Source organism: Pezoporus wallicus, unplaced genomic scaffold (assembly GCF_028554395.1).
Source record: "Pezoporus wallicus isolate ANWC-B61680 ecotype Strahan unplaced genomic scaffold, APGP_CSIRO_Pwel_v1 contig_3847, whole genome shotgun sequence".
Lineage (NCBI taxonomy): Eukaryota > Metazoa > Chordata > Aves > Psittaciformes > Psittacidae > Pezoporus > Pezoporus wallicus.
In genome coordinates this window covers 1,158,783-1,302,961 of record NW_026639842.1, presented here as the reverse complement: position 1 = coordinate 1,302,961, position 144,179 = coordinate 1,158,783, and the positions used below count along the sequence as shown (strand labels likewise).

At 38.5% G+C, this 144,179-nt stretch overlaps 1 protein-coding gene across 5 annotated transcripts; it reads left to right on the top strand.

Moving 5' to 3' along the window:
* Positions 1 to 32,039: 32,039 nt before the first annotated feature.
* Positions 32,040 to 139,967, top strand: ZMYND11 (zinc finger MYND-type containing 11). Of its 5 annotated transcripts, none has more exons than XM_057416526.1 (16): positions 32,041 to 32,271; positions 78,103 to 78,237; positions 95,740 to 95,899; positions 109,197 to 109,241; positions 112,053 to 112,214; positions 121,267 to 121,344; positions 121,751 to 121,843; positions 123,332 to 123,419; positions 125,529 to 125,584; positions 126,289 to 126,366; positions 126,909 to 127,027; positions 128,837 to 129,044; positions 130,912 to 130,980; positions 132,864 to 133,136; positions 134,165 to 134,350; positions 139,036 to 139,967. In XM_057416526.1, exons 2-16 carry the CDS (start codon positions 78,122 to 78,124, stop codon positions 139,156 to 139,158), a joined length of 1,854 nt encoding a protein of 617 aa, XP_057272509.1. In that variant the 5' UTR covers positions 32,041 to 32,271; positions 78,103 to 78,121; the 3' UTR covers positions 139,159 to 139,967. The 5 variants fall into 5 exon arrangements, with proteins under 5 accessions (XP_057272512.1, XP_057272509.1, XP_057272511.1 ...); XM_057416527.1 differs by lacking the exon at positions 32,041 to 32,271 and adding an exon at positions 33,703 to 33,723; XM_057416529.1 differs by lacking the exon at positions 78,103 to 78,237 and having other exon boundaries at positions 32,040 to 32,271.
* Positions 139,968 to 144,179: the final 4,212 nt, after the last annotated feature.

Sequence of the window (144,179 nt, the reverse complement as noted above, 5' to 3'; positions counted from 1 at the left end):
ACAGGCTGTATTCCTGACAGGCAGCTGAGAAGCAGCAGGAAATTAACAATGCTGGGGACATCAGGTTCTTTTATACTATACTAGCAGGTACCAACGGCCCTGAAGTGTGCTTTAACGACAGGATTAAAACTTTACAAAGCTTCACAATTTCAAAATTGCCTAAGTATTTGGGCAGAAGAGAATATGACTCACACAGGGGCAAACTAGGTGTTTCCACTCTTGCCAAAAGCAAAATGTTCTACGCACTACAAATAAGTCAAGTATCAGGCACTAGATGGGCAGTTTCCAAACAGATGACCAAATTAAATGTATACATGTGAGAAAGTATTAAATGTTGGTGGTGGCTTTGAGCTGCAGGCAGAAATGATAAACATTCAGTTGAGTTCTTTGTGATATAGCCCACCTTTCACCAGACACCCACAATGAAGTTGCACATTAAAATTATGCAGAAGCAAAGACAGAAATGCTGTCAAAAACTGTAGCAAAAGATCAATCTCACTATTCACACTAAAAATCCATCTTAGTAATAATTTGATTGATTTAATCAAATCTTTGATTGTATGAATTAGCCCAGCTGAGAACCTCAATGCAGCAGTGCAGCATTGCATGTCACTCAAAATATACTACCTTGAATACAAGAAAAGTCTGCTCTAGACCTTTTTTTCTGGATCTATCTGTATCACAAAGCACAAAACAGGAGTTCTTGTGTCAGGATATAAATCTTCAAGCTGGTTTTTGTAGGTTTTTTCCTTCATCTATAATGGAAAGGGATAAATTCTGTCTATCCAGGTCACAGTTTTCAGAAACTCTTGAAATGTTTCTGAAAAGGAGTCTATTACTTCAGCTTTGCCTTTTGCAAGTTCTGCACACAATCAGGTGTAGGCTTCCTTGCTAGGACACTAAAGTATCTTTCCATATTCCTATGTCCTATGAGCTCTTTGATTCCTTTAAAAAGATACAGAGTCTTCAATTTTGCATTTTTAAGAAAAAAGTGGTTTGGTGCATCTTCCAGATACCACTGGCTTTGTCTCTGTATATAACATTTCTGTTTCTAGCTATAGATATTCTGGCTTAGAACAAATTTGGCAGCAATACTACGGAGACAGTGTTAAGGTATAAGCATGGTGAAATATAATACACATCCTTCACACATGTCACAGCATCTAAATTTGTAGCTCTGAGACTCTGGTTGTTTGAGTTTATTTCCAGTGCCTGGATTTGTATACATTTTGCTGGAGGGACACAATAATACAGCAGTTCTGAATCTGAAAATAGCTTTACTAGATTTTTGTTGGATTTTATTTTTAAAGTAACTAAGATTCTCTATTGCATAACTCTCATATTCATGTTTGCTAGCTGAGTATTAACTGAATAATTCAGCACCCTAAAATTGCAAGACATGCACTAAAAATAATAATAATAATTAAAAGAAATGAACACAGCTGCTAATGGCACTGTTGATCTGAAAGATGAGTCTAAGTCCCAACATTTATATCCAGAGATCAATTTCCCTGTTTTTCAGGTGATGCAGATGTACTGCTGGCTTTTATCTTACCTCCCATTTAAATAGCCTTTCCAGTTGTGTGCATATTGCTTGTTTATCTTTAACGAGACTAAATGAACATCTAGGATCCACGTGATGTTTTTGTAGGGATGCATTAAAGAAGAATAAAGAATAAATCTTTATCAGATGGGGTGAGCCTGAGCTAAGGAGCAGCTATTTCAAACAAGCACAGAACAATTCACTTGCTGTCAGTGTTTAAAGCTCACCATTCCCACCCTGGAGCAGCAGGACAGCGCTGTGCTCTTCAGCTTGTAAACTCTAGTTGCTGATGTGATGGGAAACAGTGAATTCTCTGCTTATAAATTTAGACTCTCCATCCCAAGAGGTCCTACCAGACCCCAGGCTCTGGGACAAATCCAGGCCCTCTTTTCATGTCCTATGTATTTTAGAACAATAATTCAAGACATATGTGCTTACCCGCTGAAAGCCCAGAAGAAAGCTGTTTCCTTCTTGCACAATGTAAGTAGCCCTTTTGGTCTTCATCGACACAAGTCACAGGGCTCACTGAGAACCACACGAGAATAAGTGAAGGATTGGAGCATATGTGTTATTATTTCCTGTATATTGCTCTCATTGGGTTGTTTATAAGGCTTCTGTCTTCCCAGATTATATGTCAATATAGTTATAGGTATAATAATTGCTAAAAAATATATCATAGATTTTCTAGAATCTAATAGACTAGGCTAGTGTGAAAATCCAAATTAGGGTTCTTCCAGTCGCTCTGAACTGCCTGGCAGTGAGCAATGGACTGAGAAACAGTCTTCAGTGCCATTACTAGTGAATGCATTCATCCATAGAGGGGTAATGAATACTGTAATTTTGCTTTTAGATCCTTCTTTCTTATTTCTTATTTCAAAACTATAGATAAAAAAAAAATATTCAAAGCTTCCCTGTTATGTTCTTCATGGATTGATAAAAGCATGGAAGAGGAATATAGAATACAGCAGAGCAGTTGTCAGAGAACCCTGCAATAAGAAGCAGACACTGAAGTTTACAGAGGTGGCAGAAGGCAAGGTGTTTTGAGACAGCACATATGAGACTTTTAGTAAGGTAAATGATGCACTGCAGGGAGCCAAGCGAGAGAGGAGACACTGCAGGATCATGCCTTACTTACAGTTTGAAAAAGATAAGAGTTACCTTCTGAAGAAGCAGTATGGATGGGAAAAGTCCAAAATTATTAGAACCACCTTTTTCCTGGTAAAATTGCATAATAATCAGGGCAATGAGGTCTGGAATTCATACATCAGTATTCATACATCCCTGTGTGGACCCTATACTGGAGTGTGTTTACCAAGTGACCTCAGCTTTATGTAAAAGCAAATGACAGCAAAACATTCTACAGAACACAAAGGATTTGGCATGCCAGGCTTTAGCATTATTATTCTGAACGTACAAAGAGCAAAACTTGGGGTTTGGCACAATGTCAGTGTAAGGAGGACACACACACGTACTACTGCAAAGCCTGAGCAGCTCAGCTGAGAGCGTACAAGGTTTTCATATACTCATGCGTAAGGAATGCAACTCCCCATAAATCCAGCTGTGGGTCAGATTTGTCTTTTAAGATTAAAGCTCTTATTGATATTTTGGGAGCACATGAATTCAAAGAGGGTGTCTGACTACAATGAATGTCACTGCTGAATGCTGCATGCTGAGAACTCCTGCCGCATGTTTCTCTAACGTTAATCTTGCAGACATACTTCTTGCTATAAATCCCCCCGAGTTTACGAAAATCTGCCACGTAGCTGGTCACATTTTAAAACTTTCCTGAACATTGAGAGATTTTACTGGTTTGAAAAAGATTGTTTGGATAACTGTATGGCCCTGGTGATGGTAACACAAGAGAAGGACAGTTTTCAGCAAGGAAAACTCAATGTTTTGAGAGCTGTGTGACCACTTGAGGACTGTCTTTACCCTCTGGTTCTCCCAAATCTACACCCCCACTTATCCTCTTCAGCATCAATGAGTACTAAAGAAACGTGATGGTTTGCCATGTGAAGACATCAGTGAGACAGTAGCTGTGTTCTGATGGCTAACAATAAAAATGCCTTATCATCAGATTTGCACATGAAATTCAGAGGAAAGGTACATCCTGGGTACTTGTAGAGGGGTCTTTGTGCTGCTTCTGAGGCTTTCACTGCGTGTTCTCCACAGCCAAGATTTGTGTTGCAAGTAACTTCTGAATAAAAAGCCAACCATAATTTTGTTTTATGAAACCAGTAAGTGCCCCCTTCATACAAGCAGCCTGACACTCATGACCCCTAGATACAGAGCATGTTGTACTCTCACAGCTGATTTGGCTTCAAGGCTATAATAACATTTCTTTACATATAATGTGGATATTACTAGGCATTAAACTGAATAATTTGACTGTATCATAGAAATGCTCAAATTTTTTGGGTTAGTTTGTTATTTTGCCTCAAGGCTCTAAAAATTCTAAAAAGGTCAGAAATAGTTTAAGTGGTTTATATTCACAGCTACTGTTTGTTGCTTTCCCAAAATGCCCCTGAAACAACCCTCCTTCTCCATACCAGTTTTCAAAAAGTGTGGAAATAAAGTGAATGTCAGCTACACACTTCATAAAATCACTACCAGGAAATTGGATTGCATATTTTCAGGGAAAATAAGACACAGCTTATATCCTTCATCCTGGTTTTTATCCTTTTTATCAATGGAAAATATTCTCACCTTGGTTGCAAATTTAGATAAAGTTTCAGCAGTCCGAGAGAAGTACGTGCTTTGTTTTATTTTCCTTTTTTTTTTTTTTTTTTTTCTTTGGTCATTTTCTCTTTCTGTTTGGGTTACTTTTAATCTTTCTTGGAGATATAACCTGATATAACCCTGGTTTTCTACATTTTTGCACTTGAGTCAAAGACATGACTGTGATACACTGCCACAATGAAGCTCCTTGGAAAATCTGGTGGCATCACTCCTGCCTCTATTGGAGAGTTACAAGATTATAAATGCTTTCTCTTTACTACCCCAGCTCTCACAAGAGGAAAAAAAGGGAATTATGAAAGAAATGTTGACTCCCTCCAACCAGCGGATAGCCTGACTAGCTATTTCTATGCTTAAGATTTGTTACATTACTTAAGCACCATTATTGCTCTTACACAATTCTTCATTTGAAATGGGCTGTATGAAAAATTCATCTCAGTTTATCAGCACAACTACTTTAGTGACAGCAATTTCTCAAAGGAAACATGGAGACACAGGAAAAAAGGGTGAACAGAAAGGATATGATTTACTGTTGTGGTTGTCTACTGACCAGTGATAGGTTGGAAACATTCAGACCAAGCAAAGCCAACATTGACAAGATAAGGAAAAACTGAATGCAATCAGATTATATTCTAGTGCTCAAAATTAAAATGTTGTACATTCTTTACAGCTCATGTTGGGATTTCAGACCTCAGAGAGCAGTAATTCAAATGCTGATCTCTTTTAAAATTGTGATACACACTTGGACTCAAAAAGATGCAGATTTAGATTCAGATTCAGCTCTCACCAAATGTGTGAGCATTGAGCCCATCATTTACAGGCATTTCTAGCACCCCCTTACCTTAACCAAATGAAATAGATTCATAAACCCTTTGTGAAGCAGAAAACATTTCATGCGATCACTATAGAGAGCTAACAGAGGGTGCCCACAACCACAGAAATCTCCAAGAGGCGGTGGGCACCCACATCTATCAGAAATCAGGCTTTCACCTTGCCACTGTCTTCCAGCAACTTAGAGGAAGTTGCAGAGAAGCTGGAGGTACTCTCTTCTCTAGGATGCACAGTAGCAAGACAAGAGACAAGACAAGAGACAACAGGTACCAGCTGTTCCAGTGAAAATTTCATGTGGATTTAAGAAAAAAAATTATTCATTCTGAGAAGAACAGGGAATAGGCAGCCCAGAGAAGTGCAGTTTCCTGAGCTGGAAATATTCCTTGGCTAGACAGTGCTCTGGAAAATCTAACCTAAGGCCTGGCTTTTGGCTGGAGATTGAACAAGGTGATCTTCAGAGGTCCCTTCCCATGTGGAATTCTCTCATATAATTCATAATTTCTGTTACTTTCTAAAATGTGTTGGTAGTGCTTAAGAAACATTAAGTTAGGAAAAGTGCATGTTCACCTAATACATGAAAACATGTGAGAAATCAGATCATTAAGTTATGTGCATGGGATTCAGACAACAGTTATTTCTTGAAAGTCAAAGGGGATCAGATGGAGTGAGAGTCTAGAAACTACGCCTATCCCAGTTACACTGAGGATGCCTATCCATGTACACCAACAGGCACAGAGCACTGTGTGTCTGTGCTAGCAAATGGTCGTTGTCTCCAAAAGAAGTGTCATCAAGCAAATGCATATTGGGGATGGTCTCTGGCCCATCCTACCAGCAGCTCCTGCAGAGGGTGAGTATAATGAAAGTACTACCTGGAATGGGCAAAGCTGCTGCTAGATAACATTCAAACCATTCATCAGACACATAACAGTGGTCCAGGGACCAGAAATGTTCCTGGGCAAACTTGGATTTAGAGCCTGAAAATACTATGCAAAGAGGAGGAAATAGGCCTTTATTCCACTGCACATGGGCCAGCAACAAATCATTGTACACACAAGACACAGCTCAAAATATTAATTCTTTCCACTACAAAAGTACAAGCTCACTTTAAAACCAAAATAAAAAATTACTTAGCTTGTGGAACAGATACAGTGAAAGTATCTTGTAAATCTGTAGAAAATAAAATTCTGGATTATTAATGGTTTGATTAGTCAAGAGAAGGATGGGAAAGCAAACAAACAGAATGTCCTTGCTGTCTGAAAGGAGATAAATTGTTCATGATTATATTCAGTGTTATGAAGTATCTATGATATTATGGATATTACTCCACTATATGGAGTTTGACTCACCACACTTTTCTCTCTGTCTCATTAACAACAGCACTATATAACTTATTTGCCTGCTCTTCAGCAACCTTGGACTGGGTTTGTGTAGCCAGGTTTTGGTAGCAGGGGAGCTAAGGGGTGGCTCTGTGAGAAGCTGATAGAAGCTTCCCCCACGACCAACACAGCCAGTGCCAGACTGTTCCACAACAGACCCACTGCTGGCCAAGGCTGAGTCCATCAGTGACTGCGGTAGTACCTCTGGGATGACACAGAAGTGAGTGGAAAAGTTACCGTGAAGGAGCAACTGCAACCAGAGGGATGAGAATACGTGAGAGGAACAGCCCTGCAGACACCCAGGTCAGTGCAGAAGGAGGGCAGGAGGTGCTCCAGGCTCCAGAGCAGAGATTCCCCTGCAGCCCATGATGTAGACCACAGTGAGGCAGGATATGCCTCTGCAGCACATGGAGGTCCATGGTGGAGCAGATACCCACCTGCAGCCTGGAGAGGACCCCACACTGGAGCAGGGGTATGCCTGAAGGACTGCACCCATGGAAGGGACCCACCCTGCAGCAGTCTGCTCCTGAAGGACTGCACCCATGGAAGGAACCCACACTGGAGCAGTCTGTTCCGGAAGGACTGTGCCCACGGACGGGACCCACGCTGGAGCAGTTCATGAAGAACTGCAGCCCATGGGAAGGACTCACATTGAAGAAGCTCATGGAGAACTGTCTCCTATGGGGGGAGCACCCCATGCTGGAGCAGGAGAAGAGTGTGAGGAGTCCTCCCTGAGGATTAAAGAGCAGCAGAGACAATGTGTGATGAACTGACCACAGCCCCCATTCCATGTCACCTTGCAATGGTGGATGGAGGAGATGGAGAATTTGGGAATGAAGTTGAGCCCAGGAAGAAGGGAAGGGTGGGGGAAAGGTGTTTCAAGATTTAGGTTTTATTTTATCATTACCCTATTCTGATTTGATTGGTAATAAAGTAAGTTTCCCCGAGCATAGTCTGTTTTGCCCATGACAGTAACTGGTGAGTGATCTCTCCCTGTTCTTATCTTGACCCATGAGCCTTTCATTATATTTTCTCTCCTCTGTCCAGTTGAGGAGGGGAGTGACAGAGTGGCTTTGGTGGGACCCTGGTGTCCAGCCAACCCACCACAAGGCTCCACTCAGGTATTTGGATACTGATCTTTCCCTGGGAGGAAATCTGTGGCATTGATGACAAAACATTCTTCTCTGTGGTCCAGAGAGAGCGCATCCTCACACAGCCACCATATGGCTCTGACACTGCCACAAAGATCCTACTGCTTCTGATGTACAGTTGCTCCAGTGAGCTGCAGAGCATGTCTATGGACATCCTGGTGCAGCAGTTACACAACCCCATGCTTTACTGCAAAACCCCCTTTGAGTACCTTCCCTGTCATTGTGCTACAGATTTCTGCAGGCACACACACTCCTGTCTCCTGTGCCACCCAGCCTCAGCAAAAGTCATATGCAGCCACCAAAGCACTGGCAATGCAACAGGGAGGGCTGGGGACAGGGCAATCCAGGCAAGCTGTGGGCATACCCAGGTAAAGTTGGCCACGCACTCAGACACGAGGCAACCTCCAGATGCAGGAACATAGTGGAAGCACTAGATAGGGTAAGGCCTCTTCTTGTAGTCTCTCACAGGTGTTTCAACAACTTCTTGCCTACACTAGGATTCACCCCATTCACATCACAGCACAGGAGATGCAGGTGTAATTTCCCAAAGGCAGATACTCAAGGTGAGGAGATGGGGAGCAGAGCCCAAAGTGATTGCGGCAGTCCTGACAACACACGCAGTGCTGGAAACACCACAGTCTAGATGAGCAGTAGCATATGAGGACACTTTCCATTGCTTTTAGAAGTTGGTAATAGGGTGTCTCAGGTAGGAGGAGGTTCTCAAACCAGCCACTACACAACAGAGACTACAGATATGTACCAGGAAAGCCCTGAGTAGTGTGGGGACTTTCACACAGCATTTTTCACTTGCCTCTGTCAGTTCCATCTACCTCTTTTACAACGCATCAGCAGGCTCAGGCATCCTGCGTTATGGCCATCCCTACCGTGGTATGAAGACGCTGTAGCTAATAGACTGTTATCTCCAGGGAGTTTCCTAAAGATGTAGGCTTGAGAAATGAGGGATGACATGCCAGGCTGGTTTCCTATTATGAAGGTGTGAAGTCTGAATTTCATAAAGGCTCCATGTATGCTCATTGTAGTATCTCTCAGTGTTATGGGATGATTAGCAAGACTCTGTACCCATGCAGGGTGTGTTGTGAAAACAGAGCACATCTCTGCACAACTGCCTTGCCCGAGCACTAGCACCATGTAAGGAGAGGGTCTGCAGCCACAACACTGAAGTGTGAGTGTAACGCCCTCAGGTAGATTGTAATGAGACTGTCTGTCAGCGTCTGAAGGACATGCAGGTGAGTTTGGCAGGTTTTTGCAGCAATGGAAGCAGTGAACAAATGCAATGTATGTTCTTACAGTGCCACCTTGTGACACGCAACGGTAACATCTGTGCACTCAGAATTGACGAACAGATTTATTATATTTTTAAATGAGACTTATAAGCAATTTCCAGTAATATGCTACTGAAAACCAATACATGCAATCAGCTTGCTAATTAACCACAGGTCATTCATTACTTTAATTTGTCTGAATAATTTCAAAATGAATTTTGGAAAATCCATGCATCGCTAATTTTGAACATCTTTTCAAACAACTCAATGGTAGTTACAAAGTCACAGAGTCTTCACAAGCATCTATATCCCATTTTGAACTAGGGTCAAGTCTGGGAACAACGGATAAAGTTTGAAAAAGCCATGCCAATTAAAGAAGCCATTTAACTTTTTTGTTTGTCTTTTCAGGGGGATGCTGGCAGAGTTTGCAGCCTTGAATGGCCTTCATTTGCTGAAAGGAACTTTCAGAGTGCAGTGTTTCTCAGAAAGGACCAGACCACTATATTCAACTGTTTTCTTGACATTTTATTTGGACCTTTCTAGATGCCAATGCTTTTCTTGCAGCTTTCAGATGCTAGTCTCAAGCTCTGTGTTGTTCTGATGGCATATTGCTGATTTAATAGGTTAAAACATGAAAAATTCCTCCTTCATGAAGCTGGAGGCAGAAGTCTTTGACTGCTTTGAAAATTAACACTAAAACTTTAAACTCGTATTGGCCAGAAGCCAGAAGAGGGTTATAACCTGGGTCTACCACTGTTATTGTGACCTAAGCCATGGGAAAGGCTCTGTATCAGCTTCTCAATTGGATTCAAATATGAATAGCCTGTTTCAAATTTTTCATCAAAACACCAGCAATGCTGGGATTTGAGACACTTTAGATTGAAAATTAGTCAGTAGGATAGTAACAACAAAAGGCAGTTTATGAGATTATTGAAGTCGAAAAGATACAGTTTCACGGCAGCAGATGCTGACTTCCAAACTATTTTGTTATATAGGACTCTATGCCTCCATTCTGAATTATAAGAATTACCTGCATAGGTAAACTGATACACTCAGGAAACCAAACCTTTTCATCAGTAATCAGTGCACCTGGAGCTCTCTGAGTTATCAGAGATCTCCAGCTGGTAGCCGTTCTACAGCTGCTGCTTCCTCTGAGGAACTTGGTTTTGTCCGTTGCTAGAGACCTAGAGGTGATACGAGGTGAGAATGGCAGCAACGTGAAAGTGTACTGCCTCTGCCCCACAAGTTCAGGTGGATGGAGTGCAAACTCTTTATAAAGAGTTGGGGAAGGAAGCAGTGGGGAACTGCAGTTGCTCAAATACCCTTGTGGTAAGTGCTGATGTAAAGTCCCATCTGATGAGGGCTGACTGTCTACCACTTGTTCATAGGCCCATTTGGAAGGCCAGTCTGGATAACATAATACACAGATCTTGCTCCTTTTCTATTTTCCAAATGGAAAATCATTTCATTTTTAATGATTTCCTATTTTAATTATTTGAAACATCTTTATTTTGAGACCTAACCTGAAGGAAATATAAAGGAAGAAACAAAAGAGACTTCTACTTTTCTCTGCAGCTACGTATCTCTGGTAACATAAACTTCAATATATCCATGATAAACTTTTTCATATTACTGATGTTTATTTGTAAGGGTAATTGTAAGTGTGTTTTCTTTCTTTTTATTCTGTTCTTGGGTTTCATATGTCGTTCAAAATTAAAGAGCAAGCCCTCCTTTATGCTTTAAAATTTTCAGCATATTTTATTGACATAATTAACTTGTAAAGTCATCTATATATTTTACTAATAACATCCACCTTTCCCTGATGTGCGACTGAGTCGTGTGACTCTTCATAAAACTAATATGTGCTAAAGCAGGCTTTAAGATTTGTCTCTTCCCAGTCTTCTGGATATTTAGAAAATGTATTTGTCTCTTAATGCCATTTGACTGCAAAATAAGGAATACATTCTCATATACAAAGTTCTAAACTTCCAATAGAGATTACCTTTAAATAAGAGAATTGCATTCAGCTTTGATACATGTTACTCCTCTCATATAACTTCAGAAATCAACAGTGTAGATATTTATAGCTGACCAAGTCACTCCAGTGTGTCTTTACAGGGAGTTAAAACATGTTTTGGGATGTTGTTCTTCTGATCTACTTTAGCTAGCTACCTGGAGAACAGGATGAATTTATACCTAGATCATATTGACAAAACTAACTGCTTTTCCACAGACTAGGATAATTATGTCAAATGTAAACCTACCTATGGTTAGATTAATTCCCTCTCCATTAGGCAATAACAAACGGCAACATCAGGCATCCTCAACGGCAGTAACAACACATTAATAAGCATCAATTTAAAGAACAGTTTTTAGACCTCTTTTTAGTCAATATTGTATTATTGTAACATCATGCCATTTTCTCAGGGGTATTGCAAGGCTTACATTATCTAAGTTGGTTTAAGTCTGATACACAGCACAGCCACCTTCCCAAAGCCTTCCCTGAAGCTTAATTCTGTAACCTACAAAGGCTAATGACAGACACTGCACTGTCTGTAATGTTTGCCTGCATCTCAGCTAACTTAGAACGTTGTTTGCATGGTGCAATACTGGCTTCAGCAGAGTAGGTGAAAAAACTACTAAAGATTTCTTTCTCTTAATGGAGAGCTCTGTCTCCTGTAAGTGGGAAGGGGTAAGGTGAATCTCTTCCTCATTCTCTGGGTAGAAAGAGTTTCAAGCGGATAAATGGTTAAAAAATAGTCCAATCTCCTAGTAAATCTTGATTATAATTCAAATACTATTAGAACTTGCAGGGTTTCCAACCATAATCACTGGTTCAGAGAGAAATATTTAGAAACTGCTACAGAAACATTCTGCCATAGTAACCAGAATGTCAGGGTCCAGCCATGCAGTAGAGTGGATTAGGAATAAAAGGTTTAGACTTTACTAAATGATAAAAAAAAAACAAAAAAACAAACAAAAAAAAACATAACCACAAACCAAAAAAACCTCAAAAACAGGTTTTGTGTTGGGTTGGGGTTTCTTTTCTGGAAATTTATTTTACTTTAAAAAAATAATCTCAACCTTCATCTGCCATTGCAATATTATAATCCTCATCCAAAAATATGATTATAGTTGTCCTCACAATTTGTACACCACAATGGTAATTGTATTGTTCTTACAGTGTCAGCCATCAAGTGCTGAAATTCAGTTTATTACCTAGCTTTATTGATTTTCTCTATGGAATCTTTTGACCAATGCTCTGAAAGTTAAGCAAACTTAATGAATTTAATTTCACTTCTCACTTACAAAATCAAATCAAATCAAAATACTGACCAGATTCTAGAGAGTAAGAAATCAAAGTACTAGTGTCTCCTTTTTATAAGAAAAAAACTTGAGCTCTCATACTGAGTTATGCAGTCAAGTTAAATAATGCAAAGTAACACTGAAGTCCAGACATTTTGCAATCTTAACAAAAGTTGGCAGCTCAAAATAAGCTTGTAAGTACCATTTTTACTTGATCTACTAACTGATGTGAAAACTAAAAATACAATTTAGCTTTCAATAGAATTTATTTGCATCTGAGCTGATTCAATTAGGTAAAGCTGAAATAAATTTTTTCCTAGAAAAAAAAAGTTTTGTTAAAACCCCATCATTTGCGATGTGTTTAGTATCTACAATTCAAGTTCAGATCACTTGATAAAATAATGCTCAGCAGTCTAAAAAAGATTAGCTGAAAATCTGAGACATAACTGGGAAGATTCTGTCCAATTTCCTGAAATCCAGTTTTTGCTTTAATCTACGTGGGTTTTTGCATTGCGTTAATGCTACTGTACCTGTTGAAAGTTTTCAGCTGAGTGTTATTTAAAAAGGAAAAAAATAAAAACTCAGTAACTGAACTGCTGATTATGAGGAAAACATGGTCACCTCTAATTTTTGAGGAGCCTATTTTCCTTCTAGGGCAAGTGCCTTTGTCTCGAAGTCATCTTAGTAGTGCTAATGGGATTTTCAACCATGTGTCCAGAAACCATGCCTGTTCCTGGGACCAATCTGATAGATACTGAGCGTTTGCAATTCTCATTGACCTTAACAACAACAAATTTTGGGTCTCAAACACAGCAATTTATTTCTTTTTTAGGCTGCATATATAGTAGTGTGTTGTGGCAGAAAATCTGGACTGTGAAAAAGGAAGTCAAAATCTTTAACAAAGAGATGTGAGCTAGACCTTTAAGCCTTTTTGCTTGCGTGGTCTCTACATATATGCACACTGGCATTGAGATTGCACTGTCAGGCAGTGTTAGAGAAGAAAAAGAACAAAATTAAAGTACAGTAAAGAAGAAATTATCACAGCCCTCTGAAAAATCATCAGTAACATGTTTTATGCACTTTTAAAAATTTTCATTTCTTCACATTTATGTTTGATTCATCTTTTTTTGAGTCCCATCCAGTAAGGTCTCCCTCCCACTCTCTCCGTCTGGAATATGAATCTAATTCTTTATGTACTTTCTCTTCAATGTGCTTTTCAACTCTGTCCCCAAAGCTCCTGAAATTTCAATGATTAATTGAACAGAATCTGGAATACTTCCAAGACTACCTCGTCCTCATTGGTTTGACAGTGTTCCTGTGCTCTGGTCATTAGTACAGCATGACCCCACAAAACTAACTCGGCCATGAAGCAAGTTAATCAGTAAATGAATAGAGTTCCTGAACAGAGAAGTTTTACCCTGAGTTCACCAAAGCAATTATGTGTTAATTAATTCTCTGCCAGGAACAAAGTAAGACAAATATAGGAAGTATGATCTTCAGAGAAATAATTTTCTGGGGAGAAGGTCAAAACTTAAACTGATGTAAATTGTCACAGCTCAGTTTATCTACACTGAGCCATTATGATTTATACCTCCTGAGGATTTGGTCCTATTATAAGAGGATTCACTATTTTAATTTTATTCTTAATCTTAATAATCAATAGCAAATCCACACCAGGTGAGCCTTTCTTTAAAGAAATAATGAGTTTCCTCTGAAGAATTGCTTCAAAAGACTTAAGTTATAAATAGCATATCTGTTACATCTCCATTTTCTAGATATACATAGATGTGTCTCATATTAGACAACATATAAATATATATCTAGATTCTGATTTTTTTTTAATGTCAAGTTCCTCACAAATTAATACATGTAAATTACTGAAAAGAGACAGCATGAAAATCCCCAGGAATACACAAAGACTTCAAAGAAAGCTTTGGATTGCATATTTTCTTATATTTGAAAAAATTAACTCCTATGAGCGTAACTCAAGTAGACCATAGTTCAGAGTACTGCACAAGCAAAACAGCTTGCAAATCTCAAATGAAAAATACATCAAGAATCTGTTCTTGTTCCCATTTCAATCCCTAAGATATTTATCATTATTTTAAAAGGGAACCCAAGCAGGTTTTAAACCAAGAGACCTCTTCAGTATTTCAAAACCCAATTTTTTAAAAAAGGACACTGACTGGGTTTTTCCAGTTTTCAGATGTTCCTTTTGTAACCTTTTGAAAGGACTTAATATTCAGAGGATTCCCAAGTTGAGCCAATAAAATATCAAGACACCATTATCACTTTGGAAAGAATAGGCCATCTAACCTACCAGCAGAACACCAGCTGTACATATCATTAATCCTATGGCCAAGAGTCTAAATAAGAAATGATCATTATGAGATATTGTTTGAAATGAAAGCATTTCATATGCTGACCAAAGATACTGCTCAGTGTGGTTGTCTAGGCATTGTACTTTCTCAGAAAGATGTCAAATCCTTGTGCTCCATTTCCATCAACACCCAGTTTCATTACTTTTCAGTTGTGCTTTCAGTTCTGTAAACATATGTGGTAAGATGAGATGAGAAAAGCCTTTCATACTGGACTCGGCTAAATTGCACAGGTGTAGCTGAAAGCATATTGTTTCATGCCAAAATTCCATATTGGATGTGCCTAAGGGCCTATGATTAATACAGGCTTCTGAGACGTGTAACACTGAAATGTCTTCACTGGAAAATTGATTATAATTCCTCTAAGCTAACCCAAGTCAGACATATATCATCTATAATTATCCTATAAAACATCTTGTTATATTTCAATATTTTTTGCATTCCAGATAGTCAAACACGAGCAAAATAGTAGTGATAGATGTGTCTTATAAGCTATTATTATTTCCAAGCTCACCAAAGTGCCCATAAAGGGGTACTTCTGAGACTTTTATCTCTTCAGGACAATGGGATTCATATTGTTTGCAGACACAACAGATTGAACAATCGAAGGTGACACAGAAAGGTGTAATAAAAGTCTGTAGGCAATCTTAATTAACTATCACTAATAGTCCTGACAGTATGCCTGTTGCAATTACTTGGATTGCATGTGACCAACTGGTTACTTTACAGCCCCTGGTGATATTTAACATGTAATACTTTTCGAATATTATTCTTCATCCTTTGTGATTAATCTCTTGCTGAAGAACAATGTTTGTTAAGGAAAACAGTGTTCTGAATTTTAAAGAACACAGAGAACATATTTTAAAAACTAAGTACCCAACTGCCTCATTGTACATCTAGATACCACAGTTCTTTGTGTAGAGCAGCTAACTCTGTCTCCAGATAGATGTATTCCTGATCGTTAAAACTGCAAATGTGCATTACAGCCTGAAACAAAGTGCCAACACAGAGGAAATGTATCAATAGACACAAGCAGTTCTATGTAAGCAGAGCTGCTTTCTGTGGCTTTTTGTAGTAAAGTGAATCTGGATCACCTAACAGGGCTTCTGCAGACTCTATCCAACCTACCACATATTTTCACAGAACTTGTAACAACGATTTTTTCCTCTCTCTTTCTCTCTCTCACACAAACACAATGTGATCATGTGTTTCCTTGGTAAACAAGAATGGAAAGAAAAGTTGGGATTCTAAAGTTTGCTAAAGAAAAACAAGAGCAAAAGGGGGGAGGAAGTACCAGAAAAGGGTTTAGGAAAGAAACTATGTAGAACAAAATAATGGAATTATAATAATAGTTTATATATAATGCAATGCAGTACAAACAAAATTTAAAAGTAAAGTTGCATGCTGAATCGGTATTTCTACATACACGTTGCCTTTTCTGCCTCTGACTCTAAAGAAAACAGAGTAAGATCTTATGGGAAGGAAAGTATTTTTCTATACATCCTTGGAGAATTTAGCACAATGTGGGCCTAATCCCCTTATGGCTTTTGAGAGTTAAAATAACACATAACTCCTAGCTGTCACTATTGTGAAGTGAACTGAACACAAGAAAAGCCAAAAGTATCTACAGGGACCACTGTGAATAGGAATCGACAAGTTTCTTGGAGTTCTACCTGCTAATATGTGCCAGCATTTCATGTTCTTGCTTGTTTATAATTTGCTTAACACAAAATTACTTCCATCATTTTTTTCCCATAATGTTCTGAAATGACTTTACCCTTTTCATGCACAGACTAGCCTGCTTTTGTGATAACAAACTGCTAAGGTGAAGAACCGAAAGGCCAGGAAGACTGTCTTCCAACCGCAACACTTGTCTAAGGAAGGGTAGTGGAAGATTACTGAAATTCTGAGTTATTTCTCTAGACTAGAACCCTGTTACATTATTAAAACAACTATTTTAGCTACTTGCCTATGAAGAGTAGGTTAAATATTTTTTACATTCCTTTTGCCCCATGACCATGCCATAAGCAGTCTTTCACCATATTTCTTCAGAAGAAAATATGCAAGTTTCTTGCAAAAAAATGTCAAGTTTTCTCCTTTAACAGATGGTGAGAGTAGTTCTTATCATATTTCCTCATGCTCTTAGATTTCTAGCAAAACATTTTGGCAAATCAAGAGATATAAATAAAGATTCAGATGTTTATTGAACAGCACATAATTTAAATAAATCATATTTATGGATGTCTGGCTGAGCAGAATTTATTGCCAACATATACCCTTTGGGCCTAAGTTTATTATCTGATGTTTATTTCAGACTAGAAAACACAATGCGTGAATAATTTCTCGATTTTTATACTCTCTCCTATATTTTTAATATTTTCCAAATCGCAATTTAAAGTAAAAAAAAAAAAGGCATTAGTTTGAAATTTACCAACATGCCCAATAAATCTGGCATGCAGGTTTCTGAAATAGTTAAAGAATAGTAATTAATAAATAAATTAATTAAACCCTCACTATTTGTCCCACTCCCTCTCCACATAATTGAATACAAAGAAATTATTCCATTTTAACATTGGGCTTTCAAAAATTTGGCATTTCACCCTGTCAGAAGCAGGCTGCAGAAGTATGAACCCTCTGCTAAACAGGCTCTGAATTCTTGAAAGGTGCAAGGCTGGCAACATGCTGCACCGGCAAACCAAACAGGCACAGATGCTGTGAAGGAACACAAGATGACAAATGATCTTTCAGAACCCCAGACCCAGGGCAATTCAAACTCTGCAAGCCATGCTGGCAAACCCAGTAGGTGTTTTCATTTTCTCACCATCACTGCTGTTTTTTCCAGACTGACCTTGATTACTTTACTCCCATCTGTACTGTCAATAACCAAATAGTACAACATTTTCAGTGTCTGGAAGAAACAGAGAAAAAACATTTTCAACACGAAGTCCACATCATGGGACTATCACTGACAGTAGCGTTGTAGGATGAGCAATCTATAGATCTGAGAAAAAATTGCAAATACTCCTGAACTTTCTCATGTTGTTTAAAAGAGCGGAAAAAGAATCCAATCAAACACTGAATATGTGTACGGTATCAGAAATAAATCTTAAAATCACATAGTGAATGGAGTTTTTATACCTTATTTTTATAATAGCAATTGTAACGAAACTTAGTAGGAAAAAAAATAGTAGTCTTGTAAGATGCCCATGAAAGTAAGGTGCACCTAGTTTTTTTAGCATTTAATATTTTCATAGATAACAAACTCATACATCCTGAAGTACAGGTGTTAGTATCCATAGCAAGACCTGATTTCCTTCTCATTTGCATTTTGATATGTATACTAAAGCGGATGGAGTATACATTCAGCAATGTCTCAGCATATTTACAACTTTATATCCTGTTTCCACCTCTGATTATGTACCAAGTCTGAAGTCTTCCTCTCTTACAAAGGTTTCATAATGGCAATTATGGATGTTTCCTTTCTCATTTCCTCCTAAAGTTCCCCTTCATCACCTCCTGCAATATCTCATTTCATTATAGTTTTTATAGGAACACTGTTACTAAAAGCTTCACTCTTTCCAAAACAATTTCTCTTCCCCCTGCTGCGGGAATACTTGTAAAAATTATTTTAGATAAGAATATTTAAAAGAAGATCCACCTCAGAATGAATGTATTGCCATTGGTTGAAGTTGTTTTAAAAGTAGATAAGCAGCAGTTTTCTTCAATATTTGAATCTACAAACAAAAAATTAAATCACATTATTCTCAGCTTTGTGTTCCTATGGTAAATAGTGACTGAAAAAGTAAACGGTGACTATGCCCTGGGTGGCAACAAGTATAACCAACTTCTAAAACACATATTCAAGAAAGATTTTGTAAAGAATTCATCCAGAAGGCCTGCACACACAGATTATTATGAGAAACTGCTTCCCTTGGTTAGCAAACTAGTCCCACACTGAGCATCTGCACTGATTGAGAAGTAACACTCTGACCTTTATAAGGAGTGATACTCCACTTAGCAAGGATGCTGCTGAACCATCTTCATTAGTGTAAGTTGAATTATAAGTAAAATCTCATGTACTGGTTTTGTCTGGAATGGAATTAGATTTTTTTCATAGCAGCTTGGAGGTTTCTGTCCTGGTTTTGTGACCAAAACAATGCTGATAAGAGACCTATGTTTTAGCCATTGCTGACCAGTGCTTACACAGCATCAAGGCCTTTTCTGGATCTCATGCTGCCCTGCCAGCTAGGAGGCTGACCCCAACTAGCCAAACTGATATTCCACACCATATGATGTTATGCTCGGCAGTGAAAACTGGGAGAAGAAGGAAAAAAGGGGATGCTTGCAGTTATGGTGTTTGTCTTCCCAAGTGACCATTACATGTGATGGAGCCCTGCTTTCCTGGAGATGAGTGAACACCTGCCTGCCCATGGGAAGCGGTGAATGAATTCCTTGTTTTGCTCTGCTTGGGCATGCAGTTTTGGGTTTATCTATTTAATTGTCTTTATCTTAACCTCCAAATTTTCTTTTACACATCTGATTCTCTCTTCCTTCACTTGAGTAGAGTGAGTGAGGGAGTGGCTGTGTGGGCCTGAGCTGCTTGATGGGGTTAACCCACAACATCTCAAAATGTCAACAGTCACTCATTATGATAGAAAACCATGCAACAATTCACAGACAGCATAATCAGGTCAGCTTTCTATTTTCAGTGCCTCATCAGGACATAGCAAACAGTTCTTTCAAGCGCAGACCGGGTCACACTTAATCATACTTTGGAGCTGGCCACGAGAATAATACCTTAGACCATACACACCAGGAGCACCAGTGCTCTAAGGCCTATAGTTGTGGCAGTGAGCTACCCTTTTTCTCTAAGATGCTCCTTCTTAGTTTGCTTTTAGCTGCTCTTGCATGAAAGTCTTGTGATTTTCTTCCTGTCAAACTCAAGTAAAGGGGTTAGGAGAATCATATTGATGTGTAATGAAGTTGAAAGCGATGGTTTGAACGTAATCACCAGTTTACTGTGACAGTATGTACTCTGTGTTTGCCTGCCAGGCATCCGTTTTACAGTTTGAACAAATGTACAGGGCTGCATGTTTTGTGCAAAGGCTTAAACTCCCCCAAAACTGATAGCTTGCAAAATATTTGGGGGGGAAGTCTTAGAAAATAAAATACTGACCAAGCTGCACAAAAATGTTCCTATTTGAAACTACAGATTTGACCAAGGCCACACCAGCATATGCTGACCCACTTATGAGCAATGTCCACCCACACATGAAAGTTTATGTCTCCACTATCTTCCTTCCTCCCTTCAAGCCTATGTAAGTCCTTTATGACAGAAGGCTCACATAGACAGTGAAATTATGGGAGCAATATGAAGAGTGGTAAGGAAAAGAGATAAAATGAGAAATAAATAAACAAGATAACAAGGTTGGTGGGAAAAAAAAAATTACTCTACTGGCCTCTCTTTTCCTTGGTGTGACTCTGCAGTTGCTGATCTGTCCAGCTGAGCATGGCCTCAGGACTTTCCTGTCCTCACTTTTCCTGGCTGTCATCAACGTTACTCCGTAACAGAGAGAAAATGAATACTATTATCCCTAAGTATGTGGGCATATGCTTGGTTCCTCCATTAAGATTCACTCTCCTGTCTGGTACAGCATGGGCTGTACAAGTGATGTATATGATTTACGACTTCTTTCCTGTTGTGTAAGGCAGAGGACTCTCTCCATGCAGTTTCACTGAAATTCAGATTAAGCTCTTACTATCACATAGAGAGGTTTATTTCATCTCACATTCATTTTAACATTGACAAAAACTTTCCAAGGTAAAAAGCAGGTTCCAGCTCATTTGCAACTCATAAATTCAGCAAACTTTGATATTTAGTAGAACAAGAGTGATTGATTCAGTTTAACGGAAAGAGTGGAGTTTCCTATTCTGCCTTCCTAAATCACTTCTGTAAAATAATTAAAAGTTGGGTCCTATTTCTCTTTTGTATGCATGCCTCTAAAATCAATCTCCAAAACTATGAGATTATTTTCCTAGATTTCAATGTAAACAGAAAAATGAAACAACTATAAAGGCCTCATTCAAGCTAAATTTTCTTGACTTCTAAGGGGCTTATTTTTTATCCATTTATTTTTCACATTCTAATGTGGTTAATTAAGACAGGTTGTATGTGTATGCTTAAATAAATTATTCAGACATTATTGTGCTTCCTAACCCAAGCATGGCTTGACAAGTTAAAAAAGCTGTTTAAGAAATAGAAATCCCTGAATACTTGAAAATCATGGGCCTTTGTACTGGGTTTGCACGGTAAGATTTTGGTGATGGAGTGGCTACAGGGGTGGTCTCTGTGAGAAGGTGATGGAAGCTTCCCCGATGTCTGATAGAGCCAATGACAGCCAGCTCCAAGACAGATCCACCACTGGCCAAGGTCAAGCCCATCAGTGGCAGTGACTGGGATAACATAGTCAAAACGGGGTAAAACAACTGCAGCCAGAGAGATGGATGAGAATACGTGAGAGGAGCAGCTCTGCAGACACCCAGGTCAGTGCATGAGAGGGGAAGCAAAGCAGAAATGCCTCTGCAGCCCATGGTGCAGCCCATGGTGAAGCTGGCGGTGCCCTTGCAGGACATGGATGTCCATGGTGAAGCAGATACCCACCTGCAGCCTGGGGAGGACCCCATGACGGAGAAGGGGGATTCCCTAAGGAGACTGTGAAGCCTGCACTTCCTTTTGTTAAATGGTTAACATGCTTCCTGAAGAAAAAAAAAAAATAAAAAAGGCCAGGCCAAGCAGGACTTAAGGGTTGTACAACCCAGACACTATTCCCAATAGGCTGTTTAGAATCACAGAATCATAGAATAGTTAGGGTTGGAAACGACCTTAAGATCATCGAGTTCCAACCCCCCTGCATGGGCAGGGACACCTCACACTAAACCATGTCACCCAAGGCTCTGTCCAACCTGGCCTTGAACAGTGCCAGGGATGGGGCATTCACAACCTCCCTGGGCAACCCATTCCAGTGCCTTACCACCCTAACAGTAAAGAATTTCTTCCTTATATCCAATCTAAACTTCCTCTGTTTAAGTTTTAACCCATTACCCCTTGTCCTATCACTACAGTCCCTAATGAAGAGTCCCTCTCCAGGAGGTAATAAAATTTAGCCAACTGAATGCAAGCCGTGTTGTATAGGTTGGTAACAGGGCTTCATAATAGTCAGGGACACATTTTAGTTACTAATCAGACAGTGCTGTTGCTTATGATCAAAATACTAACCTAAATTTCTATTAAAAAATTGTACAAAGGGCATTTTATTCTGGCATTTTATTCTTTATCACCACTTTTTAAAGCCTCAGTGACAAGTTAATTTAGCTTCTCAATAGTGTCCATATACACCATCTAAACCTTAAGTCAATGGCATAACAGCTTTCTTGTAAACTTACCACTTCAAATACAGCAACAGCTTTTTGTTTTTAATTCAGTCTTCAATTCCTTATTCCTCCTCTAATCCATTCTACTTTACCTTACTTATTGCAACAATATCCTCCTTTCATTAATTACACAAGTTCATGTCCAACTAATTATCCAGCATGACCATCAGCTCCTTTCAGAGTTACTAAACTACTGAATCATGTCATACCTTCTCCAGCCTTACAGTTCTGGTTTATATTCAATGTTTCTGGAAGGAAGAATGATTTTTATTTTTTTCTCACCTGTGGGAAAGGTTGGAAGCTTCTCTTCTTAAAACTTTAGGCAGCTTTTGAGTTTCCCAATTTTTAAAGCCTTTTTTACATTTTCCAGTATCATATTTGATCAGGTATTCCCATAAAGATAGTATAATTACATTGCTGTCATATATAATGGGTTCAGGTTTGACTTTTACACTCCCAGGAACTCTAAGCTAGAACTCAAGAGGATAATTTTGTCAGTCTGTGCTGTGCCATGTATATCTAGTAACTGAGGCAAAAATAATTGAGACTCCAATCCTTCAAAGGTATGTCTCCATATCACACTTTGTTTCCATGAAGACATTCAAACTGCCACCATCACTTCATGGCAAGATAATTGCTTACAAATAGCTCTTACCTCCTCATGTTCCCAGAGCCTAGGAATTCCATAGGACTGAATGAAACTGCTTGCAAACGGTACAATTTAATAATTCAATTAAAGTTCTGCAAAGGTTTTGTATATTATTTCCCTCCCAACCCCCATGGGCATTGTGTTTTAAAATAGCATGCGTAAATCTGTAGTTTTGTCTTTTTTACCATAAAGGGAACATGAATGCTTTCACTGAGATAGTAAGAGCAAAAGAAGTTCACTGCTAGCACTACCTGTCATCTAGGCAGCCTTACAAACCAGTAAAATATAAATGTGGATACAAATCTGGGACACTTGACCCCAGAATTTACCTACATTCAGGTGCATATAAGCCATACTACTACCACAAAGACACTTTGAGTTCTTTCTCTAGTCATTAAATTGCTGGGGAGGAAAGATTTTACTCTTATAATCCTTGTTTGTACATATTCATACACATTGGCCAATACTTCTAACTTGATAGAAAGGGTTGTTTCCTCATGTATCCCTCCCTATGTATATAAAATATTTTGAGATGGTTCTGTCTGAGTCTTTTTGCTGTTTCCTAAAAAATTATTTTTGTCTTGGTCTTAGAGGGGTTTGGGGTTTGGCTTTTTTTGCCTCTCCTAATATTTTTGGCTGTCTGTTAGAGTAATCTTGAGTGCTTTGACTTCCAGAAGGCATATATTATCTATTTTACTCCTCATATGTATGGTATGCTTTACCACCTTTTATGCTCACAGTTCAGGACTGGGAAGCAAAAACAACTCCATAAATAAATTGTCAGCTTCTCAGGAAACTATACAATGTTTTATCTAAAGCCTCTGCAAAATTCGCTTATGGACACAAATTAGTCCAGGAAAAGAATTCAACCATAGGATTTTCTATATAGTGCTGGTTTTACATTATCAAGCCCCACAAATTTAATTCTAAAATGCAGCATATTAAATAAGAGCACTGAGGTGACTCCGCCCCCTTTTCAAATTGAGAATCCATTTGGCATTTCAATCACTTTTCTGGTAAGAATATAATTAATTATTACAATGCTTTGCTGCTTAATGTTTCTTACAGAATCCTCTTTGAAACTTTTTGTAAGCCTCTTGCAACTTCAAGAGTTTTTATTAGCAGAACTGTGCTGATCTCTACCTAGATGATCTTTCGAGGTCCCTTCCAATCTCTAACATACTGTGATACTGTGATACTGTGTGATATGTACACCTACCATTTTGCACCCTTTCTGAATAGCATTAGAAAAGTTTTAAATATAAGAATATTATAATTATGTAACACCAGTTCTGTTGATTCATTTTCCAAATACAATTCTTTAAATTTTTGGTATTTCACAATTTTTTTTATTACTTCACCCATAGATTTCAGAACTAACACTATGCTTTATTTTTGTTTGAAAGTTCACATAGAAATTGCTTAGACTCTAAAATGGAACCGACACTTCATGTTTAGCTTGATCTTATGTAACGCAGAATATTTCTAGTAGTCCAATACTAGTGTTGCTGAATCTTTCTGAGGAGCAGCACTAAAGCATAAAATGTCTTAAGTCCTGTGCAACCACATCTCACAGAATGGAGACAGAAAGGAATCAGAAGAAAAATTATTTGGAGTTCAAATGATTTGAAAATCCTGCTTGGTCCAGAATAAAGAAGGTTTCCTACGTTCTGATCCCAGGGTTACTGAAGTCCATAAGAGTCCTTCGAAGGACTTCAGTGGGCTTCATAGGTTCTGCCCAGGTGCTGCTCCTCCATTTGCAATTTTGCATATAGTAACAAGCTTCAGAGATGAATAAAGGAAACAGAAGCACTTTATTCTCATGGAATGAAGTTGTGAATGCTCCATCCCTGCCATTGTTCAAGGCTGGGTTGGACAGAGCCTTGGGCGACGTGGCTTAGTGTTAGGTGTCCCTGCCCATGGCAGGGGAGTTGGAACTCAGTGGTCTTAAGGTTCTTTCCAATCCTAACTATTCTATGATTCTATGAATGTAATAGTTTTAACCATACTTTTACACTGCAAACATGAATGAGTGCTTGCAGGACTGGTGGCTGTAGCCTGTACCCTTCAGATGTTATTTGCTCGGGGAAATATTAAATAGCTGAGATAGTCCAAGGAAACTTAAATACGTAGAACTGCTTTTGAGCCAGAGTCTTTAGAGAAGGAATATGCATACTCCTTAACAATACACAGTCCTTTTTTTATTTTGTACTTGAGCAGGATTCCCTAGATCTCTAGAGACTTATGGGAGAAAGAAGAAAACACCATGTCTTTATGTCTGTCCCAAAACCTTGGTGCTCTGCTAAACCATTTACAGGCAACATTATTTCCAAAGTGAATGTCATCTTTTAGTTGTTGTCTAAAAGGGAAAACTTTCACATAAATAACTGATATGGAAAGTAGCATGACCTACAGATAAGAACTGAAATATTGGGATGATAAATCTTTCCTTTCATATTAACAAATGAACAAAATTAGCACTAGTCCAGCACTAAGAAGAGGCTATGAAATATGCAAATACTAGAAATGAAATATGTGGATTTATTTCTCTCTGTGAAAAACTGTGTATGTATCAAACAGAAAATGTATTACCAAGACTGCCCTGAGTGACACATGCACACAGCTCAGCATGTCAAAATCTGATTTTTTTATTTTTGTATTCAGTGGAACATTTTTAATTCAGTGATTTGGGATCTTCAAAGTTACTATTTCAGTGGTAACTGTATTTGGTTACCCTGGTAATAGCTGACCATGAGTTCTGAACAGTATGCCAGATAAATTCAGGAGATATGTAAAAAAAAAAAACCCCATATTATTCTTATTGACATTAATAGGTTGTTAATAAATTCTTCTTTTTATGAAAAATCTTTTAAGTGATTGCATTGCCATCTGCTGAATGTAATACAGTTATTAGCCAAAATAGACAAATATATAAATAATACCTATTACTTGTGAATTATACAGAATACATATCCTACATGACATGTAAGATCAAACAACAAACAATCTACTTGTCCCAGCACTCTTTTCAAATCCCATCATTTTAAACAGTCCCAGCGTGTAGGTTCCACTTTGGTTAACCTGTCACAGCATTCTCTTCCAATTCCGTCAGTGATAGAAGGTTGCTAGTGATAGGACAATTAGACTTGAATATTACAATGGGGTTTGAGTAGGTGATTCCTTAGAGAATACAGTGAAAATTAAATCGGTGATACTGGATCAAAACTAATTTACCTTATCCAACATATTGTCTTTGGATAATAGAAGATGGTTTCAAATACAGGGTCAGAATTGCAGAATGGCAGATGTGCTTCTGTTTGGTTGTTGGGTTTTTTTATACCTACATTAGCTTTCATCTTGATTATAATGGTTAAAAACTGACACAAGTGTTCCTATTAATTATTCCTACCCTGGACAGCCAATCAGTGGTATCTCTAGGAGGTTTATTCAAGCTGCAGATGACATCAGGATACATCAAAGCTGCAAGCACGTTAAGATGGCCTCATGCCAGGCCAGCTTCAATCTGGTAGGGATCTTTAGCTCCAGCAATGTGCTAGATTCGAGAGCAGCTCTGCTCCAGAAACAAAACTGCCTCTTTTGCATAGCATCACAGCTAGCATAATAAGCTGTGTGAGACTGGAGTTGATGCCATGCAAAACACTGTGTCCTGGAAACTGGAGCTTGGGAAAAAGCTGTACAGAGCCACAGCTGGGTATTTCTGCATATGATCAGCTAGGGTCCAACAAGGCTTATTAGCTTCAGTTAACTACTAGTGATAACACATTATCTCTTTCAGAAACATTTGGATGTCTCTGCTCTATAGACAACAGAAGCCTGTTTACTGGAAAGGCTTTTTAATCCTAGAGAAGTGTCACATGAATGCATGGAACCAGCCTGAGTCCAGCACTGTATCGGAGCTAACAAGCCAACTTTGAACATGGAAGGCTTTGAAGCATGGGGTAGAGACAGTAGTTCTGCAATAATTAGCTCAAAGCCAGTGCTGGACAAAACCAGTTCAAGCCCAGGGTGCCATGAGAACTGTCTTGGTGCAAAGATATATGGACATCTGCATGCTCCTAATGCAATACCTTGCTTATCCACGTATTCCCACTGTCTTGGGATGACAGATTCCACTTAGTTTAAATATATCTTTTTCCTATTATTGGCGATGCTATCATTTAATATGATGCACAATGTAATTAATATTTCCCTGCAATTATGACATTCATAATACCTCCTTATGTAAAAGCTCTATTTCTTTAATTATGTTAGCATCAGCAGGTACTACCTATTTCCTCATAGTCATAGCTGGTTTTCTGGTAAATTATACACTTCCAGTCACTGCATTCTCATAAAATAACAACAGATCCTATTTCAGTCTGACATAAAATTTAAGTTTTCTGCATTCATTCTGTATAGACATAAATTATTTTATATATTACACCAGAACTGGACAAACCTGTGAGATAATTTGATGTACACTTGGAAGTGGATGTTAAAGATTTCTTTCATGTCACATATTGTGGCATCTGCTCTTGTATTGAAAATACAGTAGCCAGATGACACAAAGTATGAAACTGGTACAAACTCACTCTGTTGTTTTGAATTAGTTAAAAAATATGGAGCTAAGTTTCCTTTGGCAGACTCTGTGCTGAATCAAGCATACAGTTTTCATGAAGCATAATGCTGGCATAAACACATGTCGTGTCATATGTCATAAACATATGTCAGTTTACTCACAGGTAAACTTTTTTTAGGATAAACCTCTATTCCCAGTTGTGCATGAAAATGTAAAGAGAGAACACAGTGAGAAAAAAAAAAAAAGATGCATTTTGTATCTTAATCTACATCTATATTTGTCACGCTTTTCTGGTTTTGTTATTACTGGTTATTACACCCACAAGTTACTCACACATGTGAGCACTGGCCACAGACAGTCAGACAAAAAAATTCACCTCCCTACGATGTACTATCTTCAACAAATACCCCAGAACGTCTTCAGAAATTCTGCTGGTACTTTTCCTCCCAGCTTTTTATTTATACCTTTACTTTCTGAAGCCCCAGAGTCACAGATTTCCTCAGCAAGCTCCTCTGAGCATTGTGGCTAGCCAGCACTGGATAGACAGTCTGCACAGTCAGGGACATAGCAAGGAGAAGAAAGATAAAAAAGGAGGAAGGATCCTGGCTGCTGCAGGGTCTACTTCAATCCTCATCATGTCAAGCCTGCAAGGAAAGTACCTCTGGGTGGCATGCAATCATTCCTTAGCTTCATGGAGCAGTAGATACTGTCAGGGGTTCTCTGCTCTGTGTCCTACTCTCAAGCCTGGTATTTTCTTTTCAATGCCTGGGGAAAAAAAAAGCCAGAATAAGCTTCTCCCTAAGACTCTCCCATCCTCCAGCTGCTTTCAGCTCAGTTGATTTCCTGAGAGTGCTGTTATTAAGGCTTTGTTCCCTTCCCCCCACCTTCTTGAATTAAATGCTTTGCTGAGATTTCTACTGCAAAGAAAACTATGTTGCTAAACTTCTTTCTGATGAAAAATTTACACTAATTTTCTGCATTAATACTTCTATGATCACAACACAGCAGGTTTGCCTCTCAAGAAACATGAATTATTTTTGTTTCAGCGCGGCTGTGATCGGAGCACACAGTGAAGTGGGCTGGGACCAACAGCTAGAGACAGCTATCTTACAAAGCCAGATAAAGCCTTGAGCACATAGTGGGTGGGTTTGTTTCAGCCAGCAAGATGGTAGGAAGTCCTGGAGAAGAAAGCTGTGCTGTGCATTCATTAGCCTAGCACAAGTCCCACCATAGAGATACAACTCCCTCCTGTATTATGGGCAGTATTCAACTGACGCTTTCATGGTCCCAAGCCCAGTGCCTAGAACCTGCCAGCAATGATGTACTTGTTCACCTGTGTGTTTGATAGTTGTACCACTGAGCGAAGAGAATGGCAAGAGTGTGGAAAGGATAGTCTTATCTACACAGGATTGTGTTGCCCAGTATTAGAACTAAAACAATTAAAACTAAAATAAGGAGAGAAGTATCATTTAAAAGAAAACAGAGGCATATTTACCAGCCTGCATGTTACTAAAATGTTCAGCTTTATCATGCACAAAAAGTGTAGTGGACATTGTAGTTCCCATACCTTGAGAAACATGCTAACAGCCAGACACCTGGGGTGTTTGTGTCCCAGCCTCCAATTGCTTTCAGCTCAGGGATTTTCCCGAGTCATGGTTTGCGTGTCTCCAGCCTGCAAACCACTTCTTTCCCATGAACCTGCATGATATCCTCTGTAATTCATGGCACTAGGTTACATTTGTAGTTTGGATGCTGCTTATTCTGGCAAAACCTTGCTTCTGCTTGTGCAGCTTCCTCTCCTGCCCTCCAGGCCCCTTTCCAAAGGAAGCAGACGGTACCAACAAACCTGCTGTTTACACGCCAGTGCAGCAACACTGGCAAAAGCATAGTGTGCACATGCAGCCTGATGTGTTCTTACAGTAAGTACTTTATACTCAAAAGGAACTTTATGGTGTTTTCTCTCATTGCAGTAGCAGCACGTACTCTTTCCTCACCACCACATAAGCAAGCAGGCAGCTGAACCCCTCACCATCACACGGGCAGCAGCTCTACAGACGTTTTTGACACTCAAACTTGCTCCCCAAGTGCCTTACTTCATCCCGAAAATAGTCCCCCAGCTCTAGAAGCCCAGCCACCCGCCGCCCCTTCTTAGGGCACTTCTCGCCCGGGGAGGGACAGAGGGACAGGGGGGAGGGACGGAGAAAATGCCGGACCAGCCCCACGGCCGCGCACCGCCCCCAGCTCTCGCCCCAGGGAAGCGGGGGGAGGCTAGGGACGGGCCTGAGCCAGCTTTTTGTTGTAACAAGCGTTTCGCGCTGCCTATAAGGAGCCCGCTGCTGCCCAGCGCAGCTGGAAGCGGGATTTTCTTCCCATTGTCTGCTGGGCCCGGCCCGCTCGGCTGCGGTCTCAACTGCCGAGGGCGCCCGGGTCGGGTGCGGCGTGGAGGTACCGGACACGGGACACCGGCAACAGGGCTTCCGATAGACATCAAACTGAACCAGAGAAACGCAAGATTCGGGCCTAACCAAGACTGCTAGTTGGGCTTCAAACCCGAATATTAATGAACATTAAGAAATCTTTCCAATGCAGACAAAAATAAGTCAAAACGACTAAAAAATGCATCCTTCTTACTCTTCGTTGTGCAACTTGAAACCATTTAATGCAAACAGGCACTCAGGGGAGTCCATGAGGATATAATCCTTCAAACAAGGCCCGCAAACTCCCATATGTAAACTATATGCCTGCCTCTCTACACTTGCTTTAATTCACTGCCTGCCAGCTCAGAGAAGGTAACGGCTGGGGTTGCAGACACTCCCTAGGTGTTTGCTTTAGTATACCTTGTTCTTTCCAAAATCAAATATTTGTATCCTGAAACAAGTATTTGGAAACATTCCAGAGTAGCCTTTACAAATATGTTAAGTGCAGCAAACTGTTGGCAAGCAATAGACTCCAGGTATAAACCTGTAAGGTAGGCAAACCATAAGGCTTCCACCCTGCATTTGCTTCAGCATTGATGAAACTGCGGCCTAAATATTTATTTGGCAGCTCTCTGTGGGTCCTGAAGAGATAAAGGGCTAAAACCTCTACACTTAAGATAGCTGAACTTCTGCCTTAAATAAATATTCACATGGGTAAGGAGAAGGCACTGTGGCAGAGTAACAAACTTTTTCACTAAAGAGCCTGAGTCTGCAATTGGAGCTCTGTTTTGCAGTTAGGGCATATCCCCCCTACTGACCCAGCTGTAGGGGAACCTGTCTGTCCAGGATGAAGAGTTAAAGATGATTATGTATGCTTCTCCTCTGCTTGCTTCTGGATGCAAAAAATCAGTGTTCCCTAACCATGCCAGTCTGAGCATAACTGTTAGCTTGAATGCACGATAGAAACAGTAGAAATGATAAGGACCTGAACGTCTTCTATTCTTCTATTTTTTTTTTTATTTTCTTACATAAATATAGCTCAGATGCAATTTGTACAGAGGAGGTTTCAAAGCCTAAGATAGCCAAGCAGCAATATCCCATGGAAACTTGGCATATATTTCTATCAAACTTCTTTTAAAAATTACATGCCTTAACAAAATCAGAGCCAAATATCACGACTAAGTGCTTAACATAAGGTAGCCTTTTTGTAATTATACTGATGGTAAATCCCTTCTTAAAGAATTGCCTGCAAATTTCATTTGCTCTTTATTAATACAAGCAATATAATGCAATCAATAAATTATAGTCCCTCTGTTTGGTATCTGACCAACCCCTCAAGCACCCTTTGAAAGCAGATTACCAGCACTTTCTTTCCTATTTATTTTAGATAATTTAAAATGTTCTTTCATATTTAAATACATAATATGAGTAAAGCTTCATCATTGCTATGCAACTAGCTATTATTTGCATTTTGCTTTTTAAAAGGGGACATAAAACCCTGATACAGCAGTCTCAAACACAATGTGGTTTTACACACTACTACAGATCTTTTCTACTAAACACACTGGAGAAACTTTTACTGTTCAATGCGCAAACTCTTGTTACATCTTTGACTGACTGGGCACAATGGATGCATCTTTTTCATCAGCAGCAGTCCAAAACTATTTTAGTAATAGTGATGACTACTCATATGACTAAAATTATTTGCATGCATAAATGTTTATAGAATTAAGCTTACAGTGTATTTTAATGAAGTATGCCATATTTCTAGTCAAGATTAATTAACTGTGAAGTGTGTCACTTTTTCATTCCTGACGTATTTCAGAAACTTTATAATGCATTTGCCTAGACATGTTTATTTATCTCATAGTCCATATAAAACCAGGATAAAATGTACAAGTTTTCTTGCTACTTACATATATATCCATGCACCTATAAAGTTCCGTATTTCGTATTACTGTGTATCTCCCAATCCTGCAGTGAAAGCGTGGTTAATTGTTGGACTCAAGGATCTTAAAGGTCTTTTCCAACCTAAATGATTCTATGATTCTCTGATCTACAGCTTGCAACATACAGCCAACTCTGCGACACACTACTGATTCTGTATGTTCTAGTTTCTGTTGCTCAAGGTATCTACTTTCAAAAACATTATCCAGAATTTCTCCAAGTTGGACTTCACGATGGGAGGAATTTGCATGTATCAGGGCCAGATAAGCGGTCCATTTTCCCCTGCAACAAGAAGGTCCAGACCTAAGCGTGTGATAAAATACATGTATAATAAAGATCCGTTTCAAATGTATTATTAAAAAAAAAATAATAAAAGAAACAAACAGCAACTCCAGAAGACACCACTAGAGTTCTCCTTCTCCCAAATATCCCTAGCACCATCCTAAACCCTGTTTACCCCAGAAACCTGAACTGTGGACAGACAGAAGAGGAGAGAGAGAGAGAAAATTCAGACACAATAAAACTCTGAGGGGAAAAATATGTGGAAGGAGGAGGCAGCAGCGGCCTGGGGAAGGGATTGAAAAGTTTCCCCTGGCTTAACTTCTCCCCCCCTGCAGCAGCAGAAGCAGCGCCAGCAGCACAAGGTGAGAGAGACTTTTAAGTCTGGGGAGGAGGGGTGTGTGTGCGGGAGGGGGGATGAATTTACAGCCCTGTGGATATTTCTGTGTCTGCCTCCCTGGCTTTGGGGTGCGAGAGACGCCGTGTCTCATGCTGGGTGGATTTTTTTTTAATATGATGGAGGATTATAAACATGGCGCCTTAAAAAAACTACAAAATCATGTACACACTGTTCCAAGGAGATGGGGGAGAGGGGACAGGGGAAGGGCTGGGCACCAGGGGAGGGGGCAATCCTGCCCCGCGGGGTGCCATATGGGGAGGGGGGAGCAATTATACTTCATAATAAAATGTGTGGGGTTTGCGGGGGGGGGGGGGGGGGGGGAGAGAGATAGAGGAGGGCGGGATTTTTTATTATTAGTATTATTTCATTTTTCGGAGTGGGCAGGATTATCTGCCAGCCCGCTTGGAAACCGAGGAGGAGAAGGGGACGGCGGCGGAGCGCGTGTGATTATTAACGGCGATTATTTTTGTCCCTACACCTTTCCACACCTTCAGCCGGATTTCGGCTGGGAGGTAGCGGCGGACCCCCCGCTCCCTCCGCACCGAGTCGCAGTTAGCCCCGGGGTCGGGGCGGGAGGAGGTGGGGTGGGGAGAGGGGCGCACAACAGAACCGCTGTTTCTAGCGCTCCGCGCAGGCCTGCAGGGAGTGGGGGAGCCCGGGACTCGCGTGAGAGGGAGGCCGAGCGGGGTGTGGCGCAGCCCGGCCTCAGCCCCGGCACCCCCCGCAGCCTCGCTCGTTACCCACACGCGGGGCTACTGCTTTGCTCCCCACTTCTTCCCACCCCGTTTCGTTTCTCTCACACAGCCCCCCGCCTCTCCCATTTCTTCGCTGGGGTGGGGGGTGTCTGCTTGGAGGAGGGAGCTTGGCCCGAGTAATGGCAGCTGCTCGACAGCGCCGAGGCTCCACAGAGAGAGACGTCGGGCCCCCGCATGCCGGCCGCGGCGGGAGAGAGGCCATGGCTCCTCTTCCCCAAAGGGAGGGCACAGCAGAGGACGGGGAAAGGGGTGAACTTAAGAGTCCCGGCCCTCCTCCCCCCCCCCTCCGGGCGGCTGCGGGCGGGCTGCACCACCTCCGCGGCGGGGACGGTCTCACCGCCCGGCTCTGCCGAGAGGGCAAGCTGGAGACGGGGGCCCCTGGTTTCCCGGATTGCCTTGCTGGCGGAACGCCTCGTCCCCGGCATAGCCCTGTGGGGCTTCCTCGCCTTCCCTGTCTGCTCCGGGGTAGGGCGGTGGAGGAAAGGGGCCCATTTCCCCACTCTCCTTCTCCCGGGGCGGCGAGGGGCGTGCGGGCCGGGGCCCTCCCGAGCGCTCCGGGAACAGCTCCCTCGCCCGCCCTGCAGAAGGGGCCTTTCCGAAGCCCCGCCGGGCTCGGCGGTCGAATGTGGGGAGAATGTGAACTGCGGAGGAGTTTGCTTGTGGTGGGTTTTGTGAGGGTTGTGTGTGTGTGTCCCTGAAACCCTGTCTCCACAGCATGCCCCTCGATTCACTCTGTAAGGTGTTTTCCTTCTTCCTTTACCTTGCCTGTTGTTCAGAGGCCTATGTGTCTCCTTTCTTTTATGAGGAAAGGGTGCAAACGTAGGTGTGGGGTTTCCTATGGTAAGGATGATGGGGAGCTTTAGTATACTTTCCTGACCTTCCGTGTGTGTTCCGTGGGAACAGGCCACCTGTCAAATACAACTGTTAGGGACTTGGGAAAACTTTGTGTGTCTTTTGGGGCTTACCCTGAAAAGACCAGGCTTTGTTTGGGAATTTAGTTTTTGACTTCTGTAAGCGTGGCAAACAGAACTTTACAAAGCCTAGAGCAGGGGTGGCTTGAGAAGAGGAAGAGGGGTGAAAAATTATTCAATTTGGTGGTGGTTAATTTTATAACTATAATTTGGCATTTTAACACTTGGAAATCATCTGACACAGTCTCTGTATCATAAGAGTAATACTATTTGTTGTAGTTTTGAGAAGATCTTACTGCAGTGGAAAGGACCAAAAGTTGAAAATGCTTTCCTGTCCTAGATATGCTGATATTTTTGCACTTGTGTTGCTGTTCTTTGTAAGAAATTGTTTAATTCTTCAGGAGTGACCACTGAGACAGGTGTCGGGAGGCTGGAAGAGTGGAATGGAAATGTTTGTGGTTCAGGTTGCAGTCCCTTGACGTTTTCTAGTCCCTCATTTCTCAACGTGAAGGACCAGGCATCTCTCCACGTATTTTCAATTTTTTTACAGTTTTTTGATTATCAACCATTCTGTGTGCACCGCAGAAGGTCCTTAGGAAAGGACCATTTGCTGACTGCTGCTTTGTATAAAACTGAAGGTACACGCAAAATAATTCCCAGCATAGATTTATGTTTAATGTAAGCTTTTCCATGCCTAAACAAACCCTCTCTGTTTTGTTCATCTATTTGTATGGAGAAGTGAATGGTTCATGTGCTAGTGTAACAGAGAGCATTTATCCTTCTGATGGTGAGTTTAGTTTTAATGAGTGGGAAAAAAAAAGTTACTGTGTCGATTACTTTGTTCATCATGCTATGCTCTGCTGTCAAGAAGCAGCATCTGCAAGTCATACTTGGGTACTGTGTTCAACACCAATGGGCTGAGTGAAAAAAAATGACTCTTCCACTCCGTCTCATGAGCTGGGTAGAGTGATGGAAATTACCTAACAATGATGTCAGCTATGTAAGGGGCATTGTGAGTGTGTGGATGTTGGGTGGGGGTCTTAAGACTTTGGTGGTGTGCTAGAATATGCTCTTCCAAGTTTTGGAGCTTTTGTAGCACTAATTTAACAAGCAGTTGCCCTCCATACCAGTTAAACAGGTGTATTTTTATTATTATTTTTTTTTTTAATCTAAGCAAGCACTTATAGCTATTATTTTTAAATATAAACTTTAAAAAAAATCAAGTTTGTGCATCATGAACTTAAATTCTTAATGGTTTTAGCCCTCATGTGAGTCACAGTGATACTTCTCAACTCTTCAGGAGCAATTGAAGACTACACAAGTAACAAGAATTTCATGACTGTAACTGCTGTGCATGCTATATGTGACTGCTAGCATTACTTTTGCTCTTTTGCAGTAATCTGGTGCTGTGTGACCATACTTATTCATGGGTAGTAGGCAGTTTGTATGCAGCTAATGTTCAGGTTGCCTGGGGCTCCTGCCTGAGCTTCGTAGCAAAGAGTGGAAGGGACTCTAGGAAAGACATAAGGCTTCTGCAGGGGAAGACCTTGGATCATCCTTTCAGCCTGACATCATCTCAAGAGCAAATGAGATGGTGAAAGGCTGTGACGTGTGCTCAGCATTTCTACTTTGCACATGAATGCAACCTACTAGGTGGTGCTCCTGGAGAAGATAACAATAAGGTGGACAATGAATTTGGCCTCAGACTCACTTTGAAGTGGCTTAGGCTACATCTAGAGTGTTGTGCATTTCTACTGGTGAGCTTGAGGACCACTGAACTGTGCTATCTGCAGTCTCTAAATTAAGATTAAGTACTTAAAAAAGAAATAGATAAAAGCCAACAGTTGAAGATGTTTTTTCTTCATTTTAGACATCTAAACCTCTTCATAAGTGTCTGCATTGTCTAGTCTGTTAGAAAATGGTCTAATTTCATACGATTTGAGAATTGGGAAAATCTGGTACTAGGAGACTTGTTTTGGAATTGAGTACCCAAATTCAGTCAACTGAAGTTCACAAATTGGGACGTACCTGTATAACTGGATTTTATATTTGCTACCTTCCATAATCTTTAAGAACATTTAGCTCTGGAAGTGTGTAAGGACTTGAGGCAGTGAATCTGTCTAGGATAAAAGTTCTGAAAGAGGGACAGGGTGATGATGAAGATGTCCTCAGTAAAATTCTGTTTTTCTTCTTAAATGAGTATTTAGCTAGCTCTAGAGTGGCATAAATGTTGGTAAAACAACTATTTTATCTGTAATGTAGGTTGTTAGAAATGCTAAGTCAAACTATAAACAGAATTAATATATCCAAAGTATGTGTGGCTCACACCAGTGATGACCTTGGTTCATAAAATGCTGAGTTGTTTAAATATACTGCCCAGATGTATACAAGAGTTTATTTTCCTGAATGAGGTTAAATTTTGGGGTTTTTTTTGTTTTTTTTTTTTGTTTTTGCAAGAGTTAGGTCAGAATTGTCGGAGCAATTCTTTCAAATTTCTTTCAAATCCTGACCACTGCTGTTATGCTTTTACTTCCATATCATGGGACTTTCTTTAGCCATCCTTCTTGCACTGATTGTTGGGGAGCTCATGTCAGATTATGTTCTTTATCTGCAGCGTGGTTTTTTGTATTAGTTGTTGTTGTGTTCTTTTAGTCTTGGGATGGGATGAACACTCCTGTAGTGCTTGTGTAGTACTTGGAGCATGGTGGCCTTGGTAGCTGGGCAGTGGCACATACATCATCTGTTACATAGCTCATACATTTTAGTCTGTCAGTGTTGCTTGTGCTAAATGTTGTAAACAGAGTTTGTTCTTGTCAGGTTCTGGATGATTTTTGGTCATTTGAATGTAAATTTAGCTCATAATTGGGTTATTGTTCTAAGGATTAATCTGCGAGTTGGGAGAATATGGCCTGCAAAATAGGTTTATAAGGTGAGGTAATGATTCCATCTTGCAGGAATTTTTTAATAAGTTAACTCTTACATTCATAAAAAAAGTTCTCAGTGATTTTCAGTGCAGTTAAACAATGCAAATTCAGTAGTGGTAAAAAGAGTATCTCATCATCTGTGCAAAATGCGAAACAGGTGTGGAAACCTTTTTCTTGAAGTGCTCAAATTTGTCTTTAAATGGTGGAAAATAACATTTCTCAAAAACCCCTTTAGTTCCTGGCTGTAGTGGAGGTAACTGGAAGTAGATTGATAGACACAAGAGCGGCTCTGTACAGTATGATAAACACAGTGGTTTCTAGCCTGAACGGGTGAACTCCTGTGGCACGTGGAGCTCCCTAATTTCAGAGGCCTCTCTCTATGCATCTCCCTGTGACACCAGGGCTGGGTCAAGCAGATTTTTTTTCTGTATTTGAAATTCTGGCCTTTATAACATAGCCTTTATCACCATTTTCAACTGATGTCTGCCATCAAATTAAATGAGCAGGCCTGAGCTTTGTCTTATTATTTATTTATTTTTAAATAAGCTGTGAATATTGAATTATATGAAGAATGTTATTTTTTAGGGGTAAAACTAGACACATAACTGTGTAATGGATTTTCAGCATTATTTTTGTTTCAAAAGGAGTAAATACGCTACTTGTTCCAGCTGTACTGTTTCACTGAGTGCCTGGAGTCGAGCTAACACGCACAGTTAGCTTGAAATGCTTTTTGATGTAACATGGCTGCAATCAAGTTCTTCAAATACACAAGTTATTAAAGGGTGAACTAACTCAAATCATAAGCAGTGCTAGAGGCTGATTTTTTCCTTATGTTTCAGTGAGATTTCATTCATACTTGTTATGTTTCTCTTCTGTTTCTTTTCCTTTCAGTCTTTCAGTCTTGTGGGCATGCAACGGCGGGCACAGTGGTGATACACTGTGACATGTCCATGAACCCAAGTTAAAACTCATGGCGTCTAATTCTAGGTCAGCCAGCTTTGGTAATATCCTGTCAGAGCCTGATCCTGTAGCTGTACCACGTAGATAAATCTGAAGTGTAGTTACTGAAAGTTTTTGCACAAGAAGACTGGTTTTGATTTTTTCCAGTCTCTCATTTTCTGTTTCACTACAGTGCAGAAGTTTCTGCTATGAAAATATAGAGATGTAATTCAAGTTTAAAGTGCATTATTAGTTAAAATGGCAGGACTATAAAATTTTTAATTTCAAAATCACAAAAAGATTAAATAAAAATTGTTACTGGTGTACCAGCAGTCAGAATGTCTTTGTGTATACCTTTATATTTAGTGCGAAATTCCAAGATTAAATAGCTGCAGAATAAAAAATTGTGAATTAATGTTTTGTCTGTTCATACAGCTATCAGTTGTAGTATGATATAAAGCAAATTCTTAACAAATACTTTTAGTCCAGAGACAGTGAAATATGAAGTGCTAAAATCCACTTACTGGTTAAAAATGAAGTCAGGCATCCCTACAAAAAATACTGGTATCACCCCATTCACCCTTTCTTTGGAAATTGTGGTTTTTTGCATGCAAAGAACTGGTCTCAGTGTGTAACTTCATTTTTGCCCTTGATAGGATTTTATTGATTTTGAGATCTAGTAATTTAAAAAAAAAAAAAAAAGAGTTAAACATATTGCCGTTCACCTCTCATTTCTCCTATGCTTCATTTTCTTTTGCTTTGTTATTATGCTAAAAATGAATATGAAACCAACTTGCCTTATATTGAAATATAAGATTTTAATGCAGCTAGCTTAACTAATGTTTTGGTTACAGACCGTAGGAGTCTGCTAGTAGGTGTAGTACTCAAAAGCAGCGTTTTGGAAAGTGGGTATTTGTACTTTGATCCTGTGCACTTACAGCATGGCATTATTATCTGGTCTTTTAAAGATAGGTGGATGGGAGTCGCATGCAGTGACTCATGGGATATGGTACTTAGTTCACTAATTTTAGCAGAGTGATTCTTATCTTTCAGTGTTAGGTTTTATTGGAACCTTTTGGAAAAGCAATGAAGTGAAACAAAATGGAGTTGAGAGAAAATGATTAGCAGAATCCCAGAGTAGCTAGAAATAATATGCAGTGAAAAATAAATGAAAAGGATTTAAGATATGTTTATTGCTCAACAAATCTTTGACAAGATCTGAGAGATAAGAGAACTTTATCTTTCTTAGCACGCTATCATCATTTTCTATTAAGTCTCACACAACATTTGTGCATTCAGTAAGAGAGGATCTTGTACTAGAGATACCTGTTTACAATTACAGATGCTTCTCAAGTCAGAAACCAAGTCACAGCCAAGTCTGCACTGGCTGTTTGTGCCTTATTACTATTTTCTTGGTGTCACTGCCAGTAAAAGAAAACTTCTGAAGAAGGAGATAGTCTGTGCCTTGCATAACATTGCAGTGTGTGTGTTCGTATGCATAAATTAAAGTGGGAATTTTATCCCAAAATGGAGGGGGTTTTGTTTCTCCAGTTTTCCTTTTGCTTGGTTGTTAATTTTGTGATCAGTATTTCCTGAGCTGTCACTGACTTTAGAGACAAGCTTAAACCTAGTGTTTATGCATAATCCCCTCTCCCCAACCAATTATTTAAGATTCAGGCTCAAAATTGTACAAAATCAAACCAAAAGAATTGCTAGTTCATAAAATATAATCACAGGCCGCTGATTGTTCATTGATGAAAATTGATGATGTTCACTGCAGAAAATTCATTGTTAAAAATAGATTGATATTAATATAATGATGGAGACCTTGATCATATAAGCACTTGTTTCTCACAAGCATAAAGATCCATAGGCCTTGGAGCATACTGGTGAACCAAGTTTATTTTCATAGAATATTTTCAAAAATCAAAACTTTAAATACAACTCCAGTATTCAAGGAGAAACACAATTGCAATTTGTTTTGCCTATGTAATTTTATGTAATGTTATGTTTTTGATTCTTCTACTGGAGTATGCAATGCAAATAGGCATTTTTCATGTCATTTGAATATCAACAATATGACCATTGTTATTTCTGCAGATGCTAGATTATACATTGATGATTGTTCTCATTGCAATGAAAGCACTTTTGCTACGTGTACATTAGTCTTCGAAGGAATTTACAGTATCTAGAAAAAGAACAGAGGAAACATGGATAACATTTTTCTATTAGTGACTTCTGATGTTTTCTGTATATCTTAAATCCTGCATGTTATAGAAAGCCTTAAGTAGAAATAAAGAAAACTGGTAAAGAAGAAATGCTTAACTAATTCTGACCAGAAAAGCCTATGAGAAGAAAGGTTTATTCTTACATTAGAAAAGCTAGGAGACTGGTATGCCAGGAAACTGAGGATTTTAACATAGCTTCAAAATTATGAAAATCATGTATGTGAAAGCAGGTTTAGTAATCGCATGATTTTATTGTATTTTTTTAAATCACAGAACCTAAATTAAAACCCCATAAATTCTGAAATTTGCCATGTCTCCTGTTCATTAGCATTTACCTGCAAAACCTATGCAATTCTTCTTGCTTCACACAGCAAAGAATTCAGAAAGAGTGGTGTTCTCCTCACCTTATGCTTCTGTTCTTTTTTACGCAGTTCATCTATTTTTTCCTTTCTGTATTAATTAAAGGCTAAGAATTGTTATTAGTCATTATCACAAGAACCAGACTGGCACCATTTTTAGCTTCATATAGTTATAGTTGGGACTTTAGGATGTCCCTAAGAACCAACAGCATGAACCTATTCTCAAGAAGCTGGATGTTCCAGTGTCAGGCGTCATGGTGTAAGCTGACATTAGAAGATAATACAGCACACTGAGTCATTTAGGGTTGACACTAATATTTTCTCAACAAAAAAGGAGTTTTTTTAATTTTTTTCAAATAGCTTTCTGAAAACTGGCCTTCCTGTTGGCAAGATGTGTGGAGGGGATGTACACTTTGCTCATTGGTAACTCACAGTGTCTGATCTCTGATTGGTCATACTAGAATGTAGTGTCAGGTTGTTTAAAAGATGCCATATTAAAATCTTGTTTGTTAAAAAAAGAATAAAAATATAAAACTTTAACTGACATATGTTTTTGAAGGAGAGTGCTTATGCACACCAGGAAGCATTTCAAACAGGCAGTAGTGGTAAGGAATAAACATGAACACTCCATGTGTAGTTGTATTTTTCAGTTTTGTTGTCTTCTTCTTACACTGACCTGAAGTAAATACAATTATAGGAAATACTTGTTGTAAGAAAGAGATTCTTCCTTTCCCTGTGCATTTTCCACCCCACAGGCTCCCAGAAGGTTTCTTTCTAAAACTTCCTAATTGGAAGCATACTCCTAACCTTTCTGATTCCAGACATGAGATCTCCTCTTGTTATTCAACTTGCACCTTTTAGGAAATACAGATGTATTTATATAAATGTATATATTAGGAAATATAGATGTATACAGTCATGTATGTCCAGATGCCAGTTTTATTAGGTTTTCTAATCCACATTCTTTTTCTCAGTAGTTTGAAAAATTTAATAGAAGTGAGCCATTTACAAGTCATCAAGGTATAAGCCTAATTTGTAGCACTGATTTCCAAAGACATATAGCTTTCAATAAAATGGAATAATTTTTGTCTCTTGTAGTGGCACAGACAAATTGAGAAATACCAGCTAAAGCTAATTGGTGGCACAGATGCTGTAAGTACAGGTGCACCAAGGAGCCTAGATGCACAACGTGGTTTGCTCTGCCAAGTTAGTGGATAAGCAGTTAGCGTGTTTCCTGGGCCAGTGCGGAGAAATGGCATCCAAATTTCCTCTTGGCTCTTCTTACATGAGTATTGCCTTTCTTGATCAAAGTGCATGTCATGTAATCCAGAGTCTTGTCTCCAGCTGTTGCCAATCTCAATTGTGTCCTAAAAGGTGCCCCAAATCAGCCAGTTTTCTGATGTAGAAGGCTATAGAATGCATTTTTTCCATACTAGTTCCCAAATAATAATTTAGGTCATGGTTTTTGCTTTTACACATATAGATGTTTTATTTATTCCATTTTGGAATGTTTAAAATTCTCTTTACTGTAAGAACTGAACATTTTTGCTAATAATGTTAAAAGCTACTCCTTTTTAGGTCAAGCCTGTTCTGTCCAATCTGAATGCCTTGCAGCCTCCCACTGCAGTGCTCTTTCTCTTCTAGCTTTTATCGAGAGCTCCTTCCTCTAGTTGCAGGAAAAGGCCATGTATACCTGCCTGTCTGCACAATATTTGATGGAGATAAAAGACCTTGAGGGGCAAGTTAATGAAAGGCCATAGCGGTTGTCTGTTGAGTGCAAGTAAGAGCTGGGAGATGCACATATGAAAGGAAGAAAGGGAGAGTTTGGCATGAAGTGTGCATTAAGTGAAAGTCGAGGTACACAAGTCACAGTATGTGTGAGAGAGGACCAGTATCTGCTAACATAATTTACTGCAGCACCGTTGACTTCATTGGAGCAATATTAGTTTACACCTGCAGAAAATTTTCTCCTGAATATGTTGGAATGAGAATATGTAATGTAATTGTTTATGGATGAGTGACAGAGGGAGAGGGAGCGTGCGAGAACAAGAGCGCATGCACACATTTTCAGGCCTGATTGATTATATGGGAAAAAAAAAAAAGGAGTTGAGAGAACATTATTTTAAATTAACATTCATTATCTTCACACGTGAGATAACAGTTCACTTTGGACCAGATCCTAGCACCATTGTGTTTCTTGAGCAGAGACTGCTTTTTCCTTGAATGAGGTTATTCAGTGTGAGAATGGCAAAATGTAGTCAGATCTTTCACAATAAAAATATATGGTGTAATCATATATTAGAACAGTATTATTTCTGTCAGGAAAACATGGTTTTTTTTTTTTTTTTTTTTTTTATTAATGGTTACATTTTCTTTGAAATGTAAAATAAAAAGAAACCTTTTTTTGGATCTCTAATCTTAAGCTTGGAGAAGCTTGCAGCCATTTTAAGTCATGCTGCATTCATTGATCTAGCAGTTAGATTATTTAATCACACTGCAGCTAGGTCATCTACCTATTGGACACTTAAGGAGTTCAGTAACATATTTTGGGTTAATGGCTACTAAATGTCACTCAAAAAAAAAAAAAGCTGTAAACACCCCAGTTAACTTACAGACAGTATAAAACACAATGTGAATTCATGGTCTTACTATTCTTTCAAGAAAAAAAATCACATCATAACAAAGGAAGAATCTGATTTTGATCTACTTTGGCAGTTCTTTTGCTTTTAAATACAGAGTTTTGCAACATTAAGTCATCTAAGTAGGCAGCAGCTTGTTATTAAACATTTTCATAACAGTAGTTTGTGAGCATGAAAATGAAAACCACATTTTAAAATTGCAACCCCAAATAACTTTCTGAAATAAAAAAAGAATTGTAAAAATGGCTTATTCTTTAATTTTAAGTATAATCATTTAGAAAGGTAGGAAAGGTCTGTATTTTAGATTTTAAGCAGTAGGAAATTAATTTTCTAGACTGTAAGTGATGCAATAGTAAAAGCCCAGTCATCTGCATGTATAAAAAGAGAAATAAATGTGGCAGCAGCTATTGTGTGGCAGTGAAAAGCAGAGGAAAAGATTGTTGTGATGCTCTTAAGTGTCCTGTATTTTCTGAGAAGGAGCTACTCACAGTGAAATAAACCTCTTCTTAGTATGCAATAGGCAAGTATCTTTTATAAAAAAGATGGTAAATTCTTTGGCAGTAATGCAATTGGCAGCAGTGATTTTTAAAGGGTCACCCATTGCATACTTTTCAGTTATTTCCCTACAGAGATGAAAAGGAAAGTTCATGCTTTTCTGAGGTATGTTTTAGTCTGTCTGAATGCAGGTGGAACAAGAAGATCATGTTTCATATGGAGATGGGAACCATATTTCCCTCTCATTAAATGAAAGCTCAGAATCCAGAGATGTTCATTCTCTCTGTCTGCATCTGGATCCCTTGGCTTATTTCCTTGTGCTTTCCTGATGTACACTGAAAGCTTTGTCAAATGAGCGGATATGAACATGTTAAGTACCTCTCAGTGCGAACTATACCTTCAGCAGAGAGACTGTGAACAGAGGTAGGGGTCAGTTGTTCATCTTACTTGCAGTGTTTTCTTAATAAGCAAATTATTCACTCATTTCACTAGGCTATTTTAATAGCTCCTCTTATTATATTAGTCTATATTTTTTTATACTTTCATCTGGGCAGTCAGGGATGTGATTCCTTTCTTTAAGTAACACATCATGGTGTATATACATGAGGAGTCCAACTCTAGAGGAGGAATTTTATTAAAGGTTTTATGAATGCTATCCCATTGCTGAGTAAGTCCTCAGTGGGCAAAGGCAGGTTAAATAGGGATGTGATACTTTTGGTCTCTGTCTTTTGGAAGAGCACTGAACAGGCTGCAAACTCAGACAGATATGCTGTGTCCACACTGTGTATTTCTTTACCAGTAAACAGGAATTGCAGTCATGGAATGCAACTCTGCAAGGTTAAATTAAAAATGGTGCTGAAACCCAGCTGCATGGCAAAGGAGGATGAGAGTTGCGTGCTAATAAAAGCCGTAAGTCAGTGTTAATGCAACGTACGTGTTGTTTTTTTCAGGAGTTGAAGATGCCTCTTGGCAAAGGTTTTGGGTGGCTGAAGTACAGTTTAGGAGTTGTCAAAGGAAAGGGTGTTTAGCTGCGGGTGAATTAGGCTGAAGCCCCCCTGTACAAGGGAGTTAACAAGTGTCTGTTGAGTTTGGTCCATCCTGGTGGGTGTGGTGGCGAGACGAATATCAAACAAATAAATGAAGTACAGTATTACAATGCGTATCAAACCTTTTCACATCTAAGGTTACTAAATGTAAGAAACAAAAGAGCTCTTGACAGTTTGAACTTAGAGCCCCGTTTTTGAGCATTTCTTCCTGGTTCCACTATGTTAATGAAATTAACTGAGCTGCTGGACTCGGTGGCTAGCTGCCGGTTAGCTGTTGTTGCGAGAGCCCCACATCTCAGGCAGAATGTGCTGCTTCACAATCGCGTTGTCTTGAATTTAAATGACGACCTTCACTTCCTGCATCTTGGGCTACAATAAGCTGCAATGGGAGGTAACCCTAAGAAGGTGCTTGCTAATGAGACTCTAGCACCCTTGACAGGTATACTGGATAATTAAAACGTGATAGATGATGGTGTACTATGTTTGGAAATTTCATTGAAAGTGTATATGTATGTAGTTATGATTTTGACTCATCCAAGGCATTCGTGTGATCCGTTGGCACTTTCCACAAGAGTAAGGCTGCTTGCTGTCTGGTCCTGGCCAAGTTCCAGTTTGGGTAATTACATTGTGACTACCTACATTTCTGTAAACTTTCATCTGGATTTTGTTACTGTTGTTTATTTGCATAGTAATGTATATGTACTTGGCAGTTTACAAAATAACAGCACAGGATAAAATGTTACAAAAATCCCTGCTCCAAATTGCATTTAGAATTTGTGCATGAATAAATCTAGTGTGGTATGATGCAGTACAGAAAAAATATCAAGTGGCAGATTTAGTAATAGCATTCATAAAAGAGGTAGGTTTTCAGTGTTTATGAAAAACAAAGTGAAATCCATGAAGTGCAAGTGTAAAAGAATGCAGCAAAGGGGTGATGGAGACAAAGGAGAGAGGTGAGAAAACTAAATAGATCTGGGAGGGATGAGAAATGAAATAGGGGATGAAGTGAAATTCAAGAATGCTTTCTAGAAGACACTCCTGCAAAAGCTGGTACAACATGGGTTAAGTTGCTGAGTAGTGTGTACTGTTAAACATATGATGTATTGTGCAGCAGGAATGGATAGAAGTCACTGGTAGGATAAGTAATATCTGTTTATATTGTAGTTAAAGCTGTATGTATATTTACAGGGTTATTTGGCATAGGTTTTACATGTGTATCAAGAAGGGAGGGGGAGTAAATTTATGTGGTGGTGTGTATACATGTCAGTAGGACTTAGGCAAACACAGATCTGCATGTGGCAATCATCTGCTGGCGCAGAAATATTCCTCTTCTACATACAAAGGCACATTTTTCATTTACGACTCAGTCTCTGAGGATTCTGCTTAAACTACAGTAGGAAGAACTTGCTGTGTGTTGCTGTAGAGTAGCAGGTAGGTGAAAAAAAAAGAACCTAAGCCACATCCTGTTGTGGAGAGTTGTTCTATAGAAATATCAGCTTTAAAGCTGCAAGCTTATCCTCAGAACTGATTGATATTCATAGCCAGTATTAACCTGGAATGGATTTCCAGAGAGTTCAAAATAATCCAGTATTAGACAACTGGATAACCATAGCAGTCTAATATTTACAAGAACTGTCCCACTGTTATTCCAAAAATACTTAAGTCTGCTTAGAGACGCTTCATCCACACCCCAGATGTACCCCATCTGACACAGATATTAGAAGCACATGGATAAAAGTTTTAAACAGTTTTCATTCTGGAAATGCTTTCAAGAAAAATATGTTTAAATAGTACTTGTGGGTGAAATCATACTCGAACAGATTGTTCACAGGAAGAAGGTTTGGGGTTTTTTGTTTTATTTTTCTGGAAATGGAAAAAATGATTTTGAAAATATCTTGGTATTTGCATATTAACATTGGTGTTTCCTATTGTTTGTAGTTGCTTTTATATGACTTCATTTGCTAATTACAGTAGTAAATAACATGATATACACTTACGCAACAGAGATTTAGGACAGTGATGTACTGTTGAAAGTTGTGGTCCTTTTTATTTTTTATTTTGGTCCCTTTAATGTTTTGGGGGCTATCTGTCCTGGCATTGATTTTTTGGAAATAATTTAAACTAAAATAGTTTTCACTTTAGGTCACAGATACACAGTAGTTCCAAATCTTTAAGCTCTTATCTGGCAGAACTACACTCATCACTTATTCTGACCTCCTTTAGCTCCTGTGTAACCCATCTTAAATGATTTTAGTGATTTCTCCTGGATCAAGCCAACTGAAAATGCTGTCATGAGTCCTTGTAGCAGCTAGCCTGTTGTGTATAAGTGAAAGGGTTGAAAACCCATATTTCAGTGCTGTGGGGCAGACAAGGAGCTTACCCATTTAGCACTGTTGAGTTGGCTCTTTTTTTGTCATGTGTGGGCTCTTTTTTATGGAAAAAAGCAGGAATACTCAACGAGGAAAGCCATCCATCACCCACATGCCATGCATTCTGGGAATAAAATCCATGTTGTTTCACACCAATTTTTTCCCCCCTTCTGTATCATTTATTAAAGTTGTTATGAAATATCTGCTTAAGGCTAAAAGAGTGTGAACTCTCACTTAGCCTCATTAAGGTCTTGGGCTCAATGTTTACTACTACTGCTTTCATCAAGGCCACTTCTTCAGAGGCTTTTGCAGGAAGTACATATGTTCTTATGAATGACTGTTGTGGTTTAAGCCCAGCTGGTAACCCAGAACCACGCAGCTGCTTGCTCACTTCTCCCCTTTTCTCCCCCTCCAGGCAGGATGGGGAGGAGAATCAAAAGAATATAAACCCCATGGATTGAGATAAGAACAGTCCAATAACTAAGGTATAATACAAAACCACTGCTACTACTACATCTAATAATAATAATGGTAAGGGAAATAACAAGGGGAGAGAATATAAAGCTAAAAGGGGAAAGGAAAAGAAAACAATAAACACAAGTGATGCACAATACAATTGCTCATCACCTCCCAGCCAATGCACAGCCCGACCAGAGCAGCGATCTGGGCCTTCATGGTGACTCCCCCCAGTTTATATACTGGGTATGACATACTGTGGTATGGAATACCCCTTTGGCTAGTGTGGGTCAGGTGTCCTCTCTCTGCTCCCTCCTGCTTCCCATGCCCATCATCACTGGCAGAACATGAGAGACTGAAAAGTCCTTCATCAGGGTAAGCGCTACTTTGGCAACAACTAACACATCCACGTATGATCAGCATTGTTCTCAGACTAAAGCCAAAACACAGCACTGCACCAGCTATGGGGAAGGAGAAAAATAACCTTTACAGCTGAAACCAGGACAGTGACCTTCATTTTCTGCCTCAAGTCATGGTAGAATTACACTTTTTAATCAGTGGGGTTTATTTAATATCAAAAATTTATTTCTGGTATTCTGCTTTAACAGAATTTGGTTTTTATACTTCTATGACGGGGGTTGTCTGCTTCTGTATTCGCACATTCAAATGCTTCAGGCTACGTGTGTGTTTTCTGAAGGGTTTAACAGTTCAGCCATTTCTGCATAGGCTGTTGAAGTCAGTTGGAGACTCTGTCAAAATGTGCTATCAGACTGCTAAGATGAATCTGCTGTTACCAGAGAGCACTTCTCCAGAGCACACAAGGTTATTAAATAATTGAGATACTGGAGATGATGCTGTATGGAGCTTCATCCCTACCTTCACCATCTGCTGTAACATTACTCAAACCTATATATTGGTAAAGAAGTGCTAGAGTGGTTTGAACAAAAGACTCCAGGACCTTGGGTACTTAGTATGATAAACTATACTTGTGCACTGTCACTCAAAAAGAGAAGAGGAGATGATTTGCCAATAGCCTTTATATATGCTCACTTTTATGTTTTCCTTTTCATTACTTTGCTCTCCCTTGGAATTTTTGGAAGTTCCCTGAATTTTGTATCTATGGCTGGGAGGAAACTGGAACTGGCACAGTCAGTCCGTACCTTTTATACTTACTGATTACAAAGATACAAGACTAGTCTTAAGTGAAATAAAATATATGTAGCTTATTACTTTGAATATACATGAAGAATTCATGTCTCAATTCTGATTACTGGTAAGCAACCTTTCATTTTAACTATAAATTTAAACTTTGGAAAACGAATGTGTTTAGACTAGTGAAGTGCTTTTTAGGTGAAAAAAAAAAAGAACAAGCTTTTAATAGGAAAAAATTATCACAGGGCAGACAGCACAGGATTTCATTAGCATTTATGAATTGCTAAACTGCAATTTGAAAGTCACATTTCTGTCTAAAAAAGTTTTCCACAATAGTCATACAATTATCATTAAACAATGTCCTTTTAGTTTGTTTATTGCTTATTTGGGGTCAGATTTTCAATAATTAAAGTGATTGAAGTTGCAGGGAAAGCTACACTACTTAGCTGCCATCAGTTTTAGTGGGTCTTTGAATACATGTTCTGAAAATCGCACCACGTATGGACCTCATCTCTGTCTTCAGACATCTTTGAAAATCTGTCCCTTTGGACAATTAACAGCATTCTCTGTATTGTTTCAGTGATTTTCCGTTACCAATTCCCCATTTTACTCTGCTCAGGAAGGTCTATCAATTATAAATAGTATTTTGTAGTAGTTTCTGAACTTAGAGTACATACCTGTCAAGAAGGATAGACTGACGGAAGAGACTTGGCCTTGGTTTTCCACATAGTATAGTGGTTCTTGCTCTAATAAATAGTTCTTAGGATAATTCTTTTCATCCATAGATGTTTAAGTGCTGCAGAGAGAGGATTAGTGTAATTAGTTTTGCATTTGAAAATCATAATACAGAGATACACAGTGACTTGCCTGAAGTTAACCAGCACAGGAGGAGACCGTACCAAGTTAGGAGCCCTAGCTCTCTGTCTGCTTTCTTCAGCAAATGTAGTCAGGGTGCTTGATCTATCCGTACAAAATATCCAGACAAGAATCATCTAAATGTAATGATTTGGTACTTAAGCAGTGTGAGTCATGCTCTGGGATGCTGGCAGCATTTTTTTGTGATATTTCCATTTCATGTTCAGCTCTGAGGGCTCAGCAGGGGCTTTTGGTCTGGTTGCCGTATGAAGTTCATCAGAGGTGACAAGCAAAAGCAGCTTAATGTGCTCATGTTATTTTTGTCTATAGTAGATATTTGCGATGGAGGCTATTTCTGTTTTGCATAAAGTCACGAAAATAATGCACTGAGCTGTAAGCTGACTGAAGGTGCCCAGGACTGTACACAGCAGAATAGCCTGGATAGTGTTAGTTGCTGGATGTAATTATTTTGATTTCACTGGGGGCAGAGGCTAAAAGCCACTTGTCAGACTTGTGAAATTGCACACACTGGTAATCGTGGTGCTGTAGTTGGGTACCTCCTCTGGGCTGTTCAGACAGTGTTTTGTGTATTGGCTCCCCAACTGTAAAATGGGGAAAAAAAAAAAAGAAGGTAAATCTTACGCAGTGCTCTGAGCATAAAAACATTCAAGGCTACAAGATCCTCAGCCAGGATGGCTTGCAGAAAAAAACACTAGCCACTTTATCCAGCTGCTGCTCACCACGGAGTACTTACCGCTCTTCTATCCTTGTTTTCTCAAAATTGACTGTAGAGGAGGGACACTGGGCCATGTTGGTTGTGTATGCTGTAGGTACTACGGCAGCTCTTGGCCAAGCTCATTTGCTTTTCTCTACCTCTTCACTTAGAGTGGATTATTGTAAGCTTTTCAAGCAGAAGAGACATGTGATCTGTCTCCCTTAAATTAATTCCTGTAACTTGCTCAGCTGAGGTTTGTTTCTGATTCCAAAGGCCATTTCCTCCAAGGATTCAGTTATCCAACACCTACCTTGAGAGCCCTCAGGCTTAGGACACATTTCTCCTTAGGATTGCTTCTCTTTGGCTTAAAAAAAAGGCTCCCCAGGGAAGACCCAGGTTACCTCGTGTTGTCCTCAAAGTAAAAGATAGCCAAGATTCCTCATAGCACGCTCGGTCTTTGTAGTCAGAGCTTGATTTAGGGAAAGAACCTATATTTGGGGGGCCTTACAGGTATGTTAGATGGGAAGGCAGCTAATTGAAACGTGAAGGTCTGTTTGTTGAGTCAGTAAAAATATATAACCCTTATTACTCTTCTTTACAGTCTTTTAATCTAGGATTTAGATTTGTTGTGAATTAAATGTTGACATTTCTCTAGTGTTCAACAGAGAAGCTGAAACTGCTGCTACCTCCTCCATCCTCAGCCCATGAGTATTCCATGTGTTTGAGTAGCTTCATGTCATACTCAAGGAATTCAGTAAATGTGTCTTTGATCAATCCCTATGGAAGAGAGTAAAAAGCCACTTAAGCCACAGGCCAATTTTGCCATGGGATGATTGTATGCAGCTGGTCTGTGTGAATGGAGCAAGTCCAGAGGAGGGCTGGGGCACCTCTTGTATGAAGATACGCTGAGAAAGTTGGGGCTGTTCGGCCTGGAGAGGAGAAGGCTGTGTGGAGACCTCATAGCAGCCTTCCAGTATCTGAAGGGGGCCTATAGGGGTGCTGGGGAGGGACTCTTCATGAGGCACTGTAGTGACACGACAAGGGGTAATGGATTAAAACTTAAACAGGGGAAGTTCAGGTTAGATGTGAGAAAAGAAGTTCTTTACTGTGAGGGTGGTGAGGCACTGGAATGGGTTGCCCAGGGAGGTTGTGAATGCTCCATCCCTGGTGGTGTTCAAGGCCGTGTTGGACAGAGGCTTGGGTGACATGGTTTAGTGTGAGGTGTTCCTGCCTGTGGCAGGGGGATTGAAACTTGATGATCTTAAGGTCCTTTCCAACCGTAACTATTCTATGATTCTATGACATGGCAGATTGGAAGCTAGGCTTGTAGTTTGTAATCTTTAGCACTTCAGATAGAAGAACCTGTCATGATGTCTATATTAGATGCATGTCATATCATGGCTGCTCTTCAGTGTTTACTGTATAGGTCAAATATGGCCACATATTATATGGCAAATACTACCCTATGGATTACACATTAGAATTCCTATCTGAATAAGAGCCAAAACCGCCATACTATAAGCTTCAGAGAGCTGAGGGCTCCTGAAATGCAGCCTGGGACTTGTCTCAGCATTGAGTACTAGGGTGACATTTGCTTCAGCAACCCTTGTTGACTTGTTTCTTCCAAATCCAATAATTCAGATTTGTTCAGCCGCTGCTGCATCAGCATTGCCCTGCTGCCAGATACATGACTGGCAGCCTCATGGGAAGCACACCTGAAATACTTTGAGCAGGAGTGATTCAGGAGCTGGGCACTGGCCACCACTGGCTTCAGCAGCTCTTTGTGGAGCAGGTGAGAGTAATTGCTCAGTAAAATGATTTGTAAGACATGGTGTCTCACTTTTGTGCTTGTAACAGATTTTGAGTATACTTTGTGGCATGATTCCCACCCTGTAAAACAGCAGTAACAGCACTTTGCTATATTATATATTTTCTATACGTACATTATAATGCTTGCTAAATCAAACACTTCAGTTTTATTCTGAGGACAGTTCTGCTTCTTAGACCAGAAGCAAAGATAATATGCCAATGCTTTTAGCACTAGAACAATAGAAAAATAGAAGCAAGAAATAAATAATGTCTGTTATATTTATTGGATGGAGCAATGGATGGAGAGAAAGTGGTTTTGATGAAAATGATGGCAAGTGCGAAAGTAAAGAGCAAGCAGATATAATACACTGTATTGTTTAATGGTTCTGTAAAAATGGATGAAACTTCAAGTTGATGTAGTAGCATAATATTGTGCTTGAGCCTTAGAAATCATGGAAAACGCTACTATGATTTTCAGATTAAAGGAAGTACTACATTAAACTAGCAAATTTTGAACTTAGTAACTAAATTAATGTTACTTTGAAATTGTGAAAGAATGATGCAAGTAGCAGCATCATCTTCCTCAAGAGAAAAGTCTTCCTTAAAATGTTCACCAAGAGACAGCAAATCTTGCTAGCAATTGTCTACCAGTATTCTACTACTATTCCTTCACTCAGAGTGGATATCACTTTTCTGGGAAGGCTGAAACACATGTTGATTTATGTTTGCTCATTGCTCATTCTTTTTGTCATGACATCAGAAATTCTGTTGTCGTCGGGGAACTGAGGCATTCACTGTGATAAAATCTGGAACTGCCCTTAAAACTTCTAGAGAGCTGAATATTGTTGTTTGTCCAGAAACTGCCAGGTTTTAGACTTCAGCACAGAGGGTGCCTGTGCTATAGAGCATGAGCCCTACACCTGTAAACACCCGTTTGGGGTTTCTTTCTTAGTGTAATTAAACAAGGGATGGCTTCTTCAGTTGGATCTGAATACTCATCTTTCATGAATGACTAGACAGTACTTTAATCAGAATGTTGGTGGGGTTTTTCCATTTTAGAAAAATTAAGACTTTATGAACTGCTAAATAATATAGATATGATATCTTTTTTTAAATGAGTTTAAGAAACTTTCCTGGTGTTGCAGCAAGTCTGTAACACTGCCAGGAGTTGAACTTGGACATACCTGCGAGACAGACCTTCTTAAACAAATGCATTGCTATACTGTTGAAGCTGGCTGACAGCAACTGGCCATGGATTGTCATTTCTGCTTAAAACAGGAGTGGCACATGAGACAGGACACTTAGTACCAAAATAGTCAGTGCAGTCTTCCTGCAGCTTAGGTTTTCTATCTCTTAGACTTTTAGCAGATTCTTCTAGAGTGCTTATCAGGTCAAGCAGTCTTTTTTAATTCTTTCTCAATAGTTGGACAGATTTTACACAAGCTTTTCCTTTTCTAAAGCAAAACAATAAGAAAAAGTAGACAGAAGAAAACTTTCTACTTAAGATTTTAAGTTATTAAAAACAGTGATTAAAAAGAAATGAATAAATGGAGACAGTATAATTACTTTCCACATTTACTCATGAAGCTTACTTGAGACAGCAGCTAAACCATTCCTGATAAAAAGAAGTATTACATTTTTAAATAATCAAATTTCTTCCCAATATGTATTTCTGTTGCTTGCTTTTTGATAGGTATTAGCTGTAAAACCACAAATCAGTTTTATTTTTTATTCCTTATAATTATCATTTTCCTGTTCGCTATATGCACTAAACCTTCTAACCAATTTTGGGTCATTTAAAAAATATTTGAAATGTATTCATTGGTATGCTTTAAAGAAAAAAGTGGGCTTTTTGATATGCTGGCAAATGCGAAATAAAAGGAAGTAAGAAACACCAAGAAAATCAGGCCAAGCACAAATGAAATGTCCTGTATCCCTTTCCCACAACTGCAGGAAACAAGGATAACAAGAAATGCTGAGGATGTTAGAGGGGTGGTCTGTATTCCATGAAAATTTATAGCAAATCAACTGAACAACTGACGAGGCTCTTGGTGTGGGAAAATGAGTAGAATAACTGAAGTCAGCACAGCAGTACTCTGGTACTGTGGCTAAGTCAAACAGCAGCAAGCAGGTCATGAATGTTGGAGGCATCATAGAACTGAGAATACAAAAATTGTATCACCGTGATGAATTACCTGAAGGAAATTAAGTGCCCTTGATGTTTCCCTTGTTCTTTCTTTTTAAAAATCAAGACTTGCAGAAAAATATCTACTTCAGTAGAAGTCGTCTGACTTTTTTTAATTGGAAGAGAAAAAATCATGAATTCCACTACACCTCCTGGATGAGATTTAGGAAAGGCAAAGCTGAATTTCATTTGCAAATTTTCCTAGTGATAATGCATCTCGTGTAGGATTTTGAGTATCTTCAACCTATTTGTAATTAAAGTAGATCTGCACCTTGTAACATCTCAAAATTGTTAGGAAGGCATTTCATAATGTGAGTTACATTTTAGCTGTTACTGTCGACTTCAATCCCTTTCAGAATTACTAAAAAATCCATTTTTAGTAATTCCAGAAATCCATTTTCAGTGTTTTCCAGGTAGTTACTCTATGCCAAGCATTTTTTTTTCTTTCAAGATGAAAAATTGAGTGTCTCAATTTTTTGTACAGTTGTGTATTTATCATATAAGTAAGTCCAATGAAAAATGCATATAATTCTTCATGCCATTATATTATTTCTTGTTTCACCGTCTGCTACCTCCTTTGCTATAAAAGTGCAGTCTCTTTGTAATACACTTTAGATTTTTATTTTTTTCTTGAACTGAGTGAATTAAAGATACTACATGAGGGAGAAGCAATTTATGTGATGTGGCTACATTCTTAAGCTGCAACAATGAGAAATTAGTAGCATTGCTTTAGGAGTCTGCAGTCATTTTGCTTTGATATGATTTGAAGAAATTTATTGCTTAAACTTTTGTTCTTCACATACCACAGAAATTTAATAGTATGGTTCTGTACAGATTCTTGACTGAATTATGACTAGATTTGTTCCGTAGGCTGGTTTACTTGAATATATTAATGTATAGATATCAAATATAATCTATTTATTTGGCAGGGCTGTACATGTGTATTTGATTTACATTTACAGAGCCAAAATCCTACAATAAATAATAGAACCAAACTATTTACATAGCTTTCTTTTTGTTTTTTCTTATCTGCATAAACATTATTGCAAGCTCCTGCACTGATACATGTGGTAAATGGATGTTTGGCATTTTGTATTTCTCTACCATTTTATCTGCCTGTTTATCCAGCCACTTAATCCAGCATCTCTTCCAGAACATGCTTATTCATAAAAGCTCTTGACTCTTGTGGGATTGAGACTGGAGGGCTGTAGGTAGTGATGAGATGTGAAACGTCCAACATGGATCTTTAAGATATCCATCTACCTGCTTTGCTGCTCTACTGAAAAGAGTTTTTATTCATCTTGGTTGTTTCGAAATTAGTTTCTTGATTATTAGGAGAGAGAATATAACTGGAGCTGAGAACTGAACTGAAACTTTACTTTTCCTAAAATCAAATTCTTTAGAATTCATACCAAAACTTTTGATTCATGTATTTTTCCCACATGAAGTCTTTTAAAATAATTTCTGTAATTCCTTGGATAAAGTTCTGGTGCAGGATTATATGATTCATGACAGTAGAGTAAGGGAAGAGCAGGAAGAGAGATGGAGCCTGGAGATTAGTCTTTGCTATTTACAGATCTGGGGCAAGCTCTTTGACCTTTGAAAGACTCAGCTCCCCCTGCTTTAATTATGGGCAGGGTTTTGAAGATCTTTGAAAGATCTAACAAAAAAATCCAGCTTCTTTAGGATACTAGGAACTACACTAGGGAAAACGAGCTACTCAGTCATCCAGTCTTAGTATCTTTTCATGAAGGGTTATCTATGCGCTTGGAAATAAAATACTTTTCTGGGGTTTGGGTAGTGCTCAGTAACTTAGAGCTAGCTCTGTATCCTGTGGCAAATCCAGTAATGAGTGTATTGGTCAAATACATAGATTTATGGTCTGAACTGTGGGATTTTGTAGTGGAACTGGCTTATGGCCATAAGCTGCCTGGTGCAGCAGTGGAGGGTAATGTTTTCTCTTGGAATTGGTCTGAGTCATACCATAGAGTATATCATCTGCTAGCTTCTACCTGTGTGCAGCTCATGTTACCATCCCAATCATCATGCTGCTTTTTGAGGACAGTCATGCCATGCTGTCAGCAATGAAAGCATTTTGCACTCCCCCTCTTGTGGAGACCTGCCCAAGGAGAGCTCTCCATCTTAGGCCCTGTCCTTGTGAGGCCTTTTCTTCACCAGGCACATGTAATATGAGCATTTCTTTTCATGTTTGTTGTTATGCTCTTGTGTGGTGGTGGTGGGCATCTCCCAACCATCTCCTTCTCTCTCAGAATGGTTTGGACATGCCACCTTCTGTCCTGGTGTAATTCAAAACTGCCTTATGCTATTTCCACTGCTTTCTTAAAGTGCCATCATAAGAATTGCCATCTTTTGAGTTTAAAATGTTTCACATTAAGCCCATTTATGTTTTTGCCTTTAACAACATATTTGAAGTATTGAAGAGTTCATAAGCTCTTTAACTGATCTTTAACTAGCCCATGTGTTAGTCAAGTGCCCTGGTGAATCACACCTCTGTAATACAAATATCAAAAGTTCCTATTTTAACTCAGATAAAGATTGCAAATACGAAGCCAGTGACCTTACAAATAGTTGTTTTGAGTTGTGTATCTGCAATGGTCCATAAGTGCTTGTACAGAAGAACCTACATACACATTCACAGTTGTTAATCTCTTTATGTTGGGTGTTTGGCAATAATGTAATTGAGTTATTAAAATTAAAATTATTTGGGCTTTAAAAAAAATTAATCTTAGCATGTTTAATAGCACTGGTACATACTTACATACCGTGAAATGTGACCCCAGCTCCCACTGTACTACGATCCACCTCAAGCAATGGATAACTATCAAAACTACACCTACCTTTCTGACACTAGCATTTTATGAGTCGTAAAAATATTCTCTGTCCTCCCTTAGGACAAACCTTGATGCTAAAACATTACTTTGTTAGCAGACTTCTGCCATTCTGTTATACTTTTTAATGCAGAGCCAGTAATGTTTGTCCAAATTCACCGCCTTTAAAGATTTATCTTGGTGATGTTTAGCTCGGCATTGCTTATGCAGAATATTTGTGTGCAAACATGGCACACAAACATTTCAATGTTTTGTTAGTGTTCAGTACTTCGAAGAGTTCCCTTGCATCGTTTCACATGTCACTTAGTCATAAAACCCCACTTTGAATATACATTGTGGGAGCCTCAGAAGAGTGTTAATTGTATGCTGCTGCAGTGGTAGCCAGAAGGTCAGGATCTAAAATGAATATATTTCTGAATAATTCCACTTTTATATTAAGGTTGATTTTTCATGGTTACTACTCAAAGTATCTTGCTAATTTATGGCTAATGTATTACATATTTTTCCTGTAAAACCAAGGAGAGCTGTTCCCTTCTCCTTCCAGACACAGGCGTGCTATCTAAATATTTCTACATTAGAAATATTAAATTAATTGGTAGATTCTTGGACTCATCTCTATTGTGTACAGAAAATCTATTAAATTAAGAAAAGGTTTCTTTAGAAGGCTGTCTATACTTGAGATTTTTAGGTGAGATTCATTAGTCTTTTGATGTTATCTATGCATTAGAATGCATTTTGAAAGGAAATTTAAGTAATATATTTGCTTAAGGTAGATGTTGTGTATTAGCTGAGTTCCAATACATTTTTATTCCTCTTTGGAGAATAGTTGAGTAAAATTGTCTTTGGATTAAACAGTTTTTGAGGTCTTTTCTGATAATATGTATAGAGAGGATTGAGAGAGAGGTTACCAAAGCAGTAAGATTTTTTTCTGGTTGTTTTAGAAGAAATCCTGGCCTTAATTCAATTAGAAAATTATATTTTGTAAGGACCTGTAAAACAAACTAAACTAAAAGATCACCTACAGAAGGGTTTGTATGTCCTAGGGCTCTAGACAGAGCTGTGGAAGCAGTGAGCTCCTATTTTGCTCATGCACCTTCTTTTCTAACTCTTTCTTTCCTTTTTTACGTGGCAAGGCAGCATTGTCTTTTTCTTTTTCCATTACAAATGTTGAAGTTCCTTTTTTCCAGCATTTCTTCTGTTAGATGAGCAGCAATAAAGGAGAGGAATAACATCCCTTCTCATATCCTCTGCTGCCATTTTTTACTGGGGAATAGTTTTGTTTTTCTTGTGCTCATTTTTCATGGGTATTAGCTTGGTCCATAGTGTTCTTTAGTTTGACCTTTATTTTATGTTTTGTTTTGGATTTTGTCAGAGTGATGATACAATTTAAATGTAGTTCTGTAAGGTTATTTTAATTGAATGTTTGAGTATCTTTATGTGCCTCTGTAAGGAAATTAGCTTGATCTGGAGCTTGGAAAGTCTGTCCTATTTGATTTCATAATTAAAAAATAAAAGAATATAATCTTTTACTGAACAGATCTCAGATCACAGTTCATTGGCTTTTGGCTTTAGGGAACCTCAGTGCAGCCCTGCCCTGAATTCCTGGTCTTGAAGGGTTTCTTCCAAACATCCTTTTATATCAAAAAATGGTAAATGACATAGTTCCAGCTCTGGGAGTCACAAGCTAACCTTCTCCTATAGGAATCTGCTTTCGAGTCAGGACTAGTTCTTTTTCTTGCCTGCCTACAGTAGCCCTGGTTTAGTGCTGGACTGTATCACATCAGACAGGCCTATGAGGATATTGTTAACTAGCTCTGCCGTAACATCTCCATTACTTTCATGCCTTCACGGTTTCTTGTCTGGGGGATTGGTTTGTTGTTTGGTTGGTTTTTTTTTCTCATTTCAAATCTATTGGAGAGGCTGAAGAACAAAGGGTTGAGGGCTTAGAATATGTTCCAGGTTGAGAAGAGTTACACTGGCTTAATAACACAGGGTACAGGTGTAGTCTGTTCTCTGCTCTCCTCATTCTTCTGATCCATCTGTATTGGTGTATGTTCCATTGTGGAGGCTGTTCAGTGGGACTGTTCTCAGTTTGTCTTTGCTTAATGGAAAGAAGTTCTGTTTATGTAAGCTATTTTTGCTAGCATCCATGGTTGCTCATGAGAAGGAACAAGCTTACCATTCTCATTATACTTTCAAAGTAGCAAAAGTTTCTATTACAGATCAGTTTTTATTACAGCTGTCCAAGAGTCATACTCTCCTTATATCAGGGAAATACCACCTGCTAAATGACAGTGTACTCAAGCAAAAACTGTGTATATGTGTGTCCTAAAACCCATAAAGGCAGAAACAGGGAACAATCTATCATTTAAGACATAAGCCAAGACTGATTTTTTTCAAAAGTCCGTCAGACTTTGTTTTGAGATGTAGCTGATTGTAAGAGCAAGCCTTAGCCCTTGTCTGTAACTCATTGCTTGTGACAAATAGAAGAGAAAAGGAATGACTTTAGGTGAGGTTTGCCCATGGGTCTAGCCAAAACCTACATAGAGCCAGGCAGGATGGTTAGCAAAGGCAATATTTGAGCTGGGTTGTAAACCTTGAAAAAGCCGTCATAAATCATAATTAAGGGTTTTTTTGTTTCCTTTGTGGTGTAACTCTTCAGAGATGGAGACTGAAACTGTTTACCAAAGCCCATTTTTTTTTGTCTTCAGAAAAGTGTTCAGGAAACCTGAACTGGGGTTTATTAAGCATATCTGTGAGAGACAAAAGAGGGAATTGTTGGTCTCCAGGCAGCAAGTGGCATTGACAGGCTGACTAGTGTGGCCAGAAAGGATATTTAGTTTCAAAGGATTAATTTCTTTTTTTTTTTTATCTGAAGTCAAGCTTATCTGTTTTATGCCTTATCTAATTTAACTTATGAGAACTGTAAATTCAGCTATGTTAAGCAAACAATAACTGTAAATTCAGCTATGTTAAGCAAACAATTTATTTTAATTTCATTTTCTCTTTGTTTTAATAAATCTTGGTTTTGTTAGGATTACTCTTGTATGGGTAATTTAATACAAGTGTCTTCAAAGAGTAAAGAAAAATCTTTACTTTTTAAGAGAGTAGCTGAAGGGGAAAAAACAACTCTGGAACTCCTTTTCATTCCTCTTTGGGGGTTTGGATTATAGTGTTGCATGAGGAAGTCATCTTGCTGCAGAGACAACCCAAAACCTGAAGACAAGATAAAGAGTTAACAAAATTTGAATTTTAAAATAGTCAAACTCCTATAAACTGTAAGACTACTGAATAGCATAAAGAGGAGTAACAGGTCCTGCATGTGAGATTACAGGGAGTGGGATGGGGATGTGTCGGAAATTAAGTAGTAAAAAATATTTGGTTTGCGATATATATTAATATGAAATAAGAGGAGAAATGATTTTTGTGTTGTGTTGTTTTCTCCTTCTTTTACAATTTCATAATAGAAGATCAAGAAATCAGATGTTTGAGAGTAGCTTGTAATTTTATAAGGTATAAATAGTGTTTTCAGACAGCCTGCAGAATCCACCATGGAGGTCATATAGTTAAATATAGTGGTTCAATTTTCAAAAGGGGCTTGATGATATAAAGGCTAATAACAATGGCACCAAAGCATGCTTAAAGAAGGGTAATCAAATCTCATGATTTAATATGTAAGTGCATTACCTGTGAGCATCTGGAAAGACCTCCTTCCTCTCTGTCACCTGCAAAGCCTTCTGCAATTAGTAAGGTTCATTGTGGATATTTGTATTGTCTAATTTTTTTGAAACATTGCTCCTAGCAATCATTAGGGATAGGATACAGTCTTCTGTATGTCATCGTATTGTATCAAACACTTGCATGGAATGTTGCCCTGCTTTTCTGTGCTGCCGTGTTGAATGGCACCAGCATGGTCTGAAACAAAAGAATCTGGGGATGTGCTGGTGCTGCTAGCTGCAAAAGCACAAAATTGCCCGATCCACCATCAAATAAAAGTGAGCTTGAACAGTTTGTTCATGTTACTTTGGGATTTAATTCAATTACTTTGTAAATCAGTCGTTAATTCATGCAAAACCCCCTGCATTTATGAGCAGTAGTAAGATAAGAACTGAACGTATAGAAGTACACAATTTCTTTTGAAATAAAAATGGAAGTGTATTTTATAGCTGATTTTGGCTTTAATTTTTTTATTTCTGAAGTTTGCTCTAAGTAGCAACTGCTGAAGTTAAAATATTTTATTTCAAATGTAATGTGAGGAATATAGAGAGAGTTGAATCATACGTGAGTTGCTCCTTTGTAAGTAAAACCTACAGGAAGGAATTTAGATACTGTTTCTTTTCATTTAGCAAATTAGAAAAAGTAACATGCTTTAACAGGTAGAAGAGCCTGCTGTTAACCCTCAGTAAATCACAATGAGAGGTAAAGATGGCTTCTGAGGCTGAAGGTTTGAATTACAGTGTCAGATGAATCCTAAATGCCCTGAACTCCTTTTCCAGCACTTCTCTAAAGAGGAGTTGCTTCTGAGCAACTGAGGGTGACTCCTGAGCTGCTCACTGGCCTGTGGAATGCAGTTCCACACGCAGCTTCTCTGGGAAGCGAGGTTGTACCTGTGGTTTCAACATCTCCCTTATTTATTTTACATTCCAGTTCATAACTTTCCATGAAGGCCATAAAAGTCAATGTCAAATTGAAAGAACCCTTGTGGATAAAGGCATTTACTTTAAATTGTTGAATACAGACATCAGCATTGAAACTTTCCACTAGTTAAGTTTGCAGCATCTTTTTATTGCACTTCTTAAACTGTTCTGAAGTAGTTGCAGGCAAAGCATACAGAAATCGAACTCACACCAAATAAATTTGATTAGCTGCATGCTGATAAAGTCAGGAGGGTGAGGTGACCATTCCAGTAGTGATATGGTGTAGACAAAGGCTACAAAGTTATAAAGAGATGAAAAATTTGTGCTTTAGCTTAAATGAAGATACTGCTGATCTGAAATAAACAATCTTGTGACCGTGGAGCCCAAGTTAGTAAAAGTTAGCCTCCTGAAATAAATAATATGCATTTTCTTTCTTAGTTCAGTTTCTACTTGATCAAGGTATTGTTGTAAAACACTGAGGAAAATTCTGCAGTTACGCTTTTGCAGTTTCATTTTGTCTGGCTAGATAGCCGCATTTATAAAAATTACACTTCTTGTAAGAAAAATGAAAAAATGTCTTACACTGCAGTTTTTTTCTGAATTAAAAACTCAATCTGTCAAGAAAAAATTAATTCAAAGGATACATTATTCATGTTGAAAATCAGAATATATATCAGGAATTGTCATTAATCAGCCATTTTACTAGAATTGCAACAATGTTACTAGGGTTATAACTGAAATTTCTCTGTTTCTTTTTATTTTTGAAGAAATAAATACAGTTTTTTAAGCCTTTCTCAATGAAAAACACAACTGCATTTTTTTACTTTAAACAGATGGGGTAAATAAGATATCTTCGGTTACACAAAATTGTCCATATGGAAACTGAAAACATATTGATGAAAATTTTTATCCAAAAAAGCCAAAATATCAGGAAAATCACTAGTGTGGTGGCTAGAGGCCCTTAAATAGAATGTAAGAAATTCAGTTTCCAGCAGGACTTTAGACTAGGTAAGTGTAGGCACTTGTTTAAAAAGATGGCCTGAGTGGAGCGCTTGTGATTTAAGTCCAGCCACGTGAACCAGTTGTCCTAATCTCACTTTATCTTCCATGGAGAGAAATGGTTAATTTTAGGTCTTAATTCATCTGACCTATTTGCGATGTCTGCTTCACAACAAGATGAGTTGTTGCACTGAGTAGATCATGTCAAGTGTGAAAGGAGCATAGAGTGATTAGCTCAGAAATAGATGTCTGCATTTAATCCAGTTTTTCCAATCTCTCTCATATAGGAGGTTGCATTAACAAAATAGCAGACTTGCTGTAGGACGCTAGCTATATAGCTTGGGGCTTCTAGTGTTCACCTGTGGTGCCCGACACTTCAGATGAGGTGAAGGGACGTTCCCACTTACGTGTCAGGTAGAGCTGGTGTATTTCCACAAACCATCTTGGTACCAATAAAGCAACATTCTTCAAAGGAGAGAGCTTTATTAGAAAGATTTTCAGCTCAGTGTTCATTTTTACTCTAGCGTAAATATCTACTTCACTGAAGGGATCATAAAGCAGTTGGACTAGGAGTAGACAAGCATTTGGCAGCCTTGCCAAAAGTAGAATAAACATTTCTTGATTTGGGGAGATGAAGTTTCAAATGTACTCTTCTGAGCAGCCATGCTATGGAAAGAATATTCGTTTGTTTGTCAGTGTTATTTCCTGTTCTTGAGTTGCTTAATATGCTCTCATTTTTGCAACACGGCACACAGGGAAAAGAATTCTTAGTTGAGTGACTCAACTATATCACAAATCCACTCTTCAGAAAACGAAACCCCAGCAAGCATGCAGTTGTGGGTTGAAAATGCCTAGTTGAGCATTTCAGCAGGTTGGGGTGAAAAATGCTTTTTGACTGGAAAGGTTTGCATGTTTCCTTGTTCCCTGGCTGTAGCTACCAGGAGTCACTGCTGTGCAAAAGGGGGTTTTAATGAGGCTTATGCTTTTTCCTTTGAAAACCAGATTTTCAGCCTTCCCAGAGCATTTTAGGGGTAAATAGCCACTTTCTTCTCTGAACAGGTTAGGTAACTTTTGTTGGCCACATTTTTTTCCCCAAGTAATTATACTTTAGGGGCTCTATATTACAACTTCTGCCTTGAATTGTTTTTACAGAGGAACTGGCAGTGCTGCTGAATGAGGTTCCTTGGTGCTTTCCATTCTCCGTTCTCTCCTCAAATGCTTATGCATTTATTAAATGCTGCCTGTTTGTCTGTTACCTAGCATAGACAAGCATTACATGTTGTCATGTGTTGGACTTTTTGGCTAATACTGAATAATTTTTCTGGGTGGAAACTGCTAGTAAGAAAATAGTGTAGTTGTTAAATCTGTGTGAAATAGTTGAAAGACTATTTGTAATGTGATTAGTAAGTATATCCAAACCAGGAAGTACAAAGAAGGGGAAAAGAAATGGAAGTGCAAATGTAAACTGCCTTTTTTTTTCTGCCTTTTTTTTTTTTTGTCATCCTCTCTTGGTATTATGTAGATCCCCAGCCAGATGGCTACTGGCTATAAGCTGTGTGTGGATTCACAGGATTTTAACTCCTCTGTTGGTTTCCCATCTGTCATAAACTCAGAAGCTGCAATCCAGAGACTGACATGAATGTCAGTGTCTTCTTTAGCACACTGAAACAGTTATACTCAAAGGCTGCAGGAAGAGCATGAACCCTAACAAAGACAGGGCAGTGTCTAATTTAACAACTGTGCTGCTAGGCTGGGCAGTAAAATTTCTTGCGGTCAGTTTAAACTAGTGCTTTGAACCATGGGTGACCACTGCGGTGGCAGCAACCTCAGACAAACACTGCCTGAAAAGTCTCACCAAAAGGAGGTTTTTTTTTCCTGTTGTTGGAGCTACGTGAAGATTGTAAACCCACAGTTGGTTTAGGTAGGAAATCTCATGTCTAAAAATAAAATAGCAGATTATCTACATGAGAAAGAAGGTGGTAAAAATCAGAATCTCTCAGCATGGAAGAATAGATGTGAAACAGCTAAAAACAATACTATGGTGTCTCTTTACTTCAAATTCAGGATTCCCTAGGATTTACCTTGAGCATATATCATCACTTGGAAAGACGCCTTTTGTGTTCTGTTCATAGAGGTGGAAGTAGTGAAAAACATCTCAAGATTTTATGGTGCAGAGCAGAACAAGTCATTGGTCACTTCAACTGTGGGCACTCACCGGGGTCTCAGCATCACTGAAACGAAGAAACCTTGCTCCTAAAAATAAGAGGCTCTCTTAGTCATGCTTCATGTCATGTGATGTCATACTCTGCAAAGCAAAATGAAAAATTAAATTAAACCTTTATGAAATAGACATAAACAGGTGAAATAGAAATAGGGGCTGAGCACACGCTAAACCATTTCAGAATGAATTTTAGCACATAAATGTGTCAAAAAGAAATATGTGCGTACACCTACAAGGAAATCACTACTGTTATGAAGTCTCCTCAAATTTAGATTTGGTTTTCTGAAATAACTCTACTTGAGAATAAAAGTTACGCTCCTGCAAGAAAATAACTACTTTCGTAAGGAGTCGCTGTCAGAAATCAAGCAATCTGGTAATCCAACTTCAAAAACTCCCATCATGACCAAATTAAGCTCTCCATTTCCACTATGGGTTCGGTTCTGTAGGACAGAGAGCAGTTTAAGAGGATGATGAAGTGTTAGACTGTGCTTCAGGTGGTTTCTAGTGCTCGGTGAGTTAAATGCCTCATTCAGCATCAGGCGTCACAACTGGAGTTGTTCCAGGCAGTTGTTTTGACCAGAGTGGACTCCAGGTCTTCAGCCTCAGTTGAAAGAACACCATGTGACAAAATAAGGTATTGATTGGAAAGGCTGACAGAAGGTTAGCATTTTATTTCCTTTATTTCCTGCAGAATATTACGGTGTAAATCCAAGCTTCAAGTCAACAGGCTTGCCCTTTGTTGAAACACCATGATGTTATGATACTCTTGCTGTTCATTTTCTTTGGGTTAGACAGGAAAGGTTTTTTGCAGAAATCACAACAGGAGGCTGTATTTTGTAAATGACATTTTCTGAAATTTATGTTAGCTTGATTGTAGGATTAGTTAATTTTCTTGGGCTTTGACTTCTCTTGGTAGCCACAGGGATGTGGCCATTCAGTTATGTCCTGTACTTTCAGGAATTTCCCTCAGCCTGTAGGGCTCTGTGTCAGAGCTCTAGCTCATTCATCTGCATTCAGGTTAAAGGTGTAAGATAAAGCCCCAGCCAAATGTTGGCAGTAGAATAACTGAAATAGTCTGAAAAATGATGTTTTACTTCTTCTGACAAAATTATTAATCTTATGTCCTTGTGTCTGAAGGAAATGAGAAGAGTATGGTTCTGTTGCCTTTAATAAACCTCAGCCTAGATAATGATACAGCAGGTAGAACTGTTGAGTGTTCAGGAAGTAATGTCCTCCCTAAAAGGCCTTTGTAATCTGCTCTGTGTCATTGCCATTGTAATCTATGCTTGAAGAAACAGGTTTCAGATGCACCTGCCAGAGAAGAGGCAGAACATCATGTTGCAAGTGAGAAGTACCAGAATCTGCAGAGCTGCAGAGGACTCTTGTTGCTCTGACCTGCAGCTCTAACATACGCCAAGGATGTGAACATGAATATAATAGCAAACCATTGGTCAAAATGTTTCCGATAGAAGTAATACGGAGCAGATGTAAAATACAAGAATCATGCTGATGTGAAATGGATTTTCAGTATCAAAAAAGTGCATAATTCAGTTCACCCACATGTAGTCCTGGAAAAGCCATGAGAAGAATTCTCTATGTTAAAAAATAAAGACATATTGTAAGTTGGCTTCAGGTAAGAGGATGAGAAATGAGAGGTGGAAGCTTCTAAAAGTCATAGATAATAGAAAATGTATCAAAAGAAATCACACTAGAGCTCACACCAATATCTTTGAAAGAAACAGCTCAACAAATTTGAGACTGCATAGCATGTACAGTATTGAGAAAAAAAATCTATGCCAGAAAAATACATTTGCCAGCTTACCCCCATACCATCAGCCACACCAAGAGCTGGTTAGAAAATTAAGTGGTATATTCCTCCTGTATTCACTCATGTCTCTTTTAAACAAGGAAGGAAATGCTAACCTACAGTGGTAGGACATAGTTGTCTTGATGTTAGATGTTACCAGGTTTGCTGAGAAACTGATGTTATCTGAAGAATGGCAGTGCAATTTCATCACCCAGGCAGTTTCTGTGAAAGATCTTTATTTCTTTGAACAAGTTTTTGGCTTTTAAAGTTTGTCTTTATAAACTTTGTGGGTTTGAAACCTATGTTTTTTATCATTTTTCCACATTTTATTCGTCAATTTTTGCTGCAAAGATAAAAAGAAAAGGGTCATGATTATACTCAGCTGTTTTCCACTTAAGGATTTGTTTAGTTATGAATGCAGTTGTTTATTACTGTACATTGGCTTTCATGAAAACTGCTGTTCTCGCATGTCTGTTAATTTTCCTCTAGGCAAGCTTAATTCTTGTCCAGACATGAATGTTTTAGGGGGAGAGTTGAGGGCAATCTGAAGTAAGAAAGTGCAAACAATATAAATTACCTGCTTTTGAGGTATATTAAAAAAAGTGACACGTTAATGTAAAAAAAACCAAACCAAAATGGACCTTTGAAATGAATAGGGATTAAGGCTTCACTGAGAAATGATGAGAGACTTGGTTTGGGGCAGGATGAGAGGCAAGCTTTATTGGAATGCGTATAATTAGTGAGTTTGAGTATTGCCTGTGATGGAGAGAGCATATGCTCCAGATATACTTCAGAGTGTACTTTTAAGCCACATGTCTGTGCCCGACTTAGGAAATGCACTCTCTAAAAAACAGAAGAAAACCAAACAAGATGAGGACTTGGGGAAAGGCTTCCAGTTCTACAATATGTTATTCTTTCTGTTGCTCTCGTTTCGATAACTGTCCCGCAGCTGGGGGGCCATTGCATGAAACTTTCAGGTCTATTATTTCTGACATTTGTCTTGAATTTCAGAAGCAGGATCTGAAGCTTGGATTTTAACAATTTGATCCTCTCCCTGCCTTAAACTGTTCTTTGATGGATGCTGTAAGAGTTTGTAAGCTTTGGCAGTGTTTATCTTTTGCTCATCTTACCTGCATTACAGATCAATGTATTTTAATTCTGTAAGTTTGGAGTGTATTTTTGAAGGTTTCCAAAGGTGAGCCCAGGCATTTGGGGCTTGAAGGAGCTTCAGTTTGGAAACCTTAGTTGGTTAAGAATTGCACTTGCTTTCTTTATATAGTATTGGCTTTCCCTGAGGTGATCACTGACAAGAGAGTCTCCTCTGGGCTAACATTGCTCGTGGCCTGACTTCTGGAGAAGAGTGATCGTGCCTGCATAACCAACTTTCAAATAATTCAGTATCTGAGTAGGTTTGGAAGTTGTGTAGTTGTGCTTTTATTTATAGAGAGGGAGAGGCCAAAGAGAATAGCTTTGAAAGAAACAAGTTCAGGCAGTCTCCATTTTTGTTAAGGAGCAACAAAAATTTATTCAGCTGCCTTTTGTCAATAAAAATGCAGGCTGGTGGAGGAATAGTTTTTACAAACATCTAAGGTTTAAGTCCTGTTGCTACCACCAGAATCATTATCTGTACTTGAAAGATACTGTCAGATGCGTGTAGTTCAGAGAAAGAGAAGAAAATCCAGCAATTTGGAATCTTGTGTTTCACTGCAGAAAGTCAACATCAACTCTGTTTTACCACATAGCATATAGCTTACATAATCTGCAATGAATTTACCTTTTTTTTTCATGATTTAGTGCTTTTCCATACGTTCCTAATTCTTTGACCTGGAAAAATTATCTTATTGTTTCCTGTGAAATGGGCTTTATGTGGAATTACATTCCCTGCTAATATACCATGAAAAAAAATATTATTTTCTTTATGTCATCATACGTTATTTATTATACCTTAACTGATGGAGAAATATGTTGCATCAGTTCAGTTGAGGCTTACAGAAGAACCAAGCTCCTTAGCTTTCAGAACAGAAAGGAAGATGATGATCAAAAGCTTGTTTTTGGAGAAAGAGCTACTCTTCTTATTTACATTTCTTAGCATTTTCTAAGATGTCTTCCACCTCTCACTTTTATTAGAGAGAGTTGCAAAATCAAAGTTTCATCTGTTTATCATCCAAACCAAAATTCCAGCCCTCACTACCAGCCTTCTTTGGCCATGATTTTTTCCCTTTTTACAACCAAGTGAGCATTGGAGCCTGTCAGGATGCATAGCTGCATTAATCATCTCTGCTCACTACAGCCAAGCGAGTGGACAGGAAGCATCTATTTACTAAGGGTTAGTCTACGTGGGGAAATAGCCCAGACTGGTCATTAGGCATTAACTCCTTCAGTGGATTCTTCTCGAGCATCTTTTCGTGTTTTTTCTTTAGGCTGCTTTGGGAAATACAGAATTTGGTAGTGGGTGTAGTTAAACCACAGAAAGCCTGTATTAGCATGCAGCATGGGTTCAGAACGTGTTTCTGTCTCAATGTGTCACTTAATCTTCTGTAACTGACCCTCTTCATGCTCTTAGTCTGGGGCAAATGGAAGGTAAAACATGTTCGTTCAAGCCTCTTACATCAAGGCATGTGTAACTTGCTTGTGTGTTTGTGTGTCTGTGAATTCATACCAGGAAGCCAGTGTTGCTGACAGCAATTTAAGTGCTAGTATTATTTGTTATAACTCCCAAAGTAAACAAATCTGATGAAAACTCATTATTCTGCAGCCATGATAGGAAACAAGAAGTGTGTAGGATGATCTACATTGTGAGTGAGGCACCTATTATTTAGTGATGTAGAAGTTTGTCATTTTGGACCATCTTTTAGAGAGAAAATTTCTTTGAACGAAGATGAGTGTTCTGGAGATGAACAACTTAAAAGCTGTTTAATACCAGCGTATCATCATCCTGCAAATAAGGGGCTTTGTTACTATGGCAGCTAAAGCTTATCTTCATGAGAAACTTCCATCGCTTTACAAGAACAGTGGGTTTTTTTAAAGCAATTTATACTAGTGCAAGCTCCATTGCAGAATCTCTTTGTTTAGTGTAGCTTAATTTCATTAACTGTTAGCCAAACCACACTTAATTGTTTTTTGATTGAAATTTTGTTCATTCAGAAATTTTCTAAATGCATTAACAGTGTATGAATTTTTAGGGGTGGAATGGAATACAGTAGAGTAGAGCAGAGCAGGGTAGAGTAGGAAAGAAAAATCAACTCTTTCCATTGGAAGCGACCTACGATGATCATGTAGTGCAACTGCCGGACCAAAAAGCATTTTTTTGAAGGACAGTGTCCAAATGTCTCTTAAACACTGACAGGCTTGGGGCATCTACCACCTCTCTAAGGAGGTGTTCCAGTGTTTGACCACCCTCTCAATAAAGAAATGCTTGCTAATGTGCAGTCCAAACTGCCCCGGTGCAGTTTTGAAACATTTTCTCATGTAAACAAAACCTCATGTGGTTCTTAATGTTCCTGTAATTCTTGATTTTGGTAACTAGCTATAAAAACCATACTATTCTCCATGTATTTAATAGCTAATAAAATTGAAATATGAAGGAAAATAGTGCTTATTTTAAAAGATTAATGTGGAACCTGTACATGAAACAAATAATTAGCAGAAAATATGTGCTTCAACTTAGCTAGGTACATTCCCCAGAATAAAACATGATGGTTACCAAAAAAAAAGAGTAATGAACTGAAAGAAGTTGGTGTAGCTACATTGCTATTAACAGATTTGGCTCTTTGTTTTCAGCCCTTTTGATTATATCACTTTCTTTGGCAGCTGTGTTCATCTCCAGACTTACTTTGCTAGATGAAGTTTTATTCAGTGATTTCTGCCAGACACAAAGGATAATTTCCTTCCAGTTTTTAGGGTGGCATTTGTTTTGTCTGTGAAATTCCACTCTGGGGTTAGCTGGAAGGGCAGCAGAATAAATGATTATGCACATATATTTGTATCAGGTAGCAAAAAAAAACCCACTTTGAAATTCTTTGTTAGGGGCATATGGCTATTATTCTGTCTTTCTCAGCAGCTGTTGGTGTTTCATCGCAGGTTTTGTTGTACTCTGTTCGCACTGACTTACATTTAAGGCTTTCTTAGGAATTCTGTTTTGGGATGGCACCTCAACATTTGTGTCAAGTTCTCTCTATCAGGGTGAGTTTATTAAACAAGGAGATCCAGGTTTGGTTTCCAAAGAAAAAGAAAGAGATTTCTGCTGTTTGTATACTGATGATTCAGAATTACCAAGCTTGAAATTCAAGTATCATATGCCTTAGCCTCAGTGAAGGACACTTACTTAATCATTCTGAATGAAATACAATACAAATGAAGTAAATGCAATATCAGGGATTAAAATAGGGCTTACACGTATATGTAGTAAAAGTATTCTTGGGGCCTTTAATTCTGTACTGTCCTTGGCTCTGATTTCTACAGGGGCTCATTGCCATTTTGGAATGGCATAAGGTAATAGCAAAAGCTTTCTTGTATTCTATATACTGAGGTTGGAAAAAAAATTAAATTGCAGAGAGGAAGCAGCGGAACACTGCAGTTTTGTATTCACGTAGTCCTGTTTTCTGTCTGTACTGCACTTGATGGAGCTGTGCAAAACCTCGCTCAAAAAGTTGCATGATGTCAAGGTTACAAACCTAGCAATCAGGAAATGCAAAAGGTGGGGTTGAGTATAACAGCACGATTATTTCACCTGCACATGTAAAATATTTAGGATAATTATGCAAATAAACACCTCTTGAATAGTCTCTGTACACCTTAATATAACACTGTAATGAGAAGAGTTTCATTAAGGAATGACACGCATTCAGCATCCAAAAATCTTCTGTAGTTTAATAACTTCCAAGACAACAGCATGTCAGCATGAACTAATCTCTTAATACAAAAAGGCACAATGAAGTATTTGGTAACCTCTGTTAATTTGTAGTCTTAATTTTATGACTTTAGTTTAATTAACAAATTTTGCCTTTTTCAGCAACAAGCCTTTGTTGTATCTTTCAGCTTCATTAACATAGAATCATAGAATAGTTAGGGTTGGAAAGGACCTTATGATCATCTAGTTCCAATCCCTGTGCCATGAACAGGGGCACCTCACACTAGACAATATCACCCAAGACTCCGTCCATCCTGGGTTTGAGCACTGCCAGGGATGGAGCATCTACCATTTCCTTGAGCAACCCGTTCCAGTGCCTCACCACCCTCACAGTAAAGAACTTCTTCCTTATGTCTAACCTGAGCTTCCCCTGTTTAAATTTAAACCCATTACTGCTTGTCCTATCTCTGCAGTCCCTGATGAAGAGTCCCTCTCCAGCATCTTTGTAAGCCACCTTCAGATATTGGAAGGGGGAGATCAACATCATTGGATACCTTCTCAAGTTTTTCATTGTGAGGATGTGAAAGAGCAGTCAGCAGCTGAAAATTTACTCCAGAGCCCTGGAAAGTCAGCAGAAAGGCATTTGCTGATTTTAGTGGATTGGGATTAAATCCAGAGTAAATATCTAGTGGTACCAAAACACTTGCTTATTCTTAAACTTTCAAAAATGACTTTGTATGCCAAATCTTAATTTCTGGTAACCTGCAGTCTTGCAAAGGAAGGTCTTCTACTAGCAGCTAATCCTGGGCTATGTTCATAATAATGTATGCTCAGGAAGACAAGTGAATGATAAGCAAAATGTGGGATTAACTCTTGCCAAAATCTTTGTCTTCACCCTAGCATTTACTTCCCACATTTTTTGATCACTAGATCTGGAAGGCAGACCTGAAGTTTAACTTTCTCTTGTTTTTTCCCCCTTATGCATGACCTTTATTGCTGCCCAGTCTAAGCGTTTTCACGTGCGCCTTCCATATGTAAAAATAGGATAGTTATCACTGTTGCTCTCAGTTGTTGTAGGAGGGGAGCACTGAAGAGTTTACCCTCCCACTAAAGTAGTGATGAAATATAGGTTTAAACAGCAGTTTAAATTGTAAGCTATAAACTTGCAGAACTTCAGACTACAGCAAAGAGCTGTATAAAGTTCAGACACCCAAGCTCAACATAAACTTGCAAATTTGTAATCTGGATTTTAATAGGAAATTCCTATTTAATATAAGAACAAAGCATTAAACATTTGGAACTGCTTGTACTGATTATATGTACAGTTTTATGCTTACTATAAAAAGTTACACTTAAAGAAGGACTAGAGTCCATATTTTAATGTGTGTATAAATATGAAGCTCAGTCTGTGTCTAAGTTTCCTAACTCCCCAAACTCATCCAGTCTCACAGCATGAAAGCCACAAAAACTAAGACTGAGCCTAGCCTTTTCCTCCTGTTGAGCCTGAAATATTTTCACAGTGTAGTGTGAAAGAAATAATAGCAAGCCCCAGGGATTCAGGGCTGAAAGGCAGAAACTATCAGCTGAGCAGTGGCAAGGATCAACTTCTTAAACTGTCTTTCCATTGCAATTAACTGCATACCAAATCTCAGCCAAATGGTGGCTAATAGCAGGGATGAAGTTTAACCTGTTCGACTTTGCACTGAAAGGGATGAGCGCCACAGGTAGCCTCACAGTGAAGTACAAACAGAAGATTTAACAAGCCACTACTTGTCAGTTCTTAATTAGCAGCTCCCATCAGAGCAACAGCACCCAACTGCAGTACCGTCTGCTTCAGTGCAAAGTCCAATTCATTAGTCAAATTTTCAGAAGCATTGTATTTTCCTTGGACGATGGTATTTAGCAGCTAAAGTATGGCAAGATTTGACTACCTTTCACTTGTTACTGTCTGTAGGGATTGTTTCTAGCTAAACTTAGTACCTGATAGTATCTGCTAAATTCGATGTAAGCAGCAGGTCAGGAGGTTCCTTGGGCTGAATTCCTAGACGTGCTGCAAGGTGATTTTTGTTTATTTTGACTTGGAGTGCAGATTTCCATATTCACATGTGCTGCAACAGAGAGCTGTACAGCACTTGATTTGGCCAAGTGTGTGTCTGTCAACTAGTAGCCTTGCTGTTTTGACAGTAAGTCTGTTTTGCCACTGCTGTAGCATTGCCACCTCATGGCAGTGAGTGCATTGCTAAGGCCTTTGAGAAGATAAGCCATGCTGTGTGTATTCACAAGATAAAGGGCAGTTTGTTGAGCCTGCCTGTAAGCAATGTGGGTAACATTTAGCTCTCGAGGCAAGTTGTGTACCATAAAGCGGGATATTTTTCAAAATGTTGTACATAGGAAATTCAAGGGAAATTTAAAATATAAAATGTAGTAAAGCCTCACTCAGATTGCAGTGAGGAACAGTTAGAGAGTTGAAAATTAAGAAGATAAATTCTTTTCTTTGGACCCAGTGTAAGTGAGTGTGATGGAAGTGTGTGAGCTGGCATGTCAGCCACGCAAACCTCTCTTTGTTAGAACGCTTCTTATATTCTACAGGTCCCATGGATGTCTACAAACCTAAGACACGTCCTACGGGTATAAAATCTTTGATTTTTAGCCATCTTTTGTTTGCCAACCTTTCTTCAAGAAGCCACATCCTTCCATAAACTTCTAGCAGAACGTGACAGAAATGGCATGAAGCAAACAATTTTGTATGGATAGGGGATACCATAGCTTAACATGCATGATGGCTGTCATATCACAACTGAGAAATTAATGTTTGCTTCAGCTTTTTTTAGTTTTTTTTTGCAGGATGTTGAAGTAAATGCTATAATGAAAGGGGGGGGGGGGGGATGGGAAACATCTTCAAGCATTTATATGTAAATGTATATTTCAGTATTGTGGTTTTAATGGTTCTCTGGAGTTCTAACTTCTTTAAACACTGCATGGGTGAATCAGCCTCCTTTGATATTTAACCTCTAAGCCATAGATTCTTACGCATACACACATGCACTGGCTGTTTATTCTTGTTCTCCTGCGTTTGTGTGCGTGTGCACCCGCACATAAGCAAATAATCAGGAGTGATAAATATAGATTTAAGAATCTAATATGTCTCCCATTAAGCTTTAAACTGTTACTTGCTTGAGTAAGTTGTGCATGTTGAAGCACTGGGAGCATTTTATTGGTTGGAAGTAGCCCTCCAAAGCATTTAATGATCTATTAACAGTCTGATACAAGTTACCTGTAAGATTTTATGATAATATAGAAAGCTGCTCATAATTTTAGAGGAATGCAGGGGGGTAGACTGTTGTGGTTAGTTTTACCATGGAGGAAGAGTAACTGCAGTGAACAATGAGAAATGTGTCACAATCTTTTAATCTTTTTCTTTCATGCAAAAAGGTTCTATATTTCTTCTGCACCATGCAATTAAAAGATTAAAATAATGGTAAAGTGGTGTGGGCTTTTTGGAAAAATGTATCTATTTTTATATTTTGGGGAGTGTGGTGTATATTATATGATATTTCAATAGGGGAGCATTGACTCCTGAGTTTAACAAAAGTGCCCTTAAGTAGTAAACCAAAGCTATCAAAATGAAGCATGTATTTTTTTGAAGGCAGAACACCTAGTAAAATTATTGTATCTTACAGAAAAAGAAAGGAATGGAACAGAGCACGTGTGATTGCTGTGTCTCACATGTCAGAATTCTTACTGCTTTTAGTTCCAGACAGACAGGGGGAAGAGCCATGGCTGTGCCTCTGTGAGCAGTGGAGAGCAGGACCAGCCAGGAGGGGGTGGTTTGGGTGGGCATCAGCACTAGCTGTGCGTTGGGGTCCAGTCTGGTCCCATGGAGTGACCTCCTTGCAGCGGCTGGGGCCTCAGAGGTGCGTGCTCGTGCTGTGGGTTGGAGTTAGCCATGACACAGGGCATAGCTTTTGCGTGTGCCAAGCCAGCAAAGAGTGGTAAGGATGGGGCAGGGGTGGTCAGGAAATTTGCTCCAAAAGTGCACTCCAAAGGAAGCGTGGAGCCCATAGCACCTCTGTAGGGAGAGGCCCTCCTCTGACTGCTGGCACCCATCTTAGGTGCCGCTCTGCAACCACAGAGCTTCAGGAACTTGTAATTACATCAATCCGTCTTCACTCTCCCTCTCCCTGTCTGGGATGTGGGCTTCTTGTCCTGCCCTGGAGACATGAGAGGGAATTCCTTAGCCCCGAAGGTCAGCCCTTCATTCAGCTGCGCAACAGAGACATGGGGCCACGCTGTGGCAGCAGATGGGTCCTCCAGGGCCCTGCCTTGTGCTGGGGCCCTTAGGCCCAGGTGTCACAGGGGTGTGAGAGAAAGCCACCTCCCTTCCCCTCTGCCAGGCATGCTGAGTGTGGCTCTCACACGAGCAGCCATATGCCAGGCTGCCAAAAATAACGGTTATTTTTAAAGCAGCAGGGATAACAGGACCCACTTTGTTCATTGCAGAATAAACTTGAGAACTGCTCTGTTGTTTCACACTGATAGCAGGGTTGAGAAGGATGAGTGTTTCCTCCTTGGTCCTCACATGCGGACATGATACTGCGTAAGAGGCTCCGTGTCTGGTCTGTGGACCGCCGTATCAGCTAACAGCTTTTAAAGCAGATAGTTTATAGAGAGCTGGAACAAAAATAATTATTTCACTTTCAGTCAGTTATGTGTTAGGAAGGGAGTTTTATGCTAATACAATAGGGCTGTAAAGATTGTCCTTTTTTGTGTTAGTATCTAACCTGCTTTTGTGTTTTACATGTCTTTTCCTTAAGAATTAAATTCTATGAATAATCTTATGTTTCTCTTACAAATTAGGAGGGCTTTTTTTACTTATAATGGCCTTATGTTCTGTGAAATGAATGCAGAGGAGCTCACAGGGATGTGGTGTCTTTTCTCACTATTACAAATATAAGCTTTCTTTCTCTGAACCGTTCTCACGTGATGCTGTCTACTGGCTGTCACTCTTAGCTGTATGTCTGTCATATTACCTCTTATCCTTCCCTCAAAAATGTACTCTTGGCCTTTCTTTTCTGGGAGATCCATCCAGTTGCCCTTGCTTTAAATCTCAGTGGGAAGAGATTTCTAAAGCAGAAATATGGGGTCGATGTGTGGCCACACTCTGCCTCCACAAGCGCTGCTCTGTTCTGCCCTTCCCTGCTATCTCAGGCAGCAAGAGGTGCCTCACGCACCTGGATGTGCACATATCACTTCACATCATCTTTTTTAAAAATTTTTCTTTTCTTTTTTCTTTCTTTTTTTCTTTTTTTTTTTTTTAATGGGCTACATAATGTTAAGTATAATGCTCTTAAATAATTTCTTCTCCTTAACAATAGAAAGTTGTGCTTCATTTCATTACACCTGTAGAGTAAGTGAGAATTGCAGAGCTAATCTCAGTTCTCAAACTTGACAGCCCTCTGACAAGCACCCGTAGGTCCCATTAACTTGAAAATTACATTGCTGCAACTAATGGAATAGTCAAATCTGCTTAATTTTTGTGAATTTGAGAGGAGACTTTTAATACTTAAATTCCTGTCTTTAGCATTGCACAGATGGTATTTTTTTTTTGCATTTTTCATATTATTTTGGGTTACTGAAGTTAATATTCTGCTAGCTGCAGATATCCACGTGCATACCACGTAGTTCATCCTGAGGACAGAGCTCTAAAATAAATTACAGACCTTGGTAGCAGTCATAAATCAGTCATTTTTTTCATTGAGAAAGTGGTGGCACTGGAAGAAAGTTATTTAGTGATCAAAATGCATCGTTAAGCTTTTAAAAAGGGATTCTGTGCCTGTAGTAGAGCTGTAGGCGATTTATGGCTTATCTGTACTCGTTGCCTCAAGCTTTTGGAAAATTTGTAAACAAAGCCAGATGCTCATTATGTTCCCGTTCAGGGTTGGTTAGATGGGTAAATGCCATCAGAAGCACTTTGGTCCTGTTAGGGTTTAGCATGTTACAGCAAATGGAATTGCTCCAAAATATTTTTTTAAATATTTGTCATCCATGAAAATATACTTCTAGTTCCTGCTCATAGAATAGATTTTTTTGAATAGTTGCAAGTTATAAAAATGTGAAAATAATGCTCTGAGAACTATATTGTATAATAAACTGTGGGTCCAACTTTTTCTGTGTGTCAGAGTTCATGCTTACACTGTGTGATGTAGTCAAGCACACTCAGTCTTTTTAAGGGTTCTGGGCAATGAAGGAGGCTGTGGAAGCTTCAGGCCAGAGCAGCTTATGCTTTTTACCAAATTTTAGAGAACTGACTTTTCTATAGACAATTTGATAAATTGCTTGCTGTTGATTTGGTAATTTTTACTGCTCACCTTTTGTTTTCTGTATAGATGATGTGATGTGAAAGGGGTTCTTGTAAACTACACTTTTTGCTTTTTACTGCTCTTTAAGCATAAGAGAACATGCTGTATACAAATTGCATTACTATAAGTTAAAAAATTCTTCCTCGTAATCATATCTATTGCAATATGATCATCATGTAATCCATTTCATAATTCATGATTAACTTTTTGGTGTATCTTTTTTATTTATCGGCTACAGCTGACCAAGTAAACAGGTCATGGCACGCTTAACGAAGAGGCGACAGGCAGATACAAAGGCTATCCAGCATCTTTGGGCAGCTATAGAAATAATCCGGAACCAGAAGCAAATTGCTAACATTGACCGTATTACAAAGTAAGTGACCTGTTCCAAAAAAAGTCTTGATGAGGGGGAAGGTTGATGCTATTAAAAGCTCTGGGAAACAGAGAGTAAACACTGTGAGAGACTGTGAAACAGTTACATGCACTTCTGTGTTACTAGCTATCCAATTATTTTAGAAAAAAACTTGCAGAACTGAGCATCTAAAGATCCTAAAGTGAGGTTTAATCCATTGAATTTAGATCTTGCTCACCCTGTATTTGTTTCGTATAAGCATCTTTAGGAAATACTCAATATTTTAGTACTTGAACTGAGTTTAACGTGTCAGAGTTAAACTCACTTGGTAGCTTGGTCAAAATACAAGAAGTAGATAAAATCTGTAAATAACCTAATTCTTTATGACAGTGTTACAGACCATTGGAGAACTTTTTTCCAGAAGGCAAAGATAAAACCTGAAGTGTTAGGTTGCTCAAAGAAATAAAAAGCTGTATTTGCGGAGGTGGGCATGGATAGGATGTTATTAAAGAAGACATAAGTTGATTAGTACCTATGCCTAGTATTACTGATAATAGTAAAATATTCTTCAAAATATATTATGTTCTTTATACACAAATATGTATTCTTTGTTGTGTGAAGCTTGCAGTGTATAAAAAGGTCTACAATATTAAAATACCTTTTAAGATAACTTTGAGTAGCAGCTATAATAAAAACTGAAGGAGTTTTTTGTGCCTCTCTCTGCTTTGTCTGCATTTCCAGGCCAACATGTACGTCACATTTGTCAAAGTAATGAATATGAATAATTTGAAAGAGCAAAAGTAACCAGTTGGCAACTCCTCAGTTGCCAGAACCAATGTGATAATGAGGCCAGAGAACACTAAAGGGGAAAGCTGTAAACAGTGCAGGTGACTAACAAAGTGAAAATCATTATAACATGGTCCACTGACAGAGTTTGGAAGTTCTGGGGTAGAAGTGAAAAGCAAAGCTAGCTTCATAAGTGGAGGAACTGTAAAAGTCCAGGTTCCCCAAATATAGTGAACAATAAACAGGAGAAAGAAGAAAGATAATGTCCCAAACAAATTAGTGTGTATCTGGCTCCTACAGCAAGGAAAAATACACCATTAAGCTGAAAAGTACCTTCCCAGATTGTTCCAAGAAAGCTTGAGAGGGAGACTGTATTTTAGGGAATTTCATTTTCGAGGTTGCACTTGAGTTTCAGAATGCTTGAAAGCACGTATATTTGCATCACGTCTTCAAGGAGACAAGTGGGTAAACTAATGCTATATACTTTCCGTTTTAACATTTCAGATTACTTGCTCCAGGCCATATATTAGCTGGGTTTGTTAGCTGTTTATGGTCTTTTTATATCTAATAAGGGGAGACAGGCACATCTAGCTGGGGATTCATCCCACTCTTATGAGAGATGCCTATTTTAAGATAGTGTAAATAACATTTAGCTGGGTAAAGTTAGGTAAGACAAATCCTGTCATTGCAAACAAGGTTGAGAAAACAAGTAATTAGATACTACAGAAAGTAGTACTGCTCTTGGTAACTGAAAGGTAGTTTTAAAAACCAGTCTAGATCCAGATTTTATGACTCATCTCTAATCAGAAGAAAAATAAGTGACTAAACAGAGATGAAAGCAGCCTTAGTACTTTGAGAAGGAAATGCAAGGTGTTAGCAGGGGAGAGTGCTTGGACATTGTAAATGTTCCACATGCACATCAGTGACAAGAATGATGTACGGTGTTCTAGTTTCTTTTATATGGCATTTTAAAGGAGTGAACTTTTGGCAAGGAAAAGATAAAGACTTTTCAGTTGCTTTATGATACTAATCATTGATGAAGAAATACAGATGATTTAGCAAATGAGTATGCATATTGCGTAATATTCAAAATAAAGTTCTGAAATTAGCAGGGCATCAGATCTTTTCTGATGAAAACTGAGCAGCTGACTATTCTTTCTTAGTGGCTCAAAGATCATTTGGTCAAATACAGCTGCAGTTCCTTAAAAGGTCAATCAGTGTCTGGGCACATAGGCAAATGTATGAATAATAAGAAAGATCAAAATCTAACAGAGGTCAAAAGTGAAAATTATGAGCATATGTAGATAGTTGGACTTAAAGAGAGGATTCTCATACTTGGATTAGTAACTTTTTTTTTAAGTGTTACAACCTCTTGGGTTTGACTGAAAGAGTGGCCTTGCGTATTACAAGTATTCACAAGTAATAATGACAGTGAAATTTATGGAAGCATGTCTTATTTCTGAGTAAGGATACAGCAAAACAGCAAGATAATCTTTCTTTATAAATACATGTTTAAGGTAAGCGACAGTCATCCTACCGTGTCATATAGTGGATGACAAATGTGTACTTTCGGAGGACTTCACTAGTTGAAAAGATGACTCATCATTTGAATTTGTATTTTATTTTCTTTTTGCTGTAGTTTGAAGGTTCATTTGTTGCTAGAGACAGATTGTCCTGTATATTTTGTGACCTGTTGGTCCAGACACCTTCATAGCAGAAACTGTACTGCTGCTTTCTTCATCAGGTGGTTTGCTACTTTTAGGCAAACCTCTTTGTTGGCTTTTCTCCTGACTGGCAGCACAGAATGGCTGTCTCCCATTTCTTAATATATTCCTGTTTATTTTGTTTACTTCTTGCTTTTCTTAGTCTTCTTGTGCTGAGTAGAAGCCACTGTACATATCAGGCAGCATTTATTTTCTATCACCAGGGAAGAAATGTTGAAAATATCAAAAGAGGATTTGTTGTTTTTAGATTATAAACTGTTTCAACTCAATATGCAAAAAAAAAAAAGAAAAAATCGTATAACACATTAAAAATATGTAAAATGAAACCTATGGACTTTATGTCTAATTATTAAAAAATATCAGGGAAAGCAAGACTTCCAGAAGATGCTGGCAGCGGAAAGTACGCAAGAAAAATCTATAGAACTAGCCACGCATTTTCTGTATAGAACATAAGAGTAGGAGGATAGTGTAGGAGAAGCCAAGAGCACTAGAAGTTACTTCTAGTATTATCAGGAAAAACGTATAAGGAAAAAGGCCCTTTAATTAAAAGTAGACTAAATCAAGTATGCCTTGCTTTTAAAATTGATGAGGGGGATAAGCAAGAATAGAAAAATATATGATTAGAAGTGATTGAAAACTGTCTTACATTGAGGAAACAGTCACTTGGAAAATTTAAATACACGAGTTAAAGCCTTTCAGAAATTAGTTAGTAAGATTACTGAACTTTTGGCAATGATTTTAGAAAATTCATTGCATGCAGAGTATTATTAAGAAACACAAGAAAGGTGTCCATTTTTGAAGGAATTAAAAATGTGTGTGTGGAAAAATGGCAAGAATGTTACACTGTTAATTGAAGTATTACATAAATACTTAAACCATTGGTGGGGAAGAGACCACACTGCATGCATTCTTCAGTAGCTTGAAAACTAGAAGGACTGAAACCCAATACTAACAAGAAGTAAAAGTGTCGTGAATTTAAAGGAATTAGTACTAAAAGTGCAAACTGCTATTTGAAAAGATCTTTAAAAATAAATAGCTTTATATATATATCTATAAGATATATAAAATATAGAAAGAAATACATAGAAATATAAAGAAATATATCTTATATATGTATTTTATATCTCTTATAGATATATATATCTTTATACAGATATAAAGACCTAATATAGATCTTTAAAAATACATGTGTTCCTGTGTTTGTACATAGGCTTCATTGTGTTCAAAGCATTTTTATTTAATGGAAAAGCTCATTTGAAGGCAGTGGTAGTACCTCTGTAAAGGTATGCAAAAGAAATATTCTCACTTGGCTTATATTATCATAGTGTATCTCAAATCAATGAATTATACTGATTTAAAATCTAATTAGTAGTAATATCTAACATTTCTACACTACCAAATCATTTAATAACTAAATGATAATTCCAAGAGGTGTTTATCAAGAAATAGGCCTTATTTTTTTGTCCAGAGTTAATGTTGGGATAATTTGACCCTACTATGTCAATTATTTAGATGATTATTATTGGTATTAGTTATGCTGTAAACACCAGTGGAGAAATGGCTTCCCATATCTTGTGAATTCTTTATCAGGAGCATAGCTTGACAAATTGTTCATCCCTAAAAGCCTGCTAAAAAACATAATTATGCTTTGACTTTCTGTTTTTTCCTCATTATCTTCCATCTGTTTTGGATTTGGGGAAACCTCAGAATTAGATTCTATGGAATGAAATGGCTTAAAATACACTGGAAAGAAGACATGCATATTTAAATGAGTAGGATAAATTATTGACATTCAGTTGCACAGCAGATTGGTATTTCTGCACAGACATGTTTTTAAAGTTCTCTCTCTTTGGCTGCTCCAGTCTTCCAGTTTCTTTCACAGTGTTTCCTTTATAATTCCTTTACAGGTAATTTGACTCCAAAGAGTTAATTAACTATTAATTAAATATTTACACTTTTTCTCACAAGGTATTGGGTTTCCTCAGTAGCAATTTATGAACATTTTGTGATCCTTATGATTAGTTCAGAGTTCATTTAATGTTATTGAAATAGTAAATTGGTAAATACAGTGTTCTTGAACTATTACTGACTACTTCAAGATTTTGTCACTGTAAACAGATAATTATTCTGGTTTCTAAACTATTTCACGAAGACTAATGTGAAGAACCAAAACATAATTATTTTCTTCCATACTTCCTTCCTTGTATTTTTTTCTCTCTCCCTTTGATGTATTTCAGATTTATTTAGTTAATTGGCTTCTCTCTCTGTCTCTTACAAAAGTCTATACTGTTTTTGTGTATTGTGACAGGGAATGAAGGCCCTGTTACCATCTGGAGCAGATACGCTGTGAGCACACAGCATTGCCTTTGGCTCATGGTATTTTTCTTTGGCCCTGACACACTCTTTGTTGTGTGTGTGTGTGTGGTTCTTCTGTCTTAAGCGCCAAAAGTAATACAGCCCACAGCAGTGCTATTCTGGAAACATGAAGCTGGAGGCATGATAGTTTGCCATCGGGCATGATGTGAAGGCCTCTGAGGGCACATAGCATGCTGGAGTAGTGTTGGAGTGCTCTTGGCAGAAGGTGCCAATCTTGGCATGGTTTACATCCATGCTCTCTATCAGGAGCAAGCTAACCTCTTGCCTGTGCTTTGCCTTTTTCCCAAGAGGAACAAACTGGCTTTCTCCAGATTGGAGCCTGAGAGATGAGTTAGTTTGGGAGTGAAACCAGGAGTGACCATAGTCCACAGGGTAGAGGTAGCCCAGCTTTTGGGCAAATGAAGCTAATGGAAAGATGAAACCTAAGATAAAACTGATATCCTGTAACTGGAGAATTTGTGTTATTTTTAAATAAAGCAAAGCTGAAACTGAGTTTCATCAGTCAGAAAGCTGTTTTACAACACTGGTGATAAAATGACATTTCTTTCATAAACACAAAGACTCTCATCTTTTTTAATTGGCATTCAAATAGGATGGTGCAATACTAGGTCCCTAAATGGTCATAACCATTTTTCCTTTATTTATTCTGTGGACTCTTTTTTGTTGTATTCTAATTTAATGTAAATGCAGCTCAGCCAGAACATCTAAGAGAAATGAGCAGATCCCAAGCCCATATAGAGTAGACTCTGTCAGTCCCTTGTTAGCTTTGTGTGGACTGACGTTAATCAGCATTGATGGGATAGCATGCCAGAAAAGAATTACTCAGCATGAAAGATTTCTGTAGAATGATGAGATTTTCTGGTCCCCCAGTTGAGGTTGAGTCGCTAGCAATTGTAGGTTGAGTATGTGACCCTCTCAGTTTGACATTTAGTCCTGGGAGGGGGATATTTGGGTTCTTCTCCAAATACCACTGTGAAATTTCTCCAGTCAGTCTGTGAGACTAGTTAAAGTTAAGGGCCTTTTCCATCCATAAATCTGGATTTGTTGCCTTAGTTCTTTTGCTGTTCTCTTCCTTGGCTGTCTTCTTTAACAAAAAACAATTTCTAGAAGCACTGATTAAAGCAAAGATGAGAATGAGCAATTTGAACAGGTAGAGAATAATCATAAGAGAGTATAAATAAGAAAATGAGCAATTTGAACGGGTAGGGAATAATCACACAAGTCTATAAATAAGAATATGCAATGCAGTAGGAAGAAAAAAAAATGAGAAAGAACACGATTTTTACAGTATTGCTTATTCAAAGCTCAGAAACTTGTTAGAAGAAGTCCGTCACTATTTATAGTACCTTTGATGAAAATGTAAATCTTTCTAGTATTGTGCATGTTGCAACTAAATACTCATGTATTAAAAAAAAATAGTAAGCCATAAGAATGACTGGGAAAGCAGATGACTCTGGATTTATAACTAGGTAATCCTATTGTTTAACTTTACATGAGCAGAAGTATTGTAGCACCTGGTACTTTTTTGACTGACATGAAAGCTTAGAAATATTTTTCTGCTCTGTTGGTTTCTTATTCTTTGTCAAGCCATTCCCTTAAAGTACCCGTCTTTGCTACCAGAGAGTAGGCTTATCTGAAAGCAGTTGTTCAAAGTGAAACATGCTACTGGCATGCAGAAGCATGCAGTGGTTGCTTTAACCAGTGTTAATTGGCTCCTTTTCCGCATCTTTATATCATCCTCCTGTATGATTTAAATGTGAGCATGCAAAACATTAAACTGAACTCTTCAAAATGTGGGACATATTAGTCAAACCGTGGTTAGTTGTGTTGTGGAACAGGTCAGTATTGAATAAGGTGCTCAGGAAAGTCACATTTTACCAGTTGGGAAAGGATAAGGAAGGACAGTACAGTGAATTTTTCTCCATGCCATGCAGTGTAATAGCAGTTCGTAATTATGCAAGGGTAGGCAAAAATGTGGAGTGGAAGGTCCTACAAAAACTAGGATGATACTGCTTCCTCAGCAGACCAGTAGCTGCCTTTAGTGGCAGCCTGTCTATTGGTGTTCATCTCTGAGAAAACTGAGTTCAGTTTGTGTGGGTTTGGCTTGATTATAGATCTGTGCATTACAGAAAACAAACAGAAACACATCACCAGCTGATGATAGGATAGAAAATTCTCAGTTTTAAGTATCTCTTCATGTGTTTTCTGTTATAATCAAGGACGGTGCACTTCTTTCTGTCTGACCACTAAGTCAGTTTCCCATTTGTTTTACATTTTCTTTCTTTTTCACGTTAAACTTCAGTTGCTTCTTTTAGCCCCAGACCAGTGTTTCTTTTTCTGTTCTCATAACATAATTTTTACAGTAAACCAAGACAACGAACTAAGTCTAGAGTTTTAAAGCTTGTAAATCCTTAGTCGTAGATTATCCTGGGGAAAATATACCTTCTCTGCTTTTTCAGCAATTTTTTCATAGATTTCGTTAAAAAAAAAAAAATTTACTAAAAAAAGCTATCTAAAATTGAGAATTTGACTCCCTAATGACAAAATTTTTAGTAAAAGTATTATTTTGGTCATGTATAAAAATCCTGCATTATCTGTGCGTGTCAGTTACAAGCATATCAATATCTTGCATAGAAAAAAGATGGGCATCAAAATGTTTGACTTGTTTGATATATTATTTTTTTGTACTGATGGCTTCACAGAGAAGTTAAATGGTGCATTCAGGCTGAAATTTTTGGACATTCTCAAAAGTTCAGATATACACTAAAAAGTTATAAGAAGAGCTCTGAAAACTGCATATAAGCAGGAAAGTACAGAGAATCTCACCAGCTTTTGCATCATAACCAGTGCACAGTTTTGCTTGTATATTTGTACTGAGACTAACCAGCGAGGTAATATTCAGCAAGCTAATAAGGACTTTTAGCATCCATATTCACAAAAAAAGTTGAAGAGAAACAAGGAGCTAAGCTACATAATACTTAAGAAGAAATAACAGATTTTCATTGATTGCACAGGGAATGTTCACAGTGGCGTATGTTCATTAAATTTCACCTGTGTTACTTGTAGACAGCTATAGCTTGTCATAAGGGTTTTATCTGTTTGCTTATCTGGCCTACAAGGATGCTGGAGAGGGACTCTGTCAGGGACTGTAGTAGTAGGACAAGGGAAATTGGGTTAAAACTTAAGCAGGAGAAGTTTAGGTTTATCTAACTTAAGAAGGAAGTTTATCTAACCTAAGGAAGAAGTTCTTTTTTTGTGAGGGTGGTGAGGCACTGGAACAGGTGCCCAAAGAAGTGTTGAATGCTCCATCCCTGGCAGTGTTCAAGGCCAGGTTGGACAGAGCCTTGCGCAACATAGTCTAGTGTGATTTTTTGTTTTGGATATCATGTAACTTTAATATTACTGGTATTACTGGTCCATTTTAAGAGCTGCTTTTAGATATTCTTGACTAAGGATGGCAGAAGCAGGGATGGCAGGAAAAGGCTGTAAACTTTCGCTGGAAAAAGGCTATAAAGAATCTAGCTGCACATGTTCTGAGCAGTAGTAGAATTAAAATTTCTGAATTTGTAGATTTTGTTAAAGTGTCATCCTGTGTTTATAATGCATATTAATAATTACTTCTTCTCCTCTTTCATTGCTATAAATAATGTTTTTGATTCGTGTTAACACTTCTGTTTAAGCACATTAATTTAACTGGTTAAAGGAATACATAAAAGAAGTCCAGCTATATTAAGTGTTGTTTGTGATTTGTTAGGGATAATTGTTCCTTCAAATTGGTTGAGCCACTTTCCCACTATGTGATAAAGAATATTCATACCTGAATTGCTGGGTCTGTTTCTAGTGCTGGCTGCCATAAGACTAATTTATTGCCTAGTGTAGAAAACTTCACCGTGGTACTGACAGAGATTCCTCCAGCTCTGCCACTTCTTTTTTCCTCCTTGATGAGACTACATGGAATGAAAGGGTGCTGTGCAACTGCAGAGTCAGCCTGTAGGGGTTTAGCATAAAAGAACATTTTGATGAGGACTAGATCTGGTGGTGAGGCTAAATTTCTTGTGTATTTGCTTGTATTAACACCACGCACATCTAGTTCCTGCACTTCATTCTGAAAAAAATAAGCGGTGCTCTGAAAAGTAGATGCTCTAATAAATAGGTGTTCAAACAAATTTTGTTTGATCAATTTTCCTTCTCTAACAATTATTCTCTTTAGTATGTTGTTGTATGGTATTGCTAGTAAGGCAGGTTTTTTTATCTTAGAGGTCAATGTTCTTCATTGATTCAGTAGGCAAAGTTATCTCTGGGCTGAGCATGAGTATGACTGGTAAATAGAATGATTCACACTAACAGCACAAACACATGGTTATTAACAGCCATATTCCTTGTTTGATGTTTGTTAATGAGTGCAAACTCATTACTATAAAAACTGTAATATTCAATGTTTAATACTTTCTTAGATAATACATGCAAACTATGAACTCCAGCATAAATTGAGAAGGAAAGTGGTGGAAGTGTAACTGACTTGAAAATAACCATCCCCATTTTCATTTGAATGAATATTCTTATGTACTCCATAATTCTATTAATATTTGTGTTGAAGTTGTGTCGTTTTACAAAAAAAAAAGTAACAGACTATCTTTATTTCTAAATACTAAAAGTAAACCAATTTATTTTTTTGTCACAACCAGCGCTGATTTTTGCTCGAATTGTAACATCTTTATAATATTGGAAAGTGAAAGTTACAGCTAATGTCTGGTTGTTTTTTTGTTTGTTTTTTTTTTTTTCTGTAAATAAATGTGGCTTTCTATTGCAAGTAAAAGGTAAAAATGAGTGTGACATGGCAATTTAACAGGGGACCTGAAGTGCTCATTAAGGCTTTCTGTGTAATCGGTGGAGAAAGAATGATCTCCAAAGCACTACTCATGCCATCTATTTCAGGCTGTGGTTTCATATTCCCATTCATGTAAACAATATCAGCACCCAAAGTAGCAGCCCTGCCCTGATGGCTTTTCCAGCCTGTTCTGATGTGCTGTTTCCTAGCTGGTAATAAAGTGAACATTTGTGTGACACTGTGATGATTTTGAAACATAGCCAAGCTAAAATGAATCTGACGAAAAAAAAAAAAAGGTATTAAAAGTTTTTGTTACCTTTAACCCAGATAAGAATGGAAATGAAATTAGATACAAAATCTAAAAAAACTGAACCATGTATATTTTTTAAGCATGCTTTGGATTCAGATGATCAATATGAACTGAACAAATATTTGTGCAAGGTACTCTAACACTAACTATTACACGATTCTGTGATTAGCTGGAGCATTATATTCTGAGTCATGTATTACTTGTCTCTTCTACTTCCATAGAAAAGTGCTGGATGGAACAGTGAGTCTGTATATACAAGCAATTGTGCATATGCATGCAATGCCCCTGAATGATTAGTGCTCCTGTTTGCCAGCAGTACTCTGTGCACATCCATGTGCATTACTAGCAGTATCACAAACAGCTTTTTGGGCTGGAAAAACAGAAACAGAGCCCTATTTTAGGTAAGCTACCCCTTAAGAAGGTGGTAGTAGTTCTGAAAGAGAGATTTTTGTAGATAAGGATTGAATAGCTTGGTACCTTAATTACTTGCTTTTCATGGTCATATTGGTGGGTTACACAATCTTAATTGTATGGTGAAGTTGTATGGGTGAGGATTTAAATTACTGAAACAAGGAATTACCTGAGTTAAAATTATTGTAGTTTTGACAGAAATAACCCAGGTGACATTGACATTAAAGGAAACCGTGTGGTGCTTGGAGTATCCATGTACAAACAATGCTTTAGATTGCTCCTTAGCTTTGTTTTAGCAGCAGCAAAAGAAACATAAGACAGATCATAATCATAATCAAAACTTCAGAAACTGTGAACGTACCAAAAAGTGTCTTAGAAAACAAAAGTGTGCTGGTACATCCCCATTGCAAATAGCTCTTCTCTGTGTGTCTGTATTGTCTTCGGCTCTCAGACCAGCTTCCAGTTTCAGGCAAGCAGGAATATATAATTCAAATATATTGTTTTGAAATACAAATATCCATAATGTTTAGTCCATATTTCATGAAAGCTGATTTGTACCAAAGTGCTACATGTGTATGGAGCATACACAATAAGCTGCAGAGTTGAGACCTTGAGATACAACAGTGAGCACAAATCTTCACCTGGCTCTCCGCAAGTATAGCTAGTGGATTCCTGAGATTTTAAACTGGGTGTTTTAAATTCTTATGCCATGTAGCTGTATTTGTTTAAAAAAAAAAAGAAGAGAAAGAAAGAAAAATGGCAGCCATCTTCCATTTTTACTTTCAGTATAACCAAGTGATCTGTTCTTTGCAAATTAAAATATGTCTTAAAAGAAGTGTGTGGGCCTTGTATAAAACTGCTGTCATACCCTGAATCTAAAGCAAAAGGCATCATTTCTCACCAGAGGTAGGAAGACAGTATAAAACTCAGATTTTTGGCTGCTTTCCTTCCATTTTATGTATCACTCCTCAAGGTCTGTCCCTGAATCTAGGACATTTTTATATACCTGTAGGTAACATTTAAAATTAATGGCAGTCTTTCAGCTATGCTTAATGGGATCTGCTATATTTTATCAGATCTCAGATGTGAGATGGGTTAGGTGTACAAGGGAATCTTAAGACTGCTGTTTCTCCCTGGATGAGTTGCTTAGCAGATAGTCTGTTGCTGCCAGCAGACTGCTACTTCCCTTCATATTGTGAAGGGTGGAGGCATCCAGCACAGATAGAGATAATTGATCAGACCAAGATTACAGTGTTTGCCACTAAAATTAGCATCTACCTACACTTGTCACACTGTTGTACTTTATATAAGGCAGCTATTTCCTGTATGTATATTACTTTAATATTTTACAGAGATGCTTGTTGTAGCATTTTTGTCAGTATTTTCCCTTTGATGAGTTCAGGTAGTTGAAAATGCAATTCCTTATGAGTCCAGAAAAACTGTTTGTTTTTTTTTGTTGTTGTTGTTGTTTTTTTTTTTTTTGTTGTTGTTGTTTTGTTTGTTTTTTTAATACCTGTGTCAATTTTCCACCTTAAGTAACCTTACTTCCTTCCTTGGCCAGCTGTGGTTTTTTGGGAGATAGCGCAACTGCTCCCATGTAAACTATTTGCTGCATCTCATGAGACCACTGTTGCCTTCAGGAGGACTCTCTTGGAGCATACTTATCTCTTTACATGCATTATTTTGTAGCTATATATATTAAGCTCTTTGGGACAGGGTTTGACTTTGTGTTGTGTCTTGCGCAGCACCAAGCAGGAGTTGTGAGCTATGCGACAGCTGTAGGCAAAAAGTTCACCATCTGATCCCCTGTAAGTGCCAGCTACTTGTGTATCTGTTTTGCTCCCATGGTGACTGCAGCTTTAGAGTCTGCTTCCTCCACACCCCTGAGACGAAAACAAACCATTTTCTTGAGTTTTAAGGTATCTTATGAAGCATATGTATTAGACCTAGGTTTTGAATAGAAAGACATGCTGAACACTGGCTGGTTTGGGGAAATACTTTTGAAGTTTTAGGTGTGAATTGCTCATCTGCTGACAGACATCCTTGCTTCTGTAATGTCTCCTGTATATTGGGCAGGCAACCAGTTTAGAGGTGAATTAGGGTACTCCTGTGGTCCAGTTTTGTTTAGCAAAGGGAGAGGCCAAGATCCAGTTGTGAGTAGTGGTATGAGTTACAGGAGCTTCCATAGTTTGTTACTGTGAAGGAGAGAAACTCTAGCAGGGTATGTACCAGGTTTGCTTGCATATCATTCCTCCCCTGTCATTGCAACATGGCTCAGGTGGGGTATGCAGCAGATGGCTGTGTGGCTCCTGGATGCTGTGAAGCCTGTGAGAGCTGCTTGAGTCCTCACTTCCAGCTGTGCTGACCCCTTGGGCTGTCCCTCTGGTGTCTTGAGAATTTTCAAGGTTTTAGGATGGGTAACAAGAATAATGTATATAAACAGAAGAATATGATGATATTTTATTGCTGCTAAATGTGAAAAGACCTGACTACCGTGCATTTGCAGTCCCAAGTAGGTTTAAAATTGTTTCATATTTTTGTGACTAGTATTTCATGTAATAAAGACAGATGAGCATACACACATGTCCAGTCTATAAATCTGTGAATGATTGTTCACTATGAAGGTGATGCGATAGTGGAACAACTTGCCCAGAGAAGTTGTAGATGGCTCATCCCTGGAAGTGTTCAAGGCTAGGCTGGACAGAGCCTTGAGCAATCCGATGTAGTGGAAGGTGTCCCTGTCTGTGGCAGGATGATTGGAACTAAATGATCTGAATGTCCCTTCCAAACCAAACCATTTGGTGATTCTGTGACGATCACCTGTTGTTCTCTAATTTTTTTTCTTTTGCTGTGGGACAGATGTGCACATACATTACCCATGTGAACATGTGCATTTATCTGACTCTGTTGGTAGTATCTTGTTTCTGAAGGTCAGCACATTTACATATACATTTGATGGTGTGACAGTGCTGACGTTTGTTTAAGGGTGGTAATGAACAACCTACACGATAGAGATTCTTATCCTTTGCTTTCCAAGTAGTGTTGCAATAACTGAAAACATGCTTTAGTAGGCTCTTGGAAGTTGATTACAAAACCAATTGTGCTAGATTTGGTAGATTCTTCTATGCTAATGTCAAGGAGGTTTACATTGCCAGTTTATAAATGGAGAAAGTACTGACCTGTAAATAACTTTAATATTGAGCAGCAGTTCAGTTGCTTCTGTATCCTGCAGACAGTCAGCCTCATTGGGTGAGATTTGGAATTTAGCATGCAGATTATCAGGCCAAATGTACTCTTTTCATCAGACAGGCCCTGATTTTGTGTAGTAGGGATTAGCACAGTTAAATTGTATTTTGAAATCATTGGTTTAGCCCCCTTTCTGATTCGGGCTGGTTTGTTGATTTAGGGGATTTTACTTTGTCTCCATAACTTATTCTTGCCCAACTGAGTGTATTTGCTTTACTTCTTGTGGCTGGCTACATAATAGCAGTATAGGGGTTGTATTAAACTTCCCAGTCTGTTGATGGGGAGGACTGGGCAGGAGCATAACAAACCCGTGTTGCTTCAACTCCCTGTTTCCAAGGTAAGACTAATCAGCTTTTGTTGAAAACAGCAATTGGGAATTGCTCTCTCTTTCTCATTTTTTTAACTTGGTACCAGATGCTTCAGTGCATGGAGTGCCAGGAAAAGACTTGCACTCCCTGGATTAGTAGTGTCACTTCTGCGCAAAGACGTTTCAATATTGTTTTCCCTGATCCAATAATGAGACTAACGTGGTAGTTAGAACTCCAAACATCATGCTTTCTGTTTCTAGGCTGGAGTTTAGCTTACTTTGTGTTTCCAGAATCTTTCACATGTTGTGACATTTCATTATTAAAGAACTTCACTATCTTTTCTGGTTCAAATCCTGTGCCTTCATCACTTCTTAGTTTAGCTGCCATCCTTCTGGCTGAAAACAAGCAAGACAGGATTTCATCCAGACCCTGCCAGTGGTTTTTTTGGTCTTTGTAAGTATCTAGCCATTCACAGGTTTTAATATGAGTAAAAATTTGGGGGAGGGGAGACTTTTCTACCAGCAGTTCTGCTCTTCAGAGTAAAAATATTCTTGATGCATGTATGTGCTTTCCTATGAAAGCTGATAGCAATTTCTTTTTAAAATGGAAAACACTGTGGATCTCCAGAATGCACGGTCTGAACTTTGACTAAAGTAGTCTTCAGAAAGCTCTGAGGATTCATTACCAGATTATTAAATGATTATTAAATGAGGAGATAGTTTAGTTGGTGGCAGCACTTCTGCTCTGGTTGAGAACAAATTGGATTTGAGAAATGGGCAGTTCTTAGCATTGTGCTCCTTTTCACTGGTGCATACCCTGCCACAGTTGAAAGAGGCAGATTAAACCTCAGCTGATTAGAGCTGATTTAAGGCTTTTTGGTTTGCATTATATGTATTTTCTGTTCAGAGATGTGAGTGAGAAATAATCAATAAACATGTAACTTGTATTCAAGAGTTTTGTTGGGCTATGTTTCTGCAACCTTGGTGTGATGGTTTCATGGTTTCTTCAGCAGGATGCACTGAAGATTACAGCACTGGGTTAATACTAGATTTCTGTTCTCAGACCTATAGCAGCCTACTGTGATACTGTAGGGAAATTACTTCCTTGTTCAGTGCCTGATTTTTTTCTGTCAGTAAAATGGGAAGAATGATAGTTAGTACCTGTGCTGTGTATTCTGAGATCTATCAAAGACTTGAAGAAATTGCAGTAGGCATGAATGCTTATGGCTCTGACAGGGAGTTTGTTAGCACAAAGTTAAAATGGAAATTTGCTGAAAACCCAACAAAGTTAGCAAATGGTAACAGAGATAATTTTTAAAAGCTAGTTGTGTTTGCATAATTATGTGCATATGCACGCACACACATGAAATACATATAGCATGAGTATATGAACAAATGAGTTGTTTTACCTGTTTCAGGCAGTTTTAAAGCTTCAGCATTTTATGCCTCAGCAAACTAATGGTGTTCACTTGCACTCTGAAAGTGAAGTAATACATTTGAGTCTCTACATTTTTAAAACCTCCTTAGAATTTGGAGAACTTGGAATACCCATTCGTAGGGTTTAATATCACTTCAACAGGTTCTCTTGTTGAGTTTTGGTTTCTGCAGAAGCAGAGAGTGATCAGGTTGGGCAGATGAGCATCCACATAGAATGATACAGAACTGAACTAACATGCCTATCTTCTGAGTCATTGCTTGGCCCTCAGTCCTTTTTGTTAGCCAGCGTAAGATTCATCTATATCAGATTATGTCACAGACTTGCACAAAATTTTGTTCTTTCTCAGTTAATTTCATTTATTATTACTTACTTTTTTTTTGCAGTGGTAGCATGCACAAACCAACCAGACTTGGACCATGTTGTGATAGACATCATAAAATACAGTAAATGGTAGCATCTGCCTCAAAGAGTTTTACCCTAAAAACCTTCCCAAAGCCCACGATCCTGCAAACATGCTGCAGGTACATAAAGTGCCTCTGATATCAGGCACAAATTTGTAAATGTCCTGTGTTGTTCTGATTATTGTATAATTTACTACACAAATACGGACTTCTATTCAATCAGAAATTTACTATGTGATTTTATGCATTTAGTTTCCTTTAGAGCAAAACAAAAAGATTATATTAGCATAGCCCAGTTCCAGAAAAAGCTTGAGAGAGAATGCAGGATTGGAAAAGACTTTTATGCATCCATAACAGTAAGAAGTTTGAAAGGCATTTATCTTCAGAGAAGGGCTGTGTGGAGGGTTGACCACTGGAGTGATCTTCATCCCTTATTGTACCTTTTTAACTTCTAAAGCATTAAAATTTCCAGTCAGCCATGTTACTAAAAAAAACAAACAAAAAAAAACAAACAAAAAAAAAGAACAACAAAAACCCAACCAAAACTGATCTTTTTTTTATGTAGTGCTACTGCTTTAATATAACTTTTTGTCAAGCTTGCTCCAGATAATAATTGTATTTTTTGTGAAGATATTTGTGATGACAGTCATAAAAGAGTCATAATTGCTGCAATTCATTATGGAGCATGGAATAGAGGGTACTATAGCTGACAGCATTGTCTTAAAAATGGCAAATTACAGATTTCTCTCCCAGGAAACGGGTAAAGAAAGGGTACCTGGAGAAACCAAAAGGGAGAAAAATTTAGTTAGTGCTGTAAGAGAGCTGTAACTAGAAGAATACGTCCACAAAACATTTGGTTCTGAGTCAATTCACTGATCTGCTGATTGCATGCGATTGTAGCTCTTTTCACTTCTCCATGTGCAGTGACTCATGAATACGTTCCTGGAATTCTGCTAAAAAAATTCTGAAGTGTAATGATCTTAAAACAGGGAGGTCGTCTATTTGAGGGAAGATCATTTTGTATTGTTAACCCCCAGTTAATGTTTGGCATTGGTCTAGAAGTAAATTATACTGGGTAAGGGTCAACATTACACAACTGAATCTCATGTATACACACAGTTTAGGCTATATATGTTTTATTCACACCGGTGCAGGTCATCATAGTGTGATTATTGTGGGTATTTGAAGAATAGGAGAAAAACCACTTTGTACTAGTCCTCTAGCTGTTGGGTTTTCATATACAATGCATACAGTTCACATTTTTTTTAAATGTGTTGCACTCACTAGCATCCTGTAGATTTCACTGGGACATCCCCAGACTCATTCTGTAGTATGTATACTGTGGGAAGTTCTACAAGGTTTACAAGAAATGCAAGCTTCAGTTAATTTAAATAGGTCTCTTTAGGAGCACAAATGGATGTGGAATTTTAGCAGAGACAAGCCCAAGCAACATGCATGTTAGCTTTGGTATGCAATAGATGCTTTTGGTAGAACATTGCATCTAATGTCCACATGATAACTTCAAGGGGAAGAAAGAATTACTTGGAATAAAAAGGGAAATTGTATTAATTTTGAGGATTTAAAAACAACCTAAAACTTAGACTATGTATTACTATAAATAATTTGAAAAGGAGTGTTTTTTTTGCTGACGCATTTTATAGTTTAACACTGAAAGACTTTTGTGCTTTGTGTGCAGGTATATGTCTCGAGTCCATGGTATGCATCCAAAAGAAACCACACGTCAGCTGAGTTTAGCAGTCAAGGATGGTCTTATTGTTGAAACCCTGACGGTGGGGTGTAAAGGGTCAAAAGCTGGTATTGAACAAGAAGGATATTGGTTGCCAGGAGATGAGATTGTGAGTATAAAGTCTTTGAGAAAATAAATCACAGTTTCTGATACCTTAGCATGAAAACTTGTTTTAATTTCTATTTTAAGTTGTTTATAGATGCTGTGTTGGTGCTTGTGAAGAGGGAAGTAATGCACTCTTAAACTTTTTTTAACCTTTTCTATTCCATAGAAGCTCTTTTTTTGTGAATTCTGAGTTTTCTGCTATGAAGCACTGGCAAAGTCCTTTGCTCAGTAATCCCTTACTTTTATGTAGTATTCTCTTCTATGGCTGTACAAGAAGGTAGTAAATATTGGTATTACTTGAAATCCTCAGACTCAAACCCAAAGATGGTATCTTTTAAAACAAGAACAAAACAAAAAAAAACCCCAACCCCCCCAAACCAAAACCAAACAAAAAAAAACCCTCAACACAAATGAAAAAGACCAAAACACACAAGACAAGAATTTTTCATTATTCATGCTTTAATCTGTATGTGAGGAACAAAGAACTCTTCCCTTTCAAAAGTGGAACAAGAAGTTGTTTATTTGTTTACAAACATGCATGAAAAGATGTGCTTTAGAGATACTTGTGAACACTGGGACATTCAGTTAGGGAGGATTTTTTTACCAAATTACTTACAGGCATCCAGATGTTACTCCACTGGATGTGTAAAATAAATATGTAAATCACGTTAAACAGATTGAAAGTTATGTGAGGGGAAAAAAGCCATGTTTTCTCTGTCCCTCCACAGCTGAGACGGAATGCACTCACAAAGTTAACTGAGAAGACTAGGAGAAAGCTTGCACAATTGCTTTGCCTTTTTCATAAGCCTGGTCTCTGTATTTACAAGACCACATTTTTGTAATTAAAGAGAAGAGTTTGGCAAAGCTTTAAAATACTTAGACTGGGAACTGTTGTTTTGGAATATAAATTGCTTTAAATACTCATAAAATGGACAGCATTGTCTCAGACACAGATAATAATTTAAATTTTGAGGAAAAACAGAAGAACTCTACAGGAAGATAAATTCTGAAAACCACCAAAATACTCATTGCATTATTGCAGCCATCAATAAGATCCTGAAAGTGAAACAGCAGATTTTTTGTTTTACAGTGAGAGAATTAGAAGTGGAAACAAGCAGTATCCGTAACAGATATCACTACAGTTAAAATTATCCCAGTTACACTAATTTAAAGTACTGAAATATGTATTTAATGTGCATTATGTCACTGTTAAGATTCTCACTCTAATTTCATTAGAAACTCTCAAGAGAGCCTTTAAAGGGTTTGTAGCTTTCTTTTTACTATACTCCCTGGGAATAAACATTTCAGATTTTCAGCTTAGCCCTTTTAGATATTTCTTCTGTCAGTTTTATCTGTTTAGAGGTGATGTTAACTGTGTGTACTCAACATAACATAAAATCTGAGATCTGTAATTATCTCAAGTGTTCAGTATGTTTGTTTCCTCTATTGCTAAGAGAGGAAAAAAAGAAGACTCAAAATGCCTCACAGTAGCCATTTCTTAAATTGTCATTCAAAAAATATTCCTGCTACTTATTAGCAACATTTGTCTAACAAAACTTGTAAGATAACCAGCATGTAAAATCCCTGTGAGTCATTAGAATGACACAGTTATTTTATCTCAGAGTGAAAAGAGCTGTCTTTGACTTGACTGAAGATGAAGCTTAAGTCACGTTATGAATAGCCCTTTGGTTAGAAGTATTGACTGTATTTTCAGCATGACTGCTAATCACTGATGCATTGTGCTGTGACCATATGTCTGATGGCCATCTCAGTTGTTCAGAACACCAGTGCACACTTGACTTAACAGTTTATGCAAAAATAGGAATCAGCTTCTGGTTCAGGCTGTGTTTTCAACAGTACCCAACCTCCAACTTCTCAATTCTGTTACTGAATCAAAATGCTGCAGGCAGGATGAAGTAAACCACATTGACTTGGTATAAAGCCATTCTCTTTATTCTTTTATTCAAAAAATTTTAATGAGTAATAAAGTGTCATTGTCATCACTTGACATCAGATCAAATATTTTCCATTCTCCAACAACTGGTACAAAACCATAAAGTTTGGTATGTTCTCTACATTGGACACCCTGAATAGTTTTATGGATGCTTTGTCTGCACTTGATCAAGATGCATTTTGTATTTCTTTGTAATTCAGTACAGCTCAGATCTGGTACTAATGACTGTTGAACCACGAGCTCAAGTTACATTTCAGTGAGGACAAACACACAAGCGTCTTTCTGGAAGTCCACTTGTAGGAGATAAAACTCTATGAAATAGGGCTATTTAATGTTGGAACAGGGATTTCAGGCTCATCAAACTTCAGCACTTACAGACAGAGCTTTAACCCAATTGTCAAACTCAGTTTGACTGGTACTATAGGAACTTGAGTTCATAATGTGAAACAGAAAGGTTTGTGAACTCTTCCACCACCTATTAAGAAGAATGCCCTTGGATTTTAGCTGTTTTCTGGCACCACAGTGGAAGTCAGTAGGGACTAGCTGTTTAAAGAAGTTAGCAAAGGGACACATGCTGTCATCCCTCCCCCCACTTTTTTATTTGAGTGTTTGCTTGATTGTTTTTTTACTTTTTTTTACAAGAAATCTGGATCTAAATCCTAGCATTTTAAATCTATATTCCAGTAAATAAATTATTGGCCTGGGCTGCAGAACTATTGAGCCCTTGTATCCGTTACTTATTTAGGTGCCTGACCAGAGGCCGCTACGTGGCCTGAAAGTACTGGTTTTAATGATGACTGCTGACTGTCAAATAATAGCAATAACTGAAAATATACAGATTATGAAAGCACAGCTCTATTTGGAAAAGATTCATTAGGTAATCTGTGGTGCTTACTTATGTGTTTCCAAACGTTTGTCCTGTCCAATAGGTTGACGTAATGATAGAGCTGTGCAGGGACACGATCTCTGCTGGGGTTACTCTTAGCCTCCAGATGAATGTGTTAAAAAAACGATGTTACTTTGCTATCATTGTTTGACAGTGTGTTGAAGCTGTGGTGAAAAAATCTCACATATTTAGAGAGATCATAGAAAAGAACATGCTGAGGTGCAAAACCAAAATAGTTTGAGGGCATCAGGAGGCCCTTCCAAGAGGGACAGCTCATATGAAAATGAAAACTTTGAAAAACTGGGAAAAAGAATAATCAGATTTAAAAGAGTATAAAATTGTTTTATTTTTCTCTCAAATATATTTGGGAAAAATATTTTTATAGAAGTTACTAAATCTAAAATACGGAGTCAGTTGTCAAACATACTGTATTCCAACTGATATTTAAGGGTTGGTGTATATGCAAGAACTTTGGTGCAAATATTACACCTCTGGGTCTTGTGAGGTATTCATTTTGCTTTCTCATTTGCCATCTATACAGATGTTTTGCACATTTTCAGAATGTATTCTCATCTTACAGGCTTTCTCATCTTGCAGACGATTAATGCATTTGACACAAAATAAATGAGAGAAACTATTATTTTCCCTTGTTATCAAGGATTTTAGTTAGAAATTGTGAATTTTCACTGTTTGTTGATGCCATTGTTATGCAATTCAACAAAATCTCTGCAGCTTCTGGCCTTGTAAGGGAAATGTAAGTCCTGAAATCTGGTAACAGAAATTTACCTTTTCTTTCTAAAAGCTTTATTTCTGTTTCTCACAGAACTTGTGGAATGTGAAAGTGTTAATTATTATCAACATAAATTATTTCCTTGCTTTTCATGTTTAGAAAATAAATTGCAAAACAATGATGTTAACTATGTTTTCAATGAAGTTGTTTTCAATTAAGTTGATAAAATAGAAGGGAAATGTGGTTCTTGAAGAAAAGAGTCATGAATCTCCTTACCTACTTGTTTCTATTTTCAGTTTTGTCATGGTTTTTATGTACTTCTATCTGTATAAAACAGTGCTAAGTCTAATCCCAATGAAAGAAATCAAAGCACCAATGTTATGTAGTTTTATGGGGGGGGGGGGGTAGATACAGTTCTTAGAGTTAGTTTGTCTTACTCTATTTACATATTTTGTGATTTTTCTACAGACAGTGTGCATGGAGCTATTTTGAGCATTTAATGTGCTAATTCTTCTCCTCATGATTAAAGTCATAAAACTGCACTGACCCAGAGAGAGGCATTATGGATGTATAATTTTATTTTATGTGTGTTCATAAAGCCAGACAATATTGTGCTCTTCTAAAACAGAGATACGTTAGTAACATGGGTTCATTGTTTGCATCGGTATGCAACGTATCTCATAGCACTTCTGTGGTTTAAAATTGGTTCATGGTGGTCAATTCTCTAATGAGATGTGAAGAGTGAGGCTTCCATGCTTAAGGCACTTTGAGCTATTTCTTCAGTGACAAGATACATACAAAGTAATTATGTTTTCAAGAAGTTACTCTTTTACAGAGTTCTATTTTCAGATCATTTAATTGATTGCTTATAGAAAGAGCCAGCAGCATTTCTGGCTAGTTAAGTCTGACTTAGGGTTTTAGTTACAGTCCTTTTCCCATGCATTTGGTCCTCTCCATATCTAAATTACTGCCTCTTCAATTTTTACCTGTAAAGATGTTTTAGCTCAGTGGAGAGCGTGCTGTTTGGAGGGGCAGTTTACTTGCTTTCCTGTTTTCAGAAAGCATTAGAAATAGAATGTACTTTTTCCCAATACATACATCTAGTCATAATGTGCTAACTCATTACTGGGCATTTTCTGATATATCTAGAAAATACTGGTGCTTGCTCAGAGTCCAGATACTTTAAAGTCCAAAGGCTGCCTAAATAATCCATCTCTTCACTCAGCCTTCTTTGCCATCATTTTAACCTTTGTTGTAACCCACTGCCAGCACTGTGAGTTTTGAAGGTGATTTTGTTAACCCTGGTGACCTTAGGCTCATACCCAGTCATTGTTGTGATTTGGTGTATTGCAGGTTCAATTTTGCTAGGATCAATCTATGAGAAAGGAGTATTTTGGCCGTTACATTTGTGTTAATCTAAATTGCTTTAGATTAAGCAAAGGCTTGGTTACTTACTTGCCATGCTTAATTGCTTTGTAATTATATTGATTTTTCCATGCTAGGTCAGTATTGGTAGCCAGAAGCTGTTGTTTAAACTGGCTATGTCATCTTGAGTCCCCATAAATATAATTATCAAAAGCTTAAGAGCGGTCGCTATGAGCATTTGAATCTTTTCTGTACATAATATGCACTTTAAATTAAACAAACACACAACTTCAGAAAACTTCAAACGAAAACCAGGCTACACAGCTAATAGTTGTTGATAGCAAGCTAGAGGCTACTAACCAACTACATTGAGGAATGGTTTTACTGTGCATCCCATTCATTTCAGTTAGAAGCAGGAGGATAATATGAAACAGCAATAGTGGCAGCCAGTGCCTTCATCGTGAAAGCTCTTACAACTAGAAAGCCAAAGAGGAAAAATATGTCACACCAAATGAAGAAAAAGCTCCTTCAGTGTTTAAAAAATTCTCCATTTGTCTTATCCATCTGTATTGCATTTATCTGAAGTCCTGTGTGAGTTCACCGATCCGAAGCCAAATGTAGCACAGGCCATGATAGTTACTATTTCTCATATATTGTAACAAATCAAGGATTTCCAGACTGGAATGTTCCAGGTAGATTCCAAATTATTGTGAAAGTACCAGTGTTCTTTACAGGTGGTGATTCACTGATGCAAAGAGTTAGTGAATGATCCTATAGTAGAGAAAAGTTCAGACTGGCTTCCATCTCTTATTCCACACCTGATGGAGAGTATCAGAACCCTTTGAGGGTCAGGGCACACAGCAGTCTGCTCACATGAGAACACTCAAGGGAAATGAGCTTCTGGAACTCTCTGAATCTTTCTCTTCTATTTTTCCATCCTCTAATGTCCCATCATTCAGAGCTTATTTAGCAAAGAGACTGTCATGGTATCAATCCACTGTGTGCTAAATATGATTTTTCTTGCAAATTATTATCACAAAGTGCACTAGTGTAGAATTCTGCTCATTAATGACCCAAACATTAGTGTTCACTGGCCTAATATCCTGCTGTGGATTTGTCAAAGTTCAGAAAAGCAAGTATTTTTAGATTGCTGAATCAAAGCATAGATAATTTTGTCCTTGAGAAGCAAATTAGAATTCTGAGATCCCACCTTATGGACAAGAAATTCTTGCTGTATTAAAGACAAGCCCCTCCTTTGTTTTTACATTAAGGCTATTAGCACACAGCTCATGAGAATGGCCTTGCTTTCGTTCCAGTGGCTCTTCCTGTCTCCACCTGGATTAAGAATCAGGAAGAATTCTCTGTATTCTTTTTCCAGTCTTTTTTGTTTTCTGTTCCCACCTTTTCAGGAATATTTCTTCCCTCTCCTCTGTTCATCCTTAGTTTTCATCCGCTGAAAAAGGAGCTCACACTGTTGGGAGGATCTTTGTATTACCAAAGATGACACTAGTGAAGTCCATCTTATTACACTCCTAAGAGATGATGCTGTTTTTAAACTGGTAAAACAACTTCATCAGCATCTTCACTTGCCTCTCCCAGCTTTGCCAACTTGACTTCTTAAAGTCCAGTCAGCGTAATGCTCTGTTCTTCTCTGAGGCTTTCACTAAGTGTTGTGAAGCTGAGATACTGATGCTGTTGTTCACAGATTTCACAGGATGTTTTTTCTAATTGAAAAGGTGTTTTGAAGAATGATAGTTTACTTACGGGTTTGAAGTAAACCAGTGTGTATAAAGCTTCCATCATGGGACTTAAATTATTCTAATGGACCAGATGACATAGATCAGTCCATCTTGAGTTTGTTCCGAAAACATGCATAACACCTCTTTTGTGCCTACCCTGACCTAGTAGGGATGTTTTTACTAACATTGTGGGTTAGTATACTCTGCATCTCTGGCAACTGTTTTGGAGCTTTTATTATTATGTCATGCTGGTCACTAAATGAAACTTTACTGACGCTGATGGGCTTACTCATATTCGTGCTTCATTCACAATAGATGCAGCCCTTGTGAGTTTATATCACTGATAGCTGAAATAATACCAGCCACACTTACAGCACAGGGGACATGGACAAGAAGTTGGAGATTTAAGCAAAGTGTGTACGAGGAGGTTCTGCTGTTGGTTTGGAGGAACTATTTCTGTGTGCAGAAATATTTCAGGTTGTGTTCATAAACATCAACCTAGAAAACCACTACAAAATTCCATGGAGAAAATAATGCCAGAAAAGCAATGTAAACACATCTTAAGAAAGAACAGGGGAGGGAGACCCTTTTTGTGCACAGTTCTTGGAAGGAGACTTGGAACTGCAAGCAAAGAGATGTTTTTTTTTCTGGTCTGGATTCATCCCCTTTCTAGGGGAACAAAACCTCCACATGCATAATGTAGAAATAAAAGGCATTACACCTAATAAATGTTTCACTCCATCACTGATTTATCTCCCTAATGAAAATAGCCTACAAACCTCTTCTTGGCTCAACCCAAGTGAAAAATGGTGACATTAATAGCAGAAGTGAATCCAGTTTCTCAGGAGATAAGTTGAAAGTTTCTATTAAACTTGAACTCACTTGGAACGTGAAGAAAGAAAAAAAAAAACCACCAACCTTTGTTTGAAGCTATTTTCTGGTTTTTATATCCTGGAGGAGAGTACTTGTATTGTCTCACCTCAAATAATGTAAACTGCTGCTACACAAACATGATCTTCTTGGGAGGGAAACAGACTTATTCATTACTTTAGGAACACAGCTCATAGGCTGAGAAGATAAGCGTGACAGGGGGTTTAGCAGTTAATTTGCCTGCTGGCGTACCACTATACTTCTTGAAAAATCTTCACTTCTTTAGCTCTGGGAGCTGGAGGCTGGCTCTATACTTTGGAGCCTATCACCCTGAATTGTCGAGAATGTAACTACAAGGTAGGAAAGGGAATAAAAATCTACCTGTCTTGGCAGGAATCCAGAGAAGATTTTGGTGCTTCTGCCAGAAACAGAAAACAAACTGGCAATAAATTAATTAGACAAACTTAGGCTTGCAGATTAAACTGAATGAGAGAAATCCAAAAGTGTTCTGAGAAGCTGTGAAATTCACTGAAGAGCCTGAGTCTTCCTGCATCAATGCATGAGAAGAAGAAACAGTGAAGAAAATAAAATTGGATTATCACAAACTTATAAATATGTCTCTGATTAATATGCGCTATGGAGAAGAAGATTCTGGGCTATCTCCTGACTGACGGTTTTGTGTTGGTTCTTTTTAGAATAAAATGGATTTCTAAAATGAAAGAAGTTAAAAATAATGATTAAACAACCAACCACCCAACAGTTAATTGCTGAGATCATTAAAATCTTGGCCATGATAGATAGATAGATAGATAGATAGATAGATAGATAGATAGATAGATAGATAGATAGATAGATAGATAGAAATAGATAGTACTTGAAATTAAGCAAGATACCTAGGTAGTTTTGAGGATATGTGAACTCATAATTGCTTTGGATTTCTTTGTGATAAAATACGATTAAAGAATACCTATGAAGCATCTTTCAGAGTCAGTTCATGAAAATCCATGTTAAAGATGAAGTCCAGGTCATCAAAGGAAAGGGCTATAAAGGCAGCTGATTTGCAATGGACAGATTATCCTGTCTGTAAAAGCACACATCATTGTAGCTACCTGCTGTGGTAGTTTTCTACGAAAGGAAGGAGAAGATAAAGTGAAACAATTTTCGTAAAGGGATTCTAGCTGCTGAAGTCTTTTTCACTTTGAAGAAGGGATGGATGCTTGTTTGTTTGCTGAGCACTTTTGATGAGAAAAAGCAGTAGGGAAAAAAAAAATGGATGCAAAACAGGATGAAATGTATCTAGTAAATATATATATACTAGGAAACTATGGGGGAGAAAATGAGCTTATTTTGATGCTGAATTTTCTTTAATGCATTACTCCAACATTAAATGTAAAACACAGGATGACTGTGGTAAAGCAATCATCCTGATCACATATGGACCCTGTACAGCAATTGTGAAAGGAAAATACTTTATTAAACAGCTAGCTCACCATTTACCTGCTGCAAAGATGGAGTAATTCCTCAGAGCCATCAAGGAATCAAGCATGCCTTCTTCAGTGTGGAACCTAACCTGTTGTTCTGATGAAAAGATAAAAGCAGATTCAGTGGGCTACTAACAGAAATTTGCTGCAAGATTCACACCTGCTAAGGAATAGATGGAGCCAGGGATGCTGTGGCATGAAGAGAAGGCTGACCCAAAGGGCAGGAGGAGGACTGCCCTCACAGCAGGCTGGGACCTCTGGCGAAAAACATATGCGATGTCCCCACTGTGTTTGAAAAAATACTGGGAGTGGTGTTCCATGACACGTAATGTTTGTTCTACCCATGTAGTACTTGACACATTTTAGTGGCTGAGTGAAAACCAGTACATCTACCTGAGATCCATGATGAGCTGCAAATTTCTTACTAGCTACTGTATGCAACAAGATACCGCCTGTTTAAAAATCAGACCAGTATGTACATACAAGGTGCAAATGATAGCCTTCCTCTGAAAAAAAAAAGGAATAAGGCTCCAATCTGTCCAGCCCTACAGCTAAACAGCCACATTTTGTAACATTTTTCTTACCACAGAGCAGTTACTTCAAAGTTTAAGGCTATTGCAAAAGCAGTGGCAAGGGAAGACATTTCAAAGCTGAACATGGTTGAACATTTCCAACTACTCTTGTCTGAGCCTGTTTCACACTGCCTTTTGTATGGGGCACAGGTTCTGATTTTTACACTTTGAGAGAAGTATTGGTGAACAGACAAATAGTTTAAATGTGCCAGAGCTATTTACAGCAATTGTAAAAGTAAGAAGCATTTCCATTAGGTTTTGTACTGGAGGACAGGAATGTGCATAGGTAACATTATATTCATGACTCATAAAGACTGCAAAATGCAGTGCAAAATTTTAACAATTATCTATAGTAAAGCTCATGTCTAATTGGGAAAGCTCTGATGGGAACAGATGCTGCATGAAAAAGACAGAAAGGAACTGAATGATTAAAAATGGGGAATGTGTTTAGAAAAAAATAGATGGTGCTTTGTTCAAAGTGAATGGGGGCATATGTTCCTGCAGTGTATCTGAGGCCTCCTAAGATGGGGACTGGAATACCAGAGAACAATGATGGTATGGTAGATACACCCATGCAAGAATGCAGTATCAACACTTATTATTATAATAAAGGCTTTTCATTTACAGCAGAAAGTTTGAAATACGAAATGTTAAGTACAGATGATAGAAATGACTTCCTATAATGATAATGGATGCAGGTAGGAAAACCTAAAGCAAAATTAAAGATGTGAAAGAAGTAATATGCAGTTCTTGTGGGAGGCTTTTCTTTTAATGTATGTTTACTTGATGTGGACTGGTAGTTAACTTTGTTGGGTTCCAATGAAGATTTACTTAAGGCCAACAAAGAAATTTTAACAGCAGAATCCAGGATTTTAAAAGCTTCTTTCTTAGCTGAAGGTGGTAAAATTGAAAGAACTCTGATGTTAAAGCTGAGGAAGGTGAGGAGAAGGTAAAGAAGTGTCCCTTATAGTTGTTCCCCAAGGCTAAAATGCTAACATCCGGAACATTTGCCTCAGAAATTATATCCTCAAATTGGTCATGGCTTATCTCAACAGATGTCAAAGAAATAGGAATTAATTCATTGAGATCCTTTTCAGTTTTTTAAAAGGCTATGAAATAGTCAGAAAAAGATTACACTAAAGTTTTGGTTTGTGATTCAAAAACTTCTGAAAATAAATGTAGTGTTCGAATACTTATATTTTAAAATAGCTTATATTCTGTAAATTAATTCTTTCTGCTGGCATGGACCTTGTTGCCGTTCTAGATTCAACCACAGTGACAGACCAAAAGTATTGTTACAGTACAAAGCAAATGAAATCTACTCTGTATCTGCTAAAACTCTTCCTTTAGACTAACTGTGGGAAACTTTTAAATTCTTTATCTGCTGGACAGCTGGAGCTCTAGGGACTTTTAAAGCATAGACGCTACACAGGGATAACCCTGAGTTTGTGCACAGGTGGGTCTGATTGAAATGCCAGAGATCTGGAAGGAGCTGTGTGTGCGTCAGGTGTAGATGAGAGATACAGAGAAACACAACAGCAAGGCATATATAAGCAGCAAAGAAACTCTGGAGAAACATTTGAAACATAATACCTGGGGAAAATAGAGGTCCAAAGAGTGCTATGAGACAAGCGTCACACAGGAAATGCTGGGAACCATGGACAACATAGAAAACACTTTCCTTCATTTGTGTCATATTGAATTTAGGACAACAGAACTGTATGTATACTATCCATAAATAAACATACTTTCTCCAAAGAGGTAACTGACTTATAATTGTTTTTTCCATCTATGTGACCCTTTTTTTTTTTCTTAGCTTACTGGTTGGGTACAAAAGATAACCGTAATTTGGATGGTTTGGGAAATCTAGTTCAACAGTGTGAAACCAGCAAATCCCCATAAGGGAGTTTCATGAATAGAGTTTTGCCTATTTCCCTCTTCCCTTTTCCTCTCTCCACCTGATAGTAGAGTGACTTTATACCAACTATCTGGGCTACCATTAAGGGACTTGGAGAAAAGAGATTAACAGGTAAGAAATGAGCTATGTTAATGGAATATGCATTATAAAAAGGCGAAGTGTTCCTTATAGACAAAGTCTAAGAAAGAGAGATTGTTTTGATATGCTATGTCTACATATAATTTATAGGAAAATAAAAGTTTACTAATTGTTTTTACATCTTTTCCTTACAATAATTATGAGCTTGCTAAGGTATGGAAGTGACCTAATAGTTACAATTGTGACCTCTAAGTTACTGTTAATTTTACTGTCAGTATGTGCTTCACATCTCCTACTTAATGGTATGGTAATTGTACAGCAGGATGTCACATTCTCCAACATACAGATTCCCTATTTCAATTACAGCTAAGTAAATCTCCATTACTAATGAGTAAGCATTTCTTTTCCATGTACATTTGCATTATAATGGGCATTTTCTTTATGCACTAAAATTATTATTTCCTTGACAACAACTATATATTTTATTCTACAGTAAAGGCTACGACATGGTGATTCATTCCTTTCTGTTGGGTTTATCTGTATTTAAATTGTCAAATGTTCTGGATAGCCTGACATTTTCTGTCCCATGTTATTTTTCTGTACTTTCAGAATAAATTTATGTATTTGCTTTAAGACAACCCACTTTAGACAAATCAAAAAAAGTAAGCTTACCTGTCGGTCATAAATTAAGATTTATTTTTAAAATTGCTGCATTGTTTCATTCATGTTGCTGAGAAATCTCAACTGTTCATGTCAGTGCAAAGTGACCTTTATGATATAATGTGTGACTGATTTGAATATAAAGAACAGGTGACCACAGTTGACCTATATCATTGCAAGATCCCACTCTGCTTAACTGAGCAGAGCTCTTTGGCTATTAAATACAATCCCCCAAACAGACATTTGCTGCCCTGCTGATGCATGTATCTACAAATGCAATGGGCAGCTGAGTAGAATGAAGGGGGAAGGCCTCCTGTTACATCTGAGCTATGCAGCACTGCTGCCAAATCTACTCCATCTTGGGGGCTGTGGCCAGTCACTGGGTACCGCTGAACTGCTGAACTTGGGCAGCCAGGTGCTGCCGGCAGAGGATTCCCTTTGTCTGCTAGCACAGTGATCCAAGAGGCTTTCCCCACCCTGCATCAGGAAATAAGGGTATTGGCAAACTGAGTCCCCGTGGTGGACTTCCTCCATTCTGCATGGCCCCAGGAAAATGTAGCACCTTTTATACACTAATAAGGACTGTGTTACTGGTAAAGTGGTAGCTTAATCTTTGGTAATACGCAACAAAGACGGTGTTGCTTTCATTTTAGTGGGGCTGCTCCCTATGCAGTAAATTATGTTACAGGGATCTTTTTTAGATGCTCAGAGAAGGTTTATGTATCAAAGAGAATGCATTAATTAACAATAATTAATATTCTTTTTGATTTTTACGTTGGCCTACTGGTGGGTGTGTATATGGGGAAGAAGATGGGTGTTGGGTTCTTTTAATGATATAAGTACATGGGATATTTTAAAGAAAAAAATTGTGGTGAAAGCATTAGTTAGCTTTCCAGAAATGCAGGAGGATATGTATGCAACCAGATGTTAGAAGTAACAATTGATTTCATGGTCACTGTGCATGAATTCTTTCTAGCCTTGTGTATATCCTGATAATCGGATGGCTTACAGTATAGATACAAAGTTTGTTTTGTTTTTATTTTGAAAGGCCTACGGTATGCAGCCTTTTTCCCAGACAGCAGCAAAAAACAAGGTGAACAATTTTTGCACTATGTGGTTTTGAACTCTGTCATATTTTCTATTACGTTTCTGTCTTCCATTAGGATAGCTTAGTTTACTATATTAACCACCACCATCATCCATATCACTTCCAATTCTGAGTTTAGTCTGCATTATGTATGTATGTAGTTTGATGATTTTTTTCTCTCTCTTGGGGGCTGGAAGTGGTTACTCACATGTTACAGTTCAAGATGTTGTTACAATGGTTGCCCTTTAATCAGTCATTTTCGGAGTGGCTGATGACACCTGGTGGTGTATTCTGTAAATGCAGACTTAACCGTGTGTGCAGCTGGTGGAGAGTTTGACCTGTGCTATCCCGAGCACTGACAGTCAAGAGTCTGAGCTGTTTAAATGAATCTGATCTCCTGCACGAAAAAGAAGTGTGTTGGGAGCACATTCTCCTCTCGTTCAAACTTATGTAAACTGAGAGAAATAATAGCATTTCATTACTGTTGGAGCAAAATTAATGCCTCTGACCTTGCTCTTGAACTCAAAAGGGCAGTTGTTCACAAGAACTATGTACCTTTTTTATTGCCTTTATTTTAACTTTTCAATTCTGTTGCACAAATAAATGTTTTCTATATACTTATGCACTAAATATACTGCATTAAACTAAAAATCTTTTCTGTTAAAAATGTGGGTGATAATATTTAGAAATAATGATGTTTTCAAAACTTTACAGTGTGAATACTGAAGGAAGCTTCTTCTGGTGTTTTATTTAATGTCATGGTTTCTGGCTTGACTGTATGATTTTTCTTGCCAGCAAATATATTTCCGTCTGTTTATGAAATTCTGCATCTCTTTGCCAGCATATTTCCTAACAATGGAATATCTGGAATATACCAATAAGCAACTACTATGAATAAAAATTAAGAATACTGGAATCCTGATTCTGTCAGTAGCTGGGACCTACTGGGGTCCTCTCAGTTTGATTTTTATTTGGGCAGATCTTTACTCAAAACTGATTCTTTTTCTTGCTTAATTGGCTCTTTATTACCGTCTGTTTGTTTGTTTGTTTGTTTGTTTCACAAAGAAGATGTATTACAGTTAATATGAAAGAAGCATAAAGCAATACTTTATTCTGATTTTTTTTCAGTCTACAAGCAAATCAAGTACATCAACAATGCAGTATCTTTAGTTGTTTCTGAAATATTGTAATGAAAGGACTGCCAAAGTTCACTGTCACTGGATTTTGTAGTGAAAGGGAATGAAGGGGAAAGATTTTGTGGAGCAAAAATGTGTTCTTTATAGCCAAATTTTATGGTATTATTATTTTTGTCTGAGATACACAGAATTGGCAAGTAAAATTAAATGAGGAGAAACGATAGAAGAGTCAAGTTACACTGTTACTCTGAACAACAAAGGAGGGCAAAGTTCTGAGTTCAGAAATCATTGGTTAAAGGTTATTTGGGTTTTGTTTTTTGTTTGTTTTTTTTTTCACCTAAACGTACTGCCCCAGCAGTGCAACATTCATGGTGTATAAGCTTTAGTGTAGGCAAGCTTGGTTGTGGCTCTCCCTAAATCTCTGGTCAGATGAACTATATGCGCAACACAGCTGCTCTTTAGCATAAGGGACTGGAAGTGCCACTTTTGTGTAGCACATCTTACGCTGCTCCTTTAAGGAGGCCTCTCACACAAGGACATGCATGACCGTAGTTCCCAGGCATGGGAAAATGAGAATCAGACAAATGCCAGTTCTGGCAGCTGGTGGGAATTGCTAACTCCACTTTTACAATATCATGTTAAAAATAGCTTCATCAGATTTTTATCAAAATAATTTATTGAAGAATAAGAGTAATTTTTTTCAGAGATCTGAACCCATTGAAAAGTGACACTTGACATGAAAAGGTATTGGGAGTTTTATCTGAGATATGACAGCTATTTTGCCTTCTAAGTATAGGGAAAAGTGTTGCATTTCAGATAACAAACATAAAGATTGAACGATGGCCACTGGCAATTCTGCTTGGTTTTAGTGCGCTAGATTCCTAGAGCAAAATCATCCTCTAAATTATACTCATGCTGCTCTCATTTACTTCAGCAAAGCTTGTGCACATGTTTCAAAGGTCAGAATTTGGCCATTGGGGCTGAATTTTCAGGGAAGAGTGTATTAAAGACATCTGTGCATCAGCAGAACCATATCCTTTATCCTCTGTAGAATATTTCAGGAATAAGCCTTGTGCTATTGGGCACTGCAAGTGAAACATTTTCTATTTTTTTAATTGCATTGGGATTGCTTAGCAGAAGCATTTCGTGCAGTAGTAGGTTCATGATTTCATTTATTTCTTGTAACTCAATATTTTGATGCTGATAGGTTGTCAGTTTTAAGCGAGTAAAGACTGGAAGGGACCACCCTTGAGAAAATTACAGTTGAAAATATAATGTAACAATCAAAACAAGAGGAAATAGTCCCAGGAAATAGGTATGGTCTGTTGAGGTGCGCAAACTTTTGTTTGTAGTCTAATACAGAGAGAACAAGTAGTGTTTTACATGAAGGTAGAAAACAAACCCACTTTTCATTGTGGACAGACCTCATATTCTAAATTGTTACCAATCAGACACTTGAAAAAAGTAAAACTTGGCATTCTTATTCTATTGGAGTTAGTGTGTATTAAATTGATGAAGATCTTTAAGCATGTAGGTTTTCCCCTGTTTTTTAAACATTATACACTTCTTAAAATGTTTATAATGTCTAATTGCTGCTGGATTTCAAGACATATCAATTTTGTTCTTAGTTCCTGCAGATTTTGACAAAATGTCATACCAAAATATTTTGTATTTTTTGTAGGACTGGGAGACAGAAAATCATGACTGGTATTGTTTTGAATGCCATTTGCCTGGAGAGGTGTTGATATGTGACCTGTGTTTTCGTGTGTATCATTCCAAGTGTTTGTCTGATGAGTTCAGGCTTAGAGACAGCAGTAGTCACTGGCAGTGCCCAGTTTGCAGGGTGAGTACCTACGAGATTTCATGTGCTGCTTAGAGGATTGATATTCGTTAATAGATTCATTAAGGTATCCAGATGGTCTGGCCAGGTCAATGGATAAAGAACTGAATATTGAAATGATGGTACATAACTAGAGCATCTATACAGAGATACCAAAATATGGTTCATGTAGCAGATGGTCATTTTTGAAGACTCCAGCAAGTTTTGCTAATACATTTGAACACACAGTATACTGTGTGGGAATGTGTGTACGTCTGTATGCCACGTGTGAATGCAGTATATTGTGAAATTTTCAACATGAGTAAGCAAATTGCTGTATAAGATGCTACTGTCTTTACTTAACATCATTTTAATGAATCATAATGTAACTTTTTTGTATTTTGATGAATGCATTTTTAATATTTTATTGGAATTATATTTTACATTACAAAGCCACAGTCTTGTTACTGATAAGGGCAGTATAAAAAAATATGGGGTGAAATCCTGCTTCTGGTTTACATTTGTGGATTCTGTTGGTGCCAAAAAGGCTAATATGGATTTCAGTCATAGCAACCTATCTATATTGCTTTTTCTTTAAAATTGTTATTCTGATGAGTATGGTAGGGAGACAGGAAAGAGTATTTTTTATCCATAGTTTTGAAGAATGAGCAGGTGTGTTGCCTACATGTCATTAGAAGACTAAACATTCTAGTCAGGATGGTGCTTCCTGGTACCTGGCCTTGAGTCAGCCAGGTACTTTTCTTTACAGTTGTCATCTCCGCATCACCTCCCCTAGTGGAGCACATTCCTAGGCTTCCTTAAATGGAGGGAATAATACACATGAGTGTTTAAGATCAAATTATTGGTATAGAATGGTGTAAAATTGCCAGTTGCACTCTACTTTGGATTGCTGGATGAAGAAATTCCCATGCTAAAAGCTTTGGTCTAGATGTAGAGCAGCAGACCGGCCTTCAGATGATCTGTGCTGCAAGGAATGTAAGGGTTCAGGCACTTCATAGTACAGAATAGTGGTTTTTGAAAACAAATAGATTGTTTTGTTTCAAAACAGCACTTTCTAACTGATGTTACCTTAGAACTGATTGTAAAAATTCTGTTGCCTCAGACTGGGAGTTCTCAGGGTTTAGGGAACTAGCAAGAAAATCGAACCTGCCCAAGAAGGTGTAAAGGAATGAGAAAGAAGTAGTGGCAGGAAACAAACCAGTCAAGAATAAGGACATGTACGATAAGAACATGCACAATAAGTTCAGGTACTATATCTCTCCATATTGAATTATCAGCATTTAATTTAGCTACTCAATATTGCCACTGTTGAGAATAAAGAATGACCATATATAGGGGAATTGGTTTCAGATTTTAAATAAATCTCTTTAATAATTGTTGGCTTTTATAATAAGTATTATTGATTGTTATAAATAGTTAAAATTAGGTAAACTGGATCCAGTCTACCAGTAATTTTCGGTGACACCAGAGTAGTGAATGCAAATGGTTTTAGCCACCTTGTACATGAGGTGGCTTGTAAAATATCTTATAACATAGCTATGGTCAGAGCAGAAATGCTGTATAATTGCATGAAATATGCACAGATACATAGGATGGTCAGCTTTGAGAACAGTTTCGACTTTCATCTTGGAGCCTTAAAATCCTTGACAATAACAATGGCAAGGACATTAAACAAATGTTTACCTTGATAAAAATCAGACCATGTGCACTGTGTCTGTCTTCCCGTTTTTGTTGCAGAAAGACTAAGGAGAAATTTGGGGGGGGGGGGGGAGAGGGGGAAAGGAGGGGCTCTTAAATACTTCGAGCCCCAAAGATCTTTGGCTTGCTCAGTGCCTCAGATGATGATCAGCCTGGTTTTGTGAATAATGGCACCTTGAATGCCATGGCATCCTTTTTCCACTGTACTAGAAGCTTTTATTTTCTTTGTAATTAATCCAAATCACTTCAAGCCCTAATTCTGAAAACTTGGACTAATGCTTTCACAGACCCTGGAAGTAAAGGAAGCATGGGAGTTAATGTCCTTGTGTCAGGCTTCGGTATTCTTCCACTACTTTCTCCCCATCTTCTTAGGAAAGGACTGCTCTAATTTAATTTTAAAAGCAAGAGAGGCCTATATTCAACAAAACTATGGTAATTTGAAGAGCCATGGCTGATGTCCAGAGGATGTAACAGAGCTTAACTATCTAGCATAAGGGTAATAGGATTTACTTTGCATTATCAGCAGCAAATGTGTACATTCAAGAAAAGTAATAGCTAGGACAAAGAGATGCATATATTTTCATACTTTATTCTTGAAAATGGACATAGCACTTTTCACCTAGGGATTTCAAAGTTCTTTGCAAAGGTGAAGTTAAGGTATGTTTGAAACTTAATATATTGGGAGAAATAATGCAGGACCACATCATTCTTATGTAAAGATTGCTTTCTGTAATGCTGCCAAGGTCAGCAAGCCTTTGGATTATTCATTTCGCAATTGCTGGTTGTACTAGTTCAATCAACCTGTGCAGCTTTATCTTGCACACTTGACTACTCAGAAACGTTTTATAAAGGACATTGCCAAGGATTTGTTAATAACTTTAAAATATTTTTGCTCCCTTAATGTTTATAACAATCCCTTGCAAACCTTACTCTGAACTCTGCCTCCCTGCTGGTGGTTTTACTCCACTGAATCCATAAGTAAGAGTGTCCAGTTCCTGCCTTTTTTTTTTTTCTACTTGATGGTACCAATCTGTATATTTTGTACCCATAATTCTCAGCAGGAGTCAAGAGTCAAACAAAGTTCAATTCAAACCACATTGCAGTGATTGAAAATTTTCCCTGGCTGCTGACTAATCATTGTCTTAAGTGAAATAAATTGGTATTATCAGCAAAATTCCTGGTAGACAGGTCACAAGAGAAAGACTCAATATTGAATTAACTTAGAGGTTACATTCCCCACTACTGGAATGGTCCGTTCAAGGTAGGGTTAGTCAGCTCAATCTATGTAGGAGACTTGTACATTTATTGCTACTCTTTGGTTAGATAAAAGGAGGAAATTAATTTTCTCCAGCTGTTAATTTAGCACCTAAAGACTACAGAAAGTACTGCAAAAATGCTAGTATTTGGGGGGGCAGGGATATAAAAGTCTGAATAGGAAAATATTGATCACATATAGGAGTAAACAATATTTCTCATTGAAAAAAAAATCAGATTTTAAAATAATTTTATAGAAAGACAAATTTATGCATGGTGACGTATTGTTTGTCCCAGAAGAGTAGATTTTGATTTGTGAAACAAAAAGCATTATCCGTATGGTTTCACTTGACTCCTAAAGTTTTTGCAATCATCTGATCAGAGATTGATCTTTCATGCATGTACTTTTCAAGAAATTATAACCAATTTACCTATCATAGTGGGTATTCCAATACTTCTGATTTTTATAAATAAGAGAGCAAAGTAAACTATAGAACTTAAGATATTAAATGCTGTGCTGCTCAGTATTCTATAAATAGGCTATTTCTGAGTTCTGGTGCTTGTACTAAGCATTTCATAGAGTACATAGAAATACACCATCATGCAGTTCACAATCAACTTTAGACATAATTTGACAAGTGAGAATGACAAACAGTAGAAAGTTAGAAGCACAAAAAGATGAAGGTTACTTAAGTAACTCAAGTGCTTAGATCGGCGGGTTTTAGGTACTAGCTGTCAGTCAGCATGGTTAATGTAGAGTACAGAAAAGAAAGAACATAGCTTTACTGACTTTTCTTATGGTGTGTTTTGGTAGGAGTTAGATAGCCTTATGATGAAACATATTCTGTAAACAGGATTTGGCACAATCTCACAAATAATAGCCACGGATTGGTGGGTGAAGAGAAGTTCCAGTATAGGCTTAATATTAGCACCACATGGCTCAGTGTGCAGAGTGCATACCTCAGGAGGTGTTAGTCATTGGCAGGTCACTTCTGTTCACCTTTCAGCTGCATGCACCCGTGAATAAGTCAGGGAGCCATCAGAACTGGGCACTGCATAGGGTGTATTTAAAAAGTGTAAAGGAGTTTGTCCACAGCAATGACAAAACTGGGAAACCTCAACTTAGAGCCTCCTACCACTTTCTCTGTGCACTTAAAAGTGTATTTAATGCATATGATGCTTCATATTCAGAAGGTGCTTAATGCAGCATACAAGTACAAAGCAATTTGTGGATTTAGCTGTAACCTTTCCAAAAGCACCTAATGCTTTGTAAAGTCTAGTTTTTAACTCTACATGGTCCTGAAAGAGGCAAGTCATATGCCATATTCTGCTCAGGCAGATGGTTTTCTGTATGCTGCTTGAGGCATACGGTGCACTGGTTATTCTGAGACACATCCTGTGTGCCTGCATACCTTTCTTAATGGTACAGGAAACCTGAGGACCTGAGGGTTGGAAGTTTCAGAGGGCATCAGAGCAGTAAAGGTTTCCATATGTAGTACCAAATTCCTCTGGAAATTTAAGCCCTAAAAAAATCCAAGGACCAGTGGGTAAAGCAAGGAGTTTCTAAACAGCAGTGGTGAATGTATGTTAGACATGCACATAGTTCCCTTCTGCAGATATACCACTGGAAACCTGAATTGCTTATGAAAATGGAACTGGTACCCTAGAAACATGTATCTGTCATTGAGCAGCCTTCACCTAATCCATCACTAAGTGAAGTGAAGCTCTTTGATATGTGTTTACACATGACAGTTAAGAGAGGAAACAAAATAAATTTGTTAATGGATGATTATAGGGAAACAGAAGCTTTTTTACAGGGAGAAAGCTTAATTGAAATGCTTCTAGCTAGACAGAATGCTGGCTGTAACACCTTACATTTCTTAGAGTTGCTCTGTTTTTTTCTCTTCAAATGAAAGATTGCAACAACTGCAGCATGGTGGCCATTGTCACCCTGAGAGTTGAAAGCTACATGCTAACTTGGAGTGCAAAGGATAGTCACTTCCATTGTAAAAGGTGCTACTGAAGGATGGGGTGTTTCCTGGCAGTGTCCCTAGCTGCTGCTAACCTTGTGTGGTTCGTAAAGTCTTGTAGTGAATTCCTGCACCATAAACATGTCCAAATTGCTAAACAAGTCACACCTGCACAATACAATATATTGCTACCCTCTTTAACAGCTAAGGAGTATTATTAATCTGGAATATCGAATATAAACAGAAATGTAAATCCAGCCTTCAGGAACCAGCTTCTAGGAAATAGATGTGCTGCAGAGAATAAGGCATATATAAGGTATTTCCTGCACCCATAAGCAAAGAGTTAGGTTGCAGCCTTGGCCTTCCACCTACCATGTCTCATTAATCTTCTACAGGAGGATTGCTATTGTAAGGTTATTACTTCTCTCCTACATTCCCTATGTAAACGCGTATGTCTGACCAAGCCTTTCAATTTATCTTGGTTCAAAGCAGAAAGGCTGCAGATTTCTCTAAAAAAAAATACTCAAAACAGTGTAACTTAGGTATCATCCTTGTTTTAGGTTAACCCCGGTAGGCAGCTAAGCACAACGCAGACTCTCTCACTTCTCCCCAACTCCCAGTGGGACAGAGAAAGAGAAAAGGAAGAGTAAAATCAAGATAACTTCTGGGTCAAGATAAAAATTGTTTAATAAGTTAAGGAAAAAGAGAGAAAGAGAACAAAACAGGTGCTTCAAAGGCAATCACTCATCACCCTCCATAGCTGGACTAATGCCCAGCCAATTCCCAAGCAAAACATGGATAGCCCTCTTAAACCCTCTCTTCTCCCTTTCTGTTGCTGAGCATGACATCATATGGCATGGAATATCACTTTGGTTAGCTCAGGTTATCTCCCAGGTTGTATCTCCTCCCAACCTCTTGCAAACCTCCCAATCTATTCACTGTGGAGGCAGAGTGATAAACAGCAAAGGCCTTGATACTGTGCAAACACTGTTCAGGAAGAGCTAAAATATCAGTGTGTTATCAACAGTGTTTTGGTCACAAATCTGAGCCATACCACCATATGAGCTGTTGTGAAGACAATTAACTTAATCCCAGCCAGACCTAGTACAATCTTATGTTAGGATAATACATCCCACAGATAGGGTATCTACAAGTATAAAGATCCTTAAAATCTTTTGGGGCTGGATTGAATCGTAGCCGACTCCGTAAAAGAAACTTGTAGTTAAAGGCTTGGAGTATGTTAGTAGATCTGACTGTGGGAAAAGATACACAGCGGATGTTTGCACTTCTGTAGATTCACAAGCCACCATCATTGTTTTTGTTTCCCCAAAGTAGGAGATTAAAAGACCTAATTTTTATTTATACTTGCTTATATATCACTCTGGCTAAAAAGGGACCTGAAAATAGGTGTATTTTCTTATGTCAGAGCAATATAGATATTATGTAAATCATATCCCCTATTTTCTTGCTTTAAGTGGCTCTAGGTTGACTTCTCTGAGGACACTATAAGTCTTCAAAATAGAAAGTAGGGGGGGTTTATTAAAAAGTTACACATTTTCCATTATGGCTTTCAAGGAATGTGCGAGTGGTACCTCCTAAAGGGCTAATCTTTGCTGAAAAGTGAATGAAGCAGTTGGATAATAACTCGCTTTCTACAAAGAGTGAGCCACCTTGCCATAAAAAGACATTTTTGCTGGCTCATAGGCTCCAATTCCCCAAATTTATTACCTTTCAATATTTAGTAGATGAACCTGGGAATCAAATTTTGCTTTAAATTAATCAGTGTAGGGAATTGAAGGAAAAGGGGAGAAATTCAAATTTGCCTGAATTGTCAAGTTAATTATATCATTTTCATTGCTGCTTAAGATGATATTAATTGCTGATGTCAATAACGATACAAAGCCAGCTATCTACCCTTTCTCGTGATCTGAAGGATAGGACTGTAAACCATCTATCTCAACACAGTCTCTTACAAACTGTCTTGCCCAGTAGGGCATGAAAAATGGTTCACATGAATGCTGAAATACTTTCAAAGGATGATAAATTGAGAACCATGTCAAAAAAAGAGGTGTCAGTGCAAGTGAGTTTTATTGTGTCCTAATAAATTTCAGTCTTTCAAAATGCTGCGTCATTAGCACTCCAGTGCCTAAAATGACAGCAGTGTTTCGTAATGCATATAATTTAATGCAAATTTGGGTTTGAATTTGCAGCAGCAATGTTGGTTTATGCAAAACTAAATGGGTGAACTGAATTCCAGCAGAATGCACATTCTCACAGCAGACAATGTAAAACATGAATATACAGAAGGTGATTCAGACATACAGTGCAGGGTAAAAGTCTGACTCCTTCCAGAATTTAGAAGGAAGGTCAGGGAACCATTAATATGATGAAAATAGTATTTACAGGCATTGTAAGTATTAGAAAGACCTGGTGCTGGCCCTTTCCACAACAGTGAGTTTTACCCAGCAGTGGTAGTGTCCTGTCTGGAAAAAGCTGTAGTGTTGTTATGCATACTGTAATATCTATATAGGTTCATGACTGAACTGGTACTTCAGCACAGTTTGTAATGATTCTGTGCATAGCGTTAAACAATCAAATAAACAGCTTCATTGGTAGTTCTGTTTACAGTTTTGATTTAAGGAGGAGGTAGTAAGAGAGATGTACAGGTTGCGCACTTGCTGTAGCACAATGGCCAGCCTTTGATTTTTATTGTCCTCAGTGGCTTGCAGGAGGAATATAAGTAAATGAGACACAATCAAGTTCTGTCATTTTTCTTTAGGTGCTAATATGTTAATTCACTTTTGCTGAGTAAATATGTACAAGTAGTTGCTCTGTACTCAATGAGTCTGACCCCTCTATATGTTCAGAGTTATATATAAAGTAATTCAGTGAAAAATAGCACTCTTCTAGTGATTAGTAATTCATAAGCCTCATACCTCTTTTAGCTACCTATTAGAACATGGATCCTGTTTTTTCTCATGTTTGCTAAGCAACAGTCATCTGCACAATTATATGGATCTCGCTAAAGACTGTCAAAATTTGAGGATGCAGGATAAGCCGGTTTGGTCCACACAGCATACGGGTCGTCATGTGAGGCATGAGAAGGGGAGAGCTCGGCTTTGCACTCTGTGCATTCAGAGGTGTGAGAAGGAGTAAATGTTTTTTGCAAACGATGTCAGCAGTTAGAAATCACTTCAGGATGATAAAACTCAAACCCATGCTGTTGTTTCACTCTGCTTTTGTTTTGTAGAGCTACTGTAGGCAAGAGCAAGGAGGAGATAGCACTTTTCAGGTAGCTGTTGTAAGGCCATGCATAACTGCACAGGTGCTGTGACCTGGAGCTGGAAAGGCTGGTTTGTAAGAGCATGCTAGGCATTTGCAGAGAGGCACCCTCTCTTTAGCAGCACATTTTCTGTATGCAGTGCTTTCCACTAGCCTGGATTGACTTTGAAGCCTAGGGATAAGTATCTATACTGATCCAAAATGGAGGGGGGTGGGGGTGGAGGGGTGGAACTCTTGATCCTGAAATGCTAAAAAGAAGCAGTTTGTGTTCCAGAATCTGGATTAGATTTCATTAAGGAAGAACCACAAAAAAAATCAACTGCTATGTTTCTCAGGCCCTAAAAAGTGCTCTGAGTTTTTGCTGCCTAGAGCCTATTTGGCTTCCACCTAGACAGTGTTATTTTGCCTAGTAAGCACATAATTAGTAGGTGGTACAGGATATTCTTTTGAAAAGAATTTATTTTAGTGAATATATTAATGTCTTGCTAATCAAAAGACAAATAAATTTTAACCTGCTCCCTAAAATGCCTTTCTTCATCGTTTTATTCTAATTAGACACTTCTTTTACATGAGAGGTTCTGGCAATGTGATATGGATACAACTGGAAATAAAAGCTGTAATTCTTATGTAGCTGAAGTCCTCAGCTCGGACATAATTCAGAGCAACAAATATAGTTGTTGTGGCATGTTAGTGTTACTAATTTCCCAGAAAAGATTTTTCTTAAAAAGGTTGTGTGACATGTGATTCAAAGTTACCTTTTCAAATAATGTTGTGATGCAAAGAAGATTTCTATTGGATGAATTTTATAGTCAAGTTTAAAATAATAATATGATACTGTTTTTCTTTGACAGAGTATCAAGAAGAAAAACACAAGTAAACAAGAGATGAGCACATACCTACGATTCATAGTCTCTCGTATGAAGGAGCGGGTGAGTCTGAAACAGGGAAGCTTATGGAAGGTTGGGTTGCACTGTACAGGATGTGTTACAGTTGGTTATGTGTGGCTGTGCAGGGTGGAGGGCTACAAGAGGGTGTCATTTTATTTCTCCTGTCATAGGCCTTTTGTATATTTCAGCATATAACTATCAGGTCTCATTGCTCAGATTAGTATCATTCTGGCTGGAGAAGTTTATGCCATGGGCCTGTGAATCCTCTGAAATTGACATTTTTTCAGGTTTTAGGCACATGTCATACTGTGGATCCACAGTTCGGCCTTGTGTATTTCCCACCTGAAATATTCCAAACTATTGCATTTTTTTTTTTAATCTTTTTTTTGTATGTTTGTTCTAGACAGATTTAAATGCAATAACTTACACTGTCTCATGGTCCTTTCAGGCTATAGATCTAAACAAGAAAGGGAAGGACAACAAACACCCAATGTATAGAAGGCTGGTGCACTCAGCTGTTGACGTTCCTACCATACAGGAGGTAGAGTGACTTGCTTTGTAACTTCCACATGTTTATGGTATCTTTTAACAGTGAAGATAAACCTTAAGGACTAAAGCACTAGTCCTGTTTCATTCTCCTTATGATCAGTATTTCAGTATTGTATCCAGCATTGGATACGGGAGCTTAAAACTTCAAACTTTTCCTCATAAATAAGTAACCAAGTAAAACCATTTTGAGCAGTGCCTGATTTTCTAACAGAGTATCCTCAATTCCTTTTGTACTACAGTTTCGCGAGGAGCTGTAGGCAGCTGAAATCTTAAGTAGCCTTTATCTAAGTCACTGAATACAGTATTGAGTGCCTATGTTTGCATATCTGGCCCAATGTTTATGACCATGTTCCCATTTTAGTCATTATGCCCTTGTGTAGGTGTCAACTTCATAAACATCTACATGATTCATAAAGAACAATCCTTTTGTTTATCACGAAAACCCAAAACTCACTCAAAACATCTGTTTTGCATTAATTGTTCCAAAAATAAAGTACTAGTAAATATGTTGTCCTTTTTTTCTGAACTAAAGGTCTGATCATGACTCATGTAAGTCAACTACACATGACCAAAATGAACAGCGTATTTATCTTTATTCACTGCTGCAACTGGATTACTATGTAGTGCTGTTGTACATCTTGCCCTCTAAACCACAGATGTGAAAAGCCTTTGCTTTATTACTGTTACTGAAACACATGGATAAAGAGTAGGATCACTGACAATTTTGGAGACCAACAGTACTGGCTGGCTTAAAGTACAGGCAACACTAGGTGAGCCTGAAAATAGGTCAGGCCTTCCTTTCACTGTGTCACCTTCACCTGCTTCCAAAGAAGGTCTTTTGGCCATGATAGCATCCTAGAAGCTGATGATGTTATGTTTGATGATTGGAATTCTCATAGGTGTTCTTGACAGAGCACAACTGAAAATGCTGCATTCCTTATCAGATGAAGGAACATACTAGGAAAATGACCTGCATGATTCCATGTAGGCATAAGTTAGGAGTTGTTAGGAGTTTGTTAAGAGTTTGAAGGACTAAGACAATCAGCTTTCATCACAAAAAGCGCTGACTGTCAAGTGAAGAATAAATGCAGTCAGACTTGTTCTGAAACTAGCTGGTATTCTAAGGCATGAAAGCCTTCACCTCAGGGAATGTATTTTAATTTGAAGAAGAGTTCTGGATCACACCTTATGGTCAAGCTGGCCCAGGTTCACCATGTTACAACCAAGAGAATTGCTTTATAAACTTAGTCAAGTATTAGAGCATCTATTTTACTTCTGGCTATTGCATAAAGGGACCAATGCAGCCAGTGTTCAGGTACTAACAAACCATGTCAGAGTTCTAAGTATTCCTTCTGTGTGCAGGAAAGGCAGTGTCTGATCTGTGTTGCATAATGCAGATTTCTGTGAAAGCTTCTCTGCGTAAAAATGGGTACAGGACTTTAACAGTTTTCTTCACAGTCCTATGTTTTCTTTTGTGTAGAAAGTAAATGAAGGAAAGTACAGGAGTTATGAGGAGTTCAAAGCAGATGCTCAGCTGCTTCTACACAACACAGTGATTTTCTATGGAGGTAAAGTACTACATTAACTGCTTACTTTATGTGATCCTTCTTTATCTGTAGGAAACTCACAAGTTGGGGATTGAATTTGGTATTAGATAAGTGTGGATGAAGTAATTTGAGGGCCCTTAAAAATCAAAGCAAGCTGCAAGAGGACTTTGCAGGGTCTTTTCTGGCCCACTCACTACGCAATTATTTTCATACTCTCTGCCTAAAGCTGTTAGTGGGAATTTGCACCTTTGCCATCCTGTTTCTTCTGCAGCCTAAGTCATAAGTCTGTTTATACTGCAGATTTCTGCCAGTAGACTTACACTGTTCTAAGCTAAAAAGAGGTTTGAACTCTTATGTGCTGTGTCAGCAGAAATATGTACTATGGACACACTGTAGATACACTATAGTAAGATCCTCACGTCAGTGATGAGGGCTCACAGCAAGCTTGCTACACTGAACTTCAGGAGAGCAGACTTGGCCTCTTCAGGCTCTACGTGGTAAAGTACCATGGGATAAAACCCTGGAGGGAAGAGGGGCCCAAGAAAGCTGGTTAATATGCAAGGATCACCTCATCCGAGCTCAGGATGGATGCATCTCAACAAAGAGGACATCATGCAAAAACTCCATGAGGCCTGTGTGGATGAACAAGGGGCTCCAGGACAAACTCAAACACAAAAAGGAAGCCTACAGAGGATGGAAGCAAGGACAGGTAGCCTGGGAGGAATACTGAGAAATTGTCTGAGCCACCCAGAATCAGGTTAGGAAAGCTGAATTTCTGATAGAATTAAATCTGGCCAGGGACATCAGAGGCAACAAGTAAAGCTTCTGTAGTTATGTCAGTGATAAAAGGAAGAGTAGGGAAAATGTGGGCCCTTTCTGGAAGGAAACAGGAGACCTGGTTACCTGGGATATGGAGAAGACTGAGGTACTTTTTTGCCTTGGTCTTCACTTGCAAGTGCTCCTCCCACCCTGCCCAAGTTGCAGAAAGCAAAGGCAGGGACTTGGAGAATGAAGAACTGTAGGAAAAGATGAGAACATCTAAGGAACATGAAGGTGCACAAGCCCATGGGACCTGATGAGATGCATCGGTGAGTTTAGATTGGATATTAGGAAGAAATTCTTCACTATGAAGATGGTGAGGCACTGGGCAGAGGTTGCCCCGAGGAGTTGTGGATGCCCCATTCCTGGCAGTGTTCAAGGCCGGGCTGGATGAGGCTTTGAGCAATGTAGTCTAGTGGAAGATGTCCCTGCCTGTGGCAGGGCTTGGAACTGGGTGATCTTTAAAGTCCCTTCCAACCCAAACCATTCTATGATTCTGTGGTTCTGTTTTTCACTTGTGGACCATATCTGCCATATTGTGACAGAAAATACAGCTACCTCCACACTAGAGGTATCCTGCTGCTGCATTGTGTGGAGATACAGGCATTAGAGAAGCTGTTAGTTACTGGGAAGGTAAAAAGTGGCTGATGGGACAATCTGGTTGGAAGTGGAAAAACAGTTCCACCGCGTCCAGAAGCTATAGCCAGATGTAACAGATGCCATCATTTCAGGAAGGATGTGGTTCCTCCCTGCAGACACAGCCCACATTCAGGAAAACTGGGAGGAGAGTGGAACCAGTCTATTTGCAGCATCAGAAGATCTGCAGTGTCATTGTAGGAAGGGGTGGGAATATACTAATAGGAAAAGAAACAGGTGTAAAGGGAAACAGTCTGTGAAGCATTAATCTGAGCAGAAATGCTTATGTGATTGTACCTGTGTTACTCCCAAGTAGTGAGAGAGCCATGTTTTAGGACAATTGCAGCATGTCATTGAGACGCTAGGAGAGAAAGAAATTGGATCCTTGTTAAGAGCAGCCCTGTGTCCCTGCTGCTGCTTCTCAGATGTGTACTTGTATTGTTGAATTTAAAAGCTCCCAATGGTATTTCTGCATATAAATATGAAACAGAAAACAAACACAAAACTGATTGTTACAAAATTTTAAATAGAAGGGTTATCCAAGTAACTAAATTATGGTTTGTATTCTCAAGCCAGACAATTATAGCATGAAAATCATAGCAATAACAGCTGCAAATCTTTGTGAGCACTGTGATCATACTGTGATTGTTCATACCCTTTATTTTTAATTTATAGCGGATAGTGAACAAGCTGATATAGCAAGGATGCTTTACAAAGACACATGTCATGAAGTAAGTAGTACCAAGATGTAGACAAAATACTTTTCATTTCAGAACCTAAGAAAATTATTATTCATATTGCAAAAGTTAAAATGCTCTGAAGTTTATTATAAATTTTCCCTTAACTTTCTAACAGCTGATTCAGTATTCCTCTTTTTTTCTTTTTTTTCCAATTAGACTATCATATGGAATATACCAGTAATCAAATCTTAGATTTGAAAATAATCTAGTAATATATAGTTGTGTTAGAAATAATTGTACTTGCTAATATGAATTGAACCTGAGGTGAGATTCCTACCAAATTCTGTTATTGGCATTGAAACATTTCTCATCATTCAGAGGAGACCAAAAAATAAAGCTGGGGAGCTCTCTCACTTTCTCCATTTCTAGAGTTAAATTACTTCTTTCAGAATGTACTTTAAATATTTGATGAATTTAAAGAACTATTTTTTGCATTTTAGATATAATAAATCATTAAGACATGAATTGGTCTCCTCCCACTGCTTTATTTCTCTGAAACATGAATAAGATTTCTGCAGCTTGTCTTTCACCCAGCTCACCTCAGTTTCACACCTCTAGTTTGCACAGACAGAAGAAACTCAACTAAATCAGCAAGCAGGGCTGAAAACTTTTACTACATAAGAGAGAGGGATACTACTGAAGTTGCATAAAAAGGATTTTTTGGGGCTTATTTACCTTATTTTTTTGTTTTTCAGCTGGATGAGCTGCAGCTTTGCAAGAACTGTTTCTATTTGTCAAATGCGCGACCTGACAATTGGTTCTGCTATCCTTGTGTATGTTGCTGACACAGATTTTGATTTGTTTGCTTTTTGGTATAAAAGCTTGTAGTTTTGGTATCATTAATGCATTGACTATTCCATTTAAGTGGGCTTGTTTCAAAAGCATGGTTAAGAGTCTGTAAGCCTAGATATTTTACACAAGTGAAATGTTGATTGAACTTCAAAGCTGTAACAATATAGGTTATGAAACTTGGTTATCAGCCAGTTACAACAGTTTCACAAGAAAATAAGGAGCTGACAGAAATAAAACTTTACTCCTGGATGAAGCTATTAAGACAAGTTTAATGTTGGGGCTGCGTAAGATCTCTGTTTTCAATAGACAGTTACACCCTTTTCAGAGTGTATTTTTTTTACTTTGATCGAAGTAATACATTTAACAGGGAAATATGCACCGTGAGAAGATAAAAATGAAAATAACACTAGACATAAACAGCAACCATATTCTTAAAATACTAGCATAGTATTATAGCAAAATATTTGTGGGAGATATCAATATAATACTTCATATACAATAATAAATACAACATTTTTTCCAGATACCTAATCATGAGCTGGTTTGGGCCAAAATGAAAGGCTTTGGGTTTTGGCCAGCCAAAGTCATGCAAAAAGAGGACAATCAAGTTGATGTTCGCTTTTTTGGCCATCACCACCAAAGGTAATTTATTAATTCCATGTGCTGCTTTTTACAAACAATACTCAAAAGAATTTATCTCATCTATCATGTAGTAAGTCCTGGCTCTGCTAGTTGCCAACATTAGAAAGACTGAATACTCTGCCATAATTGTTTCAGAAAATCTAAAGCTCAGTCTAACACATCTGAAGTTGCCAAATGGCTCTGAGATTCTCTTTCCAGATTTGCCATAGGGATGTTACTTAATACCATTTTAATTAAAGCAAGCAAGCGAACTTCAACTGCTCCGTCAAATCAGTAGCAGCCTGCTAATCCAGGCCAAGACGAAAATTGGACAGAAATATACTCTTACCTCCAGCAGTATTGACTCTCTTCTATTTTCTGTTCTGAGCAGGCACATTGCAATTTTGTGTTTTAGTAATACAATATACATCACAAATCTTTCTGTCTCATTTCTAGAACAGAGCTCCCACTGTGAGCCAGTTTGCAGTTTCAGAGAGTAACTCTTTACCCTGCAAACTTAACTCTTAGCTCAGCTTTTACTTCCATCTCCTGTTGTTTGTTCAGCAGCTGGGTAAGGTTATAGTGTTACTAGAGTGGATCTACTTTTTTTTTTTTTTTCTGTTTGATTTACATGCCTGTGATGTGAGGAGAGGAGGCATTTGTAAGTAATTCATGGCTGTTGGGAAGGTAGTGTATTTTGGTGCATCCCAAAAAGGCCTAGGCAGTTCAGTAACAAGAGTTCTATGAGGTTGTTTATTTAAATCGGTTTTAGTGTAGCTTGCAGAATGTGTAACACCTTTCCATTTGTTGTATGAACTACCATGATTTTCTAATAGCATAAAGTGGATAAAGGATCTTTATTTGTGTCTCAATCACAGAATGATTTACGTTGAATGTTTCCAAATACAGCTTATCTCAGTAGTTTTGGCATTAAGTTCATACAGCTTCAGACTGTTTAGCAAAGTACCATGCATTTGTGAGATGAGGTGCTTGTAACTTCTTTAACATGTGCTGATAGAAAAGGCAAAATACATTTTACTGGAGTGCCATCACTTAGTTACTGTGCTGGACTTGGAAGAAAGGCCCTGTTCCTAGTTGGTGTAAATTAGCATTGTTTCTTTGACTTCACTGATATTTAAATAGAAAGAATTGAGAATATGTCCACAGACATTTAATTTTTTGAGTATTTACTCTGTTATATAGATATACATGGCAGTGACTCTTTTTCTTTTATGTCCAGTGTTGCTTGGTATAACCTTTCAAAATGTCAAGAGCTGTCCATCTAACTCTGTGTGAACTCTCTGAAAATATTTAAGAGGACAAAGTACCTTTGGAACCAAGTCACTGGTGTGAAGTCATTCACAAAGAGCAGGAGTCCCCACATATGTTCAGTCTTGATAGACAGGGGCCCAAACTACAAAATGTCTCTATTCAAGGTGATAATTTGGTACATTCCTTGACAGTTTTAGAAAAGAGGTCAAGGGCTAAATTCTGTTAGCATATGAGCAGTCAGTAAAGATGTTTCTGTCTGACTCAGAGCATTTAGCAAGAGAGCAGGTAGGAGATCTGACAGCTGTTGATGCTGGGGGCAGTGTATGGCTCCCCAAAAATGAAAGAGACTTTCATCCGTAGCGCCCACAGCAAACAAATGCTTATAATAACACAGTGCAGTTCTTTTTTTTTTTGTCATTCATATTGATTATACAAAAAAAATGTGGGTAAAAAGGAATTGTCAGTGATTGGCTACTGTGAAAAACTGCTTCTGAAGTAATTTTCTCATGTCACCTGTATGTAATGTTTCCAAACCTGTCTGTACTGTGTATTCAAAAGGGCCTGGATTCCCTCTGAAAACATTCAAGACATCACAGTTAACATCCATCGGCTGCACGTGAAACGCAGTATGGGGTGGAAGAAGGCCTGTGATGAGCTGGAACTGCACCAGCGTTTCCTTCGCGAGGGGAGATTCTGGAAATCAAAGAATGAGGATAAGGGGGAAGAGGAGGCAGAGTCAAGTATCTCTTCCACCAGCAATGAGCAGGTGAGTGCTGTCACAGTATTAGCAACCAGGGCAATTTATTAAAGGGTACAAAGATGACATGGTTTTGATTAATCTTCTATTAAATTAGCCTTGTGCTCTGTTTCTCAGTGGTGACGGGAAGAGGATTCAGAGGATAATTTTCCTTGTATTTTGTAGTTTGGTAATAGCAAGAATACAGAGTTTTCCTCTTTCCTTGGTTTCTTGGATGACCTCTGGGAAGTTTCAAAATGTTTATAACCTACAGCACCTTGATAAGACAAACTGAGATTTCTAAAGTTAAATAGGAATGTTGAAGTTAAATGTCATGGATATCAGATAGACTGCAACACTGCCTTCTTGGACTTCCATCAAGAGACAGTGCTGTAGCTGTTCAGCCTTTACACAGCTGGACTATGTTCACTTTGGACTGTTACAGATCCTTGAGTAACACCAACCATGACATTTTCAGCAAGTCTAGCTAAAGTTAGATGCAAATGTTAATGCTTGAGAAGCAACTGATTGAAGTCATTGCAAATAATTCTGCAAAACATGAAAAAAATATATTGCTTTAACAATGGTGAAAAGCACAAAGGGCCAAGATACAAAACTTTGCACTGCCATATGGAAATTCCCTTACCACAGCTGAACCTTGCTAGTTATTCATTGTCCAAGAGGGTGTTATATATTCGCCATTACTGACTTGGCAGTAAGATTTTCATAGCTTGCAGGATGCTTCTCTGTATTCTTGGCAGTCTTTTCCCTGGCAACATCTTCTTCCCTCATTTAAAAGAACTATACTCTCTCTAAGCCTGTATATAAAAAGTCAGCGTGTTTTGACCCTCTTCCTTTGCCCTTTTGTCAAACAGGTCTATCATCAATTTGTAGCTAAAAATTTAAAGCTCATAAAACTGGATGTTGTGTTAAGGGAATGCTCCTTATCAAAGTGGGTTTAGATTTTTTTAGCCTGATTTGCTTATTTACCCATTGTAACCCCTTTATTTAATGTGATGTATGTTGTCATGCAACAATGTATGATGAAACAGGAGAATGGTTGCAAATAGTATTTATGAAAGGTAACAGTGGCATTTTCCCAGTTTTTCAGAAGTTTCAGTCATAGTGTCCATTGTCCATTTGGAGTGTCCATTTGCATGTTTTCTGCTCCACCCCAGCTGTTCATCCTGCACTTGGTTAATGCTTATATCCATTTCACTGGTTTCTCAGATACAGAAACATAAGAGTGGCCATCAAAATCAGTGCTCTGTAGTAATCAATAATACCCTGTTCTAACACTAGCTAGTACTGGATACTTCAAAGACAGGAATAAGAACTTTTCTGTAACCCATTGTAAGATAATATGCCACCCACTTAGATCTCACCTTTGTTTCTTTTGCTGGAGATTGGCTTTTATTCTTAAGCATGAAGTTTCATACCCCTCCAAACATACAGTTACAATCAATTATAGCAAGTCTGGATAATCATACCATCCTTACATATTTACATTCTCTTTATAATTACTGCTGGTTTCTGGCTTCCAACAGCATGTGCTGTCTAATTATGGTCACTGATATGAGAACATTCCAGAAACACGTTTGAACTGGTATGTGAAATTAAGAAAAGAATGATTAAGTGCATTTTAGCAAATAGATACTGAATGTTAGAACTTGTTCATTAATTTTATTCCTTTATGCGGTTGTAGTCATCAGTGATAATGTGGAAAGTTTATTGTCTGTACTTCTCATTTAAGAACAGTATTCAACTTTCTATTTGCTAAATAAAATAATTGCAAATAATCACAAAAAAAGGTAAAAGTGTACATCAGTTATGTTACAATGAACTTATATGAACTGTTTTTCTGACTGATTCAGTGTGCTTTTCTTAATGTTCATAGCTGAAGGTTACTCAGGAACCAAGAGCAAAGAAAGGACGACGTAACCAGAGTATGGAACTCAAGAAAGAAGTAAGTAACCTCAATTACCATCTTTGTAGAGATAGCACAGTACAAAAAGTCTGAAATTTTCACAGGCACTCCTTCAAGTTCTGTCACCTTTTACTGAGTTTACAGTGTTAATCTTGAAAGTTCCAGCCCCATAGCTTGGTCCTCCTTGCTAACAAACATAATTGCACCTCCCACATGCAAACCACTGGTGTCATCATGGTAATATTCTGTATCATGAATAAATTAACAGTCAGCTTACAACATTTTTTTTTTAATGGCAAATTCAGACTGGTTATTAAGTCTATAAACAGCAGAAAATCAAAAGTATTTTGCACGATCAAGTATATTATGTTTATAAAATGTCATATCCATCTTTGTCCGTGGAATTTCTTTCCTTGTTTATCCAGCTTGCACACTGAATGATCCTTTAACCAAGGGACTGTATTATTATGCTTGTACACAAGGGGGCAGTTACTGAGACTGCCATAAATCTCGTATTTCCTGAGTTTTGAGTACTTTTTCCTGGCCTTGTTTCTGCTGCATTTTGAACACTTACGAGAAAGTTGCACATACATGCAGGCCTCAGAAGAGAACTTAGGACTCCATTATAGAGGACAGTTCAGGTATTTTATCACCACAGTTATGTGGGATGGCCCTGGTTCCTGAAATACAGACATTGCCACTCCTAATACCTGAGCACCTGTCTTCCCATTGTATATGATACTGCAGGAGGCACCTTCATTGATGGAGGCAGTGACACACAGGTTGTGCTCTCTGAGGCACAAACTATATTTGAGTGCAAGATAGGGAGATTACAGTTTAGGATGTCTTGCCATTTTTATTGTATTTTCTGTCAAGCAGATACTGTAATTTGCTTCATAAATTTATGTCTTAACATTTGCCTTCTTAGCTGTGCTCATATTTGATCAGTGATCCAGAAGACAATCACAGTGACCTATTAGAAACTAATTGGTTGCAAAAGGCACAGTCAGCCTTTTGGTTGGTGTGAGCAGTGCCTCATCACACAGCCGGGCACAGAGTCCAGTTCTGAGCAAGTCTGGTGTCCAAGGACTGTGGGCTTATTCTGAACACTGTTGAATGAGCTTTAAAAAAATCTAAGTTAAAAAAATCCAAATAATGTTCATCTGTGTCTTCAGACATTTCAAATGTATGACTTTGCAGGGATATTACTTCTATCTGTTCTAAAGATCAGGAGCAATTGGTGTTACAGTGTAATAACATAGGCAGCTAAATTCAGTACAGTACACTACTGTAACTATGACTTCTTTCTTGATAATTGTGTAATTGCAGAAAGCTTCTATGGTCATACAAGTCTAATTCTGTACTATTGGAAGCAAGACTTGGATGCTCATTACCCTTTCATCTTCAAAGCACCTTTGAAGTACTAATCAATCTTTGCAGCAGTTCTATGAAATCAGTGGAATATTACAGACTCCAATGAAGCCTCTGTTGGGCCAGAGTAAGCTCAGAGTTTGCCAAAACAATTCAGGCACCTTGACCACACAGCTACAGTCTCTTCAGGCAAAATGGTACAGGGGGAAGTCTATAGCAAAACTTTAGTCATCCCAAGGGATCTGCTGTGATTCAACGTAGCCTCTGATGTTTGTCATGCTTTTGGGGAAGTGAGGCTGGTGAGTGTGGCATACTGATGGGCCATACATGTGCTTCCTTCTGGAGGAAAGCCTGACCAAAATGCTTACCCACTGTCATCCTATTTTTCCCCAGGGATCCCATATCCCATTAGCACTAAAGATCTTCAACAGACACCTTTCACATTAGCTGCACTGGCATTAGTCCTGCAACATTTTTTTCTCCTGGGAGAACTGAAAGTTAACTTGTTCTGTTTTGATACCTGTATTTACAAGTTTGTTCTTTCTCTGTAGGAGCCAGAACCTGAAACTGAAGCAGTAAGTTCAAGCCAGGAAATTCCCACAATGCCTCAGCCCATTGAAAAAGTTTCAGTCTCAACTCAGACCAAGAAGTTAAGTGCCTCTTCTCCAAAAATGCTGCATCGGAGCACCCAGACCAGTAATGATGGAGTGTGTCAGAACATGTGCCATGACAAATACACCAAAATCTTTAATGATTTCAAGGACAGGATGAAAGCTGATCACAAAAGAGAAACTGAGAGAGTTGTGCGAGAGGCGGTAGAAAAGGTAACACTTGTCAAACACCACCTACACTCTGGTTTGAGGAGAGGAGGAGTGTCAATTTTTTTCACATTCTTCTCTATTTTCGTAACATCTACCCTTAAGAAAATGAATAAAAAACCTTTCCCAAAGAGACCACATAAGAACAATCTTCATTATTGCTTTTAAGACCATTTCTATACCAACAGATCTTCGTTTAAGCAGAAAAACTGCTTTTTTTTTGATTCGAGTCCAGTGAATCAGATCCAAAAATGAAACTAATTGTTCATTCACGAGTATCCATTTCCAAAGCCTCCATCTCCATTGTCAGCTGTGTTTGTACACAGTGGCATTGTTTAAATGCTACTCATAAATAATTCTTCTTTTGTCAATCTTCTGACTTAAATAGATCTGCTGAAATTTGTTTGAATTTTCGTATTTAATGATACCCTGTTTAAAATTCAGTATCAAAGCCTGACCTGGTCATGTTTAGCTGGAGAGAGCAGGACAATTTAGAGGATGATTTGTCTCACCTCACTCTTAAATGCATGTCTTAATGCAAGATGAATTTCTTTCTGACTGAAGGGCTGTGGAATGAACCTAGGGAGTTCAACTGTTGATCCTTTAGGATTAAGACACCAAAGTTTTAGATAACTGAGCAAGGGCAAAGGAGTCCCATCAACAATGAATCCTAAAAGGTACCTCTTACTCAACTCAGGGATTTTCTGTTTTGTATTTCCATTACGCCCTTGCTGTAGGTTTATATGTAGTTGTAGATTGGAAAAGACAAAATCTGTGTCTAATATAAATTCATAAATTTGTAGACTGAATGTTGACAAAACATACATGGGAACTGTTAAGCTGTTTCTGTAGTTGCCTAGCAGAACAGAAATGAAGTGACATTTTAATTTTGAATGTTTCTGAATAGGAGAAATCTCTAATTGTGTCACCTCCAGCTACATTAGTAAGAGAGGTTTAAAGAGTAGAGGTTTTAAGAAGATACTTCTATTCCAATAGCTGTCCACTGACTTGTTTTCCTGGCTTTGGTATGGCAGCTGCGTACAGAGATGGAAGAAGAAAAAAGGCAGGCTGTAAATAAAGCTGTGGCCAACGCACAAGGAGAGATGGACAGAAAATGTAAGCAGGTAAAGGAGAAGTGCAAAGAAGAATTTTTAGAAGAAATTAAGAAGCTAGCAGGCCAGCACAAACAACTGATTTCCCAGACCAAGAAGAAGCAGTGGGTAAGCATTAAAAATTTATTACAAGAGAGTAAGTGGAAAAGTATAATGCATACTGCAGGGCAATTGAAGTTGATTTTTTTCTTACTTTTAACTACACCACTCTTTCACTGGTCTTTCAGCATTAAGGTTTTCTCCTTCATACTACTGCTTTCAAATTTTCTTAACCTCCAAGTTTCGACTCAAAAGTTCAGATTGCTTCCCATCTTAATTATGTGGTGTTAACAGCACCATCTTCGTGAGTCCAGTCAGATGTTACTATCAAAATACTTTTTTCTCCATATGAGACATGTTTTACTCCATATGAGATGTTTTACATTATTTTGACATTCCTTTGATCTCAAGGCCCCAGAGGACACAGTATCTGGCTGCGTCAATTTGGATTCCCCAGCTAATAATGCTGGTAGTGATATCCTTTTGGCCGTTTCCTCTCTTAGATTTTTCTGCAGCTGTTTTATGTTCTTCTGTATTTAAGACATGACTTTCTGAAGTATATTCCTCTCCCTTGTTCAGTCCTTAAGCCCAAATCTGCAGCATTGCCTACAAAAAACGTATTTGTATGCCCTTTAGAAAAGTGAAAACAGACATCTGACTTACTTACTCTATTCCATGCTGCAAACTTTTCCCTAGTTTTCTTTGTTATTCTGGTTTTCTGTGTTCTTCTCAACCTAGAAGTGTCTTCTCTTGCACAGTTATACAGCATCTATTCAAGTGGAAGCAGTGTAATACTGTGCTGCTAGTCTTTGAGTACAGGTTGAACTGTTATGCTGAGAAGCAGTGAGCCTGGCACACAATACAAACTTTGGTATTTCTTTGCTAATTTTCATAGAACAAAGAATTAAAAGCCATCGTTCAGGAAATCCTAGTGCACTGTAATAAGCTTTCTATAACGTACAGGAGGCTGGGTACTCTTTCTGAGCCTTGATTTTGCCAGATGCAGCTTGAGAAGCATGCGGGTGCCTTGCCACAAGGTGGCACGCTGGTCTGAGCAGCGCTGGACACCCGTCCCGCTGCCACTGAGACGGGGGACAGCGACCCAAGCTCTGTCCTGCAACTCCTGTTTGTTTTCTGCTGTAAAGGGCTCTTTGTTTGTGTTCAGCCTCATTAGTCCTTGTTCCTACAGATTAAATGATGGTCCCTGCAGAGAAAACTCTGCTCTGTGGAAGAGTGAAAAAAATACTAAGGCGAGACAATTGGTTACAGACTATCACTGTCATGACTTTTTTTGTAAAGAGAAGTACTTCAAGTGCCAGAGCTCCTGTAGGGTCTTAATTTCTGTTCCTACTAGAGGTTTTGCTGTGGGTGTACAATACTGCACTGCTTGGGTCTTTGTCAGTTAGAAAATTCCTCCCCATCTACCTCTCTGCAGATCAGAGAAGTTATTTAGGTCTCCGAGTTGATCAAGTTACTGTGTTTAATGCATCACAGCTGCAGGTGTCTGCATGCATGCTTTTGCCTATGGCACTTGAGAAGGAAATTGAATTGCCTTTGCCCACTATAGAACAATGTCAAGGTAGCTCTCTTCTGTCAAAAGTTAAGAGTGCACATATGAACTGCTGTGACCATTCAGTTGACACGCAGTAACTCAATCACAGTAACTTGACTGTAAGCCTGGACACTAAGCAACAGCTACTTCTTGGTGTTTTTGAAGGCAGAATTTATGAGAGCCCTGAAACTTACTTTCATTTACTCCAATATGCCTTTACCATATCCTATAGCTTAATCACAGAGTGCCCTGGTACCACATCATTGTATCTTATAATCATGTGCATAAACCCTTTTTCTGAGCAAGATGATTAAAAATACAAAGAGTATTTGACAGTCTTGTCCATTTCTGTGGCCCCAAAACTATCTGTCCATCACCATCTTAAATGAAGGCATCATACAGGCAGCTAGTTTGCATATGGTAGTAGGGAGAGTAAGGATAAACACCTTTGCATTCAAGCTGATGGATCTGCCTGCCAACACACAGCCTCAGGCGGCTGGAGTTGGTCCAATTACAGAACTCCCCAGTGGTTTTTGTCTTCAGTGATATTAATGACTGTCCCTGGTGTGTAGTACTGCACTTGTATGCTGCTATTATGATACCTCCTTACCAAAATCTCATGTAATTAACACACATTCTGAATGAGTTTTGGTGGCTTTGCTTTTTAATTAGAAGCAGAGACCTCTGGCTTTGCATAATGCAGATGTCTACATTTGGGAATACAGCTGCTGTTATTCACGCTATAGTTGTCTTTTTCTCATGCCTAAAAAAAGTCTAGTCAGGATCAAGGGATCTTTTTGTCGGTGGTGCATGGGCACATGAGAAGATGCACTCCTGGTTCTCAGGATCCTAACACATAGTTATAGAACAGTATTTTCTGTTGCTCTAACTCGTCACAGTTGGCTTCACCCAATTTAATTTTTATACCTCCTGAAGATCTGGATTTACCTCAAGTAAATAGCAGTCAAAGGGAAGAAATGTAAAGACAGTTTGATGACCTCCAGAATACAGGCTAGAGTGCTGGTCTTAACAATGTTTCCTTTCTAATTTCTCCCAGTTCTTTAATTTGCATGTAATCCTCATTTAAATTGGCACATAAATCATTTTTATAGACAATTTTTAACTTCTCTTTCAATTATATTTACATGTATGTTTTTTCTAAGTTGCAGCAGGTTGATTTTAAGTGAATGAGCATTGTCTGTGATGTGTACTGTCTGAAACAAAACCCCAATTGGTTGGTAACATTCAGAAAGAGGAAAATACAAAGGAAAGAAGAGGCCTCAGGCCAGCTGGCATTTTGCCTTTTCTGCCACGTGTGCTGGTACCAGCTTAGATGACACTGTTTTCCTTTTTTAAGTGGAGATTTACATCCCACACTTATGGCCAGCATATGTAAAGGGAAGTGCAGGACCCACATGTCAGTTGTCCTCTCCTGTCTTGGCTTTTTTTGATCTCTCCAAGCAAGCAGATGTGAAGCTGGTCTCTGGGCTGAGGCCCATGTTGTATGTAATAGAGAGACAGCTGTTCCCTGCACCTTTCCAGCGGATGATCCTAATGGTTCCCACAGGCTTGTGAGCAGCCAGCAACATGAAAAACCAGGAGAACAGCTCTTGAGAGGACACTTGTTTGCAGTCATTTCTACAAATAAACTTCCCTGGAGCTGAGTTATGAAAGGAAAATGGAGAGGTTCCCCTCTCATGCAGCCAGGGCAGTCCCTTTATTGTAGATGTAAATAAATAGTTATCAGTTTAGCCAATGTAAATGTCAGCTTTCTTGGATCTGACTTTTAGTAGTGTGTAGGCTTGTGTGCTTTTGTTTTCTTTTAAGGCAGTTGGGTTTGTTTTCTTTGTAAGTGCCTGTTTTATTAACAATGTTGTAGCTAGGACATAAAAAGAAAATTGTGTGTTACTCTGTGGTTTGATAGCAGCCTGCACAGACTCTGATATCCCTCCCTCTGTTCCCTGTCATGCAATAAGCATTTCAGACTGGATTCATAAACAGGCTCTCTGATTTTGAGCAGACTTGAGAAAGACAAATCTGAGATCATTAGAATCTGGCTCTCGAGGTTAGTTCCTTTAGCAGGAATGCCACCCTACTTTACAGGATTTTGTCAGAATGATAGTTAATGCTTTTACAACACTCCCTTAAAATTTATAAACCCACCTGGAGACATGGAATGTTGCCCGTCTGGGTGCCATACCGTGTGTTTGACTACCCATAGTGTTGACCACCATGTTGATCCCCTTTTTTCAGTTCCTCAGAGGCCACGGGGTTATTTTCCAGGTAGCTCCTTCAGCTACCAGGAAACAGGGTGTTCTGTGTGCGACAGGGTAGAAATCCTCTTTGCTGCAGCACTCCCCAGAAACAAGTATTTCTGGGGCAGTGCAGCATCTCTTTCTTTCAGGAGTTTTGTGCCTTCCTGGCAGGTATGGCATGGAGCAAGAGCCAGTGTAGCCATCCTGTGTACAACAGGCCTTCTTTTGTTTCTGGAAGACTTGAAGGAAAAGGCACCTTCTTGATCTTCTTAGTAGCACTGATGCAGCACAGGGTTGGGTTTTTTTTTTCCACAAGGTTGCAGCGCTTTCTGTTGGTCAGCAAACCCCAGTGCCAGTGGCCTCCTTGCAGATTTGCCCTAAATGGGCTATAACAAACCACTTGGTAACAAATTAATCTTTTCTGCAGTGATGTTGGTATTGTGACTTTGGAGATTTTCCTAGCCCAAAACCATCCTACCCAGAAACCTCTGGACACATCACGCTTGTAAAGAAACCTCGGAGATGCTGATTTTCAAGCTTGCACAGAAGCTGTTCACGCCAGAAGTGCCTCCTGGTTTATCGTAGCTTTTAAGACATAGAAAAGGGTGCTCTTATACAAATGCAGGGTAAAAGACACACTGTGTGGCTGAAAAATGCCAGTTCACTGCCCTGAGAGATGAGTTTTCTTAAGTGAGAAATTATTTCTTTTCAAAAGCAATATTCCAGACTCTGAAAGATATGAAAGCATTGTGCGGATTTGCTAAAGAGTGCTGCTTTTGTCAGCACATGTGAAAAATGCCCTCCTGCCTCTGGATGCCCCAAGCATAAATAAAAGAGAAGTATTGCTCTGCACATGCTGGTGCATCCACGAGCAGGTGAGAACATTTGTTCGTTGGTAAGGAGGCATCCTACCAGGGTGTTAATCTCATCTCGTTTGTTCTCTCCAGTGCTACAACTGTGAAGAGGAGGCCATGTACCACTGCTGCTGGAACACTTCCTACTGCTCCATCAAGTGTCAGCAGGAGCACTGGCATGCCGAACACAAACGTACCTGCCGCAGAAAAAGATGAAAGAGCTATTCCTCCCCTAGCAAACCACCCCGATGATTGCTATTCTCAGACACAGCGGTTTTTGTTTCCAAGAAGCCAAAATTGTTTAGAATTTGCTTCCCATTTTGCACCAGCCTTTAAACACTTTTCGTAACAGAAATTTTGCACAGTAATTTCAATCTTCTGTTGAATGCTCCTCCAAAAATTTTGTCAGCGAAATGAATTTCACATCTGTGGGAGCTGGTTACTTTAACTAATTTTAAACTAGAGGATTTGTTGCATTTTCGGCAAATTTTAAAACATTTTTAGGTTTTACAGAGATTTTAATCTTTAAACAGAACAGCAGATCTAAAAATAAGAAAATCACGCAAGTTTAACAAAAGGAACATTTAAAAACTAGATCTGAATGTAAGAAGTATAGAACTGTTTCAGCAAAGTGAAGCATACTACCTTGATGTAACATTTATTTCTTAACCTTGTTGAGCTGGTTTTGTTCAGCTTAATTTTACTGTTTAAAGGCATTATCTATTGGTTATACCAGTGGGTACATGATTGAATTTAGGGAACAGGGTTGACACAGCAGGTGCTAGTCCTGCGTATTTTTTCTTAGATATTTCCCAACTGTGTTTTATTTTCATTATTTCTTTTCAATATATAACTTTTATAACAAAATATTAGCTTTGATCTTGTAGTTTAAAATCACAGGGAACTGGGGTAATCTTTTACTGAGCTGGATCTTAGAGAAAAATGAATATTTAAATTTTGAAGTTTGCACATTTCATCTTTGTCCTAACATGAGTGCTTGTAACGAGAATAAGAAAAGCCAAAAACCAACCCAATCCAACAAAAAAACCCAACTACCTTTATTCATCCACGGAATGAGGAGGCATACAAATTTGTTTATTGCGTCCCCCTTCAGCCCCCCAATCCAACGTCATTCGACTGCCTATGATCTGGTGTCGCCTGGTCCATTGTAACTTGATAATAAAAGGAGAAAAAGCACTTAAGTTTCACAGAAGCCGTTATGTTTGTAGTAATGGGTCATTGCCTAATAATGAGCTCCATCACTGTACTCAGAATGAAGAATAATGCATGTTAATTTTCTTGTATTAAAGATGCCGTGATTTGTAAAAAGTCTGTATTTTGCGGAATGTCTGGATTAAGAAGCATTACCAATAGGAATGGATCGATAGTTGAAAAATTATTTTCTTTTTGTTTGTTTTATATATAGATATATGAATTGCATCCATGTTCAGAGACAATTTTTTAAATAGATGTAAAGCTTACTTAAATAGCTTTTCTTTTCAAGTGACTCCACATTTTAGTTCCTCTCAAAGACTGGTCTTAGACTGAGTCATATGCCCATTAATCATCCAGCTATTTTTTGAGAAGTTAGAGGAATAATTTGTAAATATTTATTTAGATCTTTGATATTTATTGAAAGCAATTACATGATGGAACGATGGAAGCTGAAGAATCAGGAGGAAAGCCTTTCAAAAAGTCTTCTCTAGGATTTGTCAGGGTCATTGTAAAGATGAAAATATAACTCAGACTTCTGTGAACTACCACTGAAATCCTGATCTGCTTTACTTAGCAGTGGTCATCTAAGTTAATTGACTAGATGCTGCCAAATAATGCCCAATCTGTTGCAGAAATTAAGTGGTAAGTTGATTGGAAAAAAATAGGAAGTAGATGGTAACTCGTCTTACCATAGCTACATTATTGCCTGATAAATGTGTACTTAACTTTTGTCGCCTCTGTGTTGTGACTGTAAAACACTTCACAACTAAAAAACAATCTTGTTCGATTACTTTACAAGTTCCAAAACTTCGATCCACCCCTATGAAAGCAAGTTATTGTGGAAATATTTTTGGTGTAAAATCATTCCAGAATATGTACTATTTAACTGATAGCTGCATGAAAGTAAGATTCGTGTTACTTTGGCTTTTTTGTCTCTGTTGACACGGTTGCACATTTCCAAGTTACTACAGCGTGAAAACTGTGTGTTTTAAAGAAAAAAAAAAACAAAACAAAACAAAAAAAAAGATTGTGGCCTGGTTTTGTATAAGTTTTAGGTAAAATTACAATTGATTGTTTTAGGAATCATGATTTAAAATTAATTTTTCTGCAAATCATAAAGCTATATTAAAGTGTTGAGCTTAGCCACTATGCACATTGTAATTATTCATTGTGGCTGTCCAGTTTATGATGCATTCTGGCATTTTGTAAGCTGCTCTGACTAGCAATATATAGAGTCATTTAATGTGTTAACATTGGTTAATAAATGTATTTAAAAAAAAAACCCTCACTGGAAGTTCTGTGTTGATGTTGGCCAGTTGTCCTCATGTCCTGGGGTGTGCACGTGTGTCCGCTGTTTTCACTTGTCCCTGCCTAGACAGACCAGGGCTGTGCATGGGGGAAGCTGTACCTCTGCTCACAGGGACCTTGCTCCTGACTCAAGGTGAGTTGCTGGGTCTGTGCAAGGGCTTGAGCGCTTAGCACAGCTCTTGGCACCAAAAATCAGTCTTTCCAGCCCCTTCAGAGCCAGCAGCCTCTGAGGGTCATGTCCATCATGCTCTGGTTTTAATGCTGGGTCCTGCGCTTGCAGACTCCCTTCTTCCTGTGCTTCCTCCCAGCAGTGGCCCCACTCTGCCTCCTCTCCATCTCAGCCATGAGCCTGCCTCTCATATGTTTTGTTAATGAAATAATTGTATGTGAGGGGACTGAGAGGGCTCCCTGAATCCAGCTGCAGCCTGGACAGCGGCAGTGCTTCTCTTAGAAACACAGCCCTGAGAAGCTCTGTCTTCCTTGCTTTTTTTTGAAGCCAGAGCTTGCTTCCAGTGATAGGCTGGAGGCAGCCAAGGGCTCAGGCTGCTGCTGATGCTCCCAGGGCATGTCCCACAGCCACCTCCAAGAGAAAGGGACGTTTTAGGATGAGCTACAGAGGGCGGGTTGTCCTGGAGCCCCATTGTGACTTCAGGGCTGCAGGAAGGACACCGGAAATTGGCACCCCTGTGGAAATGAAGCATTTCCCGGTGGGAATTAAGACCTGCAAGGCCTGCAAGTCCCAGGAGAAAAAAAAAAAATAATCTTTTAAATATTTGAATGTCCCTCAAAAGCCTCTGTTATTATTTTACTCTCCAAACTTTTCTGTTCTTACACGAGTCATAGCATTTTACCTGAGTGCAAATTTTATCCATTGATCGTGGTGAAGCTCGATTAAATACAAATAGCCAGCACAGCGCGTGCCTGCATTGCAAATGACTCAGTTATGCTGATTCAAGCCAGCAAAGCGGGATCAGGAAGAAGCATCGTCCCCCTTGCGCTCTCTTTCCCAGGTCTTCTCCCCATTTGATAACTGCAGTCAGCCCCCAAGCATGGCTCTGCTCACCAGCAACCCCAGCTGCCCTCCCTTCATGCGGTTGCTGGTTCAGCTGTCACCAATAGGGTCAGTATCAGAAGCAATCAGGTTAAATACTTCGGAAATGCCACGGCAGCTTCCCACCAACATTGCTTAACATGGGTCCCCTATGACCTGCTGCGTGTCCCATGCTGGGCCCTGTCACCACCATCTCTGCAAAGGGGAGGAGGCTATTCATCCTTGGACTGCCCCAAATCCAGCAAATTTCCTTCCACTAGGACTCTTGGGATGAGCAGGGCTTTCTCTGAGCTGCTGCCTGCGTCTTCACCACTGCCAATAGGCCTCTGTCTTAGTGCTCGTAGAGCATTGGTCTTAAAAGCATTATTTGTCTGGTTTTTGTTGTTGCTATCTTTTTGTCATCATCATCGTTATTATTATTACTGTATTTATTTTACTAAGGAGGTGCAGTGGTTTCTGCCTCCTGCTTCCTTTAGGTGGAGTGAGCTGCCCAGCTCAGGGCTCATTTGACTCTCCAGATCTTAAATGACCGAGTATGTGAGGTATGTTTGGGATTTGTTACCGGTAGTTAGGGGCTACCCAGCCAATTTTAGCTGCACTGAGAGAGAGCACATATGCAAGCCATGCATATGCTTTCCAAATGCTTTCATAAACCTCCCAGAACCCTGAGAAACCTGTCATATTTCACCTTAATAAAGCCTATTTCCAGATGTCAAAAGGCTCAGAAGCATGCTAGACCCTGAGTAATGCTCTTTAAGAAAGAAATGCTGGGTTGCAAAAGGTTCAGAATTGTAAAATCAGGAAAAGAACCAAGAGAAGGTTAACTCTAAATTGCCGATCCTGCTCCCCACGGCCATACCTGCCCAGAGACCTCTCCAGCCTCACGGCCCTGGAGCCAGTAATGCAGTATGGAAAGATGCCTTCAGGCAAGCAGCGATGGAGGGGCTGAAATTAAGCACGGTGTCTGCTTTGCAGAGCATTTTTACATAGAGGGGGTCTGATAATTGAAGATAATACAGAAGAAAGGCCAAGAGAGGGAGAACGGGCCGTGCTAAGAGGCAGAGCAATGTGTTTACAAAGCCACCAGCCAGCTTCTGTTAACTCCCTGGACGTGAAAACTAAGCTGGCGTAAAGCTTCAATGGAAATAGGATTTGCCCCAGAGAGGTACCTAAAAATAAACTAGAGCTCTGCCTAGGGAAGGCACTGTGAAGCTGGTTATATGAAATGCTTTACTAGTGCTTGGGAAAGGACCTCTGCAGCACACAGCAATGTTTGTTAGTGAAGCCAGAGCACTGCTTTGTTCTTAACCACTTTGTTAATGGAAAAGGTATCTCCGGCAGCCAGCCACTGCAGGTGGCTCAGTCTCTGCCTCTCCTCCACTCCTGTTCCCATGGGAAGGTCTTTGCCCCCTATGCTTCTGCTCCCATGGGAAGAGCACTGTTTAGCCCGCTCAGGCGGGTGCTGAGCCGCTGTCCTACCACGCTTGGGCACAGCAGTGCACTCTTGTTACTTTAACAGAGCCTTCCAGGTGAGAAACGGCTTCATTGAAAGCAAAAAGGGGGCCACACCATCAGGAGGCAGGACCCCGCCTGCACGCCTGGGCTGATGAGGGCAGCCAGTTAACTGTCCTTGTTAGGAGGAGTAATCCGTATCCATGTACAG

Coding starts and splice junctions, on each gene's coding strand:
- ZMYND11 (XM_057416526.1), top strand. CDS start 78,122: ATGGCACGCTTAACGAAGAGGCGACAGGCAGATACAAAGGCTATCCAG. Junction 95,900..109,196: donor GGTTGCCAGGAGATGAGATT/GTGAGTATAAAG, acceptor TTATTTTGAAAG/GCCTACGGTATGCAGCCTTT. Junction 130,981..132,863: donor GTATGGAACTCAAGAAAGAA/GTAAGTAACCTC, acceptor CTTTCTCTGTAG/GAGCCAGAACCTGAAACTGA.